Source organism: Tinamus guttatus, unplaced genomic scaffold (genome assembly GCF_059628265.1).
Source record: "Tinamus guttatus ecotype Peru unplaced genomic scaffold, ASM5962826v1 Tinamus_guttatus_pri_ptg000770l, whole genome shotgun sequence".
Classification (NCBI taxonomy): Eukaryota; Metazoa; Chordata; class Aves; order Tinamiformes; family Tinamidae; genus Tinamus; species Tinamus guttatus.
This window is the reverse complement of record NW_028289304.1, coordinates 403,645-512,618: the sequence shown is the minus strand read 5'-3', so window position 1 is coordinate 512,618 and position 108,974 is coordinate 403,645. Positions and strand designations below refer to the sequence as shown.

At 46.2% G+C, this 108,974-nt stretch overlaps 1 protein-coding gene across 1 annotated transcript; it reads left to right on the top strand.

The window, feature by feature from the left end:
• Positions 1-14,782: 14,782 nt before the first annotated feature.
• LOC148591516 (collagen and calcium-binding EGF domain-containing protein 1-like) lies at positions 14,783-103,970 on the top strand. The gene is made up of 11 exons (XM_088537437.1): positions 14,783-14,877; positions 14,988-15,068; positions 59,984-60,036; positions 72,792-72,926; positions 73,088-73,225; positions 77,768-77,874; positions 95,316-95,436; positions 97,344-97,483; positions 97,574-97,609; positions 102,972-103,007; positions 103,737-103,970. Exons 1-11 carry the CDS (start codon positions 14,783-14,785, stop codon positions 103,968-103,970), a joined length of 1,176 nt encoding a protein of 391 aa, XP_088393563.1.
• The last annotated feature ends 5,004 nt before the right edge of the window (positions 103,971-108,974 follow it).

The window sequence follows — 108,974 nt, the reverse complement described above, 5'->3', positions numbered from 1 at the left end:
TGGCCTTTTGGGGCACTTGCACTTAGCAGAGTGTCCAGCTTCCCGAGAGCCGTCGCCAGAATTTTGGACCCTAGAGGTGGTCTCTGTCGGTCCCGAGACATTGCCTCTGGATTTGGTGCCCACGGTGAACCTGTCTGCCCTGAGCGCAGGTCTGGGGCGAAGGTGCCCGGCGCCACGTCAAGAATTCCCCAAGAGCTGCCGCTTGGGATTTCGCACCACACATGGGGTCGGTGATCGGGACCACCAGCACCGGCATTTCTCTGACAGCTTGGCCTCTGAGGTCCAGACCTGGCCTTTTGGGACACTTGCACCTAGCAGAGTGTCCAGCTTCCCGAGAGCCATCGCCAAAATTTTGGACCCTAGAGGTGGTCTCTGTCGGTCCCGAGACATTGCCTCTGGATTTGGTGCCCAGGGTGAACCTTTCTGCCCTGAGCGCAGGTCTGGGGCGAAGGCGCCCGGCGCCACGTCAAGAATTCCCCAAGAGCAGCCGCTTGCGATTTCGCACCACACATGGGGTCGGTGATCGGGACCACCAGCACCGGCATTTCTCTGACAGCTTGGCCTCTGGGATCCAGACCTGGCCTTTTGGGGCACTTGCACCTAGCAGAGTGTCCAGCTTCCCGAGAGCCGTCGCCAGAATTTTGGACCCTAGAGGTGGTCTCTGTCGGTCCCGAGACATTGCCTCTGGATTTGGTGCCCAGGGTGAACCTGTCTGCCCTGAGCACAGACCCGGGGCAAAGGCGCCCGGTGCCACGTCAAAAATTCCTCAAGAGCTGCCGCTTGGGATTTCGCACCACACATGGGGTCGGTGATCGGGACCACCAGCACCGGCATTTCTCTGACAGCTTGGCCTCTGAGGTCCAGACCTGGCCTTTTGGGGCACTTGCACCTAGCAGAGTGTCCAGCTTCCCGAGAGCCGTCGTCAGAATTTTGGACCCTAGAGGTGGTCTCTGTCGGTCCCGAGACATTGCCTCTGGATTTGGTGCCCAGGGTGAACCTGTCTGCCCTGAGCGCAGGTCTGGGGCGAAGGCGCCCGGCGCCACGTCAAGAATTCCCCAAGAGCTGCCGCTTGCGATTTCGCACCACACATGGGGTCGGTGATCGGGACCACCAGCACCGGCATTTCTCTGACAGCTTGGCCTCTGGGATCCAGACCTGGCCTTTTGGGGCACTTGCACCTAGCAGAGTGTCCAGCTTCCCGAGAGCCGTCGCCAGAATTTTGGACCCTAGAGGTGGTCTCTGTCGGTCCCGAGACATTGCCTCTGGATTTGGTGCCCAGGGTGAACCTGTCTGCCCTGAGCGCAGGTCTGGGGCGGAGGCGCCCGGCGCCACGTCAAGAATTCCCCAAGAGCGGCCGCTTGCGATTTCGCACCACACATGGGGTCGGTGATCGGGACCACCAGCACCGGCATTTCTCTGACAGCTTGGTCTCTGGGATCCAGACCTGGCCTTTTGGGGCACTTGCACTTAGCAGAGTGTCCAGCTTCCCGAGAGCCGTCGCCAGAATTTTGGACCCTAGAGGTGGTCTCTGTCGGTCCCGAGACATTGCCTCTGGATTTGGTGCCCAGGGTGAATTGGAGGTCCTGAGCACAGACCTGGGGCGAAGGCGCCCGGCGCCACGTCAAAAATTCCCCAAGAGCGGCGGCTTGCGATTTCGCACCACACATGGGGTCGGTGATCGGGAGCACCAGCACCAGCATTTCTCTGACAGCTTGGCCTCTGAGGTCCAGACCTGGCCTTTTGGGGCACTTGCACCTAGCAGAGTGTCCAGCTTCCCGAGAGCCGTCGCCAGAATTTTGGACCCTAGAGGTGGTCTCTGTCGGTCCCGAGACATTGCCTCTGGATTTGGTGCCCAGGGTGAACTTGTCTGCCCTGAACGCAGTTCTGGGGCGAAGGCGCCCGGCGCCACGTCAAAAATTCCCCAAGAGCTGCCGCTTGCGATTTTGCACCACACATGGGGTCGGTGATCGGGACTACCAGCACCGGCATTTCTCTGACAGCTTGGCCTCTGAGGTCCAGACCTGGCCTTTTGGGGCACTTGCACCTAGCAGAGTGTCCAGCTTCCCGAGAGCCGTCGCCAGAATTTTGGACCCTAGAGGTGGTCTCTGTCGGTCCCGAGACATTGCCTCTGGATTTGGTGCCCAGGGTGAATTGGAGGTCCTGAGCGCAGGTCTGGGGCGAAGGCGCCCGGCGCCACGTCAAGAATTCCCCAAGAGCTGCCGCTTGCGATTTCGCACCACACATGGGGTCGGTGATCGGGAGCACCAGCACCGGCATTTCTCTGACAGCTTGGCCTCTGGGATCCAGACCTGGCCTTTTGGGGCACTTGCACCTAGCAGAGTGCCCAGCTTCCCGAGAGCCGTCGTCAGAATTTTGGACCCTAGAGGTGGTCTCTGTCGGTCCCGAGACATTGCCTCTGGATTTGGTGCCCAGGGTGAACCTCTCTGCCCTGAGCGCAGGTCTGGGGCGGAGGCGCCCGGCGCCACGTCAAGAATTCCCCAAGAGCTGCCGCTTGCGATTTCGCACCACACATGGGGTCGGTGATCGGGACCACCAGCACCGGCATTTCTCTGACACCTTCCCTCTGGGATCCAGACCTGGCCTTTTGGGGCACTTGCACTTAGCAGAGTGTCCAGCTTCCCGAGAGCCGTCGCCAGAATTTTGGACCCTAGAGGTGGTCTCTGTCGGTCCCGAGACATTGCCTCTGGATTTGGTGCCCACGGTGAACCTGTCTGCCCTGAGCGCAGGTCTGGGGCGAAGGTGCCCGGCGCCACGTCAAGAATTCCCCAAGAGCTGCCGCTTGGGATTTCGCACCACACATGGGGTCGGTGATCGGGACCACCAGCACCGGCATTTCTCTGACACCTTCCCTCTGGGATCCAGACCTGGCCTTTTGGGGCACTTGCACTTAGCAGAGTGTCCAGCTTCCCGAGAGCCGTCGCCAGAATTTTGGACCCTAGAGGTGGTCTCTGTCGGTCCCGAGACATTGCCTCTGGATTTGGTGCCCACGGTGAACCTGTCTGCCCTGAGCGCAGGTCTGGGGCGAAGGTGCCCGGCGCCACGTCAAGAATTCCCCAAGAGCTGCCGCTTGCGATTTCGCACCACACATGGGGTCGGTGATCGGGAGCACCAGCACCGGCATTTCTCTGACAGCTTGGTCTCTGGGATCCAGACCTGGCCTTTTGGGGCACTTGCACTTAGCAGAGTGTCCAGCTTCCCGAGAGCCGTCGCCAGAATTTTGGACCCTAGAGGTGGTCTCTGTCGGTCCCGAGACATTGCCTCTGGATTTGGTGCCCAGGGTGAATTGGAGGTCCTGAGCACAGACCCGGGGCGAAGGCGCCCGGCGCCACGTCAAAAATTCCCCAAGAGCTGCCGCTTGCGATTTCGCACCACACATGGGGTCGGTGATCGGGACCACCAGCACCGGCATTTCTCTGACAGCTTGGCCTCTGGGATCCAGACCTGGCCTTTTGGGGCACTTGCACCTAGCAGAGTGTCCAGCTTCCCGAGAGCCGTCGCCAGAATTTTGGACCCTAGAGGTGGTCTCTGTCGGTCCCGAGACATTGCCTCTGGATTTGGTGCCCAGGGTGAATTGGAGGTCCTGAGCACAGACCCGGGGCAAAGGCGCCCGGCGCCACGTCAAAAATTCCCCAAGAGCTGCCGCTTGCGATTTCGCACCACACATGGGGTCGGTGATCGGGACCACCAGCACCGGCATTTCTCTGACAGCTTGGCCTCTGAGGTCCAGACCTGGCCTTTTGGGGCACTTGCACCTAGCAGAGTGTCCAGCTTCCCGAGAGCCGTCGCCAGAATTTTGGACCCTAGAGGTGGTCTCTGTCGGTCCCGAGACATTGCCTCTGGATTTGGTGCCCAGGGTGAACCTGTCTGCCCTGAGCGCAGGTCTGGGGCGAAGGCGCCCGGCGCCACGTCAAGAATTCCCCAAGAGCGGCCGCTTGCGATTTCGCACCACACATGGGGTCGGTGATCGGGACCACCAGCACCGGCATTTCTCTGACAGCTTGGCCTCTGGGATCCAGACCTGGCCTTTTGGGGCACTTGCACTTAGCAGAGTGTCCAGCTTCCCGAGAGCCGTCGCCAGAATTTTGGACCCTAGAGGTGGTCTCTGTCGGTCCCGAGACATTGCCTCTGGATTTGGTGCCCAGGGTGAACTTGTCTGCCCTGAACGCAGTTCTGGGGCGAAGGCGCCCGGCGCCACGTCAAAAATTCCCCAAGAGCTGCCGCTTGCGATTTTGCACCACACATGGGGTCAGTGATCGGGACCACCAGCACCGGCATTTCTCTGACAGCTTGGCCTCTGAGGTCCAGACCTGGCCTTTTGGGGCACTTGCACTTAGCAGAGTGCCCAGCTTCCCGAGAGCCGTCGCCAGAATTTTGGACCCTAGAGGTGGTCTCTGTCGGTCCCGAGACATTGCCTCTGGATTTGGTGCCCAGGGTGAATTGGAGGTCCTGAGCGCAGGTCTGGGGCGAAGGCGCCCGGCGCCACGTCAAGAATTCCCCAAGAGCTGCCGCTTGCGATTTCGCACCACACATGGGGTCGGTGATCGGGACCACCAGCACCGGCATTTCTCTGACAGCTTGGCCTCTGGGATCCAGACCTGGCCTTTTGGGGCACTTGCACCTAGCAGAGTGCCCAGCTTCCCGAGAGCCGTCGTCAGAATTTTGGACCCTAGAGGTGGTCTCTGTCGGTCCCGAGACATTGCCTCTGGATTTGGTGCCCAGGGTGAACCTGTCTGCCCTGAGCGCAGGTCTGGGGCGGAGGCGCCCGGCGCCACGTCAAGAATTCCCCAAGAGCTGCCGCTTGCGATTTCGCACCACACATGGGGTCGGTGATCGGGACCACCAGCACCGGCATTTCTCTGACACCTTCCCTCTGGGATCCAGACCTGGCCTTTTGGGGCACTTGCACCTAGCAGAGTGTCCAGCTTCCCGAGAGCCGTCGTCAGAATTTTGGACCCTAGAGGTGGTCTCTGTCGGTCCCGAGACATTGCCTCTGGATTTGGTGCCCAGGGTGAACCTGTCTGCCCTGAGCGCAGGTCTGGGGCGGAGGCGCCCGGCGCCACGTCAAGAATTCCCCAAGAGCTGCCGCTTGCGATTTCGCACCACACATGGGGTCGGTGATCGGGACCACCAGCACCGGCATTTCTCTGACACCTTCCCTCTGGGATCCAGACCTGGCCTTTTGGGGCACTTGCACCTAGCAGAGTGTCCAGCTTCCCGAGAGCCGTCGTCAGAATTTTGGACCCTAGAGGTGGTCTCTGTCGGTCCCGAGACATTGCCTCTGGATTTGGTGCCCAGGGTGAACCTGTCTGCCCTGAGCGCAGGTCTGGGGCGGAGGCGCCCGGCGCCACGTCAAGAATTCCCCAAGAGCTGCCGCTTGCGATTTCGCACCACACATGGGGTCGGTGATCGGGACCACCAGCACCGGCATTTCTCTGACACCTTCCCTCTGGGATCCAGACCTGGCCTTTTGGGGCACTTGCACTTAGCAGAGTGTCCAGCTTCCCGAGAGCCGTCGCCAGAATTTTGGACCCTAGAGGTGGTCTCTGTCGGTCCCGAGACATTGCCTCTGGATTTGGTGCCCACGGTGAACCTGTCTGCCCTGAGCGCAGGTCTGGGGCGAAGGTGCCCGGCGCCACGTCAAGAATTCCCCAAGAGCTGCCGCTTGCGATTTCGCACCACACATGGGGTCGGTGATCGGGAGCACCAGCACCGGCATTTCTCTGACAGCTTGGTCTCTGGGATCCAGACCTGGCCTTTTGGGGCACTTGCACTTAGCAGAGTGTCCAGCTTCCCGAGAGCCGTCGCCAGAATTTTGGACCCTAGAGGTGGTCTCTGTCGGTCCCGAGACATTGCCTCTGGATTTGGTGCCCAGGGTGAATTGGAGGTCCTGAGCACAGACCCGGGGCGAAGGCGCCCGGCGCCACGTCAAAAATTCCCCAAGAGCTGCCGCTTGCGATTTCGCACCACACATGGGGTCGGTGATCGGGACCACCAGCACCGGCATTTCTCTGACAGCTTGGCCTCTGGGATCCAGACCTGGCCTTTTGGGGCACTTGCACCTAGCAGAGTGTCCAGCTTCCCGAGAGCCGTCGCCAGAATTTTGGACCCTAGAGGTGGTCTCTGTCGGTCCCGAGACATTGCCTCTGGATTTGGTGCCCAGGGTGAATTGGAGGTCCTGAGCGCAGGTCTGGGGCGAAGGCGCCCGGCGCTACGTCAAGAATTCCCCAAGAGCTGCCGCTTGCGATTTCGCACCACACATGGGGTCGGTGATCGGGACCACCAGCACCGGCATTTCTCTGACACCTTCCCTCTGGGATCCAGACCTGGCCTTTTGGGGCACTTGCACCTAGCAGAGTGTCCAGCTTCCCGAGAGCCGTCGTCAGAATTTTGGACCCTAGAGGTGGTCTCTGTCGGTCCCGAGACATTGCCTCTGGATTTGGTGCCCAGGGTGAACCTGTCTGCCCTGAGCGCAGGTCTGGGGCGGAGGCGCCCGGCGCCACGTCAAGAATTCCCCAAGAGCTGCCGCTTGCGATTTCGCACCACACATGGGGTCGGTGATCGGGACCACCAGCACCGGCATTTCTCTGACACCTTCCCTCTGGGATCCAGACCTGGCCTTTTGGGGCACTTGCACTTAGCAGAGTGTCCAGCTTCCCGAGAGCCGTCGCCAGAATTTTGGACCCTAGAGGTGGTCTCTGTCGGTCCCGAGACATTGCCTCTGGATTTGGTGCCCACGGTGAACCTGTCTGCCCTGAGCGCAGGTCTGGGGCGAAGGTGCCCGGCGCCACGTCAAGAATTCCCCAAGAGCTGCCGCTTGCGATTTCGCACCACACATGGGGTCGGTGATCGGGAGCACCAGCACCGGCATTTCTCTGACAGCTTGGTCTCTGGGATCCAGACCTGGCCTTTTGGGGCACTTGCACTTAGCAGAGTGTCCAGCTTCCCGAGAGCCGTCGCCAGAATTTTGGACCCTAGAGGTGGTCTCTGTCGGTCCCGAGACATTGCCTCTGGATTTGGTGCCCAGGGTGAATTGGAGGTCCTGAGCACAGACCCGGGGCGAAGGCGCCCGGCGCCACGTCAAAAATTCCCCAAGAGCTGCCGCTTGCGATTTCGCACCACACATGGGGTCGGTGATCGGGACCACCAGCACCGGCATTTCTCTGACAGCTTGGCCTCTGGGATCCAGACCTGGCCTTTTGGGGCACTTGCACCTAGCAGAGTGTCCAGCTTCCCGAGAGCCGTCGCCAGAATTTTGGACCCTAGAGGTGGTCTCTGTCGGTCCCGAGACATTGCCTCTGGATTTGGTGCCCAGGGTGAACCTGTCTGCCCTGAGCGCAGGTCTGGGGCGAAGGCGCCCGGCGCCACGTCAAGAATTCCCCAAGAGCTGCCGCTTGCGATTTCGCACCACACATGGGGTCGGTGATCGGGACCACCAGCACCGGCATTTCTCTGACACCTTCCCTCTGGGATCCAGACCTGGCCTTTTGGGGCACTTGCACCTAGCAGAGTGTCCAGCTTCCCGAGAGCCGTCGTCAGAATTTTGGACCCTAGAGGTGGTCTCTGTCGGTCCCGAGACATTGCCTCTGGATTTGGTGCCCAGGGTGAACCTGTCTGCCCTGAGCGCAGGTCTGGGGCGGAGGCGCCCGGCGCCACGTCAAGAATTCCCCAAGAGCTGCCGCTTGCGATTTCGCACCACACATGGGGTCGGTGATCGGGACCACCAGCACCGGCATTTCTCTGACACCTTCCCTCTGGGATCCAGACCTGGCCTTTTGGGGCACTTGCACTTAGCAGAGTGTCCAGCTTCCCGAGAGCCGTCGCCAGAATTTTGGACCCTAGAGGTGGTCTCTGTCGGTCCCGAGACATTGCCTCTGGATTTGGTGCCCAGGGTGAACCTGTCTGCCCTGAGCGCAGGTCTGGGGCGGAGGCGCCCGGCGCCACGTCAAGAATTCCCCAAGAGCTGCCGCTTGCGATTTCGCACCACACATGGGGTCGGTGATCGGGACCACCAGCACCGGCATTTCTCTGACAGCTTGGCCTCTGAGGTCCAGACCTGGCCTTTTGGGACACTTGCACCTAGCAGAGTGCCCAGCTTCCCGAGAGCCGTCGTCAGAATTTTGGACCCTAGAGGTGGTCTCTGTCGGTCCCGAGACATTGCCTCTGGATTTGGTGCCCAGGGTGAACCTGTCTGCCCTGAGCGCAGGTCTGGGGCGAAGGCGCCCGGCGCCACGTCAAGAATTCCCCAAGAGCAGCCGCTTGCGATTTCGCACCACACATGGGGTCGGTGATCGGGACCACCAGCACCGGCATTTCTCTGACAGCTTGGCCTCTGGGATCCAGACCTGGCCTTTTGGGGCACTTGCACCTAGCAGAGTGCCCAGCTTCCCGAGAGCCGTCGTCAGAATTTTGGACCCTAGAGGTGGTCTCTGTCGGTCCCGAGACATTGCCTCTGGATTTGGTGCCCAGGGTGAACCTGTCTGCCCTGAGCGCAGGTCTGGGGCGGAGGCGCCCGGCGCCACGTCAAGAATTCCCCAAGAGCTGCCGCTTGCGATTTCGCACCACACATGGGGTCGGTGATCGGGACCACCAGCACTGGCATTTCTCTGACACCTTCCCTCTGGGATCCAGACCTGGCCTTTTGGGGCACTTGCACCTAGCAGAGTGTCCAGCTTCCCGAGAGCCGTCGTCAGAATTTTGGACCCTAGAGGTGGTCTCTGTCGGTCCCGAGACATTGCCTCTGGATTTGGTGCCCAGGGTGAACCTGTCTGCCCTGAGCGCAGGTCTGGGGCGGAGGCGCCCGGCGCCACGTCAAGAATTCCCCAAGAGCTGCCGCTTGCGATTTCGCACCACACATGGGGTCGGTGATCGGGACCACCAGCACCGGCATTTCTCTGACACCTTCCCTCTGGGATCCAGACCTGGCCTTTTGGGGCACTTGCACCTAGCAGAGTGTCCAGCTTCCCGAGAGCCGTCGCCAGAATTTTGGACCCTAGAGGTGGTCTCTGTCGGTCCCGAGACATTGCCTCTGGATTTGGTGCCCACGGTGAACCTGTCTGCCCTGAGCGCAGGTCTGGGGCGAAGGTGCCCGGCGCCACGTCAAGAATTCCCCAAGAGCTGCCGCTTGCGATTTCGCACCACACATGGGGTCGGTGATCGGGAGCACCAGCACCGGCATTTCTCTGACAGCTTGGTCTCTGGGATCCAGACCTGGCCTTTTGGGGCACTTGCACTTAGCAGAGTGTCCAGCTTCCCGAGAGCCGTCGCCAGAATTTTGGACCCTAGAGGTGGTCTCTGTCGGTCCCGAGACATTGCCTCTGGATTTGGTGCCCAGGGTGAATTGGAGGTCCTGAGCACAGACCCGGGGCGAAGGCGCCCGGCGCCACGTCAAAAATTCCCCAAGAGCTGCCGCTTGCGATTTCGCACCACACATGGGGTCGGTGATCGGGACCACCAGCACCGGCATTTCTCTGACAGCTTGGCCTCTGGGATCCAGACCTGGCCTTTTGGGGCACTTGCACCTAGCAGAGTGTCCAGCTTCCCGAGAGCCGTCGCCAGAATTTTGGACCCTAGAGGTGGTCTCTGTCGGTCCCGAGACATTGCCTCTGGATTTGGTGCCCAGGGTGAATTGGAGGTCCTGAGCACAGACCCGGGGCAAAGGCGCCCGGCGCCACGTCAAAAATTCCCCAAGAGCTGCCGCTTGCGATTTCGCACCACACATGGGGTCGGTGATCGGGACCACCAGCACCGGCATTTCTCTGACAGCTTGGCCTCTGAGGTCCAGACCTGGCCTTTTGGGGCACTTGCACCTAGCAGAGTGTCCAGCTTCCCGAGAGCCGTCGCCAGAATTTTGGACCCTAGAGGTGGTCTCTGTCGGTCCCGAGACATTGCCTCTGGATTTGGTGCCCAGGGTGAACCTGTCTGCCCTGAGCGCAGGTCTGGGGCGGAGGTGCCTGGCGCCACGTCAAGAATTCCCCAAGAGCTGCCGCTTGCGATTTCGCACCACACATGGGGTCGGTGATCGGGACCACCAGCACCGGCATTTCTCTGACAGCTTGGCCTCTGGGATCCAGACCTGGCCTTTTGGGGCACTTGCACTTATCAGAGTGTCCAGCTTCCCGAGAGCCGTCGTCAGACTTTTGGACCCTAGAGGTGGTCTCTGTCGGTCCCGAGACATTGCCTCTGGATTTGGTGCCCAGGGTGAATTGTAGGTCCTGAGCACAGACCCGGGGCGAAGGCGCCCGGCGCCACGTCAAGAATTCCCCAAGAGCTGCCGCTTGCGATTTCGCACCACACATGGGGTCGGTGATCGGGAGCACCAGCACCAGCATTTCTCTGACAGCTCGGCCTCTGGAATCCAAACCACCACTTGTGGGGCACTTGCGCCTAGCAGAGTGTCCAGCTTCCCGAGAGCCTTCGTCCGATCCGAGACTGTTTTGTCCCCTATTTGGATTAAAAGCCATAACAATGTTCATGACACTAGGTATCTTTCCTCTTCCTTTGTTTTTAATGCCTGCTTTGCTATTTATGTCATGTTCCAGAAGTGACATCAGGCTGGTATTTTTTAGCAAAATAAATAAGCTGTTTTTCACTTTCACAAAGTTTGCTATCTTTTCATTATGTAAAATAAAACAGATAAAATCAAAAGACAAGCAACTATCTTCTCCCGGCAATTTCTGCCTTCCTCTCCTGGCCTCTTGCTCTTTGCCACCCCAACATCTCTCCCTGTGCTGTGATCACACCATGAGATTTTCAATATCTTTTCCTGTCTCTTTTCTTCTTTGACATATGCTCTCCTGCCTGTCCTACCATCCTCTTTCTGCCTGTAAAATCTGTTTATATCTGGGCACAGCTGAAAGTTTTCCTAATATCTCTTCAGATCTTTTCTCTTCCTTCTTTCTCCTCTGTTGCTGCTTCTTTCTTTCTATCCCTTCTCTTCCTACTTGATTGATGCCAGATTCCTCTCTCCACTTATGGATCATCTCTAACAGCTTTTGCTTTCACTCTGTCTTTATTCTGTGTCTTTCTTCCATGCTTCACCTGACCTTTGCTGACTAAGCAAAACACAAATAGATTAGGAGGAAATTTCACTTCTCTAATCAGCTAATTACTCAGGAAATAACTTTTTTTTTCTCTAGTACCTGGTTCTGGCTTTTGTCTGATATGAGACACTGTTGTAGATGCCTCCTCTATTTGAAGTGTTATGGGAAATTCCCGTTTTATGCATGCTGGTGTAAGTACTTAATGGTTAATCTCAGTGTGTGAAATAAGCCTTGGAATGGCAAGTTTGGAGCTGGATGGTTGCAGCTGAGGTATTTGGTTTTAAAGGGAATCTCCTTCACAAATGACAAACTTGAAGCCTTTCAAGTCAGACAAGAAAACTACCATAGGACTACCAACTACCCAAGGTGTTCTTTAAAACTTCTGTTTTCTGTTTGTTTATGTGTTCGATTCTGCTCTGATCTGCCTGATCGTGTGAACACTGACAGCTGGAGACCTGGTAGAGTTGCCATGAGGACACTCGCTGCAAACACAATGCTGTGGTGGGATTAAGGCTGTTTACAATAACTGCTTGCTTGCTTTTGAACTGAAGGAGACAGAAAATACACTCATGAAAATGTCTATTATAAATGGATTAAGAACATGCACAGTTCATACCTCTGAAGACTCTTGTGAAACATCTAAAAAACAATTGTCAAACCCAAAACACGATGTTATGTTATTTTTAAGGATGGGGTCAAATAGTAGGGAGAAATAATCTCCTCTGTTCAGAATCACCGTTAAAATTTCAAGCCCTTGTGTGTTTCTGCAGTGCCTAGTACAAAAGGGTCTGACCGAGGCCTCTGAACTGCTCAAGGTCTCACGAGTTGCTTCGTATATATAAATGACCTCGGTGTGTTCCTAAAGAGTCAGGGTTGCCCTGTGGCCCTTGTAGCTCCTCCTCATCTCCCTCATCCCATTCTGCAGCGTGCAAAGGTTGTGCCTTCCCCATGGGGAAATTCTCTTCTGAAGGAGATGGTTTTGGAGGGAAGGTGGTCTAGGTCTGTTTCTGAGATACTCCAGTTACTGGAAAAATCCAGAAAGAAAAAAATAAAAGCCTTGAGTCTGTATTGTTAATTGAACAGCATCATCAAGAATTAAAACTTTGTAGGAAGCAATGTCTATTCCTATATAAACAATACGGAGATAACTGCTGATAATCACATTATTGCATTGCATTCCTCATTCTTTTTTGATCTTTTTTTTTCCTTTTTTTTGGCAGTGTTCCAAATTTTCATACGTAACCTGATCAACTTTACACATACTTGAGTTGGGCAATTGAGAACTCACGTGACCCCATACAAGAAGCGTCCCTTGCACAAGAAATCGCTTTCTGCTCATTTGCTGTATGTGAGAACAGTCCCAGCTCGTTCCTTCCTCAAGGCAATTGGAACATTTCAATGTTTACTTAACCACTGGCACCCTTCAACACTTTTCAGGAAGTAACACTTGTTCCCCAATGGCTGCGGCTCCACGGTCATTAAAGCTGAAGTGAAGCCGATGAAGTAAAATGATAAAGCCCTCAACTTTAATGTATTCAGTGCTAATAAGGTTCTGAGTTGCAAAGTATGAATTTTCTTGCATGGTGCTGTTTAACCTCTTTTCTATCTATCTCATAGATCACGCTTAAATTCTTTCATGTATGAAACTTTAAGGCCTGCTTTAGCAAAGAGTTGAGTATATGATTAGCTTGACCCACAACTAGCCTTGTTTAAATTAAAAAGGTTATTTGCCTTAAGACAACGACCATATGCAAACTCCTGTAAGACTTTTAATTAAAAAGATAGTATACTGTGTAGATAGTACAGCGTTATGTGGGTGGCAGGCATTAAAGAAAAAGCAGAGAGCAGAGTTAAGCAGTTCAGGTATCGAATCAGATCTGTAATGAATTGCAAAGTTATGGATACCTTTTTTAGGTATCACCATGGTTTAATAGCAATCTTTTTAAAATGAGAGTCCTTCCCAAATCATGACACTGTTCTGGATTGGAAATCATCCAAAGGTTTTCAGCTCTGTGCTCTGATATGATTCAGCTTCTTAAACAAAAATCACCTTTTTTGGAGGGCATGTATCTACATTGTGAAATTGAATCTTTAAATTAAAGATAACTAAATCTTTAGTTATCTGTAGGCAGATTTCACAGGGGTTACAGCTCTTCATTTTAGACTCTGTTACTGGATACTTTCCACTTTGACAGGGATGATAAAGAATGTTTTGTGAAGACAGGTGTCTCCACCGCACAGGTATCAGAGCACCCAGGTTGTGCTTTTGTTCACAGTTATCTTAGAATCAGCAGTGTCTGTGTGAGAGACGGGGAGCTTAACCCTGCGAGAAACACCCACAGGTCTCACTGCCTTCAAGTAGGCAGGTCCTGTCTTTGCTTGCAACTTATTTCTATAGAGGAAAATAAGTAACTATGAAGAAATAAATATTTAAATCAATATCTCAATAGAGAAAGAAATAACAAGTGAGAAAAAAATCTGCCATGCAGGGCTCGCTTGCTGAACTAGAACAGATATACAGTAGCTCCTAGAGCAGAGAAGTACCTTGAATTTGGCAGTTCACAGTACATACAGCAGACTGTAGTGGCAGCAGAGGCTCAGCAAGTCAGGAAAAACTTCTGAGAAACCCCAAGTTTTCTGAGTAACAGCCTACCATTAACCTTCTCCTGAGTACAGGAAAACCTACCACAAGGGTTAACAGCTGAATCACGGCTTATTTGTTTGTGGAATTCTGCATTTTTTAAAAAAACATGAGGGTCTGCATTACAGACTGGGGAACCTGAGGCATGGAGGAGTGAAGCAATTTGTTCAAATGCTACCAGTAGATGACCCCAACATAGAAGGCAGTTTGCTCAAGTCCTCTTCCACTGCTGTTACTTTGTATCTCTGATTTTTGGTTTTGCTTTTTTGGTGGGAGAGGGGGGGATTTCTTTTGTCTGGAAAAACGAGGCTATTTATACTATATGTGAAAGTGCTGGTAAGGCTAAATCATAGACCCTTAATTGCCCTGACCCTTTCATGTTTATAGGGGGTGATATTCTGATTGGAACCATGGTGCCGGCCAAATACTTTGCAAAAGCTCTGTCTCTTTGCAGGTTTGTTGCCCTGCTCCCAGACAGCTTCTCCATGAGAACAGGATATGATCCAATGAGCCAGACCTGATGCACTACTTTATCAAAGTCTGTTGTTGTGGATATCCTTTTTATGAATGGCCAGGAAGTGGCAGCTGTACACAAGGATAAACAACAGCCGTTGCACAGGGGCCTTGAACCGCTCCGTTCCTTTGGGAAAGAGATGTCAGATAAAGACGAATCTGGAAAGCATCAGTGCTGGTGCACCCAGACTCGCTTGTCACACAGAGGTTTAGGACCTTTCCCTTTCCATCGCTTTCTGCCCCACGCTGCCCTTTGACACCTTTCCCCCATGCAGGGGCTCAGGGCCTGTCCCACACATCTGCTGCAGCTCCCGCACATCTGGATGTGGCAGCCACAGCAGCATGCCCGCCTGTCCCGGGGCACGTCGTGTCTGTCTGTCCCCCCCGCCCCGCCCCCCAGTCCCATGCCCGGCACCCCAGGTCGCATGTGCCGGCACATCTGGGCAGGCGCGGACCCTCCCCATGGGCACATCTAGGCGGGGGAGTGGGCGGAGTGGCGGCCGACGCAGCCCCCGCCGCCGGCCAGGACGGGCAGAGCCAGCGCGGCTCGCACGGCAGAGGCGACCCGATGGGGCAGCCGGCCTGCAGCCTGGCCCCGCTCCTGCTGCTCCTGGCGCTAGCGCATGCCTGGAACTATCAGCACGAGCCCCAGGAAGGCGACAGGTGGGTGCCCCCCGCGCCGCCCCTGCCCTGCTCTTCCTGCCACCTGCCAACACCTTTTTTTCTTTCTTTTTCCTTATTTCTTTCCCCTTCCCCGTTTCGCCCTCTCACAGGGAGATTTGCTCCGAGAACAAAATCGCCACCACCCAGTACCCGTGCCTGAAGCCCACGGGCGAGCTCACCACCTGCTTCAGGTGAGTGTCACAGCGTGGAGGGCCGGGGAGGACACCCGCGTGGCTGCGACTCTGGCAGCTGGGCCGGGGAATCAGGGGATACAGGGGGTTGCAGCAGCATCTGGGGTTGTGTCTGCTGCCAGGGAGGGCTGTCCCGTCCTGCCACAACTCTGGGGGCTTTCACTCCAGCGCAAGGTTTTAGTGACTGGGCTGCAAGTGTCACCTTGACAAAGGCATCGCTGGGGAGGACGCATGTATTTGTGGTTGCTTCATTTGGGCTGTCCCTTATTGATTTGGTCACTGAGCTGGATGGGCATGTGCAGGAGTGCGTCAGGGCTGAGGGTGCTGCCGTTACAGTGTAATCGTTGAAACCCGCTGCATTCATCCTACCCAGGAGACGTTTGCTTTTGAGTGGGTGAATCATACACTCAGAATGAGTAACTTCTTCAGCCACCACCTCGGAGGGAGACTTCAGCATAGGCCTCTCAAACTAAGACAGATGAATCCAGTCCCGAGTTTTCATTTTTCAGCTGTGTACTTGAGAAATATCATCTGTTTTCAGGAAGAATTTTAAAGCTGATTTAATGGTGACAAATGCCCCAGAACGTTTGACAGGAGATGTGCTTTTTGAGAAATGTGCACAAAGAACAAGCACACACATATCACTTTTTACTGATGTGCTCTGATTATTCCCATCCCCAAAAGACGTGTTTAGTCGATGGTGGTTGCTCCTCGGGAGAGGTTACCTTGTGGAAGCAGCTGTGCTCTGAGTGCATATACACTCAAGCACGTGCATGAAGCTGCTGCGTATATCAAAAATGTGATAAAGCATATGGGTGGTCATGGAAGGTGTTACAGAAATCAACAAATGAGAGATTTAAAAGCTGGTCTTAACTGAGACACTTAAAGGCTGGTCCTTTTCTCTTCTTCTTTCTCCCCTCTTCACCCCCCACTTCTACTAAGGAAATTTTGTTTCTCTCCACTGTGCTTTCTGCCTGGCATAAACACTTGAGCAGTCTGAAGACTCGGTGCTGCAGGGCATTGCCTCACTCCCTGCGCAGGCATCTGGGCAGTCCCAAATGTGCCATCTGGGTCTCGGCAGGGGGCGCATCCTTACATGCCCTGCGAAGGACTCTTGGAGACTAGGGACCTTCCCGGCTTGCTAAGTCCTGCCCTCCCTCTGCTTTCCTGCGAAGGTGGGCAGGTTTTGGGCAGTTCTGTCGCATGCAGGAATGCTCTGTGTGCTTTGGAGGGAGGCAGTGTGTGAGGCTTGTAGAGAAGGGGATGTTCTTGGGGGACTTCCCAGGCTGGCACTGGTTTGAGAGTAGGGTAAGGGGGTGGACAAGGCTACCCTGAGAGAAAGTAGAGAGTTACTGAAGGAGAAGGCAGGAGCGGAAGGAGCCTCACAAAGACGGTGCACACATGGCCTCCCCGCGAGCTTCGTCCTCACTGCTGCATGTCCCCAGGTCTGTCCTAGCAAAGTGCTTGTGCTCTGTGTGCAATGACTGAAGACTGCAGGCTCTGCCAGCTGCCGGGGGTCACCATGCAAAGCAGGTAGGAGTCTGTGCAGCTGCCAAGTCCCCCTTGCACCTTCTTTCATCCTCGCAGAGGTACTGCTGGCCTTTGGGCTCTGGATATGCTGGGCTTTTCCTTCTCCCCAGCTCTCCCTACTCCCTGCTCTGAAGCAGCATTAACCATCACGGTGTGCAAGTTAGGTTCTCCAAATCAGGGTATTTCCCTCTCAGTCCGGGATTTTGAGGTGAGGTTTTGAAACGTTGCCTATAACTGAGACTGCTAGGACTTAATTTAAAAAGACAAAATCTATTTTGTCGTACTAGCATGACTTTAAGGGCTAAGGATCCACGAGACTTGTGGTGCTGTTTCGAGAGCAGGCGGCTAAGGCTCGGGTGAGGAGCACCACTGTCCCGGACCGCAGCTCTGCAAGGACGGGATGCGGTTCGCCGAGCTCAACGGGCACTGACTTTGTGCAGGGAAGGTGTCCGTGCTGCAAAGATGCTCTCTGAGATCCGTGATGCTCTGTGAGGGACCAGCTGCAGGCACCTCTCGTGACAAGGCTGAAGGTGATGAGCATCCCCACTGGTGACCCAGTGTCCCTCCAGCAGGCACGGGAGCCTAACCCCTGCAGGACACGTCTGCTTTGTATCGGGGATGTTTCTAGCCTGGTGTTGAGCACAGGGTCAGAAAGCACATGCAGTTATTGGCCAAACCCGCAGTGTCTTGAGGCGGGTTGTGCTTCATAGGGTGCTTGGGTACTTTGGGGTCCAATTTTCAAGTTTGGAATGACGGCAAATGTTTTGAAAACCTCAGATGGAAAAGAAACTCAAAAGGACTTAAACTCAAAAGGTTTAGAAAATTTTCACTTTACATTCCCAAGAACTTAATTTCAGAACTCTACTAATTACTCAAAAAGAATTATGCATTTACTTTTCTAGTCTGTTTTTGCACTATTTCAAGATGTTGATAGTTATACAAAAATAGTACTTGAAATGCATTGTTGGAGATAGCTATATCAGATAGCTAATATCAGCTGCTATTTAGTCCTAGCACACGCTTCTCGTTTACTTTTAGGCCAAAATGCCTTTTTGTGTAGAAGGGAAATGATTTGACACAGTCTTTATATGATGTCGTAACGTGCCTGGTATAGGGCAATACGCACTGCTGCTACTGATACGCTGTGCAAATATGCAAATGAAAAAGGAATACATTTAATCTTTGTTATCAACATTCCTAAACTAAATAGTTTTTCCAAAACATAAATTCTTAGTTGAAGACAATTTCATCCTTTTCTTCCCCTCCTGCTGAAAAACAGCATGTTTGCAGAACACTTTAATAAAAATAGCATCTCTTCATAACAAAAAAAAAATTCTTCAAAATTTTTTTAGCAGATTTACTCATAAATAAAGATGAGCCAAAAGCAGGGCCAAGCCAAGAGCAGGGACAAGCACTGGAAATACATTGGCTTTTTTCCCTGTGATCATAGCAACCTTGTACATAATTAGATGTACTTTTCCTTTTTGAATGTGTGCAGTCTGGCCCTTGGCTTCATTTGATTTGTATTTTTTTAGATGTCCTCTCTATTTATTTTCATAAGAGTACAGAGGAACAGATGCAAAAAGAAGTTGGAGCTTGTACAGTATCTTTTCAGTGCAAATCTTATTTAAACTCTTGTATGTAAAAGTGTGTGTAATTATGGGGAATGAGTCATGGTGATTTAAGACTGCAACAGTGTTGTAAGATTTTGAATTCTCACTGCATGCAAAATTCCAGCTGAAATAGATGAAATCTGGGCCGTGTGCAAGGGAACATGAGGCCTCAGTTATGTGTTTCTGCCCTCTCAGCTGTTTGAAAGTCATGTTAACCTGCTTAACTCCTTAAAATGGACTTTTAAACAGTTTTTTGGCATGTTAGATGAATTTGTTGAAGTTTTCTTCAGTGCTTCCATGTGTGTTACACAGCTTGTATTTAATAACTTATTTTTGTACATCTTAGTAATAGTCCTATTGCGTTACAAATTGGTGCTTCATTAATTTACACTGTAAAAGGACATGGTACCAAAGGATGCTGCTGCTGCAGTGCGTAGGGAGTGATACAGGATGACCCCAATTGGGTTGATCCGTTTGCTTGGCAATGACCATGGGTGCTCCACGAGAAGCAGTGGTGATAGGCAGCCCCTGGCCCATCAGCGTGTGGCAGGGGCTGTGTCCCTTCCAAGGGTAGGAGACCCAGTCTGTAACCTAATCCGGTATAATTAAGTCAGGAACCAGCCACAAATTTAATTATTGGGGATGCCCACTTTTTTTAAAAAAACACTGGCAAAACCCGATCACACCATGAGCTGCTGTATATCGGGAGGGATAAATGAGAAATCAATGGGAGATCAGATATTAATTATAGTAAATATGTTTCTGTTTGTCAGGCACAGGCCATAGGGAGGTTCAAGCATGAAACAGATGTGAAAATGAGGGTGTTTGTGTCCACACTGTATGTAAATCTTTTGTGCAGCAGATAATTAAATATTTTTGTAAGATTACTTGAAATAAATAGTTTTGCTCCTTTTGAGGATTTTTTTGACAAGGGTAAAGGGCTAAATGAATAAAACCAGCATGCAGAAAAGGATAGTGCCCCATGCCTGACTGATCCTTGCACTGAATCGGGTGGATGGACCTTTGAATCTGGATCTATGCATTGCGGGTGAATACTCTGGCTACTGTCTTAGCTAGCAAAGAGGGTTTCTTTTTTCTTTTTTTTTGACCTAGACTATTAGTATAATTCCTTCTCAATTTGCAAATACTATTGAGTTGCCTAAACAGTACCTTTCCAGGTGATTTAAAGCATTGTTTGTTGTTGGTGGTGGTGTTTGGCAGAACCATCCTTAATTGTGATGATTAACTCTTTGTAAAGATAAGACATTTGCATATGCAAATAAAGGTTGTGTTCTGGGGTTCAAATCTTGACTCACTACGCTTCAGGTTTTTAATTTTGCCATCAAAGCTTACATTACACTTCATAACAAAAAGACAATTTAAACGCATCACAGAAGATAGTATATGTACACTTATACCCTATTTAATTCTGATGCTAACCAGAGATCCCATGCCTCAAAAAGGATTTCTTTTTACTCTACTGAATGCTGATATTACTGGTGGAGATTGTTTTTATAGACTGTATCATTTTGCACATTCTTAAAAAATAAAAGCAATTGCAAGTTTGAGTGTAGCTGTTTCACAAAGAGCAGCACTTTCACTAATACGTCCTTGAGGACCATGCTCAGTTCTTGGTTCCCGGATACTCAAAGAGCATGTTGCAGAGCTTTCCAAACGAAAAAAAAAGAAAAAAAAAAGATATTATATACAATTTTGGAGTTTTCAGCTGGTGTAAGCAAAGATGATACAATGTCATCTCCAGACTTTTTGTTTTAGAGATTTCTTTTATTGATGCTGTCTTTCCTATCCAAAGTTTTGCTGATGGTTTTATTTTTAATAGAATTGAAATAACCCTGATTGACATAATAATGTAACAGTTATAAACACAAAATTTATCTGATTAGAACAAAGGGAAACTTAATCTTATTTTTTTTCCCCTCCTTTGGACAATATTTGTTTTTACAAACCCCTACGCCCATCTCTAGAAGTATAATGGACTCTGCATAGGTTATTAAATAACAACCTGCGTTCAGTATGTCTAGTACCCATGGGTAGTCTTCATATCCTCCTGGACTCCCACAGACCCAGCAACTCAGCATTTATTTTCCAGACCCACTCCCAGCCAGCGGTACAGGTCAACAGAGAGTTAGCCGGAGCTTTCCATCCTCTTCCTTCAACTGAGAAGTCCAGATTTCTGGAGTCTTAGAAATCTTAACCCTGGTATGATGAGGCCATCCATGCTCAGCTGTCTTGATTGATGTTTCTGTGGTTAGTAATACCTGATAAGGTCCACGCCGCTTTGCTAGCAGTGGTGCTTCTTTCCATTCTCTGACCAAGACCCAATCCCCTGGTTGGATATCATGGACTGCAAAATCCAAGGGGAGGGTCTGTGCGAGCTGGGCTTCCTGTCGGAGAGACTTCACAAGAGAATGTATTCTGGCCACATATTGCTTTAAATATATATCACATTTCCACCTCCTTGCCAGGTTGGGTGTTAGCAGGATAGGAAATCCCAAACATTATTTCAAAGGGAGACAGCTGAATGTCTCCCCTTTGTTTTGCTCTTATTCTTGCTAAAGCTAATGGTAGAAGTCGTGTCCACGGCATCTTAGTTTCTAACACCAATTTCAAAAGATGCTTTTTAATGTTCCCTTTCATCTTTTCCACTCTAACAGAACTCTGAGGATGCCAAGGGGTATGCAAGTCCCATTGAATCCCTAGGGCAGTCATGACACCTTGAAGGACCTTTCCTGTAAAATGAGTGCCTCTGTCTGAATCTATTGCCTCTACCAACCCATATCTTGGAATTATTTGTTCTAAGAACACCTTAATTACAGATCCAATTGTTGCTGAGGCAGTTGGAAATGCCTCAGGCCATCCCGTCAACTGACATACTATTACCAGAAGATACTTAAGCCTCCCTACATGAGGCATCTCAGTAAAGTCTGCTTGGCATCGTTGGAATGGACGTACAACCCAGGGTCATCCTCCCCTTGCAACTTCTCTTGCGGCTCGGCAGTTGGCCTTAGCACAAATCAGATAGCCCTCAATAGCCCGTTTTGCCAAAATGGCTGGACTACCGGGAGGAGAGGGAGGATCTTAGATACTTCTGGTAGGAGTGCTGCTTTTTGAGCTTCCTCATCAGCCAATCGATTGCCTACCTCCTGCTCTGAGTGTCCCGTCTGACGTCCCCTGATATGAATTATTGAGACCTTTTTGGGGAGGTTCACCACCTCCAGCAGGCGAGCAATCAGATCCTTATGCATCAATGCCTTTCCTTGGCAAGTTAATAAACCTCTTTCTTCCCACAGTTTTCCAAACATATGTGCCACCCCATATGCATATTTAGAATCTGTAAAGATATTCAATAGCTTGCCTTGATATAATTCACAGGCTCTTATTAGAGAATACAATTCTGCGGTTTGGGCTGACCAGGCAGACGACAGCTTTCCTCCCTCCAGCAGCTCCCTCCCCTTAATGATAGCATATCCTGTAGCCCGTTTCCCTTCTATTACTCTTGAAGATCCATCAATAAACACATTGTCCCCATCTGGCCAAGGAATATCTCTCAAATCCTTCCTAGCCTGAGTCTGGAGATCCGCCACCCTCTGTGCTTCTCCCTTGGGGCCAGTCAGGCAAGAAGCTGGGTTAAACCCTCCCCCGCTTCTTAATTTTAAATCTCATCATCCATTCAGAAGCCCCTTCAGGTAGCAACACCCTGACCAGGTATGGGACCTTGACAACATGGGATCCCCCTGTGGTCAGTTTTCGGACCTCAGTTACCATTAGGGCCGTACCTGCGCAATTCTGCAGACAATAAGGCCACCCCTTAGCCACTGGGTCTAACATTTTAGAAAAATAAGCTATTGGTATTCGCATGCCTCCATGCTTTTGCACTGAAATTCCCTTGCCATGGCTCTGTTTGACATCCACATATAATTAAAATTCTTTCTCTGTGTCCCGAAGAGCTAAAGCCGAAGACTTGGTCAATTTATCTTCTAATTTTCTAAAGCTCTGTTCTCCTTCTCATGTCCATACCACAACATTGGGGCTGTTTTGGGTTAAACCTCTAGCCAAAATATGCCTCATATATATATATATATATATATATATATTTCCCAACACCCTAAGCCCTTTTTGGGCCAAGAAATTGAGTAACTTCACAGCAGTTTCCTTCACCACCCTCTCTTGTTCCCCTGATAGGGGCAAGTCATCCATGTACTGCAATAACCTGGCTCCTGGGGGTAGGATAAATTCCTTCAGTATTTTCTGCAAGGCTTGTCCAAATAGGACCAGTGCCTCGGTGTATCCTTGCGGGAGGACTGTCCATGTCATTTGCTGTTTTATCATTTTTCCCCCTCAGCAGGTTGCAACCCCTCAGCAGACTGCAATCACAGTTCGGGCGAAAGGGACAAAATGGGCGAAAGGGACAAAATGTCCCATTCCTCCTTTTCTTCACTGTCGCTAGAAGCAGGAGATAGAGAGGGGACACGAGCTGTGGTTCCTGATAGATTTTGGTGATAAGATGGGGGAAGGTACTGGAGGACATCCCACACCTCTCTATCTGTTTCTTTTTTTCCCCTTTCTTCAGATTCCTTCTTCCCTTTTTCTCCTCTCTCTTTTGTTACATAGATTCCTCTAGATGTTGCCCTTAACCATATTGACGCACATTCTTTCTCGATGAGACCCTTCTAAATATCACTGAGATACTGGCACAAAGCCTGACAAAGACTAGGATCGTCGTCCGACCCTACAGGGGGCCACCTAAATCCCCCTGGTAACTTATATTCTGGCCAAACAAAACAACAGTATTTTATCATTAGTTCCTTGGTTATTTCTGGGGGAATGCACAAGTTATCCCAAACCCTCAAAAGTCTTCCCAAGGGACTATATGGGGATAAGTCGAGGTTGTCATTCCTTTTCCTAGCATCCTCTTTTGGCTTCCCTTTGCTGCTCTCCCTGGATGTCCATGTCAGGGTCGTCACCCCTTTTGTTCCCCACTGTCCCATAGCACTCACCAGTGAGATTTCAATGGTTCTTTCCGTCAGACCCGGTCCTTTCCATCAGACTTAGCGCTACCCAGAGGTCCTTTTCGTCAGACCTTGTCCTTTCTGTCAGGCCTAGTCCTTTCTGTCAGACTACTTGAGGACCCCCTCCCGGTCCTACCTGCGGATCCCCCTGATCCGCTTCTCGTCTGTCTCTGGACAGTCTCGGGAACCCAATCAGTCGTCCGGTGCAGGCTGCCATCGAAGGGAGTCGATCACCAAAAGCTGAAGAGCAGGAGAAAGGGAGGGGGGAGACTGAGTGGAGCCATGAGCAGTGGGACAAAAGAGCCATCTGCCAAGAGTTGGGGGGCCTTTACAAAGGAGGGAAATAGGGGAATTCCCCCACATTCTTCAGCAAGGGGGACAAAGGAGTCAGGTGACCTTAGGTGAGAACAGATGGCAGGAGGCAGGAGTTTGGTACAGGCGGGCCGGGAAGGCTGTAACTTCTGAGGACCTTGGCCAATGGGGAAAAGGAGAGGGCGTCCCTCGGTCGGGAAATTAGGATAAAAGGGGGGCTGCGTCCCCCAGCAATTTGAGAGACCCCACAGGGATATGCCCGGTGGACTCTCCCTTTATTCGAATAAAGTTTTAGGACTCCTCTGTCTCCTTTTGGACATTCAGTTCTTGACTGTTGCAGTTCAAACGGCTGCAGCGACCTGGTTCAGGGACGGCACGGCGACCACCCCCAAACCACTCGGGCTATCAGCTAGTTGACACCAATGTGGTGGACGGCAAATGGCGTTTATTGATGGGTAACAAGGTGTTATATAGCTAGGTTTACAACGTCACATCCGTCTGCTTACACCATAGACTAAACACTGTTGGCTATTAGGGGCCCTATCTTTCCGTACAGCACGATATCTTCCGGCCGCCGTTCCCTAACTATCTGCAACAACTTCCCCCCTCCCTATGCATAACAAAACTAGCTAAAATACAACTATCTTATTCTTATTACTATCTTATTCTATTCTTATAGTTATACCAATCTTAAAATTACATATCATAAACTTGACATAAAACATAAGGCACAAAGAAGAAGGCGCGTAGAAGGTAGGGGATGACAGGTAATACCAGGGTGTAGGAATAGGGTGTACCTTGGGATAACTTGGGGGTAATACTGAGTGGATATATTCTTAAAGCAGTTGTTGGTGTTCTACTAACATGATGTTAACCTTCTCTAGCCGATTCTTGACAAACGGCATGAACTTATTCAATATACAGGGTCCAAAGATTAGCGTCATCATGATCATTGTGATCGGCCCTATCAAGGTGGATATCAGGGTGGTTAACCACGGCGAACCGGTGAACAAATTTTTGTACCAGCTGCGTTTGGAACAGGGTTCAATGGATGCTAGTTGGCAAGGCATGGCACTGAAAACTGGTGGCCCTGTAGTTATTTTTGTACTAATTGCTCGAGATTGTTCGATCTGTTCAAGTACCCCATTTAAAGGGCTGGTGTGACTCTACCTGTCCTATAGTGACAAGCTGCAAAATTAAGATAACGCAAAGGCATCGCGGCCCCCTCTTGCGGAGGCTGTTTTGTTGTTTTCTGGATTCGGTCAGCGTGGAACTCGCAGGCTCGGGCGGGACGCTTGTCACCGGGGCGTACGGGTTACGGGGGTGTCCGATGATCCGGTCCTGTGAACAGAAACTCACAATTTTCATTAGTTTTATTTTGAAGGTAACAGCCACCTGAATTGGGGTCAGATGCTCTTCCTTTGCAACATGCTTAATCATGAATGCTCCCGCCGGTTTTTCTTTAATTCGGATGTTTACCTTCTTTTTCTCCTTCCTTAAGTTTGAATCGGTTGTGAGCCACTCGTCCTGACTAGTGTCTGATCCGGAGTCGGAACTCGACTGACTGGTCACTTCCGGGCTCCGGTATTTTTTCGTTGGGCTTCGGCGTTTTTTGAAATGTCCGCTCTGATCGGTTCTCCGCCCCTCCCTCGGGCTCGCTCCAGGTCCCTCACTCGGACCTCCTCTCTGCCCCTCCCTCGGACTTGCTCTCGACCCCTCCCTCGGGTCTTCTCTCCGCCCCTCACTCGGACTTCTTCTCGACCCCTCCCTCGGGTCTTCTCTTCGCCCCTCCCTCGGGCTTGCTCTCGGCCCCTCCCTCGGGCCGCCCTCAGCTGTCCGGTCACTCCCATTGGTTTCCGGCGCCTCACTCGCGCCGGGGGCACCCTCGCCCCGCCCTTCCCCTTGTGGCTCGGCGCCATTTTGAGGGGCATAGGGTGGTGGCCTGGCCCAGACGTCACCATGCTCTGACTTCTTTTCAATGTTCCTAGCTTCCTCGGCTAGCTCGCTCCAAACAGATTTCGGCTGTTTCTGCTCTTCTGTAAGCGGGGCGGGGTTCGGGGATGGAGGGGATGTTTCACCCTCTTGCTGACCTTTAGGCTCAGCAGAATTGCCATCATCTGGGGGGTCCAAAGTCTGCGCAGTTGTCCCGATTCCCACTTTGGACGTGGCCAATAAACAGTCTTTTACTGCTACCCAAGTCTCCTGCTCTTTCATAGCTTTCTGTAAGGCTTGTATAACTTTTCCCCAAGCCTTAAGGTTTTTCCCACAACCTGAGAACATTGTCTCCTCAGCTAATGCCTTAGTACATTTGTCCCACAGTTCAGGGTGGAGAATATCCACCGGCTGGTCTATAGCCTTAATTTTCAAAAGCCTTGTAACTGCAAGAGTAAAATCTTTTGGCTTACAATCAATCCCCCAGTAGTTATGTAATTGCGATACGACCTTTATGAGGGCTTCCATCCTCCTTGTTGATTCGGTAGTGTCCCCTTCGCCGGGGTGGTCCACTTGCTCTGGCTGCTGCTCACGCTGCTCGCTCATCCAGGTGATGACGTTCCCGGGTTTCGGCACCACTTGTTGCAGTTCAAACGGCTGCAGTGACCTGGTTCAGGGACGGCACGGCGACCACCCCCAAACCACTCGGGCTATCAGCTAGTTGACACCAATGTGGTGGACGGCAAATGGCGTTTATTGATGGGTAACAAGGTGTTATATAGCTAGGTTTACAACGTCACATCCGCCTGCTTACACCATAGACTAAACACTTTCCGTACAGCACGATATCTTCCGGCCGCCGTTCCCTAACTATCTGCAACACTTGACAGCGAGATTTTCCGCACAATTGGGGTAATGACTTCTCAAACAACTGTAATTTAAGTTTTTCCAGCTTTTATCTATTTAAGCAGAACCCTGACAAACAAAACATCAGCCAAGCACAAGTAAACAAACGCACCCCAGGAAAGGAGCCTGTTCTCCCACCCCGACTCTCAGCTGGGCTACGAGAGCTGCCATGTCTGCCCTTGGTGGCCTCCCTTTCCTTGGGTTGGATAATTGCTTTTCCCATCAGTAAAGCGAGGGGTATGTGAGGGCAGGGAGGACATATGATGGGCTGATTTTTTTAATTGCTCGCTCAGTCTTTGCTCAGTTCCGCTGGCCTTCGCCCACTGTGATACCACAAACTTGTTGAAAAATAATTTTAGGTGAAATACTTAACCTGCATTTGGAAAAATAGATGATGTTTTCTCGAAATCCCGGATGACGCGGGATTGCCCATATGCTGCTGTGAAGGCTATTGTCCATTAAGAAATGTAGAGGGATGGCTAGAGAGCCGCGTACATGGCTGCCCAGCAGGCCTGCTCAATTCCAGCCTTCAGGTTTCAGTGAAAGAACAAAGGGAGTGCTAACTAGGAGATAAGAAAGTAGACCAAGGTCAGAGGGAATAAAAGAGCTGTTGAACTAAAAGGATGAGCTAAACAAGTAAGGGGGGCTGTAAGGGTCTGAGTTAGATCATTGTCTACCAATTAGGAGCCTGTGTAATTACATCACTAATTGTTAAGAATCATATAAATGTACTGCATGAAAAGCTAAGAAAGGAAGTCAGTTCCAGCTTCTATGAAGTTGATGACTGGCATTCCTGACCCGCTCCAAGCTGCAACAAGTGGCGCCCGAACAGGGACAAGATTCCGAACAGGGACAAGATTCCGAACAGGGACCTGGCACAACGGTGCGGGATTCCGGAGGACGACGTACGGGTGCAGCCGAGTGATCCGACCAAGACGGGGACCGGAGCGGGTAAGCCGGCCGTGATTGCGCACACGGAAAAGATGGCGTTGGGGGGCAAGAAGCTGGGACCCGGGACGGAAAGACGTCGTCAGGGAAGGGCTAGAAGCAGAGACCCCGGTGTACGTACAAAATGGAGCGAGAAGCTGCTGTACAACTGCTGCTGGACTTATTAGCAAAGAGGGAGGCAGCAGTGAGCATAAAGAAGCTGTATGAGCTGTATAAATGGGCTAGAGACAAGGGACACTTGCAAAGACCCAAGCTGAAGCAAGGGGGTGCTGAGACCCACCATCGCCCAAAGGACATCACAGGGCCACCGCCGGATCGTGAGCCTCCCGAAGCTGCGAGCAGTGTACCTGTAAGGGCCTTTGCAAGCACTTCAGGACCAGGACCGCCACGCCACCGAAAACCGCTGGTGTCTGGAGATCCATTGCCAACCCCCCCAGCCCGTGCCTGCGTCCTCATCTGTGCCTGTGGCGCCTGCACTGTCTGTGCCCCCACTCCCGGACAGCCCCGTCGTGCCTAAGAACGGCCCGGCTGGGTCCAGGACTTGTTAGATCACCTTGAAAAAAGGAGAAGGGGGGCCAGGGAAGAAAAGGCGAATGAGATCAAGGAGACTTACGTTGCTGAGAGCTTGACAACAGCCAGGAGGGAGGTGCAGGGGGATTTGATCCGTCTTTTAAAGTGGGGGTTGGAGAATTGTAATGCTTTAAGTGAGGACAGAAACCGTTATTAGGGCTATTGTTTCTGTTTGCTATGTTCATCTCTATTATGTGTTGTATCCTTTGTATATTGATGCCGACACGAGGTATGGTTGAAAGGTGGAAATTTGTATGATCTGTAGAGTCATAAAATTGTTGTGCGAAGTAGAATCCAAGACCTTGAGAAAGAAGATGTTTGCCTGCCCAGGCTGAGTGATAAGGAGCATAGAGGTGGCTGCTCAGCCAGGCTCAGAGCCGACCTCCTCCAAAAGCAGTTGAAGGCGGCTGCTCGACCGGGCTTGCAGCCAACTTAACTGCAAACATCCTCTAAATTAATTTGAAGGTAAAACATCCAAGAGGGAGGGAGATGAGAAAGGCAGGACCCTCAGACTGACGACTGCGACAATTTACTGGGATGCGCACCTGCGCACCCAGGAGGGAAGGTTATGTGACTGAAGGTGGAGTTTGTCCGCCCCCTTGGTCTGCCTGCTGGCACGTACTGGCCCTACGTGGCAGGATGCACCGGGCTTAAACAGACATTGCAGAGAGAAAGCGGGGGGGTGAGACTCCTAGCACCGAGACCCACGTTGTCTCTGCGGGGACGCCCGCCGCATTAGGAGCCTGTCAGCAACCCTCTAATCTGCCAACTCGAGAGAATGTTCAGTCTCAGTGTCCTGCCACAAGTATTACCTCACGAGTAATTAGGCATACTTTGCTTCTTTAACGTGCTTTCACCTGAATAGTCATAGCCACTTTGTTGTGTGTGATTATTGCCGAATCCCAAACCCATTCGCAACCTAATTGGCAACGAGGATGGGATTAGGCAATTGAGACAGTGGAACTCACTAGTGGAGTGCACAGCTACGTGAGGTCGTGCCACTGGATAGAAATTGTGTTTGTGCTGTTTGTGTGTGTGGTCTTTAGATCTTTATTGTGTAATATATATATCAGCAGAGAGGGCTGAATAAGCACAACAGGAAAGTACAGAATTTGAAAGAGGGAAAGCCAGGAATAACTCAGACTATGGCGTCCCCCCAACCAGTGGAGGATTGGGAGCCGTACTCTGACTTGTATCCTTGGAAAGAGACTAGGGAAATACTTCAGCATGGGAAACAAGAATGAAGCGACGGCCAAGCTCCAGTGCAACTGGCACGGAAGGACCTGCAACAGTCCTTACAAATTGTAAAAGCCTCAATGCTACTGGAGCGGGGGCCTTCTTAATATATAGAAATCCCAAGCAATTTCTGGGGAGGAAACCAAATTGAAGCTATGCAAACATAAATAGAAATGGAAATCGTGAACCTTTCAAAATGATTGGGACATCTTAATAATCGATTTGAAAGATTGTTTTTTCACCATACTATTGCATCCTGAGGACCATGACATAGTGGAACGTATGAACCAAACGCTGAAATGCCAGCTATTAAAAAAAAAAAAAAAAAAAAAAGAAAAAAAAAGGAAAGAAAAAAAAAAGAAAAAAAAAGAAAAAAAAAGAAAAAAAAAGGAAAAAAAAAAGAAAAAAAAAAGAAAAAAAAAAAGGAAAGAGGAGAATTGGGAATTATGCCTGCAGAAAAATTGGCAAGAGCAGAATATGTTTTAAAATTTTTGAGATTACCCCAGGACAGCCTAGTCCCTCTGATGGTCAAACACAGGGCTGGGCTAAAGGGAGCCCTGACAGAAGTAAAGTCGGGTCCGTGTAAGATGATGCTGAGAGACTGGAACATGGGAAAATGGATGGGAGCTTTGGACTTGATAACCTGGGAAAAAGGGTATGCTTGTATCATTACAGATGCTGGAACCAGATGGGTGCCAGCAAAATGGGTGAAACCCTGGCTGGAAGCAACCTCACATACATCAGATGTAGCAGGCAAACAGCTGGTACCCTAGCGGTGGGAAGTGTGAGCCTGCAGAACATCATGAGAGGAAGAAGTGTCCTGTACTACTAAGCAGGCCTTGCTGGTACAAAAGAAAAAGGGGGAATTGTAGAGGGATGGCTAGAGAGCCGCGTACATGGCTGCCCAGCAGGCCTGCTCAATTCCAGCCTTCAGGTTTCAGTGAAAGAACAAAGGGAGTGCTAACTAGGAGATAAGAAAGTAGACCAAGGTCAGAGGGAATAAAAGAGCTGTTGAACTAAAAGGATGAGCTAAACAAGTAAGGGGGGCTGTAAGGGTCTGAGTTAGATCATTGTCTACCAATTAGGAGCCTGTGTAATTACATCACTAATTGTTAAGAATCATATAAATGTACTGCATGAAAAGCTAAGAAAGGAAGTCAGTTCCAGCTTCTATGAAGTTGATGTCTGGCATTCCTGACCCGCTCCAAGCTGCAACAAAGAAAAGCATGCGGAGGACAGGTTTTCCAAGATTTTTGCTGTGCTGGTGGAGCACTTGATGTGCATGTGCAACCAGATCCCTCCAAGCAGATGTGCTGGGCTTACCCTGCATGACCCATTCTGTTGCTTTACAGATGTGCAGAGAGATTTACCCGGTTCCAGGATGCACTTACTGTTGTAATGTGTGATTTTTTTTTTTCCGCTGAGACTGCTGGGTGCTCACAGCCTTGAGGTTTGATTTTGCTTTGGTTTTGGCTCCAGCACTGAGTCCCGAGGGGACTTTTCTCTGAATATGTGAATCACTGCCGAGTGCTCCAATGGCAGCATCATTTTGACTGGCGCTGTTGGAGGTCAGCGGACCGCACTGAGCTCATTTTGCATTAAGTCAATGGCAGGGGAAGGTCAGCTCTGCTTATGTGCACTCGTGTTGCTTATGTCTCTTGCAGACAGTTCATGGGTCACTCCAATGTTCCATCTTTAAAATTCACACTCATAAGAACTGGGCTTGCAGCCCATAGAAATGGAGTTGAACTTTTAATTTCCAATAAAAACTTCCCCCAGCTCTGGGCTTAGAACTTTTTTTTCCCTCTGTTGTCCATTTTCTGTTCCTTGGTTTCAGTTTGCAAACTAACGGTGGCTTGTTTTATAAACTAAGAGTAGCAAATGTCATTCTATTGCTGTATTTTGGCTTTTCTTCTGGGCTATTACAATTATAAGCAAAAATAATGGAGAGCAGAACCCATACAGGGCGCACTACGTTCCTCATTGGCATGGAAAAAGAAAGCAGTTCATCTGAATCTCCTCAAGGGCAGTTCTGGTTAACAATTGAAGGGAAAAACGATTTTAGTTGCAGACAGTAATCTCAGAGCTTAGTTGTTTTTGGAAAATCCTTCTTGCTTAAAGAGTGTTTTCCACCAAGTTACATTGCTGATTCTGGTTCAAAAAAGTACAAGCCTATAAGATATTTAGGTTGCATCCAGTTATTAAAAATATGTACTTTAGGATTTTTTTTTTTGCTGTTGTTATTGTTAAATTTACATTCCAGCCACATCCAATTTAATTGATGATTCATAACAGAATTTAAGTGAAATGCACGTTAATTATATATCTCTGTGTTAATATTGGCGGCCATTCCGTAGTGAATGCACATCAATGAGCATTGTTCCTCTTTCCTTTTCAAATAGGCTGTGAGTTAAAGGCAGTGCATACACAATGCTTTAAGTGGATAAGAAAGGCAAAATCAAAACAATATTCTGAATTTTTAAAGGGGTTGTTCTTAGAGAATGAATAAGTCAAAGGCAAGTTACATTAGAGAGAGCACTTGAAGTCATATAGGACAATATTCCTGTGGACTAGCAAGTGTATAAAGAACAATAGTCTTTCTATGAAGAAGCTGATGGTGCTTTGCTACCAGTGTGAAACTGCAGTGTTTGTGTCGGCTTTATAGTCTCATTACCCTCCCCTCGAGGGTGAAGGCTGATAACCTGATTCTCTGTAACAAGGCACATAAGTCCAAAAAGTTGTATGGTAGAGTCTTCAAAATGGCTGAGGAAATGCATTAAGTGTTCCAGGGATGTTTTCTAAATAATGGGGAAAAGCTCACAATTAAAACATTTGGGAAGGTACCCCCAAAAGCTGAGTATGCTCAAAATTATTTTCATAAGAGTGACATGATCGCATGCATTATTTCATTGCAAACTTCCTGCTCAGAGCTCTGACATCTCAGTGGAATGTTAGTATCTTTATGATCGCATTCAACACATTTAATATATTGTAAATCTGACATCTTGCCTATTCAACAAGATGTCATTATCATACCCAGTTTTCATTATAGAGTTTATTATCATAACTATAGCAAAGAAAGCAGTATTGTTTCTTAAATATGGTGCTGTGGAATTCTGATAAAACCTTTAGTTTGGAGCTTATTGTCTATGAGAGTTAACATGAGTTGTAATTCAAACAAAAATAGCTGAAAGGAAAATATTTTTATCTTTATAATATATAGTATTTCTGGGACAAGGAGAAAATGAATGAAAATTGAGGTGAGGGTCTTCGGTAGATCTTAGTGATTCAAAAGTGGAGAGTGACTGAAACCAAGCATCAGTAATGCTACTTTTTTTGTAAATGCTTGACGTTATGAGGAGATACATGCTTTTAGCTGTGGATTCTGAAGGCAGGAGAAAGGCACAATGGGCTAGACAGGGTACTTATTGTCTCAGACTGTGACTTCAGTGGTGCCTTCAATGTTGACTTCTTGATGTGCTACATAATATGTGGGTTATATGGAAAATAGTGCATAATGCTTAGGTAGATGCAGAAACATTGCTGTTTTGATGAATAATATATCATAATAAAAATGCTAATTTTTTTTTCTTATTCTGAAGCATATATACTTCTAGACTCCAATAGAGTTTTTACTCATCAAAGGCCATAAAATGTATATTCAGAGAACAGTTGATGAAATTATTTAAATTTCAAAATTGATAAATGTGGAAGGCTATAAAAATGATGTATTTTTCTCTCTTAGGGATTATCATGGAAAAATATAATTTCAAGATTTTTTTAATTTATGATAAGGAAATTAAAAGATGGAATATACATAACAATGGTGAATATGGTTCAGTTTTTCATCCTGCTTGAATTCTGGTTTGTGCAATAGCAAAACATTTAGAAGATATTTAAAGTGTTGCTTCTGAAAGGGTTTACCTGCTCACTCTTGCCTTTCCTTCTTCTGGACGAAAACCACAAAATTTGTGATGGTGGAGGGAAGGAGGGGACGTCACATTCCTCAGTTTTTGGATCTATTTTTTAAGAGTCCAGGCTTTGTGAGCTCTCTGTGTGGTTAGCAGGGAGAAAGGGAATGAGATCTTTTAGGCCACGTTAACACTTGCTCTTTCCTCTTAGTTTTAAAACTTCTTGTGGAGAATGCAGAATTTCTCTGGGATATAACTTTAATAAGGAGTCTGTCTTCAACAAAGGCTTTCTAAAGAAAGAATGCATGAATATATTCAAAATATGTTTGTAGGACTGACCTCTTCTTGATTTGTCTTAGAAGCTCACTTGTGTTAAAGGATGGCATTTTTTGGTCTCTTGAGTGTCACTTAAGATGACATAAGAACAGAATGGCAGAGGTCTGCACTTCCCTGGCTGTACTCACTTCATTTGGATTTAGGCCAAATTGCTTCAGTTTTGGAATTCCCTCATATATTTTCTAACATTCCATGAAAAAAAAGAGCACAAAAAGTGGTTAAAGCTTTATTGGTAAGATGCATTCAATTGGCAAGTTCTGTGGCCAACAAACTCTGCTTGAAAAGCCAAACAGTGTGTTCTCTGTGCTGTTTCTTGTCCTCACACAGACCCATATTTGAGCAGCCATTTTGTTTAGCATGCCTGGAAGGGATCATCTCTCTAGTGCCCTTCCAGATCTGCATCAGTGGAGGCACCACGGTGACCAATATTGTTTAACCATAGGATGGACTTGAAGGAGCTAAGATGTAGTTTGAGATCTTGGACTAAATTTCTGTGCTCCTCAATAAGCCATGTCATGCTCACTTCTGTCTGCAGTTACTCACTGAAGTTTACTATTGGATAATGGCATTGGCTAGATCTTCACCTATAAAATGGAGAAAAAAATATTTGTTGTTGTCTCACAGAAGAAAATAAATTGATAACTTACCCCAAAGATACAATGTTCCTGTTATAGCAGAAAAGGTCCCTGTAAATTGAATCTTCAAATAACTTGCTAGACTTTGTTTACTTATGGTGATTTACTGTCATGCCAGTTCAACAAACTGCTACTGTTTGAGATAAGAAGAAAAAATGCTTCCTTTTTAAGTATAGTTTTTCATCTCCACCGAGAAACAAATTAGATTTCTGTCATGTTTTCTTATGTTGCAAAAATATCCAGAGTATTTCCACAGTGGGAATAAGTTAATGGTACATCACTGGAAAAACTCCAATGGAAATAGTTGTGGTGGAGTGAAAAAAAAAGAAGCCGAAAATAAGTAATCAGGAGAAAGAATGTCTACAACGTACACATATATTTATTTACACATCCTTATTTGTACTGCTGGGTATACCAGGAAAAATTGACTTCAAACATTTCCATTGACCTTAGAGCCATTACAGTTATAAGCTGTTCCAATGAAAAAAAATGTTCCAAGAAATTCTCCTTAAGGACTTAACAAAGACTTAACACTTGACAAATATATATTCAGGATGAAAATAAAGAGAGAATTTTCCTGTGTTCACATTTCTCTTAATTGTATATTAGGACTGAAGACCCTGGCTATACTCCATATTGTAGAATCTGGTGCTTTGCTCTGTGGGGCTTCTCTTTTGGAAGAAAGAATCAATACAACTGTAGCAGCCTTTCCATTAAATGTCATCTTGACCTTAACTCTTGAAAGTACAATGGCCCAGGGAATGAAAAATTACCCCAAGTGTTTATTACTGAAATCTTGTCTCAGTTGCTAGAGGATTAGTCATCTGAAAAGATTCCATATCCTGCCTATTAAAATGGGATATATATTGGAAGAAGTTGCAAATCAGCACGAAAGAAATGGAAAAGTCTGTACAGTGTCGTGCTCATGAGATACGTTTGGTATTTGTGGGAAATGCCTGAGGAGCCTGAGTTTCAAAAGCAGTCCTAATCAAGTGCTTCATCCCTGAGTTCCCCTACTTTCTCACTGGGGCTGTCGTGTATAACAGGAACATAAAACCTTAGTCATCCCAAGCTGCTTCATAATTATGACAAAGAGAAGCAAAGTCTCCCAGAATGTGGGCCTGGAACAGCAAGTCAAATGTGAAAATGACTTTGCTGCTGCTGGATCTCAAAAACTGAAGGAAAAGCTACTTTACTTTTTTTTTTTTTCCCCTCTAAGATAACTACAGTCCATTTATACAGAATGAATTGGATCTGTTCATGAGGAAGGCTTCTTTGGAAGAGGAGGTACCTAACGAAACCACAGAAATAAGAGCTAAATTCTGCTAGAAATATTTTTGTCTTAAAAAATACTAAATTCTAGACTTCAAGTAATTTCAAGTTTTTTTCTTATTACTAGATACTCTGAAGGCGCCGTTACATGTTTTATCTCTTAACTGGAAGGCATTCATATTTAGTTCCTCTCCCAAATCTTTCATGCTATGTTTGCCAAGCATAATGATTAGTGTCTTGGAGATTTCTTTTGACCCTCCTTTTTACTGAAACATGAGTATTAGAAAGCAAAAGCAACACAGTTTTTCATTATTTGGTAGGAGCTGTAAAAGTAACAATGGGCACACAGAACATGGCAGCTCATTTGTCTGCTTTACTCAGACTAAATCTATTATCTCTAAAAGACTTTGAGACCCAAACACCTACAACTTTCTTTTTTTTAGCATTTATAGTAAGTTTTTATTATTTTTGTTTGCAAAATCTTTTTTTGAAATTTCCTTCTTAAAAAATAAATTTTCCTTAATGTACTGTTCACTTAAATGTTCCTAGGTAGTTTATAGGCTACAGTTGGATGACGAGTCAGTCTCATTCCAAGGCCCATGTTTAGACAAAGGATTAGCCATACAACCCTAATTTTTTCCTCTTACAGCATATAGCTGAAAATCATAACAAAAGAAAATTATTTATAAACTTGTGATCTTAACTGTTGAAGTTGAGAAATCTCTGGCACTGTCTTTGCTGTCTGTAGGGGCAAAACATGGATTCCCTTAATGGAAGTTTGGATTGTGATATGACAGCCTACACACATAAAAATGCCCAACAAATTACTGCCTTAGCCAAGACAGCAAGAATACCTCTTGCTTGTTTTCTAGTACCTGTGAGCTAAAAAGCTAGCGAGAGTCAAAATCTGTTTTGCGGCACCAGCACAAGTTGGATATAGCTCCACTGGCCTGGGTTGAGATTATAGATTTATGCTGTTTTAAATGAATAGTGAAAATGAGATTTAGGCCCCAGAATTCAACTTTTGTGAAATGGCTCCCAGTTCCCTTCAGGAAGTAGCAATTTGAAGGAATGATCTAACTCAGCAGTGGTTGCGTATGGACAATTAAGTTCTGGGGGTTTTTTTGCACTTTTTTTTGTTTCAACATAGATTTTTAAAATTACTTTTTCTTGTGGGTAATGCATGATTTTAAAAAAACAGCTTGATTCCTGCATAATGTGTCAGCAGTTCTGGGCTGTTCATAAATAAATAAAAGATGTGAGATTTTACAAAATGTTGGAAACCTTCAATGGACTGGTGCATCTTCACTGCAAATTGTAAGCAGCCCTTTGTATTTATAGACTTCCATTTTTGAGATCAGTGTAAATTTAGTCTCAGCCCTGTGATACACCAAGGCACAAATCATCAGAGTGGTTTAGATGTTTTACTACTCTGATTTCAGTGTGAGTTAAAAGGCTTATTATCTGAGCAACCATGCTTAAGTAGAGGGTATGTAGAATATAGGACTAGAAAGGAGCAGCCAGTTTCTAGGGGAGGTAGCACATCACATCTTACTGAGTTGGAAAAAATGATTTGTTCACATATATATTTTATTTTTATTTAACAGTACTAAAATTAGGTTTAGAAGTGGAGAAGGAGGATCTCTGAGTGCACAGACAGATGTTGACAGATGTTGGGGGTGCGAACACCTGCTGGGGAAGAATTCATGGGGTCATCACAGAAGTGATGTGGCTCAAAAGGGGACACCTGACTTGGAGAACTTGTCTTCCCTCTTCTGCATAGCTCAGATTCTTGCAATAGCTTGCAAAGCTGTGCACAGAGTAATTTTCTTTCTTCTATGTGTTACTTAAACCAAGTGTCTGGTTGACTGTGTTGAGACGCTGTATTCCCAGCTCACATGGGAAGTGGTGGTGTCACCCTCACCCCTAACAAACCAGCTGCCCCAGTCTGTGGCTTCGCTTCCTCCAGCCTCAAGGCTTTTGGGATCGGCACGAGCGGGTTGTTAAGGACAGCAGCTCCGCACTTTGTGCCTGTGGCTTTACCACTGAATTCCTCTGCAAACTCAAAATCATCAGCCTCACAAATCATGAACTAATGCCTTAATATCGAGTCCTCCTTCCTCCCTGGTCTCTTCTCTGGGATTTTAGATTTGTTATTGGAAGTGGTAAACATGGGAAATCTTATCTCTTGTCTGAATGTCTTCCATAGCTGCACTCAACATCCTGCGATGGTTCTGTCTCTTTAGTAATCTCCCCCTCGTCATTGTTAACATAGAACAAATATCCCTGGAAACAAACAAAACAAGAAAATATAGAAAATATTTGCTATAAAACAGAATTGTATTTAATTTGAAGGTCTTCCCAAGGAGCTTATTAATACACACTGAGAGTAGAGCATACTTTGTATAGCCCTGGGCAAAGATGATTTTTAGTTTTGAATACTAGAAGAATATTTTTTTTATATATCAGAGTCTCTGCCATGGTCCTAAATCATGGTCTTTTGTATGATTTAAAAGCTAACCTAGAGTCAGAACCTTAACATCATCAAGTTCCTGCATCACATGCAAGAATTCTTGAAATTATGTTTTTTAATTAGCCAACATAATTTTATTTTAGTGAATTTGAGGGTGGGAAAAAAGTGTTTGAGTACATTCTTCTCAGTATCTAATCCTCAGATCTGTGCATTTATCATATATAAGCAGGTTAGTATCATGGGGGATATGATTGTCAGGAATAGCCGATGGTGTTGCTCAAAGAACAGAACTTTGCTCTCTATTAAGTTGTTAAAATTGGCAGCTTTGGGACTAGATGACTCAGGTCATATGTAAAAAAAAAAAAAAAAAAAAAAAAGAGAGAGAGAGAGAGAGCAAAGAAAAGAAAAAGAGCCTTTTATCTGTGTGCTTCCTGCTCAAATTCAATCTCCAGAGGTTGCAGTATGGGATATTTTGGCTTGGTTTTCTTTCCCTAGGAGAGTGCAGAGTTGGGTTGTCTCGCTCTGTGAGTTTAGGTGACTTTCACAGATGCTCATTACCAAGTAGTTAGGGGGCAAAGAATTGACCTGGAGGTTGATTCTCCAGTGACCCTTAAAGTTGGAATAACCGAGAAAGCAGCAGTTATTCCAATAAAAGCTTTGAAAGAGCTGGAGGTTGAGGAAAAGGAGATTGTTGCTCATAGGAAGAACTGAACTGATGCCAGCAGAGAGCTGATACAGGAGTGACATGAGTGATATTATCTCCCAAACAGACGTGACTATGTTCCAGAGGCTGAAAGGTCAGGCACAAGGTTTGCTTAAGGGCACATGAAGACAAAACACATCCTTTCTATACTAATGTAAACAGAAATCCTAAAAAGGATAATTAGCATTATGAGAATGAGCTATCTGCTTTAGGGAACCTCTCCATGTATTTCTCACCTAAGAAGAACAGAAGAGTCTTTGAAAAAAATACTTTGTAGAAAGTTTGAAATCACTCAGTGGCCAGAGAGGCGAAAGCTGTTTTTTTTTTTGCTCTGTGTAAAAATTGCTTAATCTTGATTTTTATCATGAGTAGGATCTTACTATGGAATGAGGAACTAGATTTACAGGATGAAGTCAAGGCAAATGAGTCTCAGCATCCACTTAACATCCAGCTTAACATTTAGAGCTGTTTTCTCCTGATCTTCTGTATTTAAGGGCTATTACCAAAAATACCAAAGGGTTTGGGTCAGATTCTGCTTTTTAAATTATTATTTTTTTTTTAACTGACTGGGACTTGAATGAAGGACAGCTGAATCGTGAGTCATGGTGGCAGACATTCCCCAAAGACATTCTGATTGCTTGATGGAAATAAGTCCAAGCTTGCCAAATATTTGAGATTTACTGACACATTTAGAGCTACATACAGTCACTAACAGCTCCTTAGAGGTAGTTACTGCAAGAGTTGATGACTAACTGTGAGGAGGGCTCAGGGGTACAGAACAATCATTTCAGCGTAATGCAGTCACATGGAGACTTAGTCAAAGCATGTGCCACATGGGGACGGTTTTGAAATTTTACACATATATAGAATATAAAACATACAAGTTGACAATATCAATATTTTTTTTTCCAAATCTTGATGGGATTGCTAAGTGAGACATAATGTTCTATGTCATTTAAGCAATCTGACATGCTTAAAGTCAGAAGGTACTGTTTTGGTAAAATGAACTAGGTGAAACATTCTATGGAAAGAACAACCCGTTCTTTGAGTGTGTTTTTGTGTTTGCATGTTTATTTTTCCAGAAAACTAAGATGCTGACATGATGAAGTTCCTTGTTATGGGTCAATGTATTCCAAACTGCAATTTTAGCCTAAATCGAATCCCATACAAAAATTCCTTTTCTTAAAGGCCTCATGTTCAAAAGTGTTAATCTATAGCTCATGGGCTCTGAGCCAGCAGCAGCTGATGTGCTCAGGCTCCCTGAAGAGCCAGCCCATCTTTTTGGACAGATCAGATGGCTAGGAATGTTCTCCACAGTTGTAGCCTATGTGGTCCTCCTGCCAAAAGCAGGTTCAGTTTTTTTTTCGCATTCTGTTTCTCAATATGAAGAGAGATATCAATATGAATTTTGCTGTGGCATCCACCAAAGAAAAATAAAAATAAACCAAATCTCATATTATGGCTACATTTATTGTGGATTAAGAGCAGTTACTGTGTCTAGTTCAGGATTTGAAAACAGAGTTCTAGTCTTAAAGCCAACAACTGCAGCTCCGCAGAGAGCAATTTGGGAGTCCTGGTTGACAAGAAGTTAACCATGAGTCAGCAATGTGCCCTCGTGGCCAAGAAGGCCAATGGGATCCTGGCTGCATCAGGAGAAGCGTTGCCAGCAGGTCGAGGGAGGTGATCCTGCCCCTCTATTCAGCTCTGGTGAGGCCACATCTGGAGTATTGTGTCCAGTTCTGGGCTCCACAGTACAAGAGAGATGTGGAACTGCTGGAGAGAGTCCAGCGCAGGGCTACAAGGATGATCAGGGGCCTGGAACATCTGCCCTATGAGGAGAGGCTGAGGGAGCTGGGCCTGTTCAGCCTGGAGAAGAGAAGGCTGAGAGGGGACCTGATCAGTGTCTATAAATACCTCAAGGGAGGGAGTGAGGAGGATGGTGCTGGTCTCTTTTCAGTGGTGGCCACCGACAGAACTAGAGGTAATGGCCACAAACTGAAACACCAAAAGTTCCACAGGAACTTAAGGAAACATTTCTTAACAGTGAGGGTGACAGAGCCCTGGAACAGGCTGCAGTTCTGGGCTCCCCAGTACACGAAGGACATTGAGCTTCTAGAGAGGGTCCAGCAGAGAGCAACAAAGATGATTAAGGGACTGGAGCATCTATCTTATGAGGATAGACTAAGCGAGCTGGACCTGTATAGCCTAAAGAAGACTGAGAGGAGATTTGATCAATATGTTCAAGTACCTGAGGGGTGATTGTAGGGAGGATGGGGCCAAACTCTTCTCCGTGGTGGCCGGGGACAGGACAAAGGGTAATGGGTGTAAGTTGAAGCATAGGAAGTTTAATCTCCGTATGAGGAAGAACTTCTTTACTGTGAGGGTGACAGAGCCCTGGAACAGGCTGCCCAGAGAGGTTGTGGAGTCTCCTTCTCTGGAGATCTTCAAAATTTGCCTGGATGCCACTCTGTGCCACGTGCTCTAGGTGTCCCTGCTGGAGCAAGGGTTTTGGACTAGATGATCTCTAGAGGTCCCTTCCAACCTTAACCATTCTGTGATTCTGTGAACTGTATCTCATGCTGTTATTTTGGCAATGGTGTCCAGAGGGGGTCTAATTTAGTAAAAATGGATGGAGACCTCAAGAAACATTAACTTTCTTGGAAGAGTCTGAAATGACCAAGTATTATGGGAAAGAAAGGAAGAACACAAATTATTTCTAATCTCCTGAGATGTGTCATAAGTAAGGTTCTCTCAGGCAATATATGATCTCTCATATCTGTCAATTGAGATGAAAATCCAAATGTAAAATTAGCACTGGGAAGCATTTTATAGAATCTGACAATTCCTAATACACATAATTTATACCTGGATTACAGTGAAATGTGAAACAGTATTTTAAGCCATGACAGCTGTAAGCTTGCTGTAACCTTAAAGAAAACAAAAAGTGAGGAAAGAGATATAATTTTAGTGGGGTCTAAGATCTCTATTCCATGTGTTTTGAATGCGATATCAGTGCAGACTTCAGAATGGAATCAGCACTGACAACTCTTGGGCTCCATGCAGAAGCTGGGTACATTTTCTCAAATCTTCAAGCAATGCAGGGAGGGACGGGCAATGAAAATAATTCATTCAAAATGCCTGTCTTCCCCCTCTGTGGCTTAGCATGTCCCTCATTGAGCACTCCTGGTTGTCCCAGATGTGCTGCTTTGGGCATCGCAAAGCTTCAAGTATACAGCTCAGTACCGGTAATGGTTTCTTCTATGTGGTCGGAAGAAATTTCATTATTGTTGGTTTATTGTTTGACTGACACATTTATTTAACCTTGAAATATTTATCAACCCACTAGTAAGATTAATGATCATTCATTAAAATGCCTGAGGAGGCGTTTGGTGTTCTTTTTTTTTCATGATAAGTACATTTTGAGGCCAAAGTCTTGGTCTTCGAGATAACAACTTAGTAAAGGGCTACTTTCCAGTATTAAAATAGGCTTAGGACCTGGAATGAACAAAAACCTATGAAATCCGATCTCCGCTGTGCCACTCCCAACTTTATTGTTAGAAGAACATTAGCCAAAGGCCACCAATTGGCAAGTTAAGATGTGTGTTCCAAGGGGAACATTTTTCTTGTGTGAGGGAGGTGCCCTAAGTCCCATCAGACTGTGAACTAAATGACTTTCCGTCTGAGGAAAACTGCCTTGAACCTCCATCCATTTAATTCCTAGTCTGGAGATGTGCAGGACCTGCTGTTCATCTCCAGCACCTTTTTTTCCTTTTTTAACAGTGAGGGTGACAGAGTGCTGGAACAGGTTGCCCAGAGAGGTTGTGGAGTCTCCTTCTCTGGAGATCTTCAAAACCTGCTTGGATGCAGTCCTGTGCCACGTGCTCTAGGTGACCTTGCGTGTGCAGAGGGGTTGGACTAGATGACCTCTAGAGGTCCCTTCCAACCTTAAGCATTCTATGATTCTATGATTCTATGATTCTATGATTCTATGATTCTGTGATTCCTTATATTTGCAAGACATGTATCAGCTCTGAGGAGGTGATTTGTGGAGCCATCAGTTGGGACCAGATACAGGAGCCAGATCCTGCTACTATCCATCTTGCATCAGCTGGCATTGAAGCTTATTGAGTGGGGAAGATATGGGTAGGAAGTTATGTTAAGTGGCCACAAAGCCTTAGTAGTGATTTATTTTGAGGAACAAAGTGGAAGAGTGATATTTACTCTAGGATAAAAACCTAAATACCTTGCATTTTTGCTGACTCTTTGCCAATGGGGTTTTAGAGCTCAGACCACACAAGGAAAATCATTTTCCAGCATATATTGCCTCCTTAAAGACACACTGAGACTATGAGCTAATGTTTATAATTGTAAGAGTTATTGAGAGTCAATTGAAAATGCAAAATTCCCTGAGTGATAGCATTTAGCACTTGTGTGATTAGCATGCTTGTGAAATGTAAACAGATGAACAAATCTGAATGGTCAGTGTAGTTCGTCAAGGAAATGAAAATTAAAAATACTGCTGAAACCATAAATAAGGTGTGATTTTTAGACCCTGTATAGAGAGAATGATCAAAAGATTTTTAACAGTCTTAACCATCATTCAGGTTTACTTGTCCCCATAAAGTTCTGGGCAAAGATAGTTTATTGGAACCTGTCAGGAATATTGATATCAACACTCTATTCAGGGGGATTTTACCCATTCAGGTACAATAGCCTGTAGTGTGGATTACTCCGGAGAGGGTTTGGTTTTAGCAAAATTCTCCAAACCAAGCTTTACTTTAGACATATATATGTGTAGTAATCTCCTGTATCCTGCCCTAAGGCACCATTTCATAGCACTTATTTGTGTGAGCAAGACAATGGTCTCTTTAAGTAAGTATACAGTCTGAAGTCTTCAGCACTTTGAAAGTTTTTTTTTAAAATCCAATTTTAATGTTTAGAGTAGAAATTGGCATGTCTTGCATGGCAAACCTAGTGCTAGTCTGGAAGTTCAATGTTGTTGGAGATGAAACATAATGATTTCGGTATTCTAAATTGTATCTTATTTTTACATCTTTGTTTGCTCAAGAGAGAACATGAAATGATTTTTCTGAGCTTCCTTTCAGGAATATTTTTTGTTTGTTTTTTTAGCCAACGTTAAAATTAAGGATTTTTCTCAGTTCGATGCATTTCAATCTGTGTGCCCCCTGGAGAAAACATTTGGGAAAAGAGAGGAAAAAGTAAAAATGTTATTACTGCTGAAAATTGTAGATAGCAAAAATGTTAAAGCTTTATCAATTTTTTAAACTAACTTGGCTTGTGCCATTTTACCCCTGTTTATGCAGTATCCTTAAGATATAACATTCATTTAAAAATATTCCTTCTTAAGTAATAGGGGAAATCTGGAAAAGGATACTCTAGAAAAGATGGCTTATTGGTGGTAATTATTGCTAAAATTATTCCCTACTGCCCTCCTATGTGAACATTTCACATGCAATGACTTATTTCTGCATCTGCCTTCTTGTATTTGTGCTTGTGCTGATCCAGAAAATGCAAAGATGTCTACCAGGCCTCATCCAAGTATTTCTGGAGGCAATAAACATGCTCTAGGTGAGGTGTCCAATATCACATGCAACGTTTGAGAAAGAGTTGGCCATTGAGCAGAGATCTCTTGAAACCAAGACTTAAAAATGGGACTAGACCCTCCTCATTGGCACACCTCCCCTCCTAGTTTTGCTTATAGGACAACCTCCGTGTCAGAGAGAAATCCAAGATTTTAACCAGAAGATACGATGCCATAGTCCAGTTTGGAGCAGTTCATAGTCCAGTTTGGGGATCAGGCTCCACCACAGCAGTGCCAAGGTGAAGCTGAGCTGAACTAAGCTAGAAGGTGCGTGTCCAGGGGGCAACTTTGAGACAGATTTATTCAGCTTTTTGTTTGCGTGCAGACAGAAATTGCTGAGGGGTTGGGAACGCTGTTTTTACTGGTTTCGTTCAGTTTTTCCTTTTGGCTGACTTCTTTGCTCCACTTCATTCCCTCAGCCCCGGGAGCCCTTGGAAATCCACTGGATCAGGGTTTTGATGAGGGTTTGCATAAAGATGTGGGATTGTGGTCCATGCTGGGAACACTTTGGTGCTAGTATAGTGTTTATAATGATGTGTTTCTTCTGTGACAGTTGTGTTCATTTGATAGTAAATGTAAGGAATTATCTAGGTAGGAAGTCTGGGAAATCTAAGTAAGGAACTATCAGTTTTCTTGGATGTCTCTTTATGTTGAACTTGGTTTCTGTTGTCAGCACTCATAATCTAGTGGTTAACATCATGAAAGTAAAAACCTGTTATTACTACTACCAGCAATAACTGACAATGTGGAAAGGTCCAGAAATCCGAGGCAGGGAAAAACATGTAATAATTGCATGTTTCTAAATGATGTACTTTTTTTTTTCCCCCAAGGAAAAGTGTTTTTTTCGTGTGTGTGTGTGCCAGAAAACTGCACATGAGTTCCCAGTAGAAGCCACAAGCTCTATGTGTGAGAAGAGAGTAGGTGCTGTGCTCAGGTATATGCGCATTTATTACTGCTGAGTACCGATGCTGCCGGTTCTGAGCTGGTGCTCTGTGTCACTAGAACTTGTGTTGCTTTGGTATCTCCGTATTATTAAGGGCCGTGTGTTTCTCATCTGTTTATAGCGCAATCTGCACACTTCATCTCCAGTGAGATACTCTGCTTAATATCCTGCCTGCCCTTTCATTTGAGTTTTGTTGTTGTCTTTGAGATGATTCATCCACAGAAGTGTCTGTGTGGGCAAGGGTAACGATAAAAAAGCCGAAGATAAATTAATTCAGAGTTACTATCTGCAGTTGTGATAGAAAATAGATACGGGCTTTCTGTTGGTTTTGTGATTCGTATAAATAAAAACCATCTGACCAAAGTCAGTGCCTTGGAGATAAGTCAGACATCTGGCTGCGATTGCACACTTAGGAATGCGAGTGCTGCAGATGGTGAGATTATGATACACATTGTGCCCATCAGGGTTGCAATAGTGATGAACAAAGGACTTCATTAGACAGCAAAAGGGAGAAAATATTTTTCTGAACTAAGAGGTGAAATTTCTCTGAGGATGTGCGTGATATTCATTTCAGTTTAAAGTATGAGAACTTCCACGTATGTGTTTGGGAGCTTTACAGGATGTGCCAAAACGTTGTTCCAGATATATTAGAATGTGCCAGATAAATTTTAGCACTTTCAAATAGCTTTGTAGAATCAGATTGATATCTCAGGCCATTAAAATGTTGGGGTTTTCTTCTTTTAAGTGGTCTGGGAATAAAATCCAACCGGCAAGCAGAATACGAAACAAAACAGTTTTTCTTATTCTTGATAAAATACTATCACCATGTATGTCTACTGTCTGAACTGGGGAATGGGCTTAAAGGCAACATGTAGGGATCACACATAGATAAACTGTTGGGAATTTAGATACTGGCCAAATTGACGCAAAATGTGTGTTCTGAGAGGAAAGGCAGTATAAATCTTGCAACCCTAACTCTGTTTTTGCTCATACTGATTTATCCTCACAGCTAAATTTAACATCGTCTCTTAAGGCCCCCTCCATACTAACGTCTTGGGTAAAGAGTGCTTCCCTGGGTGTTGCTGTTTGGACACAACATGTGTTTTCCAGGGGGACTGAAGTTTGGCTCAGAGTAGAGACAAAGTGACTGTCACCCCCAGGCACAGCTGACTGTGACAGGCCAGACAGGAAAAATCGACATTGATTTGTCATCCGCCAATGCTTGTGAAACTTCCTGCAAAGCATTAGGTCCTGTGTCCATTGCTAGCCCCTCGCCTCTGCCAAGTTGCAGGGGTTAGAGCCATCATTTCTCTGCCTGTAAAAGTCTCTTAATGCTGTCACATGCTTTGTTTGAAAAGTAAATTGTAAGAGTCGAAGGTCTGTCACATTTAGTTGGCCCTTGTCCCACAATTAATCTCAGCATACAGAGGTTTATAAAACAGTGGAGATGCATAGGACCATGCAAACGCAGTCGCTTTGGTCCAGGCAGATGGGTCCTTGGGTTTGAGCTTGTTCTTCATGGGTGGGGATGTTCTCCATGACAAACAGACGGTGCGTAATTGACCTCCTGATGGACCTGAGGGTCCTGCCAAACAGCTGCTGATGGGTTTTGCTCTCTTGAGGAGTGGTGCTCCGCAGGGCGGTTTCCTGGCCAGTCTCGTAGCAGTGTGCCGCCAGGCCAGGTCCTCTCTTCACCTTGCACAAACAGCAAGGTTTTTAGGTGAACTTCCATTTTTCCTATCCACAGCATGGTCCCTTCCATAATACACAGAATTTGCATTGTTTATGTAAATTTATATACACCGCTACGAACAGAGCTTTTGTACACAGCCAGGAAAATAGCAAGGAAATGTACTCCCACCAAGGAAAGTTTCTGACTATTCTGAAAAAAAAAACATTAAAGAGAAGGCACTGGCTGAAAGATGCAGCCATCTGCTCCATGTTTCCTGCAGGAACTTTGCAAGAGCCCAAACACTCACTGCTTGTGCCTGCGGGGACGTGTAACCAGGGCCTCCCACAACGTTTGTGCTGCCACCGCTCCTTCTGCCTGTCCAAGCATGGGAGAAGGAGGTGGTGCAAGAAGCAGTGATGCACACAGGCTATGGCATTCCCACAAGCAAACACACACATCGCGGGCATCAAGTGTTACAGCCCTGTTGTATATCTCAAACCGTTTCATGGGCAAAGTGATCAGTAAGCCTCCCTCGGTGTTTGCTCTGAACCATTGTCTAGGCTAGAACTGAGAATCACCCCCAGTTTACACTGGCTTTAGGAAAGGATGTCCAAGTATAGATTATACATGTGTCTGAAAACACAACTGTATTTCAATTGTGATGCCCAGTTAGTACAAGGGTGATTGAGTTGTACTGCAAACAAACAGCAAGGAAACAACCCCTCCATTTTGCACCTATAACGTCAGAATGATGACTAGAGGCGTCAGTTGCTGCTATGGATAGGCCTCAGTTGAACAATAAAGTTAGGTAAATTGTAGGAGAAAAACAAGAACGGTGGAAGAATGGATACATTTAATAAATTTACTTAAAGAAAGTGGAATAGTCAACACTAAAGCGATTATCCAAGATGAAGCATAATACAAAGCAAAATATTTTAATGTGCTTCTGCTTGTGCCATTTGTCTCTCTGTAAAGCTTCCTGTAACAGGTTAATGATAACTTTGAGGTGGAGAACAACTTCATCCTGAGGTGCTTTACAAAAGGCCATGACAGGTATCTTCTCCAAAGGGCTCCTTTTCTTCACCAAAGATGTATCCCCCTCCTGCAGAGGAGTGTGGCGTGGGCTGGGAGCACACCCTGGAGCACTGGGTCTGTTTTGAACTTCTTGGAGAGTTTATTTGCAACCATAAAAATTTACCTCTTGAAAAAAAAAATAGGAAAGCAATATTAGAGTGGGCCAAAAGCCTAAAGTTGATATGCTCTATTTCTTTACATGGAAATACTTATTTTTATAGGTAAAGTGAGAATAAAGCTTATCAAGGATTAAAAATTAAATTCCCCAAGTGAAGCACATGCCATCACTACCAACTGTACTGCAGGCCAAATTCTTACAGCTTGTTTTCTATGATTAATGGGCTAATACAGCTGCAGCTATTCTTTCCTTCCCAGGCAGAACAAGCTTGACAAGGTTGCAGATTCTGACTTTGCAATTTCCCGTTCACAGGAAAGATCTATTTTAAATGGGTAGAAGATTTTTATTTTTCTTTTGAGATGGGTGGGTTGGGGAGTGGGTGGCTGTTCACCCGATCAAGCAACAGTGGGAGAAGGGCACACATTTCCTCCCAAAAGTCAGCACTTCTGCTGCCTGGTGCAGATGATCATGTCCATGGTATCTGCAGGGCACAGATGTGGTCACATCTGTGTGCCTGTGCTGCCAGTGCTGGCACTGCTGGAACCTAGCAGCAAGTACCACATGTGTTGAGCGGGCAGCTGGGACCTTGGGCACTGGGGTCAAATGGGGGTAAACTCACCTGGTGGCCTTTTGGCATCTCATTGAGATCTTGAGTTTGACCCTAGTAGGTCATTCAGGGCTGAAAACATCTTCCAGCAAGAGGATGGGAAATGCATGGGGAGAGCAGAGCCGCATCCTGTGTCAGCTGAGTGAAATGCCATTGAAAGTGAGGATCTAATCAGGTTGCCACATCTAAAGCAACTTCATGAACTTCCCATCAGCTATTGACTACAGCCTAAAGCAAACAGAAGCAGCTATAAAGATGGGGAGAAGAGCACAGATCCTGATGCAGCGTCCCAGCGGCAGCTGTGGCAGATACCGTTCGCTCCAGTGACACCATGTAAATAGCAGCTTGTTCCAGTAATACTTGCCTAATTACTGAATTGCTTTGGGATTTACTCCATCCACTTTTCCCTTCAACAAACAACCTGCAGATGTGCATCTGTAATAATAATCCCTTGCACTGGGGCTGCGGTACAGTATCAGTGTATAATTCAGCAAACTTTCATGCTGTGCTATTTTAAAAACAGCTCTTTTCTGCATGCTGGAAGCGGTCCATGGAGATAGATTCTGTCCTAACAGAGGCTGTTCTGTATATAAAGAGCATTTTCCTATCATCTCTATGGACAATAAACATGGATCTGGCTTGTGAACATGTTATGTTAAGAATTATTTCTTTCCTTGTCCAATTCATTAATACTTAATAAGCAGTTTCAGCTTTTACAAGGTCTTCTCTGGGAACAATAAAAGGGAGAGAAAAAAGAGACATCTGCATCAGTGAGACAAATAATTGTCTCTTGAAATAATTTCATCTTTAGTATCTTTATAGAGATTTCCAAGGGTTTACATTAAGAAGTTAACTCCATTGCCACTATTGATGTTGAAAATATATTAGAAATACAAATTTAACTTAGCCTCATTGCTTAGATAGTGATCAAAGATGGCCAGCTGTTTTGTTCAAAAACATTATCAGGACAAATAGCCCTGTTTATACTGCATTCAGGAGTTTCTACCTTTTTCAATCTGTCTTCTTTTAAAATTTTATTGAGGAAGTGGAGGGAAGGGGGGAAAGAAAGCAGTGAGATGGAACCCAAATTCCAATTCCCTTACAATTTAGCAGACATTTTGTTTGTTTTCCATTTCTCTAATCTGTTTCAAAGACTATCTGCTAGTGATATTGTTTGATTTGGTTACCTAGAGCTTGGTGTTCTTACTGACAAATTGGAGTTAAGATACCTGGTGGGGTAGAGAACATTGTGTTTAAGAAGAGCCTAAAGGAAGCTGGGTTTTGTCAGCCTGGAGGAAAGAGAGCACTAAGGGGCAAATGCATTTGCAATTTGGGGGCAATGGGGGGTCTCCATTTGCCTGATGGGGTGTTACAGAAAAGACAGAGGCTTGATCAGAGGTTCACAGCAAGAGGACAGGGGGAAAAAGTCCCACGTTGCAGCAAGGGAAATTCTAAGTAGCTGTAAGGGGGAAATGCAGTGATGAAGGGACTGGCTCTGAAGATTTCCAAAAATGCCTTGCAACCAAAATTATGCTATGAAACTATGATTCTAAAATTAGAGGGGTTTTTTTCCTTAGTATTTATTTCTACTGCTTATAGGATGGCTGAAATCTTGATTTGAAAAATTCCCTTGGCTGCGTTGAAGCAGGGTCATGCCCCTACAACTCTGCACCAGTGCTGGGAGCATAAAAATCTTTTGGCATAAGTGGTTGTTAAGTACCCTTATGTGATTCACGAGCTATAAAATTAGATCACTATACTTGCTGCATTCTTATAAAGCATGCGCTTTGAACATGAGAGCCATTTAATGCCTCTTGTCAGTAGACAGTGTGTTGAGAGTGTCTAGGAAATTAACAGCAATCTTTTTCTTATGCTGAAATAGCAAGATAGTGGCTAATTAGTGCATTTTTCCTTTACAAAGTGTATGTTGCTGAAGAGGAGAAACAAGCTTCTGAATTGTAGCTGATTTTTTCATAGTTTTTTTTTTTTTTTTTTGGCTTTAGCAAAGGTAGAGAAGTGGAAAATTACTGTCCCTTAATTTTGGGTAAAAACCTCCAAAGTGTAAGGAGGGACAGGCTCAAATGCATTTTAGAAATCGAACTGGAGAAATGTTGCTCCTGAGGTTTCTGACTGTCTCTGGCAGTGTCTGAGCACTCGAGGAGGCTTCCTTCTACGGTCACGGTCAAGATTTGTGAGTGCTGAAGAAAGCGCAAACTCCAGATTGAGCTTTTACCTTCTTGTGCAACACTAGCAGTACTTCAGGGCCCTCTGACTGTGCTTGGGGTGACCCGAATAACAGCCATGACGTGCTGTTTTTCTCTGTCCCATGAGGAGGATGAAAGGGAAAGACCTCGGAGTGCTGGCAATGGTTTGGGGCAAGCATTGCCCTTTCGGTAGGAAGTTCTTATAATCAAAATCCAAATTATTTCATCTGAAATATGGCTTTCAGATAAGGAGCATGGGTTATATATGCCTATGTGCATTTAGGGTATAGGTGGGTGGTGAAGGGGTGAAGGAGCAAGGGCACTTGTCAAATCCCAAATATACCAAAACCAGAAAGAGTTTTACATCTGGCTTCGATGACACCCCACCCAGACGTGAGCTTCTGTTTATGCCACAAGTGAGTGTCTAACCTTGCCCTTGCTAAAAGTGCAACTGTGGAGCATCCTCAGGGTTGAGTATGTGCTTAAGCATCATCCTGAACCTTGGTTTATTAGTCTGATTCAAGTCTGATACAAGTTCATGGCAAAACTGCCAGTGATTTCTGATGGATCAGGAGCAGGCCCTTATGCTGCAACTGCCCCCTTCATCCCCAAGTGAATGTCAACCAAGTTATTAGCTTGACTCTTAAGGTTAATCAGGATTTATGTCCTGTTTGGAGAACTAGCTTTAGAAATCTGACTTCCTTGCATAGTTTCTGTGATGTGCTTTTCTGTGCATGGATATATAAAAGGCGCTTGCCTTTCACTGTTTATTGAAAAGAGTTTATTAGACATTGCTTATGCAGCATTTTTGCAATCTTGTTGATGAAAGATGCTATATAAACTGGATTGGATTGGGCTGGACTCAGTAAGTCTAAGAGCTTGCCAGCAATTTATTGCTGTTTGACTCCAGCGACCTAGCAAAAGAACAGCAGCCAGCAAACGAGCAGAGCTCCTTACGGCACTGCTCTGGCACTACCTATGTTACTAAAATAGAATTTACTAATTTCTATCTATCATGAATATTTGGTAGGAAATTGGAGCATCAAAGTGGAGTCATGGAAGTTTAAAAATCCAAAAGACTGGGCAGATGTGCTGTGATTAGTCCTGTACTCTGGCTCACCTTTGTTTAGATAAATAATTGAATGTGTGCCATCAGTAAGACAAGCTATTTGCAGTCTTGGAAGGCAATTTGGCTCCCAGTTCTCTAACTGGAAGTCAAAGAGGGTGGAAAAAAAGACTTATATTTCTTCTTTTTTTTAACTTTAAATCTCAAAGGGATGAGTTATTTTAATACATGGGCTGAATATTGGATCATTTCAAATGAGGTTCAGAAGGCTACTTGTTTTTACAAAATAAAATACTTATGAGAATGCATCATACTTTGCCAGTTTATTAGACTATGTAGCAAATGCAAACAGTGCCATCTTTGTATCAAATCAGTTTTTTCTTTCTACCAAATTTCACAACTATCATTTTGACAATTTGATTTAGTCAAATCCAAAGCAACTTCACCTGTGAAACTAAACAAAATCATTTTTTGGTACAACTCCAAAAAATAAAAGAAAGCTATAATAGACAGCTATAAAGACAAAGCTGACAACATGTATATAAAGCTGAGTCTAAGCAGATGAGAAGAGTCAGAAGTCTTTTATTTAATCATTCTGCTTTTTTTTGACATGCTCTCTAGCAATAAACCATATGAACATTCCCTTGAATTAAAAAAATTAAAATCCAAGACAGAAGGGAAGAAATTACAGTCTAACACTGAAGGAATCACATTTGTGATTCTGAAGATGTTTACATGCACATGAAAAGGCTTTTCCAGGTGCTGAAGGGATGATTTCATTACCTTTCTGAAATTGTGTGATACGTTACATCCTGCATAACGAGATGATGCTGTGGCTGGGAAGCACCCATGGCCCAAGTCAGTCCTGACCATGCAGCACAGCCTTATGGCTTCCCTCAGAACCCTAATCTCTATGATTTCAAATGGAAATCCCAACACAGCGGGTTTCTTTCATTATGGATCAGAAGGAAGGATCACAGGAAGCACCTGTAATAGTCTGTATTTTGTCCAGAATGGACCCAAAAAGCTCAACTCCAGTTGCTGCTTTCTGTTGCAGGGAGCAAAGCTCAGGAGCTCTGCTCTTCTCCGGGCTGCAGGCTGCCTGCAGCATTTGCTACATACCCACCTCTTCTCCTGCATCCCAAAGACTGAAATATTCCTAGCGTGTGGCTCTCCTGAAGCTTGGAGGCAGCTTCAAAAGGGCTCTGGACAGATACTTCTTACAGCCCTTTATCTTCCCCTCCACTCACATATCCTTTCCTACATCCTTTGAATCTACTTAGATTTTGTTGCTCCTTTATAGAGAAATGTGCACCCCGTTTCTTTCATGCAATCACAAATATTGAGTTATGTACTGGCTGCAAATCACATCGGCAGTTTGGAAGGTCCCTGGTACTCTCTGAGACAAAGGAACCACAATTTCTATTCCAGCACCATAAAAAGATGAGACAAAACAGTGCCTCAAGTAGCTAAGAGAGTCAGTTAACCATGCATTATAATAAAAGAGCAGCCAAACAGCATATGAGAGAGCTTTCAAAATCATCACCTGACCCTTGGTTAGTATGAACTGGCAAGAGTCCACCAAAATCAATAGAGGTAGGCTGCTTTTGCCAGGGAAGGATCTGGTCCCTGTCTTATGTTCACTGCAGAGGAATCTATGAATTGTGAATCTTATCAAAACCTTCCCATTAACAATAACTAGAACTGGATTTTGTTTCTGCTATTGATGTTAATAACCAGAGTTGAGCAAAAGAGCAGATAGCAGAGCTTCTTTTAAAAAAAGAAGAAAAAATGGAGTAAGTTTGTTTGACTGAAGTAGCTGATGAGAAGCATGACATAGAACCAGGCAAACCATTAGTCACTGAAAATCCATCTTTCAGAGAAAAAAAAAAGTAATTGGTTGCAATGATTTGCTTTTGGAGGTCTGAGTTCCAACCTTGCTGGTGAAGGGTAGGTCTCTGTTGTTGCTCCAGTAGATCCTCTTTTTTTCCAGCTTTATTCCGTCAGTTAACAGAAAAAAAAAATAACTGCACATATACCTACTGTGGTCATAGGTGCTGCTGCCTATTGTAAAAAACATGCAGACATTCACCCTGTGCTGTGTCATTCACCCTCAGCTAGGGACAGTGATTGGAAGTGGTAGGGCTTGGACCTTGATGAGTTACACCCGTGATCATAAATAATCTCTTTACACAACTGTGGAAAAAAAACAAGTCTGGAAATCATGGCAAAGTGTATGTTGAGCGACTGTCTACAGGAAGGCTATCCTTTCTTATTCAAGATTTTGGTATGTATCCCACAGAAAAGCAAACAAAAATAAAGTGCATTGCTTCAGTTTTAGACCATATTGCTATAAATCTCTCTGTGAATTACAGCTAAACTTCACACAGCTACTGCGCTACTTCATTAACACACTTGCACTACAGATGGGCAAAGATTTCTTTTAAGGTCCCTTGCTGCTTCACTTTCATGATTGGCTAATTAATGTTTGTAAGTTAATTACTGTATTTCACATTTGCATTTTTGCTGCACTGCATATTTCTGCAATTCAGGATGATCAAAGAAAAACACAGGCTAGACACAATAAGTTGCCATCCTAACAAGGACTCCTCTGTGCAATTAAACATAGCAAAGCCACAACTTTGCTGACTTGGGTCTTGAAGATACAGCACAGACTCGCATGAGCTCATGTTATGATATTGTCTGAAGAAGTCTAGTTAAAAAAAATCTACCTTTCTTCAAATGATTAAATGCATTTGTCAAGAGAAGTGTTGATTTTCCATGAAAATGTTAGCTTGTTATTGGAAAAAAAAAAGAAACATTCCATGATGTTCTTAGGGTTTTAACAGTTGGAAGTTGAATATTTTCTGTTTCAGTTTTTTAGTGAAATACTGACCTTCTCTACTAGCACAAGCTTCTCATAGAGTAGACTTTCTTTGTTTTGGTTTGCTGTTGAACAAAATGCCAGTGGTCAGCTGCCCCATGCTTCCTTGATGTGGTTCTGCAATGTAAGAGCTAAATCAGCGGGATTTAATTTTCATTAGCTGCTCTCCCGCCTTGTCATTATTATCTAACAGCTTGAGACACCAGCCATGATATATCTAAACACACATAAAATGTCAAATAGCTCTTATTTCCCCAAAACTGAGACTTCTCTGACATTCATAGGTCAGAAACAGCATGTTCGGCAGTGGGTTTGACCTGCCTGACCACATATTGAGCTGCTACTTCCAGTAAAGCCATCCCATGCATCAGCTAAGTTTTTGAAATGGCTCATGTTTGTACTGCTAGCCCATGAGAGATGAAAGGGTAATTACTTCTGCTTGACTTACTTTTTGGGGGTAAATCTATCTTGAAAACTGATTTTCTGAACCTGCAGTGCAGTAAGGGTAAAGAAAGGATAATAGTTTATTATAATAATTCACTTTTTGAGTCAATGTAGTGATTGCTGTGCCTGCTTTGCTCCTAGCAGACGAATATTTCCTGGTGTCGATTCTTCTGTTTGTACTGTTGATGTTTTCAGCAAGCTTGAAGAGTGTCCTTAATGTTCATTGGAAGCGAGAATAAAATTTTTCTTTTTCTCCTCCTCTTTATTTCTTCTCCTTTCCCACTTTCTTTTCCACTTTTTCCATTTCCCTTCCTTTTCCCTTTACCCTTCCTCTGCATTTTCCGCTTCCACTTCTTCTTCCCTTCTCTTTTCTTTTTTTCCAATAATTAATTGACTATTATGTATAATCTGCAACACAAATGCCATGGTAGAGCTTTGGAGACTCTTCGGCTTGAGATATCAAAAAAAAATGTTTAACACGCCAAGTTTCACTGAGCCAGCTGTCATCAAATGCCATGCACTGCCATGTTACTGCTTACAGATGCAGAATAAATCTCAGTTAAAATTTTATCCTATTATTATTCACATTCCCAAAGAGTTTCAACTTTGGTAGGACCCTGAATCACTCCTTTCATCCACAGAATTATTTTCTCAGTTCAGGATACCCTCAACACTTCATTCTGATGTGCTCTGTGGCACAAGAGCCCCTGCATGACACAATGACCATCACCAGCTTCCTCCTGTTCTCCTCCCAAACTGCCTAGGAGGTTTTTCTGGGATAGATTGACGACTAGAGGCTGGGGAGAGCTGTTCATTTTTTGTCCATTGGTACCGGTACCACGCTGGTACTGTGGACTTGAAGGGAGGGAAAGCACACTCTGAAGACCTTGGAAAAAAGAGTAAGATCAGTGCCCTTCCTCCAGCTGCAGAACAGATGGGCAGTGATGTCCCGACAGCAGGCCAGGAGGTAGCTGTGGGCTGAGGGACAGCAGCCATTCACCAGGTGGAAACAAGGGAAAAATCATCAGGAGCCGCATGATGAGTTACTGCTGATAGTTCCCAGATAAATTAATTTAATAAAGTGTGGCTTAATTAAGCCACATTCCTTTCATCCTGCCTGTCTGGGGCAATGCTATTAAATAGCTACAGCTTGGCGACATACTGCTGAGAGGCAACTGTCTTGGTACACTTTGTGTCAGGCACCTTTGGTCTATGGGCCATGAGGATGCTCAGGGAAAACTCCTCACATGGTCCAAAGAAGCCTGTAATGGAGGCAGATCCTCAGAGCTGCTGCTCAGCTGTTGCCTAGTCATGGATGTGTCAAAAATTTATAGCTATCAAACTTTTGATTCCCATCTTCTAACATTCAGTGATCCAGGACAGCCTCAACCTTGGCAGCAGAGGAACCAGTTAATCCTCTTTTCAGCTTCTCTTGCACTTGTGTACTTGCCTGAGTGAAGACTGCATGAGAACCAGAAGTTGCCAGGTGGCTCTAATATTTTAAAGGCTATAACAGATAGATCTGCTAAAAGCTGCTGCTTCTGAAAACCAGATTTAATGATAATGAATTATTTTCCACATTTTAGTAGTGGAGCTTCCTGCCCAACTGTGCGTTATTTACAATGTTTGATGCATGCTCATATGTACAGTTGCCTAGCAACTGTCTTGCTGAAAGTTATTCAGTCATTAAAATTATCAGTGGAGACCCCCTCTTACCTCTCATTTATGTGTAATGAGATTGCTGCTGTGCAACATTGATTAGACATGTGTATTGTGTCCAGTTCTGGGCTCCACAGTTTAAGAGGGATGTGGAGCTGCTGGAGAGAGTCCAGAGCAGGGCCACAAGGATGATCAGGGGCCTGGAACACCTGCCCTATGAGGAGAGGCTGAGGGAGCTGGGCCTGTTCAGCCTGGAGAAGAGAAGGCTGAGAGGGGATCTAATCAGTGTCTATAAGTACCTCAAGGGAGGGAGTGCAGAGGATGGTGCTGGTCTCTTTTCAGTGGTGGCCACTGATAGGACTAGAGGTAACGGCCACAAACTGAAGCACCAAAAGTTCCACAGGAACTTAAGGAAATTTTTTTTAACAGTGAGGGTGACAGAGCGCTGGAACAGGCTGCCCAGAGAGGTTGTGGAGTCTCCTTCTCTGGAGATCTTCAAAACCCGCTTGGATGCAGTCCTGTGCCACGTGCTTTAGGTGACCCTGTGTGTGCAGGGGGGTTGGACTAGATGATCTCTAGAGGTCCCTTCCAACCCTAAGCATTCTATGATTCTATGATTCTATGATCCTGGAGCTGGATATTTGAAATAAGTATTGCTATTAAAATGCCACATGCTGTTCCTCAGTAATACAAACAGGGTATAAGACTAGCTGGGTGTTCACCAAGGTCAGTGAGGCAATCCCTGCGTAAAGACCTCCCTCATGCCCTGCAGTAAAGGGAGACACCACTCTGCTCTTTCAGCATAAGACATGTCCTAGGCAGGTCATCTGTGCAAAAGGAGATGTACAGGGCAAGGCATTTGGCAATCAGAAGAATCCAAGAAGTCCAAAAAAAACACAACTAAGCAATGAAAAAACAACAAATCGATCCAAAAGCCAGTGACTAATGGACTTCAGAGGAGAAGCGTGCTTGGCACACAAGCCTTACCCGTGGCTAGGTGCAGCTCAAGGAGTATGTAGGCTGCTGTGAGCTGCTTAGCTGTTGTCTGGAAGAAGCCTAATGCTGACAATCAGGTGGGAATTTACAGGGTAAAGGGTAAAAATGATAGAGGCTACTGTTCCCCTTCCGTGGTTAGTTCTGGTTGGCACAACCACATGGACCAGCATCTCAGAGTGGATGCCCTCCTCTGCTCTGCTCTCAGCTTGCTCTCCTTTAAGCCAGGCTATAAGCAAAGCTTTATCACCACCACTCCCTGCTTCTGAAGACAGGAGAAGGTGAATGTGCACTTGGAAAGCCATCAGCATGGCTTGCAGCAAACGGACAGCCTCCCCGATGCACCTTTGAACTCTTTCCTCCTGCATTTGTTTGTCTTGCAGATAAAACTTCATAGCAGTGTTTGGAGAAAAGTCTAATGAGGGACCACTGTTTGCATAACAAAGCAAGGCTTCCTCTTCAAATGCTCAAGCTTCATTAAATATAATTTACATTCCAGCTAATCTCTGGAAGTGGGAAAAAATGCAGGCAAAGTTTGTTTTTACATAGTTTGGAATAATGCATTGTTTGTTTTAAGCGGTTAATTGCAAATGATAGTTGCTTTAAATTCAACATAAGGATGATTTGTGACGGGCTGTGGACTGTCTAGGGAAGTGTTGTGTCATTGACTTCCATGGCTTTAGCACTCTTCTGTTTCAGTTATTGAATTAAAGGGTAAGACCAAATTGATGATTTCTTAGCTTTGTGGAGATTTCAGCATATCCACAAGAGGTGAAAACTTCTGACTCTCTAAAATACACAGCTTTTTCTTCCCAAAGCCATGTAGTCCTGATCAAATAGCACACTGAATGGCAGTTTGCCTTTTTTTTTTTTTTTTTTTTTTGCAGTAGTTCTGGTAGCTACCACCCTGGGATCTTTCAAAAGGTCACTCGGCACCTGCAGCGAGTAGCTGAGGAGCGCAGTGATGAGGACAGCAGCCGTCCATCAAGGATCCTCAGCCCTATTGGGAATCCTGGTGGCTTACTGAAGTTTCCTGACTCAAAAGGAAACAGGCAGATATAATGGAGCTCTTAAATGTCATTACAGCTTAGCAATAACAAAAAATGCACTCAGACTTCTTTTCATATAGTAGAAAACATAAAAAAAAGTCTAGTCTTACAGAATCTCCATTATAGTTTTGTTCCTTTGTCTATGTAAAATACTCCCTCTCTGCAGCTGAAATGCTCAATGCATTGTGCTTATCACCTTCCAGGTTTATTAAAATATTAGAAATGAATAATAATATTTATCTTGTGTGTCCTTCTAGCTGAAATTTACCCTTTTCTGTAAGTTTACACTGTTATGACAGATGTTTGAAAATACCCTTCAGTTTATCATGAAAATTGTGACCTGGGTTGCATGCATGGACAGCACTGAGATGTGCTGTGTCCTTTCAGCATGGAGAGGCAGGATTTTCAAAAATCATGTGTAATTTTGAGTGGCTCAGTGTTGAGGTACCCAGCCCATGCTCCTCAAGAGCTTTGTGTAGCCTCAGGTGGCTGCCCATGCTATCATTTAAAATGTCTTCATTCAGATACTCAAAAGTCAACTGGCCAAAAATGACTGATCAGTAAAAACTACAGAGAGGAGCCCTTCCTTAGCTTCTTGTGTTTTTAACTGCTATCCAGAGATCCAAAATAATCTTGTCTGAGGAACAACAATGCATTGTTGTGTTGCTGTGATTTTGTTCTCTGGATATTTCATACTCTCCCTGAATTGTTGGAATATTTTTTTTTATTAAAAAAAAAAAAGAGTTGACCATTTGCTGGCATCTTGCCTGCAAATAAACATGCATTCATCCCCGCAGGATCAGTGCATCTGAGAGTCTCAGAACATCTCAAGTGTCCTGCCTGGAGGAACAGGCAACTGCAGATATTGGGGGAAGAGTGAACCTTGGTTTTACACTTAAACAGGAGATTGTGCAGCAGGGGTGAGGGAGGGTTTCCATGGGGAAGGCTTGTGTTGGTAATCCTCTGTCCAGCACACTGGGCAGTGGTGTAGCAGCATTAGAGAACTCATGGATTAAGTGGTGGGTTTCTGTGTTGCATTAATGTGGAGATACCTCTCCACCATAAGCTGAAAGTCCTCATCTCACTGATTTCATCAGCTCCATAACCATGATCTATTCATGACTGTTTTTAAAGGTGACACCAGCCTTTAGAGAATATATCTATTTATTTTTTTTTATTTTATTGTTTTTCAGGAAAAAATGCTGTAAGGGTTATAAATTTGTTCTTGGACAGTGCATCCCTGAAGGTATGTGTTTTCACTGTTCTTACCCTTCGTGTCCCGGTGCATTTGTCTTTTCCTGTTTGCCCTCTTATCTGCACAGCTAACTTGGAAGAGCCTCCTGATTTAACCGCAGACTCAGCTGTACCTCATGTATCAGCGGGGAAACTGTCTCCAAGAAATTGTCAAGCAAATAAAAAAATCAGTGTCTTCTAAAATTTTCACTTAGCATGCCAGGCCTTGATCCTCCCTAAGTATATCTGGCTGCACAGATCTTGTAACATGAGCTGGTGCAAACGTTGGGCCACATTCTGCTCTTGGACGTGTGCGCGGGAGTCATCTGTGCATCTAGAAGCACATGTTTCCTGACTGATGGCTTTCGCAGTGTCGTATGAATACCAGTACTCAGGCTCTGGGAAGAACTCAAGATAAGCGGTGTTAGACTTTCATTGGGATGTACACTAACAAGGCTATGAAATGAGGCAGAAAGAGCTGCATAGATCCTGGTTCCATCACAAGTGATTTGGCTTTTAAGTAATAGGGAGGGGTCAATGATTAGGTGAGTTAGTCCAGCTTTTAATTACCTATTTCCTGAGGACATCAGCAAGGGGACAAGCATGGCTGAATGGTGTCCCTGTCTTCCACTGCCTTTCCTGTGGGTGGGCACGGCCCTGTCGTGGGCATGGGCTCCTATTCACCAGTGGGCAGGAAGATACTAGGAATTACTTGGGATAGTTCATACTGTAGAGAAAAGGAAATGTCCTGGAGAATTGCCCCTACCATTTATAAAGACAGTATTTTGGTACTAATGCCCAGCAGTTCCTGTAACAAGATCTGTCTTAGAGAAGAGTGGGAGGGTTTGCAGGTGAAGCTGAGACTCCCACACATGCTGTGTGACCCCATGGCTAAGATGTGTTTCAAGGGCCTGACCCAGACAAAGCCCAGGAAGCTTCCAGTGGTGTTGGTGGGTTTGGATCAGAATTACTCACATCAATGCCTTGTACAGAAATCCTTCTCCCACAGCTTCAGCTTCTTTCATAGATGTCAAACTGCCCGCAAAGTTGCAAAGGTGCCCTGTGCCACCAGGCTGGCTGGTGTCCACTACAGAGACAGGCTGCTCACCTTTCCCTTGGTGCAGGCATCACCAAGGGTCCCTCTCTACCCAGCTGATGACTTTCTATGTAACTTAGTCATGCCTACTGCTTTGTCCAGTTTGGATGAAATCGACTGATTGAGAGGCTCTGAAGCTATTGGAGAAAAGGAACCGTCAGACAGAAGCAAATTATTACTATATTATTATACTATATTTGCTTATTACTATAAGCAAATAAGACATGTTTCCTTAGGGAAGCAGATTTTAAAACATAGTTTACGGTCTTGCATCCTTCTGTTTGATGGTATATGGGAAGCCTCAAGTTGATCTGAGAGTTTTCCTAGATCACAATGGCAATGTCCTAAATAGAAAAGTGACAAGGTAACATGCTTAAGAGGGTCAACTGTTTTGGGGGTTGTAATTTCTGGCCAACAGGCTCTCCCCAGCTCTGAATCTGCTGCTGTTTTCTTTTATGTGAGCATTCTTGCTGCTGACTGGAAGCACTAGCAGAGCAGTTACAGAACAAATCATCTCAAAATGAGAATTGTATTTTTGCTGCTTCCTTTAGGAGCTGGGTATGGTTTAGGTGCAGCTTGTGCTTACAAGGACTTCCTCTGCCTGTGGTTTTGCAGTGAGTCTGTCTCGGTACCTGGGGAGTGAGATTACAGCTTCAGTGTGAGATGGACACTTGAAGCAGAATATTATGCTGTACTGTGCAAGGTCGCTATTTGTGTTGAAGGCAGAAACCCTGAATCCTTTCAAAGTGGAGAGAAGCCAGAATCTCTACAGTCTGGCCTCCAACTTTCTTATTGAGTGTAAGATTTTTATATGCTGCTTATTCACTAAATATAATGGATACAGCAGAAGGAATAGGAACAAAAACAAAATGAGGGCCATGAAAATAAATTATTGCTGTCTTCTAATTTTTATCTCTTGATGTTTTAGGCAATTACAAGAGCTGCTTTTATTATGTACCCGCTGACTTCAGTTAATCACGTCTATTAACTGGATCTCTGTAACCTGAGAGTTTCTGCCATTAATTGAATTTCTCTGTTGTCTGTGGCTTCTTTCCCTTTTTATCTCCACTCCTCTTCAGCTCAGCTTATATTTTGCCTTGAACTTCACAAGCCACAGCAGTTTCTATAACATCTGAGACAATCTGGGCCTTTGGTGTAGGGACTAGAAACATGATTCGAGGAAGGGCTCATTTCACTTACTCCATTACAATATATCACTTGGCTCTTCACACATTGTTTTGGCATAATCTTGACAGAATGGCTGTACAAAATGCATATCTTATCACAAGCACATAAATATGCTGCAGATGTGAGTTTATTAGAGCACATCTGCGCCTTTTAATATAGTACTGGCAAGTTGAAATGTAGAGGAGTAGTTCCAGCCCTGTCTTCCTTGTGATTTAGCAGTGAGTGCAAGGAGGAAGATTGGGAGAGGTATAGACCCTCCTTTGTCCACTCTGTCACAGCTGCCTCAGGAAGACACCGATCTCCTCTGCTGACAGCTGTTATTTAAACAGACCCTTTACCTCAAGAGCTGTGTCTTTGTCCATGAGCACCTTCGGTTTCTCTCCTGCTGTTTCCCATCTGTCCTTGAAGAGCAACAGAAAGCAGCGTAGCCCAGTGAACTGAATCCTACACCCAGGTTCTGCATTTCTCTTTCCTTTGCACACACCTCCTCTCCCTGATGTTCAGTTGCAAGAGGCGGGGACGATGATCCTCAGGAAAACAGAGAGAAGTTTGCTTTGTGTCCATGATGTCCCTCTGTAGTGTCTCTTCCTGCTCCACTTGACCAGATACAGAGGCCTAAAGAGAGCTTCTTGCCCTTCCCTCTGGATGGTTGCCCTCCTCTTTGCATTGGAGACTGGCAGCTCTAACCAGGTCCTGTCTCACAGCTTCATCAAGAGTAAAGCACAGACCAATGGAGTCTGAAGCAACTGTTTTGAAGAGCAGCCTCCCTACCACTGTTTCATCACCTGGGTGCCCTGTTTTTTGATTAATTCACACCAAAGTTCTCTATGGCAGGCAAACACTAATTGTACCGGTTCTTTCTTTGCTAGTGTTATTTCAGAAACCTTTTCTTCTTTTGGTGCAACTTGTAGTGTTGTATTGTCATTCCTGAATTCATTCAAAGCTAAATGTGAAGTCATTTGTTATTCTGCTTCTGGTTTTCATATTTTCTCAGTCTAGAACAAGCTGATCCTCACTGTATGACTTTGATTCATCCTCAAACCACATTTCATAGGTTGGGCTGGCAGACAAGGAGTTTGCATGTGGAAGGAATATGCATCCTTAGACTGACATTGCACATAGAGGAGATGCACTGCAGCCAGGATTTGCTGCACCTTTTGCCCAGTTTTGTCGTAGCCATGAATTCACCTCCTGAGAGATTCATGATGCCTGGGATCAAAGCTCTGGAGACACACAGCTCCAGGGCATGGGACCTGCCCACAGCCACCATGATCTGGGTTGATTCCATGACTGTGTGGAAACAACCACCTGGAAGTACTTGGGACGATTAACAGTTCTAGGACCTTTCCCTCTTTCTGTGTGAAAATAAAAAATTACACCAAATGATCTGAAATCTGTCCACCATCTCCTCTGTCATTGTCAGACATGGAATCCTGGTTTCTCTTTTAAAGTGCAAATATTGGTTTGTTTATGTACAATTCAGTGGGCTGAGAAGAAGAATGGTCCAGAGTTTAGTATGGAATTTAGAAGAACTTAATGCAATTCTCTGCTCAAGCACAGACTTCCTCTGTTTCCCAGTACCACCCCTTTTAGGGCAATATCTTCATTGTGGATTTGTCATCCAAGCCAAGGACTGTGTGAGCATCTATATTCAAGCTCTCCTAATCTAACCACAACTGTGCTGGCTCTGCTATAATCTGTGCTGGGTGTTGAGGCATCTGGAGCATGTCTTATGGCTCTTCACAGACCATGTGAAGGTCATCCCTAGCCTGCCATAGAACAAAATGCTCTAAGCTTAGCACATCCCATGCCTCTAGTTTCATTTCAGAGCCAAATATTTTTATACTGATAAATGTGGAAGAGAGAAACTGGTAGAGAGCAAAAAGGAATGGAACAGGGAATAGTGGAAACACTTGGAAAGCTAGCACTAGTTAAATACCAAAGGTTAGGTTTTGAGTGTGTAGACCAAATCCTTTGGTAAAGCAGAGGCTACACCTGAAAATATATCCTACTCTAGGTAAGCTAAGCACAAGTCAAAGCACCTACAAATACAGCTTATGTGTTTTTGTAAGGGAATAATAGGGCTTCGTGGCAGAAAAGACTAATATGTGTTGTGAGGAGGAAAGAAATGTTGTATGGCTTCACTTTGGTAGGGCTTTTGAGACCTTTTCAAGTGGTGTTTTGACAAGCAGTGGTCTTGATGGAGCTCTTCGTAAGGTGGATGCATAGGTCGTATTTGAAAAGTAGTTACATGAAATATGGCAAAAGATAAAAGATTAAAAAGAGCTGGATTGTTTAGTCTAGCTAGAAGAAGACTGAGGGAGACGTGATAACAGTTTTCAAGTTTGTAAAATCCTGCTGCAAGAGGGGAAGTAAACTGTTCTTCATGGCCAAGATGAAAGAAACCCTCAGCATAACTCAGCCTCTTCTTGCAGAGAGACTTTGGCTGGAAGCTGTAAATATGACAAAAATGCATTTTATACTTTAGCAACCTAATGTATTCTCAGCACTTCTCCCCGCTTTTCCCCATTTATGGCATGCATTTCTTCCCATAACAGTCCAGCACTCACCTGCCTGCTCTCCAGAAGCATGGCTAGATGTTGCTTACAGCAGCAGCACGTGGTTTATTAACATTCCTGCTCATTCACTGCAGCCTTGTAGAAATCATGCCAATGCTTCCAGTTCCACATAGCCTCCTCAGCCTAGCAGCTTGGCATTCTGCTGATCCCTCAGTGTCTCCCACAGGAAGAGCGGAAGCAGCAGACAGGGAGGAAACCTGACTTGCCAGGCAGACCCACTGCCCGGGTCAGTGACAGGCAGGCTCTCCTGGCTGCCCCCATTGCATTTCTTTCTACCTATCAAACCAGGGGCAAAAGAAATTTATGAACTATCTGTTCTGGTCTTGGGAAGCTTGTTAGGCGACCTGTTGCATGCAGCCAGCGGAGAAGCTGATGACACTTCCCCGAGTCGCGTGCAAGCTCGGCTCAAAGAGCACAGTACTGGCAACAGCACCGAGGCAGGAGCGGGGCAGCGGGCAGGGACGGGGCAGGTGCCTTGCACATCTGTCCCAGTTCTCACCACTGCTGTTTCTCACCTGCTCGCTTCGCAGCCCTTGGGTCAGTATTTTCCTCACCAGGCTACAGGAGAGGATAGTGCCTTGCAGCCGTATCGTAGCCCTAGGTTTACACGCTCTCTGTGGCACGGAAGCTAGGAAAGAATGAGGCAGCATCTCAGTTCCTGAAATGCATGGCTTTTACGTGCCTTAGTTCTGTGACATTTTTGTAACATCTTGGCAGGAAAGCAGGTTTATGAGCTACCTCGAAGGAAGGTTTTCCAGACACCCACAGGCAGAGGAAGCCAAGGAAAACATTGCTGTGGGGTCCAAGGCTGCCCAGCAAAAGCACCCGAGCTCAGCTGAAAGGACTCTGCAAACAGCGGCCTGTCTGGACTGGTCCTGTTCTGAAGACCCCCAAAACAGCTGCCACAACCCCATCATCAGGAGGAGGAAGGTGTGTTTACACGAGAGGGCAGTGCTGGGAGAGGGTCTGGATGTCACGCTGAGACAACGACCGCTTCCCTCCCTGTCCCAGCAGCGCTCTCCCTATGAGCCAGGACTGCTCAGCACGAATGCTGCAGCCTGAACAGGAGCACACATAAGGGAGGTGGAAATAACCTAAGGTGTGAAGGCAGGACTAAGAGGCTCTGCCACAAGCATCCTGAATCATAAATCTTAGTTTCTCCAGGTGCAGCTCCAGTGTGTGCAGCAGGCTCTGGCAAAGCTGTAGGCACAGACAGCGCCGTGTTCAGGCATGCAGGGACCTCCCGGGCACTGCTGACAGACACAGGGAGCTCGGCTCAGGGTGCAGGGGGGGAGATCAGCTCATCAGAGGCAGCAGCTGGACACCAGGATTACTGTGAGCCTTCGGATTCTGCACTCAGACATTTCAGAAGTAACTCTGCAGTGGCAATGTATTTGAGCTTCTTTGCCCCTTCCTTAAACAGCCTCAGCACCGCACAACACATGGAAGAAAACAACAGGTCACTGGTAGCTCTTCTTGGCTCAGCTCCATGGGACTGTACTTTTTGCATAACTTCTTTCAGTAAACCGAGGCAGCAATCTGCTTGCTAAATAACACTGCTTCTTGCAAGAAAAAAAAACAAAAAAACAAAAACAAAAACAAAACCTCAGAAGCACACAGTTTATTCCCGAGTGAGCCAGCCATGGTGGCAGCTGCATCACTGATGGACATCAGGACAGGACAGCCAGGCACATGTGAGGGGTGGGTGCTTGGGCCAGCACCTGGATGGAAACCAAGACACGAGGCTGCCCCTGTGTCTGGGCAGGAGCTGTCCCTTAGACCAGCATGGACAGCTTGACTTGGAGCTCCTCATAGGTCCAGTCCTGCCTGCAGTTACTCAATTACCTCTGTCTACACTCCCACTGTTAGCCCTTCCTCCATTTACAATCCATGCCTGAACGGGCTGCAGGTTCGCAGGAACAAAGAAACCCCCGCGCTTCTCTTTAGGAGAACAACTTGGCTGAAAAGTGATCTTTTAAAAAGGCAGAAAATACATTACAAGTAACCTAGTCCTGTATATTCCCAAATCCTCTACCCTCAGGCATATTGTGAGGATGCGGGGATAAGAAGAGACCACAGTTTTGCCAACTATTCCCCAACTTGAATGCTGGCTAAGTAGAGAGGAGCAGTGTGTCAGATATAAGGGCAGGTAATACACTCTGCAAAGAGATTTTCTCGTCCTTTAACAGTCTCTTAGCTCCTGGTCAAGTGCTTCTGCACTCACCAAAGAGCACACACCAGATTCATTCTGTGCCTCCCCAGCCCAGCTTCCCCCAGCGACGCAGACACACAGGACCAGAGCAGAAACAGAAGACTCAAGAAAAAATACTTAGGAAATCAGCACACAGCTGCAAAGTGAACCCCTTGTTGGGAGATATCCAGTCTGTGACAAACAACCGCATTAAACATGGGTGAAGGCTCTCCAGGCACACTGAAGTATTGTCAGGTACTGTGGATCTGTGCATAGAGTGTGATTGTTCCCAACTTCTCCCCACTGCCAAGAAGAGACTGGTCCAGGTACTGCAGACCTAGCTGAAGGCTGAAGAAGGTTCATTCCTGCAGCAGTCCTGCCTAAAGGCACAGAGCCAGCTGTTGCGGAAAAAAAAAAGAAAAAAAAAAAAAAAGAAGGCTGCTCTATATCTGGATGTGTTCACCCAATTATGCAAGGCTCAGCAGCACCCAAAGATGACAGGGCTAAATCGTTTTCATCTGCAAGAAAGTCAGGAAACACAATGAAGTGCAGAACATAAAAGGAAGGCTTCATTCAGCAATCCCTGCATGGCATGCTTGCAACTATTTATGAAGATCCCGCAGAATTTGTTTGTCTTCTATCTTACCTCAGGCACAAGAAAAGAGTCCTCAGGTGCACTAACAACCAAACACAAGAATGAAACAACTGAGTCAAACACTGCAGGGAAAGCTCTCTGTCAGCCACCCAAGACAGCTAATAAGCTATGGCTCAACATGAATTTCTGGGAGCTGAATGACGCAGGGAACTCAGAAATGACCATGCAGAGCTGTACATCCTGCAGTAAATCTGTAGCCAACAGCATGTTTTTCTGATCCTTCTCCACTCCCAGTTGCTACCAACCCAAAAAATCCAGATGTTTTTAGACGTGTACAACAGCATCACTACTGCTTCTCCCTGGCTTTAGCAACTGAAGAATAAGACATTATTGTTCTAAGACTAGATGCTTCAGACAAATAAGATACTGGCCTTAGCTGTATCAGAAAGGCTCTTCCTGGCCCCTCCATACACACTCTATAACCCACCCAGTGTACTATAGCCTCAGTAACCAGCTCCTGTGACCTTGCTTTAAGTCCTTAGAGTCCTCAAACTGCTGCCTTATGTTCTCAGCCTTCCTTCAGCTCACTCTTTGTGAGGCCCTCTGCCTAGCATCCCCTTCTGACACATGCCACTCTCCACAGCTTTATGTTATTGCAACTGACTAATTAGTGTGTAGGTTTACTTTCTTATGATCCTTTTCCAGCCTCAGACCTCCAAACTGTGATCTCTAACAAACTCGAGCTCCCTCCAGCAGTTTTGTTGTGGTATTGCAAGCACAATGTTCATCCCATGTGTCAGGAATGCAATCCTATGCTGGTGGTTCCCATTTTTTTCCTGGCCTCCCTCTGCCAATGATCTCTTTGCAGGCCTGGAATAGAAGCTGGCAGCTGCTTTCCATCTGCCCTGCTCTATTTCTTCTTGACGGCCAGGAGACTCTCCCCTTTGCTCCTCTATTTCCTGGAGGTGCTAAAGTTGCCATCTGGCCTCCTGTGCATCCCCCTCTGCTTACCGTGTCACTTGGGCTGCGTGTCCTCAATGCTGAGACCTCGACTGCAGCTCAGTACAGGAGCTGGTCGAGGGAACGGAAGAGAACTGCAGTGGGAAGCAAAGACACAGCATTAGGGAAGTACTGGCTAGGTCACTAGCCATGTCACAACCTTGTGTTGTGGATTTTCTTTGTGAATCTCAAGAGATCCTCTCCCAGGGTCTCCCACAATCTGGATGCCAAGATCACCAAATAAATCTGGTCATTGAGGAGATAAGAAACCAAGTACCACTTCTGGAAGCCTCCTATCTCCTATATTTGGACAGGGCATCTCCACCAGCCCCACAGCAGCTGTGGGGGCAAGACTGTGGCAGAGGAAGGCACTGGAAATCTGGAGTTGTTCCCTGTTCACCTGCTGGATTTCCTGCATTGCCAGGCGTATGGAGGAGTGAAGGTGAGGGAATGCCTGCTGTCTGCCTCCCTCCTCTCCTGGGCTTGGTTTTGTCCTGCTCTCATCCAGGCTCTGTTGCTCTCGGTCCTTCTTGGCCCTCCTGAACCACATGCATTTGAGAACTGAGGCTGCTCCTGTCTGTAGGATGGGCTTCCCAGCGGTAGGCCCAGAGAGGCAAGTCTGCCCCCACCGAGGGGTCTGCTCCTTGGCTGCAGATGCAGCCAGCGAGAGGCACTCCAGGTCTTCATAATCCAAACTCTCACTGCTTTTCTGAGGGTGAAAAGTGCATTCAGCAGTGGTCACTACAAACCCTTTACATACCCCAAAGAGCACAGCTAAGAGCAATATCCAGCTGTGATTACTAACAAGCATAGGGCAGGGGTAACATCCAACCCAGGAAACCCCAGTGCTCACCTACTAGCCTTTGCTGGCACATGCAGAAGAGGCCAGGCAGCTCAGCCAATACAGGACTCCCACAACAGAAACCAAAAGCAGAGATATTGCCCAGGTGACTCTGTGTGCTCAAGGCACAGCCCATGCCCCAGCCCCTTTTGCTGCTGCAGATCTTGAGCACTCACCTGCCCACAGGGAACAGTCAGCATCTCCATGAAGGGCTGGATGCCCACAGCCTGGTGATACCGAACCAGCTCAGTGAGCGAGGCATGAGCCTGGTCCTCACCCAGAATTACATAGCGTGCATTGGGCTGCATCTCAATCATGTAGTGTCTGCAGTGGCCTTCACCCCTGGTGAGAGGGACAGACAGAAACAGTCATGACACGAGGCCACAGCATCTCTCCAGGACCTGGTTGTTGCTTTCTGTATTTTTTGTCTCAGGAGGCCCAGACAGGATCAAGAGCCACAGTACCAAATATTGCAAAGATGCACGAGATCCTCCATGCTGGAGTGTTGTACACTGTGGTAACAGGTGCTGGAGGAGCATCGGTTTCCCCAAAGTGAGCAACAGGGGCACAGAGAGAACCCACGCTTCTGGATCCAACCCCCAGCAGCCTGTACCATCTCCCAGGCCTGTTGTCCACATTACCACCTGCCCTTCCTCTTGCCTGATGCTGCATGCTTCTAGCATCCTCTGATTACTTCTCCTCTTCTCTAGAATAATGTCCTGTGCTATATCACATTTCCTCAGGCCCCAGTAGATGCTTCTTCTAGCCACACAACCATTTAACACACCCCAAGCAGTACCTGCACCCTGCAAACCAACTCACATCAACTCAATGATCTAGACTTTGGCAAGAGATGGACTCTGCAGTGTCCTGTTTGCCTGGGTTTCAGGCACCCCACCACAGAAGAGGCTAAGCATCGGAGTCAGTGGACTACTCTGTAGAGAAAAATTAACTATTCCAGCCATACATAGCTCAGTTTAGGAATTTCTTCTTCCTTCTCTGCAAGGCTCATTACCTGTATGTCAGGGTGTAGCCTGGTTGGCTCTGGCTGATGCGAACAAGGAAGTAGCCCAAAGGCTTATCAATCAGCAAGTTTTCAGCTTCCCTGGAAGCAAGAAAGTTTTTCAGAGGTCAGTGAGTATTTGTCTCCACACAGGGATTCCCAACCTTTCAACCATCATAGTGGTCCCCGTCCACAGGGAGGCCACTATCTGCCCATTGTGTTCCCACCTAGAGGTTTCCAGGCTCAAGCTTGCTAGTGCAGGGAGGCATAAACATGCTGATGTGCTGCAATACTCTCAGCCAAAGCCTTTCCAAGCAGGGCAACTCCAAACTTGCTCCAGCAGTGCAATAGCAACAGCCACCATCCAGCACAGAACACATGACAAAGCATGGCTAGGATGAGAAGCCGGTGCACACGTGCAATTCCTTGGCTCTGGGGCTGCTGGAAGAAGTGAGAAGGCTTTGGATTAGGGGCATTCAGCACGAGGTAAGCCCAGTGCCTTGGAAAAAAGCCAACTGTGGCTACTCTGGTTCCCTAAACTTCCCTCATGGAAAGAGGTCTTCCCCCTTTATGCACGATAGACAAAGCACTGCTTTGTGCTGGCCACACGTGTTGTTCCAGATTAAAAGCAACTGCACATCACGAGTGCAAGCTGGGATTGCTCTTCCCACTCTGGTACATGAGGCTAAACTAATTCAGGGAGACCAGTGAGTCTGGTCATTCAGTGGCATGAAGCACCACTTCACCAGTGCTTAAAACCTCAGTGTGTCTTGGGAAGAGCCTGCAGGCAGAGAATCCGCTGTTTCCTTCATAGAGATATGCTCATTTATAGCCTATATTTGAATTAAAAAAAAAATTGCCCCACAGACACTAGCTCTTCCCAAGCCTTCTTGCATCCATGGACAAAATCACTAATGCAAGTTGGGGCCTTGTTAGTTACCTTAAAAATGTAGCTGACAGCCACTAAAGGGCTCTGTCCTAAGCTGACACTGTGTAATGTCTCTGAGTAATGTAATGCTCACTCTGACAAGCTAATAAAACCCAGCAACTTGTGATCTAGTAAGACCAAAGGAGACCTGCGGTGTTAACAGGGGGGAAAAAAAAAGTTGCAAACTGAATAGGATGATAAGGATTGTGGGAATCATCAAAGAAGCAGGGGCTTAAGGTTTAGGACCAGAAGCCAGAAGCCATTTTATTGAGCATCAGACCAAACATATATTCTCCAAGTATAATATACGCCTTTCTTCTCCCTGCAAGCATTCCCCTCATGGTGCTGCATGACCTTGATCAAGGCGCTGTGGTCCTGTGCTGCCTCTGCATGCATCGCTGGTGCTCCTCGCGGAGCTTGCTTGGGTCAGTGGCTCTGCAGCTGGGTTTCTCAGTGATGGGGAAGCGCTGCTCCAGGGCCACCAGAACCAGTACCCAGCCAGCCCCCGGGAGCCGCAAGGGAGGCTTTCCAGTCATGCAAAAGCTGTATGCACATCTGGATATAGCCACTGCATGGCCACATGCCTCATCTCTGGGCAAGGCTCAGCTTTGCTAATGGCAAGGTCAAAATAAGCCACACGAGTCCTTCACGCCAGCTCAGTCCCATGGTCCCAGACTCTGCTTCACCCTGGGTCTATTCCCTGGACTCCATCTCTGTTGCTCTATAACAGTGAGATCAGAAACAGATTCGCCTTCCTGGTTGTGAGATGAGACTTCAGAGCATCTGTTGTGATTCCACTGACAAGTTTGGCCAGTGACTTGCCATATCCTAATTTTCACATCACTAATATTAAAAGTGATGGGGGTTTTATAACGTGTTCTTTGATAGAAGGGTTATAGCTGTTCTTGAACATTTCCTGTATGATTTTGTCTAATTTTCCCATATAAGATAATATCTGCCTGAATTTGGCAGTTATCCTCACAGTGATTCCCAGTATTTTGCCTAGTAAATGTTACTATCAGAACTTAAACATTTGTGGAAGAAAACAGCAAATAACTTTTATGTAACTTAGTATTTCTGTGTGAAGAATTCCTAAATTCTGCAATCTGGGAAAGTGCCCATTTTTAAAAATTCGACTTTAAGAAACAGTTCAACTATTGTAAGGCTGTAATTAACAATTGCGCTTTTGCCATAATACATTGCTTATGTTTCATGAATATTTTCTAGGCTTCTTCCATCCTCAGAAATAATGTAATAAGACCTTATTAATTAGAAAAGACAGCGATGAAATGTTTGCTATCAAAGTGCTGCTATTGGTATTTTCCTAATCATATCTTTCTCTCTGTAGACTACGATGTCTGTGCAGAAGCTCCTTGCGAACAGCAGTGCACAGATAACTTTGGACGTGTCTTATGCACCTGCTATCCTGGGTACCACTATGATCGTGAGAGGCACAGAAATAGAGAGAAGCCTTATTGCTTGGGTGGGTAGAAGTGCATGTTAAGTTTATCTATGGTAAAATGTGCGCAGGGCCTCTTTCTCCAGTTTTAATGTTGCACGTTGCACATTTCATGGGGAATTTTTTGTTGTATTTGAGGTCTGATCTCTCTGACTTTAGGACATGTTGAACACTTTTTCCTCCAGATATCGATGAGTGTGCCACAAGCAATGGGACCCTCTGCTCTCAAATCTGTGTCAACACCATGGGCAGCTACAGATGTGAGTGTCACGAAGGCTATATCCGGGAGGATGATGGGAAGACATGCACCAAAGGAGATAAAGGTATATTGCTAAGGGATGTCAAATATCCTGGGCCAACGGGTCTTCTAGGAATTTAATCTCTTGAAGAGAGGAAACCCATGGAAATGCAATGCAGCCAAAGCCAAAATTAATAGGAGCTTTGTGGACTCAGTTATTTAAAAGGAAATTCAGGTGGCCCTAGGTTGGCTGTTTAGTAAGGAAGTGTTCCTGCTTTTCACCATTGGTTTCAAAGTGTGAGTGTTGTGTATAAAAGATTTTAAAGCTTTTGCCATCATCACAGTTATTTTGCCCTCATCACAGTTATTAAATTGCAGCATTTAGAATACTTCAGATTAAATACTGATATGGCATTAAAAAAAAAAAAAAAAGGAGGAAGGAAATAACCTGTGCTCTGGGGGAAAAAAAGGAAACTTTTTTAATAAATGATATCTTACCACTGGTTCTTCTATTAATATCTGAACGTATGCAGCACTGGGTGCTCCAAATCCTACTGGATGGCAAAAAATATATATAATTTGGCTTTTACACTGAAGATATGTATCTAGAGACACTCCGTTAATTATTCCTTGTAGTTTTCAAATGTTTTATTTTCCTTATAAGTATTTGAGAGTCATTAAGGAAAAAGGTATAATGTAAATCATCCCCTTGCAAGTAAGTTTTTTAGTTAACATTTTTCTCTTGCTAGTTCAGATTTCCTGACAGAGTAAATATCCAAAGCATTCAGGATAACTGATCATGCTGGACATTCAAGGCTTTGGAAATAAGCTTCTATTATTTGCAAAACAGCAATTTTCATACTGAATGTACATGGCACACACACACACACACAAAAATCAGTTCCAGGAATTAATATGTAATTAAGTACCCACAATTTCTCAAAAATTTCTGAAATAAGCTGTGTAAAACAGGAAAGGATACTTTCTATTCTTTTACCCAATAGTACTCCAAGGTAACTAACAGCATGAAGAGAATCAGTATTTCCAAGAGCCGCAAGGAGCAGACGAGGACACCGCTCCACCTCGCGGCCACCCAAGCCCCTGCACCGCTACACAGAGCATCACTTCTAAACTGCATTTTTCCTCCTGATAGAAGCAGGCAATCCCCTTTCCATGGTAGCTGAAATACTAAAATTTTCTTCTGAAGTTTAATGTGAGAGGCTGTAAAACACGTGCAGGGCCTCTTTCTCCAGCTTCAGCCACATGGGGAATTATTCATTATGAGTTCAATGATGTTTGATGGAGACAAGAGTTACCCACTCCTAAGTAGGCAAATTAAACCATCTCAGCAGGCCGTGCCCAGATAATACAACACAGATGAGAAACTTAACATCCTCCATGGAAAGAGCACCTGCGACACCGCTCCCTACAGGGCTCCCAGCCTCTTGCTCTCATCCAGCATCTGCAAGTCAAAAGACATTGAGCACATGCAAAGCAAATACGTTGCTTCTCCAAGCATTTCTCTTAGCATAGGTGCTGCTCACCAGAGCAAGGACAGCAACATAAATCACAACCACTTAGTGGTTTGTAAAGCCTTCCTAAAATGGGGCTAGTTTAAACCTTGTCCGAAATAGTTTTGGTTTCCCCATTGAGGTTTGTATGATGAAAACAGGTTATATAAGTGTCTTGCTCAGTGTTTGCCAAACTTAGCCTCTTAGGTGACCTCAGTATCTGCACTGAGCGTGGGTAGCTCAGTCTAATTGCTTCCAGCCCCCTCTGACCTGTCCTAGGTGTCTTCTGGCTTTATCTATGCTATATCCTGACTTTATTCATATTTTGGTCCAGACATGGGATCAGATCTTCTCTGTGTGGTAGTAGTTAGGGGCATTCCGCCACTCTCCTGGGATGCAGCTCACACTCACTGGTGTGACACTTTTGGACTTCTTCCTAAAACGAGTCAATCCAAAAGGATTTGCGGAAATCTCAATGGTATGATATTTCCCAAACATTGGCTGACACTCCTCTCCCCCTCTGCCAGGCTTGTCTCCAAGGGTTATTACAGCCCTGTTTTATCTATAGTCATCAGCCTGTGTACCACATCCTTCTGGAAGATAAACTGCATTTTATAATGGAAGGAGAGGCCGAATTCAGTGCTGCTTAATCTGTGTGTAATTCCACTGGTTCTAGTGGGATTGCATGAGGTTCCCAACAGCAGAGGATCTGTCAGTTTCTCCCTATGGTTGTATGTTACCTTCAGCAATATTTCGTAAAACAAGGCATGCATCTTGTGAGGGAAGACTGGAAGAAGGCCAATGTCACGCCAGTCTTCAAAAAAGGCAAGAAGGAGGACCCAGGCAACTACAGGCCAGTGAGCCTCACCTCCGTCCCCGGAAAAGTGATGGAACGGCTCATACTAGCCATTGTCTCCAGGCACATGGAGGACAAGAAGGTGCTCAAGAGCAGTCAGCATGGATTCACCAAGGGGAAATCTTGCTTGACTAAGCTGATAGCCTTCTATGATGAAATGACCGGCTGGATAGATGAGGGGAGAGCGGTGCATGTCATCTATCTCGACTCCACCAAGGCTTTTGACACCATCCCTCACAACATCCTCCTGGGCAAGCTCCGGAAGTGTGGGATAGATGAGTGGACAGTGAGGTGGATTAGGAACTGGCTGGATGGCAGAGTTCAGAGGGTGGTGATCAGCGGTGCAGAGTCTAGTTGGAGGCCTGTAGCAAGAGGGGTCCCCCAGGGGTCAGTCCTCGGTCCAGTCCTGTTCAATTTATTCATCAATGACCTGGATGAAGGCACAGAGTGCTCCCTCAGCAAGTTTGCTGATGACACGAAACTGGGAGGAGTAGCCGATACCCCAGAGGGCTGCGCTGCCATCCAGAGGGACCTGGACAGACTGGACAACTGGGCGGTGAAAAACCTCATGAAATTCAACAAGGCCAAGTGCAAGGTTCTGCACCTGGGGAGGAATAACCCTAGACACCAGTACAGGCTGGGGACTGACCTTCTGGAGAGCAGCTCTGCGGAGAAAGACCTGGGCGTCATGGTGGATGATAAGTTGACCATGAGGCAGCAGTGTGCCCTCGTGGCCAAGAAGGCCAATGGGATCCTGGGGTGCATTAAGAAGAGCGTCTCCAGCAGGTCGAGGGAGGTGATCCTGCCCCTCTACTCAGCCCTGGTGAGGCCACATCTGGAGTATTGTGTCCAGTTCTGGGCCCCCCAGTACAAGAGGGATGTGGAGCTGCTGGAGAGTCCAGTGCCAGGGCCACAAGGATGATCAGGGGCCTGGAACATCTGCCCTATGAGGAGAGGCTGAGGGAGCTGGGCCTGTTCAGCCTGGAGAAGAGAAGGCTGAGAGGGGATCTAATCAGTGTCTATAAGTACCTCAAGGGAGGGAGTGCAGAGGATGGTGCTGGTCTCTTTTCAGTGGTGGCCACTGATAGCACTAGAGGTAATGGCCACAAACTGAAGCACCAAAAGTTCCACAGGAACTTAAGGAAAAATTTCTTGACAGTGAGGGTGACAGAGCACTGGAACAGGCTGCCCAGAGAGGTTGTGGAGTCTCCTTCTCTGGAGATCTTCAAAATCCGCTTGGATGCAGTTCTGTGCCACGTGCTCTAGGTGACCCTGCGTATCCAGGGGGGTTGGACTAGATGATCTCTAGAGGTCCCTTCCAACCTTAAGCATTCTATGATTCTGTGATTCTATGATTCTATGATTTTTACCAGCAGCACCTGCAGAATTCTTGCATTACATGGTCTGCTTTGAATGGCCAGGGTTCAAACTTTTCCAGTAACCCTTACAGGTGAACCAGACACCATATCTAGGTCCTCACTACACTCTGTTCCTCTCAAAAACTATAAATGGAACAACAACAGCAACAACAACAAACTTACCTAGATTTTGCCTATAAGTTTTGCATTGTGTTTTGGAAACTACATTTCTCTTTAACGGGATATCTGTTCAAACAATACTTGTTTGTTTGTGATGCAGGATTGATTAATTGTGTATGAGACTGGGAAAAAGACAAAAATAACATTTTCAATATCTGTTACAGTTTGAATCATTTCATAGATGCTTGAAAGATTTCATTCTTGCACAGCATCAACTGGTGTGACCTTTTCTCTAGCGTAGATTTAAATCGCTACCATTAATCTCAAATCCTTTCTCTGATCCGTCTGATTCCATCGCATGGTGGAATAACTAATGATGATAAAGAGCAGTTGGTGCAAAGTGAATGAAATGACCACTGTAATTTATAGCATATGAAAATTTGCGCTTTGGGGGACTGTAAATCAGTTTGGATCTACAGGGCTAGTCTACCATGAATGCAAAGATAAAAGAATGGGTGTAAACATTTTCAGGTATTTAAAAAAAAAAATAGGGACTGTTAACTGGAAACAGCTGCTTTAGAAATGAGCTCAGAGCTGTCCTTGCAAAATTTCTTAGCCTTATACAGCAGTTCACAGTCAAAGCATCATCAATGGCCAGACTCCTCCTTTTCACATTCTGGGGAAATGTAATAACCTTCAAGACTCTGGCTGCTTTTGCAATTATTTTATGAATTGTTCTCCTTTGAATCTTTATATTCCTATTGGAAACTGCTTTCTTTCAGCTGGGCTTCCTGAGAAATCTGAAAGCATGGCCAAATCAGGGACATGCTGTGCCTCTTGTAAGGAATTTCATCAAATAAAGCAGACAGTTTTACAACTGAAGCAAAAGGTATGAACATTCATCAGTTGTGTCTTTACTATACCGTTGTTTTATGACAACCAAATTTACATTTAAGTGTTTGGAGCTGTTACTGCCATGTGGCTCTTGTGCCCATAAAGACGATGGCAACATATTTTAAAATCATGTAGGAATGGCAATTTCTTCCTTTGTGCTTTTTATTGCTTCTAAGCAGGTTGCTATTTATACCAAACTAATGGTAACAGACTCTGGCAAAACCCCATCACAGTCTGAGCCCAGGTTTCTTTACAATCCGTATTGTCCTCTGCTTTCTATTAAGTCTGAATGCTTAATGTTTTGGACTTTATCCTCCTTTAGTTTATGTAAGTGCAACATATTCTGCAGATGAAGTTTGCATTAAGAGGATGCTGATACAAGATAGTTGCCAAATAGGTGGTATGTAGCTAAATGAATAAATACATCACTAGCAGATGTATTAACTTTTATTAAAAAACAAACAAACAAAACCTCAGATCCAAAATTTTTTGTATTCATCTTGGTGTCCTTAGAAGTACACTATAGTGTACTTAAAAACTTCCTCTGGCATTTAGCCTTATTTGCTTCTATGTGTAGTCCTTTTGTGTGGGAGCATCAAAGGAGCAGGGGCTTAAGGTTTAGGACCAGAAGCCATTTTATTGAGCATCAGACCAAACTTATATATTCTCCAAGTATGTGAGCATACTGTGTCCACGTGCTGTCCATGCGCCCCCTCCCCCTGCCTCCAGCCAATTCCTTGACTCTATTGCTATCTGGGTCCAATCCTGCTATCGGCTAGCAGGTAACCAAACAGAGATCGGTGCGTCCAGCCTGTGTTTTAGGTTTCTCTATCTGCTAACTCTCTATCTCCTAACTTTCACAGTTTCTTGCTCCTAACTTTCACCGTTCCCACAGCTTCCCACAGTTTCTCAGTTTCCCACATCTCCCCCTTTTTTGTTTTCTAGCACCAGGCATAGTTAAGGACCCAAAACGCAAGAGCCAAGGAGTTGGCTTTGGCAATGCTGTAAAACCTCCCAACAGTTCAGCAAGTTCTTCTTCTTCTTTTCTTCGACGGTGGTGACTAAATTCGCATTCTTCTTTAGAACGGTCGTTATCGTTCTTTCCACTAAGGCATGTATCAATTGTATGAGACGTGGCAAATAATACATACAAGGGATTATGATTACAGTTAGCACTATACATCCCATTACAAATATTCGTTTGAGTCCGGTTGCCCAGGTGCGCCAAGGTTATCCACACATTCTTTTGAGGTTGAAGCGGTGGTGCTGGCATCGCAGTGATCACTTTGGTTGCAGCGAGTCCATAGAGGATTAGTCCTCCGATGATTGTTGGAACTCTTCCTCGGGATCTTCTCCTCTCTCCGCAGCCGTCGGTGTTGATAATGCAGGCTTTATCCATCGCACTGGTACCCAACAGTTTTGTCCTGCAACATGAATACAAGCATACCCTTGCCCCCAGGTTATTAGAGGTACTGGGGCTTCCCATTTTTTGCGTGTGTAAGTCTTTATACATTATTTTTGGCTGTCCCTCACTTTGTGGCCCTTTTCTTGCTTGATGATGACGTTCAATTGGGATCAACCCGTGTTCTTCCCGATTTAGAAAATTTAATACATACAGTGCCTTATTTAAATGGTCCTGGGGGGTGTACCCTTCACTCCCCCTTTTTTGCTTTTCTAGCATTTTTTCAGAGAGCCATGAGCACGTTCTACTTTAGCTTGGCCTGTGGGGGACTGTGGAATTCCCGTTATGTGCCGGACCCCCCATGTCTGGAAAAACATTGCTAATGCGCGAGAACTGTACGCTGGCCCATTATCGGTTTTTATCTGAGTTGGCACCCCAAGCATCGCAAAAGCACTTAATAAATGTCTCTCTGCATCTTTCACGCCTTCCTCGCAGTGAGCAGTAGTGATTATCACACCCGAAAAAGTATCCACACACATATGGACGTACTTTAACCTCCCAAACTCCGGTATGTGTGTTACGTCCATCTGTCACAGCTGGCCCGATTGCCACCCTCGTGGGTTTGTCCCCACCACAGGCGGGATCTGCTGCATTTGGCAGTCCGGGCAGGCTGATATGATGTCCCGTGCCCGATTCATGGTTAGTCCAAACATGCGCTTCAATGGGTGAGCATTCTGGTGGAAGAACTGGTGTGACAGTTCTGCTTGTTTCATTAAGGTCGGGCAGGACTGCAGCAGCCGTCAATCAGTCAGCTATGCTATTTCCTTCTGCCATAGGACCAGGCAGTGTCATGTGCGATCAGATATGGGTGATGAAATATGGTTTCACTCGCTCCTCGAGTGCCCTCTGTAATCGTCGCAAGAGGGAGAAGAGGTGAGGATTTGTGACCTCCTTCAGGCGGGCTTGTTCTATTCGAGCTACCACCCCTGCTACGTAGGCTGAGTCAGTTACCACATTCGGTTCTTTCTTGAAGTTCTCGAATGCCCACGTTACCGCAGCTAATTCTACTACCTGTGGAGATCCTTCCACTACTTCCATACGTTCTTTCCAATCTCCGTCCATCATTTTCCAGACCACGACTGCCTTTCCAGTGGATCCTGACCCATCTGAGAACACGGTCGGGGCATCCGCTATTGGGATCGGACTGAACAACGTTTTTTCTATCAAGTCCGTGACATTGATTAAGGCAAAAAATGGGTGACGAGGCAAGTGGACGTCGAGTTTGCCTGGATAGTCAGCTAGGGCAGCTTGGAAAACCAGATTGTGCTGCATCAGCCAGTTTAATGTTTCCAGCGTAGATAGAATAAGAATTTGCCTCGGCTCCGCACCCGTAAGCTGAATGGTTCTCAAACGGCCTTTTCCAATGACTCGAGCTAGCATTTCGGCATGGGTGACAATGGTCCTTGGTGCGGTGTGTGGCAGGAACACCCATTCCAGTATTCTTACAGGTTTCGTCGGTTGCTTCCCTTGCTGTCCAATCAAACCAATGGGTTCTCTGGGTCCCTGCAGGATCATTAAGTCCACACCTAATTCTGGGCAGACTCTGAGCTTGTCATTGTTGCAACGCCTCTTCGACTATTCGCAAACTCTTCTCCGCTTCTGCCGTTAATTCTCGTGGGGAGGCTGGATCTGGGTTTCCTTTTAGCAGTTCGAATAATGGACTTAGTTGTTCGGTTGTCACTCCAATGGTGGGGCGGACCCAATTGATGGCCCCAAGCACCTTTTGCAAGTCATTGGGGTTTCTGATTTTTGGAAATGTGTGCGATTTCTGAGGTCGGACTTCTCGATTAGTAATCGTCCACCCCAGATATTGCCATGATGCTGTGTCTTGAACCTTTTCAGGAGCAACCACTAGGCCCGCTTGAGTCACCTCCTTCATCAGTGTGTTCATAACAGTCTCTAGCTCCGTAGCTGTGCTGCAGGCAATTAGAATGTCATCCATATAGTGATAAATAATCACATCCTTGTACTGTACCCGCACAGGGCTCAATGCTTTTGCCACGAACCACTGACACAGGGTAGGACTATTCTTCATGCCCTGCGGCAGTACTGTCCACCGACACCGTTGGTGCGGTTCCACTGCATTTATGCTCGGTACGGAAAAAGCAAATTTGTCGGAGTCATTAGGATTCAATGGGATCGTGTAAAAACAGTCTTTCAGATCGATTATTTTTATTCACCAATCCGCTGGAATCATGGTTGGGGATGGCAACCCTGGCTGTAGGGCTCCCATATCTTCCATGGCTTCATTAATTTTGCGTAAATCTTGTAATAATCGCCATTTCCCACTTTTTAATGACAAACACCGGTGTGTTCCACGGGCTGGTGAACGGCCGAAGGTGGCCTCGATGCAGTTGGTCCGCGTTGGTCCTCGATGCAGTTGGTCCGCGACGCAGCTGGCTTGTCCGTGAGCCACGTGAGGGCGAGAGTCAGCTGCGCGTCAGTGGCCCCTAGGGAAAATGCAGAGTCGCTCCCCATTGGCCAAGAACACCCCAGCCCCAGAGGATTACAGGAAGAGGCAGGATATAGGGGCGTGGAGTTGCTACCCGCCCCTCAGGACCTCCAATCAAACTGGAGCGGGAGCTGACGAGCGGAGCTACCGCGCCTGCCACTCCCATGACTTCCAGGGGCGTGGCTTGGGTCGGCCATGTTTATGGCCAATCTTTCTGCGCAGTAATTGTTACATCGGCCCCGCTGTCCATTAAACCCACGATTGTGCACTTGGTCGCCCCAGGTGTTAGCTGGGCGGACCACATTGGTCGCTGTTCTGCTTGTATCTGGGTCAGCCAATAGACCTGGGCTATCGGATCCCCAGTACGCACCTTTTGTGGTGGACGTGGTGCTGAGACTTGAGCACTTGCCATGCTTTTTGGGTGAGAGGATTAACAGAGGTGTTACCCAGATGCCCGACCCCTCTGATCTCAATACTAGAACTGGTCCCTCCTTTCGCTGTATGACCCGCAAAGGAACCTTTTGGGGATCAGCGGTGGTCCACTTTACTGTTCGCTCTGCTTCGGGGGTGGTTCCCAGGTGAAATTCACGGGAGCCGCTATCTCAGGATCTATGTCACTATCTCGGGATCTATGTCGGTGGCGTGCATTATTTGTGCATTCATGCGAGCACACACCCCCCCGCCCCGCCCCCCCCCCCCCCCCCCCCCCCGCCTTAGGCAAAGATCACCCATCGATGAGCTAAAGCGCGGCATTGATGTGCGTAATGCCTTCCCTTTCCACAGCGGGGGCAGGGTCCCGGTGCCGCAGGCTGTTTACAGTGCCACAGACAGTCTCGCTTAAAGTGACCCATCTGTCCGCACGCATAGCAAGCCCCGGAACCCATTGCCGACCGAGTTGCGGCAAGAGACACATAAGCCCGGGCAAGCATCTGCAACGGATCGCCCGTGGTATCCTCCATCTCCTGCCCTGCTGCCTCTCCTATATCAAAATCACCGTCCTGCAATGCCCCACGCCTAACTGTCACCCACGGATTCTTGATTCTTTCATTTTTACTATCCCCGCCCGGCTCCACGGGTGGTGACATCACAACCTCCTTCAATCCACCGTCCGGGGGGATGGGAGGCTGTGTGTGGAGACCCGAGCCTGGCGGGTGGGGGGGGGGGGGGGGGCAGATAAGTATACATTGGTGGATAGCAGTCCTCGACAAAGGTGGAGGTTTTGAATTGCTTGGAGGGGGTGGGGGAGGTGGGGAGTGTGCTCGCTTCTATCCCTGTTTCTGATGTAACCGCATATTCTCGCAATGCCTCACATACAATACGCCACGAGCGCAACAGTGATGATGCCGCGAAGTCTCCTCGGGTAGCCCAGTCCCACAAAACTGCACCGAACTCATCCCAAGCCCCGGGATCACATATTATTGTCTCACTTAAAGCGTCAAAATTATCTAATCCCCATTTTAAAAGACAAATCAAATCCCCGGTTTGGATTGTTAAGTCCAGTTCCCAACCCACGAGCGAGAGAAGAACAGAGAGGCCCATAATTGCAGGATTCAGCTTTATTACCAGCTAGCTGGGGTCCCCGGCTCACCCTCAAAGGGGGAATCTTGCACAAGGACCCCCCTGGTGCCGCGCGCAGGGTTTATATACCAGCAAGGGGTTGGGCGGTTACACGTTTCCTTTTAAGGTCCGACCGCTCTGGATTCTCTTCGGATTGGTCGTAGGGAGTGTCTCTCCTCGAAATCTTCCCACGCCGCGGTGGCGGCTCCGCCTCCAGCAGCCACTCGGCCCTGCCCGGCAGCCAATGGCAGCGCCCCGGGCTAGGGGCAGCCTCGTGCCAGATCCCGTGTGAAGTCGCGCGAGGCGCCCTCGGCCACCATGAGCCCTGCGGGCCGCCGTCCGCCGCGGGGCACCACGGGTGTAAGAGTTTTGCAGAAACATAATGTTCCGTTCTCACATTCCCCCCTTCTCCTTGTTCATTTTTGAGAATTCCTTCTCATCTTGGTCGTCAACATCTAAATATTGTTGTCACATCACCATTAATTGTACAGTACCCACCCGATCCTTTACAAATTCTATTACACGATTTAGGATACAAGGTCCTAACATCAGGGTCAGGAGTAGGATTATTACCGGCATTGATTGCACCAAGTTTTGAACCATCCTTGTTGGCTCTCTCGCTCTTTTTTTGCGCTTTTCGAGCCCCTCCCTAACCTTGGCCAGTGAATCTTGGACCACCCCCGTGTGGTCTGCATAAAAACAACATGTACATACTCTCTTCCTGATGATACAATATGTGGGGAACTACTGAAACCTGTATACAATATTCCTTGCTCTCGTTGAACACCATTAAGGTGAGACAGGGTGTTAATCCTGTTTCAGAACATATCCACCATCCTCCTTCTTGAGGTATTGCCCATTTCTCACCTCCTGTCCTGTTGATCACTTCCACTTCCACCTCACAAAGCATCTTTCTATGGTGGGATACCTTTACCTTCCTGTCTTCCCATTTGCACTGACGAGGACTATCCATAGTGCTGAGGTTGTAGGTAGCCCTAACCAATTTCCAGAGAGCGTTGTCACCAGTCCCCTCTTTCCCAAACCCAGGGACTTGGGTAGTGTCATCCCTCCGAGGGGAGGATACGGAGCCCTCTGGGTTACGGGTGGTTAACCCCCCGCTTTCCCTCTGGTTTTGTCTTTTTGTCCCTTAGACTCCTTCAATACCTTGTTCAGGCCTATAGGTCGTTCTGACCTGACTTCTTCTTTCCGAATAAGAATTACGCCTCCCCTATCTGTCCCTGGTTCCCAATATCCGACCCCCCATGTTTTCCCCAACCTCCACCCTGGATCCTCAGGGCTTGTAGCATTGAGGATTAGATATTTACAATTGCTATAGGGATACTTGATTCTCCCGTGGGGACTGTATCCTTGAGGCTTACAGCCCCTTGGTCCCCGTTCTACCCTTAAGTATTTATCAATCTGTGAAGGGTAGTCCCACGCTGAAATGGTCACACATTCCCAATATGACTGATTGGGGCTATTACAACACCCCTTCCCCGGATTCGAACTAGCACAGAAATAATATGCCTTTTGGTTCAGACACGGGCTAATAGGAGCTAGAGTACATAGATCATAGAATCATAGAATCATAGAATGCTTAAGGTTGGAAGGGACCTCTAGAGATCATCTAGTCCAACCCCCCTGCACACGCAGGGTGACCTAGAGCACGTGGCACAGGACTGCATCCAAGCGGGTTTTGAAGATCTCCAGAGAAGGAGACTCCACAACCTCTCTGGGCAGCCTGTTCCAGAGCTCTGTCACCCTCGCTGTTAAGAAATTTTTCCTTAAGTTCCTGTGGAACTTTTGGTGCTTCAGTTTGTGGCCATTACCTCTAGTCCTATCAGTGGCCACCACTGAAAAGAGACCAGCACCATCCTCCGCACTCCCTCCCTTGAGGTACTTATAGACACTGATTAGATCCCCTCTCAGCCTTCTCTTCTCCAGGCTGAACAGGCCCAGCTCCCTCAGCCTCTCCTCATAGGGCAGATGTTCCAGGCCCCTGATCATCCTTGTGGCCCTGCGCTGGACTCTCTCCAGCAGCTCCACATCCCTCTTATACTGTGGAGCCCAGAACTGGACACAATACTCCAGATGCGGCCTCACCAGGGCTGAGTAGAGGGGCAGGATCACCTCCCTCGACCTGCTGGAGACGCTCTTCTTAATGCACCCTAGGATCCCATTGGCCTTCTTGGCCACAAGGGCACACTGCTGCCTCATGGTCAACTTATCATCCACCATGACACCCAGGTCTTTCTCCGCAGAGCTGCTCTCCAGAAGGTCGGTCCCCAGCCTGTACTGGTGTCTGGGGTTATTCCTCCCCAGGTGCAGAACCTTGCACTTGGCCTTGTTGAATTTCATGAGGTTTTTCACTGCCCAGTTGTTCAGTCTGTCCAGGTCCCTCTGGATGGCAGCGTAGCCCTCTGGGGTATCGGCTACTCCTCCCAGTTTCGTGTCATCAGCAAACTTGCTGAGGGAGCACTCTGTGCCTTCATCCAGGTCATTGATGAATAAATTGAACAGAACTGGACTGAGGACTGACCCCTGGGGGACCCCGCTAGCTACAGGCCTCCAACTAGACTCTGCACCGCTGATCACCACCCTCTGAGCTCTGCCATCCAGCCAATTCATAATCCACCTCACTGTGCACTCATCTATCCCATACTTCCGTAGCTTTCCCAGGAGGATGTTGTGAGGGACAGTGTCAAAAGCCTTGGTGAAGTCAAGATAGATGACATCCACTGCTCTCCCCTCATCTATCCAGCTGGTCATTCCATCATAGAAGGCTATCAGGTTAGTCAAGCAAGATTTCCCCTTGGTGAATCCATGCTGACTGCTCTTGAGCACCTTCTTGTCCTCCATGTGCCTGGAGACAACAGCCAGTATGAGCCGTTCCATCACTTTTCCGGGGACGGAGGTGAGGCTCACTGGCCTGTAGTTGCCTGGGTCCTCCTCCTTGCCTTTTTTGAAGACTGGCGTGACATTGGCCTTCTTCCAGTCTCCCGGCACCTCCCCTGTTCTCCAGGATCTTTCAAAGATGATGGAGAGTGGCTTAGATATGACCTCTGCCAGCTCTCTCAGCACTCTGGGGTGCATCCCATCAAGGCCCATGGATTTGTGGGTATCGAGGTTCCTTAGGTGCTCTCTGACCCAATCTACCTCTACCCAGGGCAGGTCTTCATCTCCACCGGCTTCTTCTCTTGTCCCTAGGGCCTGGGGCTCTAAAGGGCTGCCCTTGGTAAACATCGAAGCAAAGAAGGCATTCAGCAACTCTGCTTTTTCTGTGTTATTTGTAACCAGGGTGCCCATCCCGTCTGCCAGCGGACCCACGTTTTCCCTGATTTTCCTTTTGCTGTTAATGTATTTAAAGAAATTTTTCTTGTTATTTTTATGTCCCTTGCCAATTTTTAACGTCCCTTGCCAATCACCTTGTCTGTATCACCTGCCCATCCTCCCACCTTGCCAGAGTCCATTTATAAGGTCGATGAGGGCTTCCCCCTGTTACCAGTCGAGTCACCAGAACTAGGACCAGGAGATGCCGCATTCTGTCGTTTGACGCGGATCTTTACGGGGTTCTCAGGATTCTGCTCAACTTCCCACTTCTCAGCTTCCTCTCGTTCTGGAGGGGATGCCCTTCGCACATGCGAGCGATGTACCCACGAGCCGATTCCGTCAACCTTTAGAGCAGTGGGGGTTACAAGAACCACAACATAAGGTCCTTTCCACTTTGCTTCTAATGACTTTCGGTGATGCCTTTTTACCCATACCCGGTCTCCCGGTTCAAGATCATGCATGGGTTCCATAGGCCCTTTTCCTTGATTATAGATCCTTATGTACTTGATATATGGCCTGGACTGCCTGAAGCATTATCTTTTGGTCCCGGTTCAATTCTCCTTTCCCCTTCTCTTAGTGGGTACACCGGAGGTGGAGTCCCATACATGATTTCGAAGGGGGCAAGATTCAGAACATAGGGCGTGTTTCGTACCCGGAAAATAGCAAAGGGAAGGAGTGTCACCCAGCCCCTGCCAGTCTCTGTTACCAACTTTGTTAAGGTCTCTTTTAAAGTTCGTTTACTCACAATGCAATTTCCACATAGTCCCCAAAATTTGGACTAAGTTCTGAATGGTACTTGCCACAAAAGCAGGTCCATTGTCCGATCCTATAACCTCCGGGACCCCATAGCGTGGGATTATTTCCTCTAACAACACCTTGGCTACCACCTGGGCAGTTTCACACTTAGTGGGAAAAGCTTCTACCCAACCCGAAAAGGTGCCTATCATAACCAACAAGTACCTATATCCGTATTTTCCTGGTTTGACTTCGGTGAAATCTACCTCCCACGACCTTCCAGGTCTCCAACCCCTTTCCCTGACCCCCAGGTGTTGTCCTGCCCTTTTTCCAGGTTTCATCACCTGACACGCTATGCACTCCTCTATTATTCTGCAGCCTACCGCCCCCTGGTTGTGGAACTGAAGTTTAGCCGTTTCCAAGAGTTTAGCTGCTTTTCTTTCTCCCAGATGGGTTGACTTGTGCAGCTGAGTTAATAATTGTTCTCCCAAAGTCTGTGGTAATAACAAGGTGGAATCCAAACCTCAGTACCACCCATCTTCTCCTTTCTTTAAATTCCCATTGTGCCTTATCCACTGCAGATCTTCAGAGTATACTGGAGTTGGCAGCAACTGGCCCATTCCCGGCGGAGGGAGGTTTAGCGCCATCTCATTACTTACTTCTTTTCCGATGAGTTCACGCGCGGCCAGTTTTGCAGCCTCATCTGCCGCTTGATTCCCTCTGCTGATTTGGTCCCTCACTTTTCGATGCCCTGGGACATGGATCACAGCTATCACTCTAGGTTTATGTATGGCTTCCAATAAGTGAAGTATCTCTTGCTTGTTCCGAATCTCTTTTCCCGACGATGTTACAAATCTCCTTTCCTTGTAAATGGCCCCATGTATATGCACAGTCCCATACGCATAGCGACTGTCCGTGTATACAGTCAATCTTTTCCCTTCTGCCATTTCTAGGGCTCTTGTAAGAGCAATGAGTTCTGCTTTGCACTGGCTGTATGTCCTAGCCAAGCCAGTTCCCTAACCAAATCTTCAGTGCCCCTTGCACATTCCTCTTTGGTTGTTCCTGCCAGAAGTATGTCATCTACATACTGCAACAGCGTTAATTCCTGGTGCCCATTCAAAAGCAAAAATGTATGAGGGGTTATACCCATCCTCGCTTCTTTTGTCATAGGATATTGCCGGGCTCGGACCAGTTCCGCTCCTGGTTTCAGTTCCACAACTATCAGGACTCTGTGACTAGCCACTCCTACTCCTGCCGTTTCTGCCCATGCTTCTGGAATCTCCCGCACCCACCTTTCCATTTCTTTCGGTATTTCCCCTGTCCCCCTTTGCTGATATATCCGGTACTCATCCTCTAATTGCATAGTCAGTACATGTAGCGGGTTTCCTTCCCCATCGCTAACCTTCACCCCTCCTTCCTCAAAGTATATTCTAGCCTGTAGCTTGGTCAATAGGTCCTTCCCAACAGGGGTGCCGGGCATTCCGGTATATAGATGAAATAGTGAGTAACCTGCTTAGTACCTAGATCCATCCGGCAGTTTGTGGGCCATTGATAAGATTTAACCCCATTCACCCCCTGCACCCAACTGGTTTTCTTTGTTAGCTTCCCCCTATCCTCGTTCAATACCAAGTGTTCCGCTCCTGTATCTACCATATATCCTACTGGTTTCCCTTCCACTTCCAACGTTACCCAAGACTCGGGGAAGGGAGCCAAGTCCCGACACCTTCAGTCACTTTCCCCCTCCCCTGCCAGTAATACCTGGGTTTGGGGTCTGTAGTTAAAAGGCCCTGGCTTCCCACCAGCCCCTCCTCTTCTTCTCTTGGGGCACTCATTCTTCCAGTGGCCCCTCCCCTTACATATGGCACACTGGTCTCTTTCCAGCCTCCTTCTCTCTCCTCCCCCACCTTCCTGCACTTCTCTCCCTGCCTCCTTTTTCCCTTTGCCAGCCTAAAAGATTCTCGCTAATTCTTTCTGGTTACGCCGGTTTTCCCTCGCTTGGAATTCCCTATCTTCCTTTCGCAGTCTCTCCTAATATCGGAGGCTGCCTGATTTACAAATGCCAGTATGACGGCTGCTTTGTTTTCCTCTGCCAAGGGGTCCATTGGAGTATATTGTCTAAATGCCTCTAATATTCGCTCCAGGAATGCCGCTGGACTCTCAGTCAGCTCCTGCCTTACCGCATTAACTTTACCCAAGTTGGTGGGTTTGCGTGCCGCCGCCCGGAGGCCGGCCATCAGAGTCTGGCGGTATACTCGGAGACGCTCCCTACCTTCCGCCTGGTCAAAATCCCACGGGGGTCGCATTAACGGGAATCCTTCCTCTATCAGGTTCTGTTGGGTGGTAGGTCTCCCATCCACCCCCGGAACAAGTTTCCGTTCTTCCGAAAGGATCCGCTCCCATTCCTCTGTTGTGAATAGAATCTTTAACAGCTGCTAAAAGATCAATTAATGCTGAACAAAGAAGGAGGGGTAGCTTGTCTTTCCCCCATTTCAAGCGATATTTGATTGAGGAAAACAGAGACACAAAGCACATAAAGCAACAGCAGTACATAAAGCGACAGACAACAATTCCACACACACAACACCCAAAATTTGTTGCTTTTCCTTTTGCGCGCGTTCTTTTACCTTCCACCACGGGGTTTACCTTTCACCCCCGTTTGCCCTTCCACCACGGGGTTTACCTTTCACCCCCATTTTACCACGGGGTAGTGGGGACGTCTCCCACACTACCTGGCTGGCCACCCTGCGGTGCGTCCACCTAGGCATTCGCCAGCCTCCCCTCGGGCCCGCTTATCCTGCTTACCTTAAGCTGTCCTGGGCGTCTCTTAGTCTTTGCCTGCCGGCAGGGTGGAATCCCGGACGAGCCCCCAAAATGTTAAGTCCAGTTCCCAACCCACGAGCGAGAGAAGAGCAGAGAGGCCCATAATTGCAGGATCCAGCTTTATTACCAGCTAGCTGGGGTCCCCGGCTCACCCTCAAAGGGGGAATCTTGCACAAGGACCCCCCTGGTGCCGCGCGCAGGGTTTATATACCAGCAAGGGGTTGGGCGGTTACACGTTTCCTTTTAAGGTCCGACCGCTCTGGATTCTCTTCGGATTGGTCGTAGGGAGTGTCTCTCCTCGAAATCTTCCCACGCCGCGGTGGCGGCTCCGCCTCCAGCAGCCACTCGGCCCTGCTCGGCAGCCAATGGCAGCGCCCCGGGCTAGGGGCAGCCTCGTGCCAGATCCCGTGTGAAGTCGCGCGAGGCGCCCTCGGCCACCATGAGCCCAGCGGGCCGCCGTCCGCCGCGGGGCACCACGGGTGTAAGAGTTTTGCAGAAACATAATGTTCCGTTCTCACAGGATATGCTGACCTCTCCCAGACCTATCTAAAACATGCTGCACAGCCTGCAGCAACTTTTCCTGCTCCTTTGTCATGGATCCCCCCCATTGTCCTCGACAGCTAGGCTCCCACTTCCCAGTGCCAGAGCTTCCAAGGTTCCCACTTCCCAGTGCCGGAGCTTCCGAGGCTCGCACTCCCCTGTGGTTCAGCGCTTCGTTACCATTTATCAGTTGCCGCCGTGTAGATGTTGTCCTTCATCCGTCCTGTCGAGTTTTCTCCACCGCACAATCTTCCCCGGTCGCCTATCTCGGTCCCTGTTCAGGTGCCATTTGTGGGAGCATTGAAGCAGCAGGGGCTTAAGTTTAGGACCAGAAGCCAGAAGCCATTTTATTGAGCATCACGTGCTCCCTCCAGCCAATTCCTTGATTCTATTGCTATCTGGGTCCAATCCTGCTAACGGCCAGCAGGTAACCAACCAGAGATCGGTGCGTCCAGCCTATGTTTTAGGTTTCTCTATCTGCTAATCCATTATTCCTAACTTTCACCGTTCCCACAGCTTCCCACAGTTTCTCATGGTTTCTCAGTTTCCCACACTTTTGCACTTACTTAGGTAGGATTGAAATAACCTAGGGACCCACTCCAGGAATTGGAAAGCCAAGTGCAGATGTCACGATTAAATGCCTTTTTATGGTGATATCTTCTTCAGAACATTCAGCGTCACTGGAATAGAAATGTTCTGTGGGATGTTTCTAAGCAATTACTGGCTGCAATCATTTCACCTAGGGTGTTCACTTATTTTCGCTATGTCAATGCACATTTTTCTATAGTCACTTGCTACATTTAATAGTATTCATTCAGTGCATTTTTATTAGGAAGAAAGAATCTCACTAAAATGAGATACATTGAAATTTTGGAATACTTTTTATCTCAAAAATCTCAAAATATCATGTTTGCTTTCTGAAATCCTGTGAAGACAAATGTGGAAGGACAGAATACCATGTATGATGGAAGTTCTGTTTTTCAAATTTATCATGCTAGTGGATACCACATGGCTTACAAAAGAAGCCACGCTTTTGAGACTCAGTCTGTCCAGGCACAGTAAGTGAGGCTGAGTAGCTTGCACTGACCTCCAGGGAGGAACCTGGAACCACAGTTTGTGCAAGAATTCATGGAAACTTATGGACTGAATTCACGGAAGTTTAGCAGAAGAGTCTGAGAGGGATTTGCTACAGAAAATGCTGTGACTGGGACTTGGGGTATGTTTCTGGAAGTGGTAGGTGCCCTCAGACAAGTAGGGGTTTGAACTCAAATCCATACTGCCTCTGGAGTGTGCACTAGCTGCTGAATTAAAGGATAGAGGTGATGGCACTAGTACTTTTTAAAGGACCATAGATTCCAGTTCTAGGAGACATTAGTTATAGGATTAGAAAGCAAAAAGTCTCTTTGCAGGAGTTATCCAGTGGGATGAATTGTCCTCATGACATGCTAGAGGAATGTTTGGGCTAAGTTGATCTCAGCCCTTTCAGGAAAAAGTGTGAAAATTTGGAAAACTAGGGGAAGGATAACTGACATGCTTACAGAGCCAACAATTAAAAAAAAAATCAAGTGGTCAGTTCAGCACTTGGAATTGGAGTATTTTTGGAGCCTTCTGCACACATGATTCTTAATTAGAAATCTACACCTGGCATCACTCCTATGAAAGACTGTCCGAATCACCTAGACCACAGATTTCCTAGAAACTGCCCAAAACTCTAGATGCAGCATGCAACACTGAACATGGGCGGGGGGGGGGGGGTCAAGTTTCCATCACTGTCTTCCTTTAAAACTTACACTCACAAATATTTGCACACACATGGAAAAAAGTATTTTCCAAGTACTATTAAGATTTGAAGCTCTGGATGGAGAAAGCCAAGGTCACTCTTGACCAAGATCCTGGTTCAGCGAAAAGGTAAAATAGAAAATAAGCCAATGAATATAGCCAATCTCCAAGAGGATTTGAGTCAACATCAAAAACATGTGGTTTGGCCGCAGTGCATGTGGCAGCCATTTGTTGGCCATGAGATATAAAAAAGTAGTGAGCTAGACCAGAGCCTGGGTATTCCGGCACTTGCAGAGTATATCTCAAGTCCAGCTGACTCAGTGGGGAAGCATGCGTAGATGCTTTCACAGCAGCTATTTGATATTTTTTAGCTCACTAAATTATTTGTTAGAATAGCCTTGCTGGCAGGAACAAGTCAATATCTTATTTAAGCAGCAAAACAGAATACGCTTTTAAATCCTATTCATGCTGAGTCCTTGCCACTAAATGCATCTTTCTACTCCAGCCTGGCCATTTGCAGCATAATCTGAAGCATTATTCATGACAGGGACTATATAGTAAGTGGCATTTATTTATCAGCAGGGATACTAATAAATCCCCAGATCGGGATCCCACTCCAGACAGTCTGAATGCAGCCCAGGGAAACGTGCCGTTGTAGTGCTCTGACTGGAGCTGGCTGGCTGGCCTCCTTGTGCCATCCCCAGGCAATGTGGCTGCAAGAGCTCCCAGTTACTGAATTTTTCTTTTCAGCCTAGGGCATGTTGTTAGCCTCAACATCCCCACTTCTCGATCTGTGGTGCAGTGGCTGGGATGTTGCCTCTGAAAGCTGCAGAATCATCGGTAAATTAAGCAATTGTTTTTCTTTGGGAAACCAAAGATGACAACGTAAAAGACACAACCCAGAGCATTGAGTGTGGGGCTGGACTAGATGATATCTAGAGGTCCCTTCCAACCACAACCATTCTGTGATTCTTTGTGGACAGGCTTATAGGAGTAACCACATGACCTAAGAAACACTTTGGGGGGCTTCTGTGAAGTACTGAACTCATCCTACTCTGATTTCCACAGGGGGTTGCAGTGAATCTACCAAATTCCTGTAAGACTTAAAACGTCATGTACATTGTCTGTAGCTCAGTAATTTCATCTTTGGAACATCAATGCCCCCCAAAGCCTGAGTCACAAATGGATGATAAATTTTTGTATTCCTGTCATCGTGTTTTAAATTCTAGTATGAAAAATCAAACCATGTGTTTCAGAAATGTCACCAAGAACTGCTTCAGCATTTCCAGCATTTTTTCTTACTTTTGCTTCCTTTAAAACTCTCTGTATATGCAGCCCAAAACTGCAAACAGCACTGACTGCCCTAGAAAGTACATAGATTGCTCTATGTATTGCAACTACATACCATTATTATTTTGACTCTGCTTTACAAACATTAGACTGGAGGCAGGGAGGTTGGACTAGATGATCTCCAAAGTTCCTTTCTAACCTCAAATATTGTGTGGGTGTATACCAAATAATTACAGAAAAAAAGCAGGAGTTTCGAGAACAGTCCAGTGCAGGGAATTCCAAATAAGTGACTAAAAGCAGTATCAGACAGCAGTATGCAGCTCTCCCATGAAAACCGTGCATGGAATTATGCAGTGAACGAATTCATTCAGGGCAGCAACAAAGCTGTCCCAGGGATAGATTTGCCATGGTACTGGAGAAATATTTCTTTAACTCTATCTGGCAGGATAAGTTTCCCAACTCTATGTGTGACCATTCACCACTAATTATCTTCTTTTCTGGCTGTAGAGCAGCCTCCTGGCTTGACATCTCCCCTGCACTGACTCTGGGGAGATTAAAGGTTTGCAGCATGTCTCTAAATACATTTATTATTAAATGTATTCAATTTGGGTAATCGGACCTGATGTTTAATGGATTATGGCATTTCAAATCATTCTATGCAGTTTGTTTTCTTGTTTGCTTTTGCCTTGACGTTTTTCTGCAGAGCAGATCCAGACATCTATTTGGTTGAATAGTATGGTCTACAAAACTCTACTTCTCTCTGTAGGTCACTTAAAGTACCCTGTGGAAAGGAGCTGTAGGCTGTCACTCTCCATGACAGTGTTTTCTCATCAGATTTCTGCATAGAGGTCAGTCAGAGAGATGTACAAGTGACAGTAAGGTTCCCAAGCACCCCAGCTGGTGCTGATTACCTACAAGAAGGTCCCATCAGTGCAATCCCACAAAAGAGATGTGTGGTGAGAGACTGAGTTTTCTTTGGGACAATAAAATAAGGCAAGAGTTTAAAGAAATTTTGTACATACTTGAAAACAGAGTCTGCTAGGAGTTATTGCCGTTGCAGGTTTCAACACAGTCACATGCTTTCTGATAGTCTGAAAGCCTGATAGACTTCAGTGAAGGATTATGGGTGATCAGAATACTCTGGATCAAAATGCAAAGATGCAAAAAAGCTGTTCTCCAGTAGTGTGCCCATGAGTATAGCTGCTGAACTTTGATCTTTTGCTAGGATCAGGAAACATTACTGTTTTTTTTTTTTTCTTTTTTTTTTTCCTCACTGCATTACATAGCTTGGTGTAATATGAACCACAGTCCTGACTGGGCTTCTTAAATCTGTGTTGGTATAATCATGGATACCAATAAGGATTTTATATATTCCTACGGTATTTAAATATTTGTCCACATGAAAGCTTAATGAGGAATGTAATTTAGTCAGCTGAATGAGAGGGCTTACAGTGCTTTTTGTTTTCTGCAGGTTGCTTTGCTACCAAACAATGCTGCTGATCTTAGCAAGCAAATCACTGGTGAAAAAGTGCTTGCATCAAATGCATATATCCCTGGCCCTCCAGGGCAGCCTGGCCAACAAGGCCCTCCAGGTAAGATAGAGACTGGAGAGATGTGAGGGTAAATACAAATAGGTTTCAATCTTCCATCGTGACAGAATTTCATGTCTTTTGTACTTTATTATATTTGTATCTGTACTTAATTTATAAAATAAAAATTTTCTGGTCATTATGGTCAGCTTCTGTCAACTGTCGTTTTTTTTCTTAGTCTCCCTGTATTTCTTTGTATGCAAATTGTGTTTGTCCTGTATGTATTATATTTCCTCTTCTCTCTGGGATATCTCAGCTGCTTCAGCTATTAATATTTCTTATTATTATTATTTCCTTTTTTTTTTTTTTTTTTTTACGTTTTATATGTCCTAAGCATTCCTCATTTCATTTCAGGAATTCCTATGACTTTAGCTCACTGCCATTAATAGAGCAGAAAAGGTGCTGCTGGTTTGCAGGGTTTTGTGCCAATCATTTTAATTTTCCTCATCTGCTTTTGCAAGGATTCATTTTTTAAATTTTATATTGTGTTCAGATTCAAAAGAATCTGAAAAGAAAACTCCACTCACACCTTTTGCACTTTGCTTAGCTATAGGTTGAAGCAATCAGAAAAGCACACAATTCCTAAAGCTTTAAGTCAGCCACTCTGCAACCTGAGGCCAGAGATGTTAAAAGACTTGCAACTTTGTTGAATGAAGAAGTGATTTCAGGTTAGCATTGAATCCAAGGAATGTTCTGGGTTTCAGGAATATTCTCAGGGAGGACTAGCTGATATTCCTTGCCAGGTTTGATTTACTATCCACTGAACTGATCCCCATTTATTCCCACTTTTGCAGTATTGCTTTGCTTTTTTGAGCCTCTATCTCATTTTCTTGGAGGATGAGTATCTTCAGTCGACAGTAGATCATAAGGGCAAGGCCAGTGTGGTGCTGCTGGAGTGTGCTCTGAAGCACACAGTGCAGCACCTTGCAATCTGTCTAACGCAGGCCTGTCCTGCATGGCTCCCATCTGGTTCCCCCTGACCTGATCTGTCCAAGGTTCTGTAGAAGTATCCCTTCTGCCTGAAAATCATCTGTGCTGAGCTCTTCCTCCTCCTCGCAATGCCAGGTCTTTAAGAAGAGGAGTCAGAGAGGTTCATCCTTGAACTTGCTTGTACTCCTTTTGAAAATCCTTGCCATAATTATTCTGCCTCCTGAACTGTCTTTACTCTCTGTCTTTCATTTCTTGTGTTCTTTGTTTGTCTTACATATGAAGAAAAAATGTTTTCCCCTCTAATTACAAAGCAGCTCAGGTACTGACACCTTATGGAGTTTTGTTTTGTGCAAATACTGTTTCAGGTCCCTGAATTTCTGTTTTGTTTTTTGTAGAATTTTGCTTGATCTAAACATATACTTTGTTGGCTGAATGCTTCCCAAATGTAGCATTCTCTGATGAACCAATAGAAGCTGAAAATTATATGAAGCAAAACAGAAGAACAGTGCCCTACATTAGCTCCTGCACTGCGCAGAAGCCCAGTCCATGACCAAGCACTGCTTCTGTGCCAGACATGTGCAAATGTCTTTCTTTGACTCAGCTTTTCCAGAAGTTCCCTGAAGCTTTCTCTTTACAAGATGTGAGATGAGTTGCTTTGCTCTGTTCTTCTCTGTGTGAAAATGAGGCATTTCTGCTTTTCATTCCCAGTCTGTATGCCTAACCATGGCAGTGGTAGTTTTGGCTTCTTCATTACACCAAGTTCAATTGCTTTTTGAAGATGTCATGCAGTCCCTGTGGCAGGAAGTAATGTTGTCTCAAATGACTGCTGTGTTGCTTATGTTGTTACAGATTTGTGGTTTGGGGGTGTTAAGGTGACTGGATCATTAGGTGGTTCAGTAAAGCCATCAGTCCCCACAGCTTGCACTGATGAAGTGTCCTGAATGCTTTACCTGGCAGGTAACCTTTGCTGTTGATTGCAGGGGCTCCAGGACCAAAAGGGAGTCAAGGAGTTCCTGGGCCTCCTGGACTTCCTGGACAGCCAGGCCCTCAGGGATCAACAGGACCTATGGGACCATCTCCAGACATATCACATATTAAGCAGGGCAGATGGGGCCCCGTAGTCAGTATTCTCTCTTCCTGTTATGCATTGCATATTTGGGCTGAGCTCCATAACGTCAAATTCTTGTGAACACTTTTCTTTCTCTTGCAGGGCCCTCCAGGAGCCCCAGGGAGAGATGGTAGCAAGGTGAGGAGAGCTACTGTTTTCCACAATGTGGGCACATGTGGATGTGAAGTGCAGGCTCACTAGAGAGACCCACTACATATTTGCCATCATTCCCTTTTACCATCTTTCATTTATTTCGCTATGTCCTGTTGCCCCATCCCTTCATGTCTTCCTTCTGCACTAATATGGGCTGCTTTCAGTTCTCAAGTCTTGCAAATAGTACAGAATATCTGACAAGCAGCCCCCTTTCTTTTGTGCAGAGACCTTTTGGTTTTTCCATTAAGAATTCGATGCCTCAGCCTATTTCATTAGACTTCTGTCTTGCAAATTCCCGTTACCTGCAGCTCATTACTGTCTAGGTGAAAATCAGAAGTGTCCAACTCTTTCCCCTAGAGTCAGTGCCAATTTCCTATGTTCCTCCCAGTATATTTGTTCCTGCTTTACTTTTTCTTTCTGTTTTCATAGAATCATAGAATCATAGAATGCTTAGGGTTGGAAGGGACCTCTAGAGGTCATCTAGTCCAACACCCCTGCACACGCAGGGTCACCAATTCAGTAAGGTAAGAGTCATATATGCTTGATATGCTAATCCATTTAACACACACACAGCAAATAACAATAAACCAGTGTCTTTCTCAGTCTTCCATAGCAAACAACCCTGTAGTCTTAGGCACGTAAACTTTAAAGATAATTTTATTCTCTGCCCAATTACAGTTACTAGGGTCACTTTTCTGACAATATTTAACATGGAACTTTCTAAAGGTTTAACAAACCTTTTAGCAAACTCCTCAAATGAGGGTCTCCAGGAGAAACCATCTCGTCGGATCCAGATGCTCTCCAGCAATCCATTGTACCAGAGCTGAAGTGGCAGCAGAAGATCAGAGAAACGGACAGTCACAAGTCAGAATAGGTCATCAGGATATCATAGAATCATAGAATGCTTAGGGTTGGAAGGGACCTCTAGAGGTCATCTAGTCCAACACCCCTGCACACACAGGGTCACCTAGAGCACGTGGCACAGGACTGCGTCCAAGCGGGTTTTGAAGATCTCCAGAGAAGGAGACTCCACAACCTCTCTGGGCAGCCTGTTCCAGTGCTCTGTCACCCTCACTGTTAAGAAATTTTTCCTTAAGTTCCTGTGGAACTTTTGGTGCTTCAGTTTCCAGGCATTACCTCTAGTGCTATCAGTGGCTACCACTGAAAAGAGACCAGCACCATCCTCTGCACTCCCTCCCTTGAGGTACTTATAGACACTGATTAGATCCCCTCTCAGCCTTCTCTTCTCCAGGCTGAACAGGCCCAGCTCCCTCAGCCTCTCCTCATAGGGCAGATGTTCCAGGCCCCTGATCATCCTTGTGGCCCTGCGCTGGACTCTCTCCAGCAGCTCCACATCCCTCTTGTACTGTGGAGCCCAGAACTGGACACAGTACTCCAGATGTGGCCTCACCAGGGCTGAGTAGAGGGGCAGGATCACCTCCCTCGACCTGCTGGAGACGCTCTTCTTAATGCACCCCAGGATCCCATTGGCCTTCTTGGCCACGAGGGCACACTACTGCCTCATGGTCAACTTGTCCCTCTCTGCAGAGCTGCTCTCCAGAAGGTCGGTCCCCAGCCTGTACTGGTGTCTGGGGTTATTCCTCCCCAGGTGCAGGACCTTGCACTTGCCCTTGTTGAATTGCATGGGGTTTTTCACCACCCAGTTGTCCAGTCTGTTCAGGTCCCTCTGGATGGCAGCGCAGCCCTCTGGGGTATTGGCTATTCCTCCCAGTTTTGTGTCATCAGCAAACTTGCTGAGGGAGCACTCTGTGCCTTCATCCAGGTCATTGATGAATAAATTGAACAGGACTGGACCAAGGACTGACCCCTGGGGGACACCGCTAACTACAAGCCTCCAACTAGACTCTGCACCGCTGATCACCACTCTCTGGGCCCTGCCATCCAGCCAGTTCCTAATCCACCTCACTGTGCACTCATCTATCCCACACTTCCGGAGCTTGCCCAGGAGGATGTTGTGAGGGACGGTGTCAAAAGCCTTGGTGAAGTCAAGATAGATGGCATCCACTGCTCTCCCCTCATCTATCCAGCTGGTCATTCCATCATAGAAGGCTATCAGGTTAGTCAAGCATGATTTCCCCTTGGTGAATCCATGCTGACTACTCTTGAGCACCTCCTTGTCCTCCGTGTGCCTGGAGACGATGGCTAATATGAGCCATTCCATCACTTTTCCAGGGACGGAGGTGAGGCTCACTGGCCTGTAGTTGCCTGGGTCCTCCTTCTTGCCTTTTTTGAAGACTGGCATGACATTGGCCTTCTTCCAGTCTTCCGGTGCCTCCCCCATTCTCCAGGATCTTTCAAAGATGATGGAGAATGGCTTAGCTATGGCATCCGCCAGTTCCCGCAGAACTCTGGGGTGCATCCCATCAGGGCCCATGGATTTGTGGGTATCGAGGTTCCTTAGGTGCTCTCTGACCCAATCTTCCTCTACCCAGGGCGAGTCTTCCTCTCTCCAGGCTTCTTCTCTTGTCCCTAGGGCCTGGGGCTCTAAAGGGCTGCCCTTGGTAAACACCGAAGCAAAGAAGGCATTCAGCAACTCTGCTTTTTCTGTGTTATTTGTAACCAGGGTGCCCATTCCGTTCACCAGAGGACCCACATTTTCCCTGATCTTGCTTTTGCTGTTAATATATTTGAAGAAGTTTTTCTTGTTATTTTTAACATCCCTTGCCAGATTGCGTTCCAACCGTTCCTTTGCTTTCCTTGTCGCATCTCTGCATTCCCTGACTACATTCCTGTATTTCTCCCAGGGGGCCCGTCAGCTCCTCCACAACCTGTGTCAAAAAGTTATCGTCAACGCACTGCAGGAACCTCCAGGACTGTTTGCGCCTGGCTGTGCTATCCTTCCAGTTGATGTCAGGGTAGTTGAAGTCCCTCACGAGAACCAGGGCCTGTGACCATGAGGCAATATCCAGCTGACTATAGAAGGCCTCATCAACCTCCTCATCCTGGTCAGGTGGCCTGTAGCAGGCACCCACCACAGTGTCTCCCAAATTAGCCTGCTCTTTAACCCTTACCCACAGGCTCTCAACTCGCTTATCATCCACCCCCAGGTTGAGCTCCATGCATTCCAGTTGCTCTCTCACATAAAGAGAAACTCCACCACCTCGCCTTCCCAGCCTGTCCTTCCTAAAGAGCACATAGCCTTCCACAGCAACATTCCAGGCATGTGAGCTATCCCACCATGTCTCTGTGATTCCAATGAGATCATGACGCTGGGACTGCACACAGATCTCCAGTTTGTCCTGCTTATTCCCCATGCTTCGCGCATTGGCGTACAGGCCTTTCAGGGAAGTGATCGAGCCTGCAAGTTCCTCAGGAGGGGTGAAAGAGGACCCTCTATAATCATATCCTATCCTCACTTCCCCACTACCATACTCCTGCTGGACACCATCTGACCTTGGCTGTGTGATACTGATTGCTGTGTCTGTGTGACACTCCCCTTCCCCCTTCTCGTATAGTTTTAAGCCCTCCTAACCAGGTTGGCCAGCCTTTTGGCAAAGAGATGTGTGCCCCTCTTCCTGAGATGGTTCCCATCACTCCCCACTAGCTGGTGGTCATAAAAGAGAGTCCCATGGTCATAGCAGCCAAAACCCTGTTGCCAAGCCCAGCGGCACAGCCAGTTGTTAATCTGCCATATCCGCCTTCTCCTCCTTGAATCCATTCCCCTCGTTGGTAGGATAGAGGAGAACACAACCTGGGCTCCCATACCTTTGACGGCCATCCCTAGGGCTCTGAAATCTCGCTTGATATCCCTCAGTTCCCCCATGGCATCATTTGTGCCCACATGAAACAGGACCAGGGAGTAATAGTCAGACTCCTGGACAAGCCTTGGGAGCCTTTCTGTAACATCCTTTATTTGGGCCCCTCGCAGATTGCGTTCCAACCGTGCCTTTGCTTTCCTTGTCGCATCTCTGCATTCCCTGACTACATTCCTGTATTTCTCCCAGGGGGTCTGTCTTTTTTTCCACGTTCTGTATACCGTCGCCTTCTGCTTGAGTGTTGCCACAAGCTCCTTGCTCATCCACGCAGGTCTTCTGCTCCGTCTGCCTGACTTCTTAACACAAAGGGATGCACTGTTGATGGGCGTGGAGGAAGTGCCGCTTGAAAACTAACCAGCTTGGCCCCCCTACCTTCTAGAGCTCTAGCCCATGGGATTCTTCTGAGGTGGTCTCTGAAGAGGCCAAAGTTGGCCCTCCTGAAGTCCATGGGTGCAAGGCTACTTACAGCCCTGCCACCTCCTCATTGCATCCTGAACTCCACCAACTCATGGTCACTGCAGCCGAAGCTACCCCCCACCTTCACATCTCCAACAAGTCCCTCTCTATCTGTTAGTACGAGGTCCAGTAGCCCACGTCTCCTCGTTGGCTCCTCCACAACCTGCGTCAAAAAGTTATCGTCAACGCACTGCAGGAACCTCCAGGACTGTTTGTGCCTGGCTGTGTTGTCCTTCCAGTTGATGTCGGGGTAGTTGAAGTCCCCCATGAGAACCAGGGCCTGTGACCGTGAGGCAACATCCAGCTGACTATAGAAGGCCTCATAAATGGTTTTCACCCATTATCCTCACAATGGCCCACCAGAGTAGGTCTGCAAAATCTCAACATTGCCTGTTTACTTAGCATTTTTCCAGCAGGTGTAATGCATCATGTAATTGTAGCAGAGTTATTTTTAATAGTAGCTTTATTGTTTCCGACTTCTGCAAACAGTAGTGCTGTTGTTGGGCCAGGTCTTTAAATCCTGTTAGCAAAGAAAATGCATTTTGCCCATGAAGATAATCTTTATTTCCCCATGACTGTAAAGCACAGAGAGCAAAAGTTCCAGTACTCTGGATTTTGTCTCTGTTTCATTCAAAGAGACATCTGTTATCTATTTTGATCAGATGAAATAGTCAAGTCTTACATGAAGTTAAAAACAGTCAGAGCTTGGCCAAGCATACGCTTTGCAGTGCCCATAAACCTGGATACTGCAATTCGCTAGGACAGGGGTTTTGGATATGAAGGCTACATAAAAATGCCTCAGAACTGCAGCTGGGAAAAAAAAAAAAAAAAAAAAAAGGAGTCAAGACATCCACTTACAAAGAGTTTGGCCATGCAAATCCTGGCGCTCATTCCCTTAAAATGCACTTCAGGACAGTGGTTCTCAATGTGAGAGAGGTCTGTAAACCTCTGAGAGATTAGGGACTACTTTCAAGATCTTCTTTTTCTTAGCAAGCAGAGTTAGTGTAAGCTGAGGCCTCTTGGCCTGGGGACAGTAAGAGTGTCTGCTAAGGCAAACTGTGCTTTTTCTGTTTCCTTTAGCCACAGCAAACTAACTGAGGTGGTATTGATTACAGGGGGAGCGAGGAGCACCAGGACCAAAAGGGATACCTGTAAGTATCCTGTTTTCATCAAATCCATTTGCCTACATATCTCCTCCCTTGCAGGGTGTCACGCTGAAGGGAATAAGTGTGTCTCTGCCCTGCAACAGCGGTGGGACACAGTCAGAAGGCAGTGGCATGAGATCCTATGCAGAGTGCAAGTTCGTACTGTCCACCCAACATTATCACTCTTAGCCTGAAACCTGGAACCTTTCAAAAACCTACCCTTAGTCTCTCTCTGGGGTCTTGGCAAGATATTGACTTTGAGCAAGTTAGCTGGAGAAGGGTGGAAATTTACAGTCTATTTTCAAGTGAAATTGTTTAGATTTTTCCTTCTTACAGTCTTTTCTAATTGATAGAATGGATTTTTAGCAAGGTGGGCAACAGGGTGATCCCAGTATTGAACACTATATTTCACTATGAAGTCAGCTAAAAAGAAACAATTTACAAGATTTATCTCCTTTGTTCCTGGGAGCTATTAAAATGCTGCTAGGGAAAAGATACAGTGAAGGAAATGTTTAGTAACAAAAGAGCTAAGTATTTTATCTCTGTCTGACAAAAACATTTGCCTTCTGAAGATTGTTTCCTGAGCAGATTGACTCAAGGAGAGGTCTTTTATTTCAGGCAACCAATATGAAGCAATGTTTTACTGAATTACCCCTGCAAGGGTAATTATATCAACATTTTTGATAACTATGAGTTAAGTACAACATTACTAATGACCCTGCTTTGTGACTGCAGGGCCCACCAGGCTCATTTGACTTCCTGTTGCTAATGATGGCAGACATCAGAAACGACATTGCCGAGCTGCAAGAGAGGGTGTTTGGACGCAGGACTCGCTCATCAACAGAGGAGTTTCCATTACCTCAGAAATTTACAAACTATCACAACACAGTAGATCTTGGATCTGGAGAAGACTACAAACCACGGGCAGCACCCAGAGACTCCAGGCTACAGAAGGCAGCCCATCCTTAGCTTGGCCTACTGAAAAAGAGCCCCTTAGACTTGTTCCATATAAAAATGCACTGACAATGTTTTATATATATATATATATATATATATATATATATATAATTTCCCAGTTTTCTCTTTGCTTTTCCCCAACCGTGCTGCCCATACTGTAGCTTTCTCAGTTCACAGTGGCCTCCTTGCAGTAATTCCATATCATCAAGCCTGCACTCTGCATTGTATCTAGGCTATCAGGAAAAACCTTTCTGGCATATAGAGCTAGCATGTTAAGGCATGCTCTAGCTAATGGTGCAGACAACAGCATCTCATCTGATCTGGACATTTGATCAGTGTCCAAATGATCCAGTACCTAGACTCTTGCCAGAGATGAAGGGATAGCTGAACATCGTCCTTGAAAGACATCAGTAGTTGAAAACATAGGTCCAGAGTTACTTTATACATGTAGAAAAAATTATATCACTGACCTCAAGTTCTCACCTAGTGTCCCCAAGCTTAGGAAATTGTGAAGGGTAGATCCCTGTTTTACAGCAGCAGAGACCAGCAGCAACTGAATTGTGCCCTTCTAATATGCCTTATCATGGCGGGGCGGGGGGGGGAGAGGAAATGGTCAAAGAAGTGATATAAGGGCACTGCTTTTTGACTTGGAAATGATTTGGTTTTGTATTGCTACAGTGTATTATGCAAAGAGAGTCAAGATGTGTCTGACCTAAACTACCCCTACTTCTCCCTTACCCTTCTCCTGCTGCTCAGTGTAGGAGCGAGTCCCTTCCTCAACAGATTCCTACTGGATACGTCATAACAGGGATGAGCAAGAGAATGGGAAATTTATGAAGCAGGAAAAACAGCCCAATTGAATCAAGTAGTTTGAGTGAAACAGAGATCAAAGAGAGGCTTCAAGTTTGCATGAGGCAAAGAGCTGCCATCGTTTTTGTTCCTCTGCCGTGTGAGAGCCATCTAACTGGCATTTACAGAGTTAGAACACAGAGTTTCAGTGTATTTGGTTGATATTCAAGGAGCATGAGTAGGTGCAGGTCTGCACATGGCAAAACACTACAACTGGCACTTGGAAAGCTAAGGTGAGGGGATGCTATATTTATAAAGAGGGATGAAAGGAAATGCCTTTTTTTTTACACTGGAAAACTGGATGCATGAGTTAGACCATACCTTGTGGATGATGTGTGTTACTGTTACTTTGGGTTTACCACAGCTGCTGAGAACTTTGCCACACTCAGAAGATAAAGATGTGAGGAGTACATTAAGCACAAAATGTTTAAATATCATGTTGTATCTGTGTAGCTGCTACTTCTACAGTATGTTTAGTGCTGGGACTTGCTCATGTTACAACACAAGAAAAAAATTCTCATTTTGCCATGCTTTTCAGGACTTTCCTGTTCTAAAAAGATACATACAGGGAAAAAAAATATAATCGGGCTCTTTCCAGATCCTTTATACAGGTTTGGATTTCCTTCCATGTTCTCCGGGCCAGAACACAGTTGTTATAATCCCTGTACCACTAGTATAGGTGAAGTTGTATACACAATTGGCTATTCTAGACCCTTAGTATCTTTGTATAGTATCTTAAGAGTTCATTCCTATAACTGTTTCACAGCTCCACACTGTCAGTATGCCACAAACAAGGGCATTAGCTTTAAGAATATTAATGACTTTTTTCCTCTTCTTTTCACATTATATATATATATCAATGCTAAAAAAAAAAGTAATGTATAAATCAGTGGTAGGTGGCAGCTTATGAAAAATGGGTGTTCTCACCCTGTGGCCTTGGATTTCTTTTCTGCGAGGAGCATTTTCAGCAGCTGCAGATCCAAGTAAATCCAATTGCAGATCCAGGCAATGGATCAGTGAGATTTAGGTAGAAACTAGAAACTATAAAAGGGATGGTCTCATGGGAGCAGACTGAAAGAAGCTGTAGGACAATAGGTCTTATTTTCTTAATTCCAAGTATGCAATTGGGTATAAATGACACAGGTCATCAATATGCAATTTTAAGTACATTTGTCAAATGTCAAATTATGTATATGCTTGCTCTCCTGCATGTTACCCTCCCCGACACCTGGTGGATCAGGTTGATTTCTACTATAGAATTAATAACTAACTGCAGTTTCTGGGACCATATCTAGTAAGTAGCGAGTAAATTTTATCCCCACTATCCCCTACCCACAAGGAACAACTGTCCTTTAAAAAAAAAATCACTTGCTTTAGTTCTAAGCTGTTTTTCCAAATATAAACACTAAATTAGAAGCTTCTACAGTTTGATCACCAAACTTGGGAGAGTGAGGGGGTGAGAAAAGAGAATGCCCTGCTGTGCAGAAATATGCACAGAAATGAAATTCTGACACTGAACCAGAAGCGTAGAAAAAATATATATATATGCCTCATAGTGAGAAAAAAAAAGAAAAAAAAGAAAAAAAAAAGTCAAAAGTCCTACAGACTCACAAACATCAACCAGGGCACATATGTAAGTGCCTTCTAAATGTGGACCTCAGTATCCTCCCTTTCTAGAATCTGCATCATGATTTTTACAGCCTGGAGCGGGATTTCCAAAAGCTATGCTTTCTCCATAAGATGATGACATGGAAGAGGAGGATGGAAACCTGCTTGGTTTTGTCCCTGTGCTTTGCCTCCCTCTGTCCATAGACTCCCAGCAGCTGGGGGTTGAGTCTCAGTAGTGGGGATGCTACAGCAAGGACAAGGCCACTGCAGGGGACACAGGAATTCCTCCAGCAGGGAGAGCCCCTTCGAGCACAGGTGGTTGGGAAGGTTTAGCCTTCTGCCCATGTCAAGATCTTTGTATAGACCTTTCTCATTTTATTTCTGATTAACCATATGATAACTGTCATAATGCAAAGATTGTATCAGAAACTGTTTTATTAAGGTATCATCTTCTACAGAAACACACACACTCGGAAAGACAGGTAAAATCTTCTTCACACCAAAAGTTTTACAAATCCAGACCAGATGAAATGTTTCCAGTTTTAAGCATGGTTACTAGGGAGAGGGGGAAGCCATTAGCTTGTAAATTATTTATTACTCTATGGCTCCAAAAAGACATTACAACTCCAAATGAGATTGTAGAAACATCTACACTCACATCTAGTTTTGTTACTAGGCTCATGCACATGACGACTTGGTTTCATATAGTTAAATACTATGTATAATTTTATTAGAGATTATTTTGATGTTAAGACATCAAGTTATAAGCAGAAGGATAATAAAGAGTTTATTATTTTATTAATATTGGAATGGAATATTTAATGGAAACATTTTCAAAAGTGTATAGTGCTGGGAAAATGGTGATTGTTAATGGGTTTAAAAAATCAAAACCCAGGAAAATTTCTTTCAACACTGTGTCAACTACATACAGGATTAGTCTTTCTTGCAGAACTGAAAATCTGACACAAAAGAATTCCTATACAGTCAAACTAAAACAGGAAAAGGAAAGGAAAATTGATTATAAAGAGCACATAGCCTTCCTTCCATTTAGGAAAGACAGGCTGGGAAGGCGAGGTGGTAGAGTTGCTCTTTGTGTGAGAGAGCAACTGGAATGCATGGAGTTCAACCTGGGGGTGGATGATGATCGAGTTGAGAGCCTGTGGGTAAGGGTTAAAGGGCAGGCTAATGTGGGAGACACTGTGGTAGGCATTTGCTACAGGCCACCTGACCAGGATGAGGAGGTTGATGAGGCCTTCTATAGTCAGCTGGATGTTGCCTCATGGTCACAGGCTCTGGTTCTCATGGGGGACTTCAACTACCCTGACATCAACTGGAAAGACAACACAGCCAGGCGCAAACAGACCTGTAGGCTTCTGCAGAGCGTCGATGATAACTTTTTAACACAGATTGTGGAGGAGCCGACGAGGAGAGGTGGGCTACTGGACCTCGTACTAACAAATAGAGAGGTACTTGTTGGAGATGTGAAGGTGGGGGGTAGCCTCAGCTGCGGTGACCATGAGATGGTGGAGTTCAGGATCCAATGAGAAGGCAGGGCTGTAAGTAGCCTTGCAACCATGGACTTCAGGAGGGCCAACTTTGGCCTCTTCAGAGACTGCCTCAGAAGAATCCCATGGGCTAGGGCTCTGGAAGGAAGGGAGGCCCAAGAGAGCTGCTCAGTATTCAAGCAGCACTTCCTCCACGCTCAGGAGCGGTGCATCCCTTTGAGTAAGAAGTCAGGCAGAGGGGGCAGGAGACCTGCGTGGATGAGCAAGGAGCTGCTGGCAAAAGTCAAACAGAAAAAGGCACTATACAGAATGTGGAAAAAAGGACAGGCTACTTGGGAGGAATATAGGAATGTTGCCAGGGAATGCAGGGATATGACAAGGAAAGCCAAGGCACAATTGGAATTAAATCTGCCAAGAGATGTTAAAAATAATAAGAGCAGCTTTTTCAAATATATCATTGGTAAAAGGAAGATTAGGCAAAACATGGGTCCGCTGGTGAACAGCATGGGTGCCCTGGTTACGAAAGACACTGAAAAAGCAGAGTTAGCGAATGCCTTTGCTTCAGTGTTTACCAAGGGCAGCCCTCAGGAATCCCAGACCCTAGAAACCAGAGAAGGTGCCCAGAGAGAGGAAGACTTGCCCTGGGTAGAGGAAGATTGGCTCAGAGAGCACCTAGGGAAACTTGACATCCATAAATCCATGGGCCCTGATGGGATGCACCCCAGAGTGCTGAGGGAGCTGGCGGATGTCATTGCTAAGCCACTCTCCATCATCTTCGAAAGGTCCTGGAGAACGGGGGAGGTGCCAGAAGACTGGAAGAAAGCCAATGTCATGCCAGTCTTCAAAAATGGCAAGAAGGAGGACCCAGACAACCACAGGCCAGTCAGCCTCACCTCCACCCCTGGAAAAGTCATGGAGCAGCTCATCCTGGCTGTTGTCTCCAAACATGTGGAGGACAAGAAGGTGCTCAGACGTAGTCAGCATGGGTTCACCAAGGGGAAATCATGCTTGACTAACCTGATAGCCTTCTATGATAGAATGACTAGCTGGGTAG

Coding starts and splice junctions, on each gene's coding strand:
- LOC148591516 (XM_088537437.1), top strand. CDS start 14,783: ATGGGGCAGCCGGCCTGCAGCCTGGCCCCGCTCCTGCTGCTCCTGGCG. Junction 77,875..95,315: donor TTTTACAACTGAAGCAAAAG/GTATGAACATTC, acceptor TGTTTTCTGCAG/GTTGCTTTGCTACCAAACAA. Junction 97,610..102,971: donor CAGGGAGAGATGGTAGCAAG/GTGAGGAGAGCT, acceptor TATTGATTACAG/GGGGAGCGAGGAGCACCAGG.